General features: G+C 39.8%; 1 protein-coding gene and 1 long non-coding RNA gene across 2 annotated transcripts; one reads left to right on the top strand and one right to left on the bottom strand.

Annotated features, from left to right (window-relative positions):
- Positions 1-23194: 23194 nt before the first annotated feature.
- Positions 23195-68162, bottom strand: LOC141576062 (uncharacterized). The gene is made up of 3 exons (XR_012504293.1): positions 67447-68162; positions 30986-31035; positions 23195-23486 (listed from the first exon to the last, which is right to left on the bottom strand). It is a non-coding gene; the product is annotated as an uncharacterized LOC141576062 (long non-coding RNA).
- Positions 33018-66150, top strand: LOC141576048 (uncharacterized). The gene is made up of 11 exons (XM_074358371.1): positions 33018-33036; positions 44802-45609; positions 47090-47575; positions 47681-49126; positions 49938-50001; positions 51361-51428; positions 53392-53523; positions 54886-54993; positions 56846-56960; positions 57341-57403; positions 59637-66150. Exons 1-3 carry the CDS (start codon positions 33018-33020, stop codon positions 47157-47159), a joined length of 897 nt encoding a protein of 298 aa, XP_074214472.1. The 3' UTR covers positions 47160-47575; positions 47681-49126; positions 49938-50001; positions 51361-51428; positions 53392-53523; positions 54886-54993; positions 56846-56960; positions 57341-57403; positions 59637-66150.
- Positions 68163-144179: the final 76017 nt, after the last annotated feature.

The raw sequence follows: 144179 nt of genomic DNA, 5'->3' as shown, positions 1-144179 counted from the left end.
AACTCTAGAGTAAACTGCGTGGATTGGAATTCTGGCTCAGGTATGTTCTAGATATAATCAAGTAACTTAAAGCCTTTATGCTTTAGTTTCCTTATCTGTAAAACTAAGGATTAAAATAGTACTTTCCAAATGAGTGATAATGGCAATTGATATTACAATATAGGTAAAATGCTCATTTAAGGCATATTATTTTAATTATTAAATATATTTCCTTATCTTGAATATATGAATATATGTGAAACATAGGATATATATTTGGTCTTTGCTGCCAATTTCTGACACAGAGCTTCTAAGTCTCTTGTAACTTCCTGGATGATGAGAATATCTTTTGTTCTAATGGGTAAATTCTTGGTGGGCTTTTGGATAGCTTCAGCATCAGAGCTGGTCACGAGAAAGAACAAGCCATTATCAGAAGTTTGGAACTTTCAGCCTCATCCCCTGTTCTCCAGGGAGGAGAGATAGGCCAAAATTGAGTTAATAATCAGTCATTTCTACCTGTATCTCAGCGACTCCCTGTGTCTCAGGGCTGACAGCTTTTCCTTTTCTATGTGAAAAGAAGTGTTTCCTATGTTCTGTGCATTCTCTGAAAGGCAGAGAAGGGCTCCTTGTTTCCTTTTTTCTGGACCACTACATATTATCTGCTTCTAAGCAAAGATCACTCATGCTATTTAAACTTGAAAAGATTCAGTGCCACTATCTTTAAGGTGTTAATAAGAAAGAAAAAAAAAAAAGAAAAAAGACAAAGATGGAGAGGACAAAAGAGAAATAAGCAAAGAGAATAAAAGGAAGGAAAGGAAAGGAAGGAAGGAAGAATGATATAGGGAAAATAATAGGCAACAAAAATAACAATTAACATTGTTTTGTTAGCTAAACTATAGAATATAGGATGCAACAGAAACTTCAGAATTCTTTGATATGACCCTTTAACATCAGATGAGAAAACTGAAGAACTGCTGTGCTTGTATCCTTGAGTTCATTCATCAGTGTTTATTTAGTGCTAATAAAAGTCAGGCTTTGGTCTAGATGCTAGAACACAGCAGTAAATAAAAGAAAGTCCCTATTCTGGCGATCTTCTTAGCAGAATTAAAATTCTTGTTCTGATTTCCCAATTCCCAATTACTCTGCCTACCTCATTACAATCATGCCCTAGTGAAAGTGACCTCAATGATGCCATGAGCCTGGTGTGTATTTTTGGAAGAAGTGGCTACATTTAGCATTTTAACATGCTAAGAATCTCTGGTCCTAAAAGTAATTATTTAAAACACCAAATTATTAATTAGAAAATTATTTCCATAACATGTATTCTACTGAATGTGTGCTGGCCTCACTAAAAAAAGAATAAATGACTTGTGGTTGGTAGATAAAAGCAGCAAAGGGATCATTCTTAGAAAGTTACATTATTCTTTGTTTATGTTTCCAGTCTTTTAGTGTGCCACTTATTCTGGCAAACAAACAAGCAGCCCTTAAATACTGTTACAACACAGAAAACTTGCTTAGGAAAAGATAAAGTCTATATTAGAGAGGATTTTAAAATACTTGGAAATATTGCATATGCAAAACAGATAGAGGAGTTGCAGAAAATGCTACATTTTTACTTGTCTTGATTGGCATAGGTAGGGGAATGTAAATTGCTTGGGGTCCATCAAAACATGGCAGGTGACTCAAAGATGCCCCATGTGACATTGTACAAGCTAGACAATTTGTCACTAGAAACCTCTCTTCATTTTTGAGTGTGTCTTTGTTTGGAATCATATTGTTGAATTATCACATTTTATAGTGCATTCAGTATGCATTTATGTAAAAAATAAACATTATTCTGCAAAAAATATTTTCTGAGAAGAGATTAAAAAAGTGTTTAAGAGCTTTGTAGCAGGAAAGCATAAACTGAACGGTCCTATGTCAGGGAGGTCTACAACCTTCTCCTGGTTTTACCTTCTTTTCTTCTTATCAGAGTCTCTGCCTTTTCTTTTCATTTTTTACCCCCATGGGGAAATGTCTGTCTCTTTATCAAGGTCAAATTTAAATGTCAGCACATTGTGAGGCTGGTCTCACCTCCAATTCTGTCTTTCTTTTGTCAATCTCTTCCTTTTCTGCCATTCTGAATCCTTCACATTTACTTCCTTTATAGTAGTTTAGAAAGATCAGTCCTGCAGTGTTGATAGGATTAGAGTAATGAGATGAGGAGGCAGGAACACTAGTTAAGAGTCTGATTGCATGATCCAAGTAAGAATTGATGCTGACCTGATATAAAGTAATGTGGTGGAGATGAACAGAAAACAATAAGACAGGTATTAGGAAATATAAAATAAAAATATGAAATTAAACAAAGTAAAGCACAAAACCAAAAAACAAAATAAAGGCAAAAACAGAAAACCAGATGAACTAAACTAACAAAAAACCCTTGATTCATCAGACTAAAGAAAAACAGTAGGATAATTTGGGTGAATATATAATATATATCTGAATCAGGAAACAGTTTAGGGTGAAAAGGAACACTGTTGATAATTAAATCAAACAAGAAGCTTCTAACTAGAGCAGGCTTGTGAAAACCTGGGCATCTGGTCACCCTGAGGATAATGGCATCATTGCTGAATTATACATTGAAATGTATTTAAATCCTAATCTTAATTAATCACTAATTTTCTTGGAAAATTTTTGAAAATTAGCTAAATGATTTGAGGGTTAGTTTTATCTTGCCAAAATTGGTCTAGATGTACTGAAAATGGTGGGTGAAAAGGACTGAAATCTAAGCATCTAGCTATTTTTCTAAGATTGTATGAAAACAAAGAGGATAAAAACTCTCCTTCCTCTCCCTTCCTTTCCCACCCATCCTCCAACTCCTGAACACAAATAAGCAAACCAGACCTCCTCTGAAGAAGCCAGGTGCTCACCATGATCATATTGTCAACCCATGGGAAGATGTTACTCCTTGCTAACCACACTCTAATCAAATGATTAAGTTCCAAAGCTTCAACACTGTGTTTTTACTGATGCTTTCAAAATGTGTATCTCCAATCTCAATGTCTCCAATGAATGGAAGACAATATATTTTATGGGGTACTCACCTCAAATTTTTGAAAACTAGCATGTATTTTACACTTAAAAGATATCCCAATTCAGATACTAGATTTTCATCAATTACTTGATCTGTATTTGAATTTTATAAAATTTGCAGTTCAGAAAGTACAGTCAAAACCTAAGTTGATCCAAATACAAGGAAAATTTTTCAGTGAGTTGAGTAGCAGCTTTAAATTTAAGTTTAACTTCAGTAGATTAAATAAAATGTAAAATTTGGTCTCTGCTAAGTACCAGAGGCTACCACACAAAACAATGTAGGAAAAACAGGTGTCTCAAAGTTACAGATTCACAAATTGCATGTTTACCCTACCCTCAAATCTGCTTCTCTCCTAGGCTTCCCGACTACAGTACCTGGCACTGTCATTTGCCTGTGGGCTAAGGTCAAAAAACTTGAAGTCAGGCTTAACTCTAGGCTATTTCCACCCCTCATATCCAGTGTCCAGGAAATTGTGATACAAATGTAAAAAAAAAAAAAAAATACTGACCACCATTCACCACCTCTGCTGTTAAAGCTCAAATATTTATTGATTCTTCTTCTTTCACTTTTAGTGCCTATACGCTATTTCCCAGGCTAACTAATACTTTTCATCTGAATGTGCTACTTAGTTGCTCAGAGTTCCTAAAAATATTTTCATTACTCATAAAAAAACATACTGCAATCAAAAGTCTGACATGATCTGGTCATTTCTCGCTCTGTTGACTCATCCGCCATCTGCAGATCATCCAAGGTGTTTTCTTGATTATGCCCTGAACAGAGGAAGCACATTCCACAGTAAGGCTTTACCTTTGCAGACCCCTTTGAAGTTCTTTCTCATCTAGTTACTTGGCTAACTCCCTTATCTTCTCATTGAGGCTCTCCCGTTTTTTTTTTTTATTTTATTTCATTTTTTTAATTGAAGTATAGTCAGTTACAATGTATCAGTTTCTGGTGTACAGCATCATGTCCCAGTCATGCATATATATATACCTATATTCATTTTCATATTCTTTTCCATTAAATATTATTGCAAAATATTGAATATAGTTCCTTGTGCTATATAAAAGAAATCTGTTTTTAATCTATTTTTATATATAATTGTTAACATTTGCAAATCTCAAACTTCCAAATTTATCCCTTCCTAACCCATTTCCCCCAGTAATCATAAGATTGTTTACTATGTCTGAGAATCTGTTTCTATTTTGTAGATGAGTCCATTAGTGCCCTCTTTTTCCTTTTTCTTTTCTTTTTTCTTTTCTTTTTTTTTAGATTCCTCATATGAGTAATATCATATGGTATTTTTCTTTCTCTTTCTGGCTTACTTCACTTAGAATGACAATCTCCAGATCCATCCATGTTGCTGCAAATGGTATTATTTTATTCTTTTTTTTTTTTTAATCACTGAGTAGCATTCAATTGCATAAATATACCACAACTTCTTTATCCAGTCATCTATCAATGGACATTTAGGTTGCTTCCATGTCTTGGCTGTTGTATATATTGCTGCTATGAACATTGGGGTGCATGCATCTATTTCCTTAAATAAAAACTCTCTCACCTTTCACACATTAATTCTATTTTCTCTTAACAAGTTACACTCTAATTTGTTTACAGAACTCTTCTTCCATGGATAACTGTCATAGCATAGTGGTTAGGAGTACAGATTTTTTGGAGCCATATTTTCTGGGTTTCACTTTTTAGTAGTTATGTGACCTTGAGCAATTTTACCTTACCACTCTGTGCTCTGGTTTCCATAACCCTAAAAATGAGGCTAATAATAGTGCCTTGATAGTGATAATGTTACTTTATCTAAGGGGCTTAAAACAGTGCCTGGCACATGGAAAATACCCAATGTTAGATTATATATTTATTTGTTATTATTTATTTCTCACATTAGAGTGAAAGATACATGAGAAGAGGCAATTTGTCAGTTTACTTACACAATCTTCCTAGATCCTAGAAAAAATGCCTGACCTATACATGAATAGAAAGACCAGAGTTAAAAAATATACATACAGATGCAAGAAGATATCAACAAATAATTATAATTAAATAAGATAATGCCCAGAAGAAATATTCAAACAGGGAATTGGGAGAAGAGAGGATTAAAAAGAAAATCTATCTGTACTGTTTTGAATTAAATTAAATTGTTCTTTTAGCTTCATTCTTTTGTTAGCTCATTTCTGCATCCATCCTTCATTTAATATTTTACATAGGTAAGGCTAACTTGCCTTGGCTTATCAACAGGGCAAATCATGTGACATCAAAGATGCTCCATTTGAAAGCATGCCATGTAATGAAATTAAGAGAGGACCATGTCAGTAAATAGGAACCTGGATTCATTTCTTGACTATACCACCACAAGTGATTGATAGTGCTTTGTGTCTCTCATCTTAGTTTTCTTATGAATGGAACTGGATTAAGTAGTTACTATTAACCTTCTAGCTTTCTAATTTGTTGCATTTTTGTGGTATGCTCTGACTTTTTCCTGAATGTTTTCTATCTTTGTCCTCTTTCTGTCCTCAATTGGCACCAGTAGAAGGCATCAAAGGAATTTTAATATCATGGTAAACAAAGCATAATTGCAAAGATAAACATAAGGCACAAAATTATATGCTATACATGTGTACTCACTGATAGTTGAATGTTATGCTATTTGGATTAGCATGGGTAATATTTCTTATCTTGCCCAACCAAATATGGTAATATGAATTGATGTTAATTGATAGGATAAAGCACATGAAAATGAAGCAGTAAAAGTAAGTGAAATAGAGAAAAGAAGGGTACCAGATAAAATTACAAGTGGACAAAATGAGGGCAAGCAGATACTATAGCCATCATAATTTATATATTTCCTATGGCTTCAAATTCTTTCTGGTTTCACAAATTAACCAAAACTGCTTCCTAGTGGAATAAGAGAATGGAGAAAATCAACAAATACGTGTAGTCCTGAATCTGATTTCCAAGTGGGCATCTGATTCAGTAAGGATATGTTGTCTTCAAGTTGCAGAAAATCTGAATAATTTTGGCTTCTACTGTAGGCACTTATATGCTTTCCTTTAATAGAGATTCTAGAAAAAGAGAATCTCACAAAGGGTGCTCCAGTGATGGAATGATGGAATCCTTTTCAAGCATTCTGCTGAATATTCAGGCTATTCCTCCATTCATCAGATGGTGCTGGGTTTCAGTATCACATCCTCAGTTAACAACATCTGAAAGCAGCAAGGAAGGAGTGTGTAGAGGAGATCTTTCTTACTACTCTCCTTTTTCATCAGGAAGAAATAATGTTCCCTGAAACACCAAGTATTTTCTCTTATGTTCTCTTTGAAGACAATCCCTGGCAAACTAAGCCAATTGGGCTGAATATTGGTCATTTCCTGAGTTTAAGGTGTCATCTGAAAACACTGATAACCTTATTAAGTTTATTTGTGGTTTTTAACAGAGAAGTGGGAAGGAAAGACAGGCTGTTGGGATCAAAGTGTGTTTGTGTATTTGTAGTTGTTCTTGCTTTTCACACGTCCTTTAATAGGTAATAGTTCTAAACAAGGTCTATATTATTTTTGGCCTTGTATAGATTGTGCTCCATTTCTTTACCTTTTATTTTAATATAATTTTCCCCTCAGGCTGAATATCCCCACTGCCTTCCCAGGAGCAGGAGGTGAAAAGATGGAGTCCTTCTTTGGAGTTTTGCTGTAGGTTTTTGTATAAGTAAAGCTGATAAACACACATGGGAACATTTCTGGACCTACTATGTGGTGGTGCACTTAATGCTTTTTAGATTTTTAAGTATCATAACTGCTGACTTCCATTGATATTCACAAAATGAAAAATAGAAATAAGTTGTGAACAAATCACTCATAAACTCTTTAGCCACAGTTGAATCAGTCATTTCCTTGTGATGGCATTTTGGGAAAAGAGGGTTACCAATAAAGCAAAGTCCCTACTGGGAGAGTTTCAACCACCAAAACAACAAAACAAGTGTTAGATATGACACTGTCTTCTTAAGAAGGAGCCCTTAACATTGGCCAGTATAAGAATTTTTGTGTTAGTGTGTGAGTGTATGTGTGTCTGCATGTGTGTGTATGGAGTAAATTATTAAATATCAGGGCTGCTGTTAATTCTTAGAATTATTTGTATTATTAGGAATAAAGAAGTATTCCATAAGGGCAAAGCATTTGCCATAATTTTTTGTGTCCTTTATTATAGTATTTTAATAATTTGTCAGAAAACTATATACCTATATATTTTTATTAATTATATAATTTATTGTAACTTCATAAACAGTAACTATATAATTTATTACAACAATATTTATCATAACTTATTAGAACATTTTAAGGTGCTCAAATGTTTTATTATTTTGATATATAACAGAAATATGTGAGAAATTATTTAATATATTAAAAAATCAAATAAGTATAAAAATTAAAATAAATTCTTAAATGCTAAGTAGTACACAAATTTCATGTTGTCATGGTAACCTAAATATCAGCGATCAACTGGAGCATCAGACAGAGTGGCAGACAGCTTTAATGCATTTGTTTTAGAATTTTTGCCTCATGTAGTGATATTTTATGCATTTAACTACAATTTCATTCATGTATTATCATCTAATGAGTAGTATAAATGACTGTCAATGAACCAGATATGTTACTGTAGAAAATATATTTTTAAAAGACATGAAATCAAAGTGAATATTGTACAAGTACCATAAATGCAGACTTCCTTCTCATCACACATTAATTAAAATATTATTATTAAAATTCTCTCAGTACAATGATTTTCAAACAGAATAACATATATTCAGCTCTTAAAATCATCTTTATATGAGTGTCCTGTTTTCCTGTGGAGTTTCAAGTTAAGTGACCATTTCTTCCTCTTTTGCTGTCGTCAATCAGGCGCATATTCAAAACATAGAGCTTACACAGTCATTGTCAAATGAAGGGCCAATCCGAAGGAAAATAAAGAAAAATAATTATCAAGGACATCCTTTGAAAGCAGAATCTAAATAGCCAAAACTAATGCCAAGTAAATGCAAGGGTTTTTTTTTTTTTTCTCTCTCTCATTACTGCTGTGTTTCCTCTGAGAATAAAATTCTTTTTAAAACTGCTATATAATTTTAGTTTTATTGAAAAGTCTCCAGTTGATTCTAAATACATGAGAATTTACATCAACCTATCTGAGACTGGCCTTTGGGGGCAGGAAAATGGATATTTCTGCCTCTTGAGGTCTTCAGGGTTTTTACGAGTGACAAGATGACAAACGCTAATGTCATTGTCCTGGATGAGCATATCAGTGATTTGATATATGACATTCTGTTTTGAACCACTTGTTTGGGATATTGAGATTGATTACTATTGCGTCTATGTGATTGAAATTTTATTAAACTTTATTCTCCACCCCCCATATTCACAATCAAATAACAGGGGAAATATTAAATCCGTGGTTATAGACTATTTCATTATGTTTCATTGATGGATTTCAGACAGACACATAATCCTGATACTTATCACAATTAAGTCTCGATAAATGCTCTATCCTTGGTCACACTTTGGGGAAAAAATATCAAAGTATTGTGAGAGAAGTCCTTAGTGTTTATGAATACTAGCTTTACAATTGGTAGCCTCCACTCCAGTGTTTGTGTTTTAGTGCCAGTCTAGCAGTTGTACATTTTTAAATAATGTCCTAGGATTTAAATTTCCTAATGTCCAAAATTACTAATTTTTTGGCTTCAATCACCAAATATGTACTGATGCATCTCTCATCTTTATTTCCAGATTAAAGAATCTTTGCATTCATCTTAATTTAATGTTGTTAAAATAAATAGCAAGGTGAGTTTTTAGATTTACCAAATTCTCTGTAACTTACAGGTTACTATTTTAGTGGGTCATTTTAGGATAAAGAATAAGAGACTTTGTTCCATTCTAAAGAATGTGTTACTAACCCTTTAAAATAATAGAAAAATTTCAGTCTTTTCTCTTTAGAGCTTGAACTGAATGTAGGCATTAAGAAATAAAGAAATTGTGGTAACAATAGAAGTTACATATAGAAAAGTAAAGAAAATGATCACTTTTAATTCCTAATTTTAATGACTTTGATAATGATAATAACATAAAACTATAGTATAAAAGTCTAGATGTTCTAATAATTTAATGTATTTTATCCTTTAAAGCCTCCCTGATAATTCCATGAGCTAGGTTTCATTATTAATCCAATTTTACAATCAAGAAAACAGATATTAAGAATTTAAGCTACTTGTCCAAGATCACACTACTTATGAATGACAAACTTAGTATTAGAGCCAAAGGAGACCCAGCTTTTTACACTAGGTTGATACTTCTTTCTCATAAATTTCAGACATCTTTGGTGTCCAAACATCACAAATTTCTCCCTGCTTCTTCTTAGTCTATACATTGCTTTTATCCTGCTACCTTTTGAATATATATGAACCAGAGTTTAGTTCTAAGATTTTATATTCTCACCTTGTACCTAGTTAACTTGTTAATGTAACTAGAGTAATTTACTTCACAAGGCAGCAATCTTTTCGAGATTAAGACATTTTTACTCCATATTATTCAGTGGCTGCTGGAGGCATCTTGCCAATGATATCAAATCTTAAATGCGATTGAGCTCTGCAGTCATCACTTAAGGTAATACAGGCAGACTTCCAAGTTTTCATGCTGTTGGGTGTAAGCCTTCTGGGAACCATGAGATATCTCTGCCCTGTTTGCCATCAGGTAGAATCTCATACAAATCAAACCCTTCTTGCATTTCATCCAAGAAAATTTGCAAAGACTTGTATACAAAAATTCTTCCCTTTAATGCATCAAGCTTGCAAATATCTTGTGAACATGTTTGATGGCAAGCTGTTTTCCAAGGCAGGGCAAACTTCTTCCATGAGGAAAATTCATTTTAAAAAAAAAAAAAAAAAAAAGCATAAAGCAATAAAAAAGATCAACTTATATCACCTTTAACAAATGGAACTAGGGGACTTAAAGTTTTTCCTGAATGTTTTTCCTTTGATGAATGTGGTTAAATTGTATGTCACATATCTAAGGACAAAATGATGAGTTTTCATTCTTTGATTTACAAAGGCCTCTCATCTACTTCTGCTCTTCAACACACATGCCACTTTCCCCTTCATAGGACAGTAGGGAAGAGAGTTCTGGATTTAGAAATAAGAGATCATGGAGTAATAGTCCTATTTAAAAAAAAGATCAACAATCGCTTAGGCTCCTACATATGGATATGTGTAATGCAGTCTTTCTTATACGCATAATGTGTTTTAAAAATAAGATACCACGTGCATAGTTCACACATAAAAAAGGAAGTCCTCTATATAAGTTTACAAATATATATAATGGATATTTTGTATGTTTGCTTGTGGGTGTGTGGATGTGAAACTAAGTAAATGTATTCATATACATACATACATATATATATATATATATATATATATATATATATATATACACATATACATATATATATTTATATACACACATAAACATATATATATTCAGTGCTGTTCCAGAAGGTAGATTATTACCTACATTTTTCAGATATACTGGAGGTACAAATACACTAATAAACATTTTTCAAAGACATTAATCCATGCATAAAGTCTCTACCAGTTTAGCTATTTGCTTAGTTTCATCATTTATATTATAGTGGGCCTCATGATGTTAGATATGAATGCAATATGGTCTATTATGTCAGGCCCCAGGTTGTTAAACACTCCCAGTGAGCTGGTAAACTTTTCAGAAAATTGCATTGTCATAATACTTGTCAACCACAAGCAAATATTAAGAACTTACTTCTTCATTGTGCATTGCTAATTGCAGGATAATTAGTTGAAGGGTTCTGTGACTTACAGAAGCAAAGTCCGTGATCTCTCTGGTATCATAGACACAGTTACATAACAGCCTTAGGAAATAGAGATAGGAAATGTTAATTAAAAATGAATATTTGGATAAGTACTAGAACAATATAAAACAGACATCCAGGAAGCTTTTCATATAGAAACACCAGAGAAGAATGCCATAGAGGTTTGAAAGATTTGGAAAAAATTTGTAAAGTGAGCTGGAAATTTGACATATATTTTTAAAGAAGGAAGGGATATTGATTTGGAATTGGATCAAACATCTACCTTCTTTATGTGATTTAAAGGACTTTTCAAACATTTCTTCTTCAATGATTTGATGAACTTAATAACCACAAAACAAGTTTTCAGTAATTCCTGTTAATCCACAGAAGAACTTCATTCTAACTCAACTATCCACATATATATGAGTTTTATGTTGTTATTAGCTTGTACTAGCAACCATCACCCATAGCTGAATAAATAATTGTACAACTATTTTGATGTCACAATTTACAATATTCTCACTCTTACATTTGAACCTCAATATAATGTGAGTTAAGGAGGACATGGTATATATTTTTTCAATTTTGCAGATGAGAAAAATGAGCATGGCATCTTGAATCAGATATACTTGATTTCAAATTCTGGCTTTATAACTTACCATCAATTTGCATTCCCATACATTCTTCAGTATTTTTTAAATAAACTTGTTTTGAACAGTTAAATTAAATAGAGGAGGTAAAGCTGTTAGTACAGTCTAACAGATTAAGAAATGGTAGTTATTTTGTTTTAAATTTAAAGCGAACATTTTCTCACTCTGTCAAGTTGAATGCTAAATCTCAATCGTTGAGGTATTTTAGAATTTTTGTATACTAGACAGTGTATTCATAAATATTCATGCAATTTAACTTTTAAACCCTGAGCTGTATGTTTTGGCACATATTCTATTCCCTATGTAATGACAAAGACATGCCAGTCCCAGTCATTAAATGGAGATAGGTGAGGCAGAAAGGAGAAATGACACTGATAAATAATTCCAGGCCATTTCTGTGAACCACAGATGTTTACATCAAGCTGATTAATATTTTCATAATTCACAATAGATTAATTTATTGTGGGTTGCCACCTCCAGCTCTTTTATAAATCAAATTATTAAAATTGTATTTAATAAATCATTTTCATTTTCTAAAAATATGTAAAAAATTTAGCTGTCATATTAACATATATTGTGAGTCCACAAAGGAAGATTTTTTGAACTCTAACTCCCATAATACAGAAAGAGATTTCATATATTGAAATACAGACAGCCTTTGAAAACATTTGTACGTCATTATTAGATAATAAGTTTAAGGCAGGTGTCATCTTTTCATCTTTATCAATATGATCAAGTTTGTCCAAATATTGGTCAAAAGAAGAATCTGAGTCTATAATCTTATTTCTGTCTCCTGCCCTGACAAAGGTTTAGTTTAGTTTCTTTAGAGACCTCTGTTGGAGGTACATATTTCTTGTTAACAACCTTCTTTCATCTCTCTATATATTTTCTTCTCTCACATTTTATGATTATAGTTTTCATACTATCTTTAAAAATATGAGCAGATTATTCAGAATGATTTTGTAATCAAGTAAGTTAATTATTCATACTTGACCCTAACTAGAAGCAAATCTATAAACTAAAAATGCTATTAAATAATTGATTTCCTGTCTTGTTTTAAGAGACCTGTTCAAACTGTGATTGTTAATTTTTCTGGAAATTTCAATTTAATCTCCTCTAAGATAGTATGCAGTTATTTTACTAGTTTCTTCTCTCCCCATCATAAGTTTTTAAAACAATTTTCTAAATGTATTATTGATGAACTTTACCTACCTATCTATCCATCTATCCCTTCCCTTCCTCAGGATTTAACTCGTTTCTCATTTCCACACTTCTGCTTATCTGTTGTGGACTGAATTGTGTCTTTCTAAAATTCATATGATGTCATATGATGTCCTAACCCCCAATGTGATTGTGGCCATACATCGGACACTTATGAGGTAATTAGTTAAATTAAGTCATTAGGGTAGGACCCTAATCCCACAGGAGATCTGTCTTTATCAAAAGAGGAAAAGATACCGGTTCTCTCTCCATGTACATACAAAAAAGGGGACATATGAAGACACAGAGAGCAGATCATCATCTACAAGGCAGAAAGAGAGGTCTCCCAGAGACCAACCTGTTGGCAACTAGATATCAGACTGCCAGCCTCCAGAATGGTATGGAAATAAGTGTGCCTGTTGTTTAATCCACCCAGTCTGTGGTATCTTGTTATAGCAGCCTGAGCAGTCTAATCCTAAGCAACCAATTTCTACCACCCTTTCAGATTTCTGTGTAAATATCACCTTTTCCAAAGCCCTTTCTATCACATCCATTTTCATCAACACCACATTACTAGACTTGCTGAATTTTTATATGTTCTAGCTAATACTGTTTTGGATTTCTGTCACCTGTGACTGATTTAGAAGCTTCTTCAGTTTAGAGACTGTTTCCCACCAATTAAACATCCTTAAGACCTATCACAGTGAGTGGTGAATGTTAGGCTACAAGAAATATTTGTTGAAGTGCATTTTTGGAGACATATCGTACCTGGAAGGCTACCTATCATAAAGTTGTCAAACAATTGCACATGTTCAATTTAACTTGAACTGAAATTCTAAAGACTTTTTTATGTGATAAAATCATGGGGTTCTTCTCTCCAGTGAAGTAAAATAGCTACCAATGAGAGTATTAATTATATTATGCTATATCAACTCAATATACATTTAAGTGGCCTCTAAAAATAATGATTATGAACTCTGTGTAGCATTGTCGAAATATTATAATAAACTGTATGTGAATTGCATGTAACATAATAGAAACATTATAATAAAATGGAAAAGACAGGAGGTGAAATTGCTCATGAACTATGATTCCAAGTGTTAACAGATTGAAACATGAGAATATTTAGAGAAAAATAGTTATAACATGTTGTCAATATGGATATTTTCTCCATTTTCCAAATTTCTGTGTTGTTTTCTATTTTCACCATTAAAATATTAAATTTACTTAAAAATGCAAGGAAACATGTGAGTAGCATAGATAATACATATTAGAAGAACATGTGTTAAAAAGGTGAAATAGCATGGCAGCTGGACTCGTGGGCATGGGCAAACTGGATGGAGTTAAATCTCATATTTAATGCTTACTAGCTTGATGATCTTGAAGAAGTGATTTGCATGCTCTGAGACTTCATCTCCTTGTCCTTTGAATAAGAAATGATATTAACATAATGCCCACCAAAGAACTAAGACTGCTGGAGTATCAGGAGTGCTCTTAAATGCCAGCTAATAATTTCCAATACAGTGTAAACTCTGTGAGGCTAGGGACCTGTGAATTCACTACTATAGATTAGTGCCTGGCATTTGGTAATTTTATAATACAACTTTACTTATAGATAAATGAATAAAAGGGTGAATGTAATGAAGCTAATAGAGAAGACTTCATAGAAAGTCTAGGAATTTTGAAGAAAAGAAGAGCAGGACTTTATATACATATACGTGCATATCTATCTATAATTTCATTATATGCCTGATGTCTAAGCAGATAACTAAATAAACAAACACTTTCTGCTTCCTGAAGAGAATTAATCCAGTTTTCCTTAAAGTTGTTTCCTGAGTAAGATAGTTTTTTTCATAAACTGCTTTAACCCATAACTTGTGATAATTTACTGTGTCTCTGTTCAGAATGATTTCCTTGTGATAGGTTAACTCAGTTTCTAGTAGAATCAGCCATGGTAAATATGTAAAATAAAATTACTGTAAGAAAGATGAATAACATTGGTAAGATCATTTAATATTTTTGGAAGAGAAAAAAAGCAGAAACTGTCTAAAACTTAGAATGCCCCTAGGAACAAGCTGCATTCCCTGCTTTCAAAATCCTTCTTGCTACTTCTGCTCAGTGATGGCACTGAAATTCACTGATGCCTCTGCACACAGTTTTCTTTTTTCAACCTCAGGTCATATCACATTTACAGTTTACTGTCTTAAAAACACATCTGGAATGCACCCAGTGTATTGATTATCTCTCATATTTAAATTGAAAAATATAATGGACTTGGAAGGGAATAAACCAAGTGGTGGGCAGCTTTCTCTATCACTTTTTCTGTGTGTAGCACAGCAGATATATCTAAACATTTTCAGGATAAAAGGAGATTCGAGTGAGCCACTCAGTGATGTCATAATAAACTTCCTCCCCACTCACACATAGGAGTGTAACACTGACTTACATGTGTTCCAGGAGATAAACCACTCACCCATTCTTTAGGAAATAATTATGAATGGAGTAAGTCAAAGTGTGTCTCCCTGTGCCCTATCCAGCCCTTAATAATATATTCATACATCTATTGATTCAAAAGGTTAGTCATTCAAATATATATACTATGTATTCATCGCACATTTTCTCTATACTAAAGGGCTGTGGAATTTTTGCATTCCAAGAACTTACATTCTAACTGGGAGAGAGACACTGTAAATGAAAAAAATAAGTAAAGTAATTTCAGAATGCAAAAAATAAAAAAGTAAAGAAGAAATAAGGGGGCAGAGGTATAGAGTGAGGATGTTTTCATGGCTATTTTAGAGCTAGTGTTCTGAATGTCTTCTCTTAGGGAGTTACATTTCAAGCTGGGGTGTGACAAATGGACACTCAGCCACAACAGGATATTGGGAGAAGAGAATGTCAAGTTTAATTTCCAAAGAGGATAGTGGCTTGAGGTTTCCAAAGAATTGAAGAAGAAAGGGAAGGAAGGAAGAGGGAGAGAGAGAGAGAAAGAGAGAAAAAGATGAGAAAATGTTAGTGGGATTGAAGAAAACCATGACAAGTTTTATGGGGTGGATGTGAAGGAATAATATGGGTTCAATTTGGCCATGAAAAAGTCTTAGGTATTCTTCTAATTTCAATTGATCTTCAGTGGAGCATTTTCTCTAAGGCAGTGATATTATCTATTAGATAATTTCTTAAAAAAATTACACACACACACACACACACACACACACACACACTACTCCAACATCTTTTGTCTTATGAAAAAGTTGTCTAGACACAGAGATAGGACACCATGTACTGAAAGAAGTCCAAAGGAATCAATGTGAGAACTGAATTGTGAAAGCTTTGAGTTCCAGTCCAGATGAACAAGAGGAAAAAAGCACTTTTTAAGTATTTAAGTATTGGTGAATCAACTTTACACTAACATTTTTTAACCCTTGATTTTGTCAAAAAACATAAATATCAGCAAGATGCAACTGAAATTTTTTGACATCCCTGAAGTTTTAAACAGTCTAGACGTGTTTGCTTAAAGGTTGTGCAAAGGTTGAGAGGTTGACTTCTCAAGTATCTGCATATATTTTATTTACTACAAATATGAAAATTTCTTGTATAACAGAAACAGAATAGAAAGTGGTTCCTCAAAAATATGTTGGTGTATATTTGTAAAATGTCTACCATTTATTGGACTATTACACTGTTCTGCACATATTTTAATTTTTCAAGAATTCAGATTTGAGGAGGAGGGTAGAGTTCAGTGGTAGAGTTCATGCCTAGCATGCACGAGGTCCTACATTCAATCCCGGACCTCCATTATACAAACAAACAAAGAGACCAAATTACCTTGGTCCCCACTCACCTCAAAAAAAGATTGTGTTAAAAAAAATTCAAAATTTACATTGACACTAACAGGGAACTTTTATCATGTTCAATTTCCTGTTGAAGAAAATGAGTTTCAGGGAGGCTTCCCCAGCTCATTTCAGATGGCAAATGTCGGGGTAGGACTAGATCTGAGCTCAGGTCCACCGAATTTTTCTGCTGTCCCACACAGTTTAAACCATGGCTTCTTTCAAAGCATGCTTGAGTATTCAGCAGTAGAATGTGGGTTTCTTTTACTGTGTGGCTTGCTCTGAAAACAGTAAAAGCACATAAAATTATGAAAAAGAGGAACGAAAATATATACATTGCTCTTTTGTAATTTTTAAACTACTCTATATCATTCTTCTCCTCATCCTCTTTTCTATTGTCCTTTCTTACTTAATGGCTTCAAACTTTCTTATGTCCCTTCTTCATGTCCTTTTTGTACTGTGCTTTGTTTCTTTGTGGCATAAGCCTTTATTCTTAGATCTACAGTCTTATAGTACATTTGTGAATATATCTTATCTTTTTAAGAGAAAAATATGTAATATATATATGATCGTAGAATAGCAAACTTTATAGGACTCCTAAATCTATAATTTTATACAAATATTTTTGTCATTTTTAAGCTTATAAGCAAAATCTCCATGTGAATAGTATGTTTGCAAATACACAGACACCAAATATAAAATGATATAATTTGGAATTTTTATATATTAAAAGCTATGGAAATAAGCCAGAAGCAAAGTGCTTATAATTGTTGTCATGGCAGAGAGAAAGTTATGTAATTTACATAGCCTCAGAGCATCTGTTATCTGAATATGAACCAAAAACACTCTTTAAAAGATCCTGGGCACATTAATGGAATCATGATTTCCCCTAAAAGTAAATAAACCTATAGATTAATATTACAGGAAACTGTGTAAGAGGATATAGTAAAATATTTATTCAATGTTATTTAAAAAAGAAATACTACTTCTGTTCTACCACGTGAGGACATCCAAGTATCAAGAATTTGAGTGGAAAGAACAAAGGAAGAAAAAGAAATAAGTAGAAAAAAGGCTTGCAGTCAATTTTCCTAGAAGCAGTACCTTTTTCCTGGGCTTGGCACTTTATAAAATACAATTGTCTATGCCTGCTCTTCAAATAGGATCATTTATAAACATTGTGCAAATCTATATTATAAATTTCATAGCTCCTGCCAAAATTAAGGATATTTTCTTACTTTGAAAAACACCTCATTTAATTGTTTTAACTGCAAAATTAATGAAATTCAGAACAACTAAGAAAAATTACAAAACAAATGACTAACATATTTTATAGCACCTCCTATTCAAGAGATGGAATCTGCATCTCAGTTCTGTGAATCTGGGCTTGTCTATGACTTGCTTTGACCCAGAGAACCTGACAGAAGTAATGGTTATCTTTTTAAGTTGTTAAGTTTCCAGGTGTTTCTTTCATTCAACACAAAATAACTGATACAACACTGACCAACAGGAATTGGACAAAATTATTTCAATGAATTTTCCCTGACAAATTAAATATCAAGTGATATCTAGATATTAAGTTCACTATTCATGCCCCCTGCCAGAATGTGGCTTTCTTCACCTGTCTAGAAATTCTAGAGACCCTGAGCTGCGGTTGCTTCTTTCTTAGAGAGGATGGATGAGAGTGGACTAGCCTGCTTATTGACCTTGTCCTCTGTCAGCCACATCTGAAGGTAGCTGCTCATCTAAAGGTGGGATTCTGCACTGTTCCTATTTATTATTTTCTCCAGAGCAGAAACTGTGGACCTATGGTTACATGTGATCACAGTCCATGGAAGGACACATCACCATGGTCTTTTAAATAGATATAAAATGTCAACAGGCCTGGCTTATTAACACATACAGGTCCTTAATAAAGGCTTAGGTAAAGATTGATCTTTGAGCTTCAAAAAAGAAACAAAGAGCTATTGGAGGTCATCAATGAGAGGATGTGACTTCAGCTGACTCATGAGCTGGACCCACCAATCAGAGCTCCTCAACCCCTCCCCTGCCCTTGCCATGTACCTTCTGACCACCTTTCCCACAGCTGGAGCTGTTTTCAAGGACACAGCCTTGAGAGAGCAATGTATGATGGAGACCATCTGGAAAGTACATGTGACTGAATCCAGTAAAGGCCTCCAAATAAACTTTTAAGATTCTGGTGAGCAGGTTCAGAAGTCTATTTGTCTCACAGCCACCCAAGACAAACCTCATATGTAACTTCCCATGCTTATTAAACCTGCCACATACCAGTCTGGAGTGGTTTGCCTCTTTCTTCAGTCTCTCTTTGCACTCTATGTATGGGGTCCGTTTTTGAACCAACAAGAGCAGCTTCATTTCTCTAATGTGGCTATTGGCAGAAACCATAGATTGAATAAAGCACATCTGGTTACTACCTCCATCTACCTTAGAGGGTGGAGGAAGAGGGTAAAGGATAAAGGGCTCCTGAGTTGAGTCCATGATGTTTGTAGAGAGGAGATTACTCACTGCATGGTAGTGAGTTCTTGAGTGCAGTATCTCAGCTTTACTACTTCAGACAAAGGCAGTGATTTTCGTAGGGAATGGGTGACAGCTGCGGCACTGATTCCACCAGGTTTCCAAGGAAGAGAGGCTGAAGGATTATGCTTTTAAGTGGCTAGGTGGGTTGCTCAGAGTTTTTTATGTATTTATTTATTTTTTTAAGCAGTAGGTCTCCACCTGGAGTAATTCTTCCCTGGGACATTTGGTAAGATCTGGAAAGATTTTTGATTGTCATTCTAGGAGTGCATTGCTATTGCAATCTTGTCTAAGGTGCTGCTAAATGTCATAAAATGTACAAGTCAGCATCCCTCCTCACTCCCCCCCTACCACAGACACACACATAAGCACAATCCTGTCCAAAATGGCAATAATGCCAAAGTCCAGAAACCCTGGGCTGGAGGAGATAGGCCTTCCTTTTCAGATCAGGAGCACGCAGGTAGTTTTTGCTCTCAGTCTTTCAAATTGTGTAATTAAATCCCAATGACACTTCTATAATTGAAACAGAATGGTTGTGCTTAAATTTAAACTACTCTATTATAGCAAAATAATGTTATCCTATTTAAAATTTACAGGGAACAGATTTCAAATGATTTAGGGAAGAATCTGTTATTCAAAGGGAAACAATAGGCCCAGGTCCCCAGTGTGGGATTCCATGAAACAATTTACATAATACATTTACCATTTACTAAATGGTATTATTTATTATTATTATACAATTTTAGTTTTATAAAGAAGCTTTCATGTACCTTGTTATTAACAATAGCCCCAAATCACTGCTTAAAAAACTCACCTGTTACCCAAGTTGTAAATGAATCATTTCCTTGTGATGTCAGGGATCTTGGGGCCCATAAAAGGAATTTTTTTAGTGTCTATCAGAGTACACTACAAAACAGATATCATTAAGCATATGAAAAGCAATATAATGCCCTTATTTTTTGAGAAGACTTAAAAGAAAACACTTATTTAATGAGATCCTCAAACTGAACAGTATACAAAGATATGTGCAGCTTAATTAGGATTAAATTTAAGCCTTTTTTAAGTTGTAATTTAAATTATGCTTTTATGTTAACTTTTTAAAAAATCTATTTACATGTATTTCTGAAATTTATTTGGATGGACATTTAGTTATATCATATTTACTCCTCTCATTCTTTCTAAAATATAATCTATAATAGGTTGAGGGTTGTTTATCATCTGAAAGTTAAAACTCAAACTATAGATGATTTTTAGCTCCTTACGCCGTTCATTATTTCCTCCATTGTGAACTGGCCAAATGCTGTAGTTATTTAGAAGTCTTTTCCATTGTCTCTTGGAGAGAGTGAAAAGAAAAAGAAATGGGATAGGAGAAATTAGCCTAACGCATTTACTTTAAGAAGAAATAAATGTGAAATCTGTTATTGTACAGTTTTGCAGTTGGATAACTATTGTATGAAGTGACAGAAAACCAATTTTTATAGAAGTTTTATACCATTAAATGTATACTTAATTTTTTTGAAATTCTCGTTTTTGCCTTTGTTACTTACAGATCAAAATTTAAAATGAGTGCTTTTTGTTATTTTTTCTTCTCCATGAAAGTCATTTTGATAATTAGTCCGTTTATTACTGTGTTCCTTGATTTTAAGTTATTTCTGCTTCTTCATTATCTTGATTACATTATCTTATACAGTGACCCAAAAAACTGCTGTTAACCCTTTTATTTACTGATTGCACATATCACAGTAAAATGAGCCACATAATGTTTTTGGTTTCCAAGTGCATATAAAATTTATGTTATACTACATTGTAGTCTATTTAGCTTGCAATACTATTATATCTAAAAAAGCAATACACATACCTCAATTAAAAATACTTTAAAAACTGTTAGCCATCATCTGAGCCTTCAGTGAGTCATAATTTTTTTACTTGTGAAGGGTCTTGCCTCGATGCTGACAGATCAGGCTAGCAGTTGCTGAAATTTGAGATGTCTGGCAATTTCTTAAAATAACAATAAATAATAATTGATAGCAAAATATTGATTGATTCCTCTTTCACTTGAACACTTAGAGGCCCTTGTAGGGTTATCAACTCATCTAATTTAAATATTATTGTGTCTCAGGGAATAGTGAGGCCCAAGGAAAGAAAGAGAGATGGGGGAACAGTCAAGTCAATGGAGCAGTCAGAACACACACAGCATCTGTGAATCTGGTTTTCATCTCATGTGAGTGGGGTTCATGGCACTCTGAAACAATTACAATAGTAACATCAAAGATCACAGGTCACCATAACAAATATAATAATAATGAAAAAGTTTGAAATACTGGGAAAATTACCAAAGTGTGACAGAGAGATACAATGTGGAAAAATGGCAGTGATAGACTTGCCAGAGACCAGGTTGCCACAAACTTTCAATTTGTAAAGAAAAAACTCAGTATCTGCAAAGTACAGTTAAGTGAAGCACAATAAAATAAGATATACCTGCATATAGAAGCTGCCAAACAAATTATGCAAATTCATGATTTTTTTTTTCTGAGAAAAAGCATACTCACAAGGTCAGATACACTTTTGTGAGAGGAATGACCCTTTTGAAGTCACTGGCATTGACTGGTTTTTGAAGGATGAACACTATTCACACAGAGTGAGAAGAGAGAGAAAACTCTTCAAATAGAATATTTAAAGTAACATTTTGGGAAGGCAAAATGTACAGGGTATCATTGTGAAACATTGGGTAGATCTACTTTGCTTGAGCAGACAGTTTTACAAGAGAAGAAAATAAACCTGGAAAAATATATAACCATCACAACTAAAATAAGGCAACATAAATAATTAGAGTAATTACATACATTCAATATTTTGAAACAATGCAAGATGATGATAAGTTTAAGTGGCATCATGAGTGAAACATCATAATTAACATGATGTGCACTGAAATTTTCATAAGAGTTTCAGAAAGGGATAGTATTTGAATGGACATAGACACATCCCAGGTTGGTCCAATAGCAGAAGGAACTATTGAGAATTAGATAAGAGATGGGCAAAGCTGTGCCTGCTATTCATTTCTCCCCACAAGCCTTGTGCTGTACCATGATATCCCACTGAATCTGGGCTTTCTGAGGACCCTAGAGCTAAGGTTGCTTCTGATCTCCATGTATTTCCATTCTTTTGAACACAATTTGGCTACTAGTTACATTATGTTTATATAAATGAAGTGTTTTATGTGAGGGTATTAATTAGCTATGTCAGCACTGGACTGCACCCTGCAGGTCTACAAGCCCTGTACTTGCCCAGCTTCAAGACCTGAGAAAGAGCCCAGAGTCAGCAACAGAGATAATCAATAGTTTAATGATTAGGGTGATCTTACACATCTGAAGCAAAGTCCTGGAGCAACATCCTGCCATGTGTGGGAGCTGGAGGGCAGGACATGATGGCAGTCTTTGCTCCTGGTGGGGAAGAAGAGGTTACCAGTCATAGGGGAGTTGATGTCAGGTTGGCTCATTGGTTACGAGGGTAATCAGCACAGGGTCATGCCTCTCACCACCCCTTGGATAAGCATAGTGGTGAGTTCTGATCTAAATCTAGAACAGTCATTAGCTGGGGCCTGGGGTGAATATGAAGGAAGATCAGTCTTATGAGTTGTGTGTAGGTGAAGCAGGCACCAGTCAAGCAGGAGATGTATAGAGAGAAGCCATCTTGAGTTGCCTGACCATACAGCCATCATCAGAGGTACATGTTATTTATTGACTGAAAATAAAGAATCACGGAGTAGTGACATCAGAATTCCCATACTCTCTTAAGGTTATAATTGCTTGTTCTCACTGTATGGGCAGAACCCTTGCCCCCAAGTTTCTGTTGAAACTCAGGTTTCAGGGAAGTGTCTTCCAGAATAATGTTCCTTGTATACAGGAGGTGGAACTGGAAATTAAGAGAATGGTTAGGATATCAGAAAACTAGACAAAATGATGACAAAGGGATGGATATCCATTCAGAGGAGAACATGAGAAAAGAGAGGGGAGAATGGCAATCTGATAGGGGACACTTAAAATAACCAACGTCAGAAAACAACCTTTGGAAGGACATTTTACTTTTCAACAGGAGGAGATCACCAAAAAGGAAATCATAAAGTTGGCTTGGAATGTGTGCCATCATCCTAAATAGTCTTAAGACGTGTGATGTGATATGTCGAGTTCTCTGGTGAGTGGAGTGATTAAGCTGTAATGACAGCTCCACAGGGCACAATGTCAGGAACCAGTCCCATTGCTTCTCTGTTGAAGAGGGCAGTAGGGTGGAGGTGGTCTTCCATTTTCAAGTTCCTTCAATATGCTGGTCCTCAAGCCAGTGCATATGTATCTGGGGCAGCTGAAAAGAAGAAGGATGAAGAAGGGCATTGAAACCCTTTAAAATTGTACTCAAAGAACAAGTGACACTTACTTTTATATGTGACTGACTACAATTTAGTCACTAAATCTAGCTACAAGTCATGCTGGGAAATGTTCCCAGATAAGTACAAGTATCATTTCTACCCAGGAAAGGAGCAGTGGACATTGAATGATAGATAACTGGCAGTCTGGCCCACATCTCCTTTAATAATCAGTGTAAATCCTCTTATAAACCTGTAGTTTTATGACTCTCAACCCTTGTCTCACAGAAAAGAAAAGTGAGTTTCAGAATCAAGAGTAGGCATTTGTGTCCTGCCTTCCTCTGCTCTAACGTCACTTGCTCTCAGTAAGTCAGCTGCTCATTCAGAGGAGAAAATATTTCTCAGATGCCAAAAGCAAAATTGATCTATTGTGAAAGAGTTGAAGTGTGTTCTAAAGAAACTTTAGACACTGCTCAGTCCTCGACACTGAAGGCCTTCAGGATGTTATGTGACTGTTATAATTATTTTTGGTTCCTTTAAGTTTGTGCTTAGAGCATGGGACAGGTAGCTGTATTTCATTTTAAATATATTTGGATGATGCTATTCATTGAGTAAATGTTGGTCGGACTTAATGCATATCAAGATCTGTGTTAGTCCTGATAATTCCTTTAGAAGAGAACAAAATATAGATAAAATTGTGATGTGTTACAGACCCCCAGACACTCATAGTACAATGAGAAGATGACAAGTATTTGAACAACCAGCATAAACAACTTTACCACACATACACATGCCACATATAGAATATGTTATGTTATACATGCTACAACATATATGCTACATATTATATTATACTATAGTGTATTATACTATACACTTTACTGTAGAGGTGAGTAATACATTCTTCCCATTTTCCAGGAGATAAATCCTTAGTAATTTGCATTCAAAGGGAAAGTAGAAGAAGAAATGTTTCCACTTGTTTTGGGAAAGAGACAAGGTTTAAATATACTCAATCAATAGGACAAATGATTTGAGGGTACTTCCTTTTTTAATGTGTTCCTCAATACATGTACTTTCTTGCAGAAGTGTACTTGAGCATTTTGATCACTAACATACACATATCATGAAGATGCTGGGTGAAGATAAGTGTTTCAATAGGAAACTCCATAGCATACTCAACTGGAGAATTCTGCCACTGGCTAGAATGACAGATTCAGTGTAAATGTCTAAGCACAGCACTAAGAAGATTTAAGTTTCCCTTTTGTATGTGAAACACTGAGGTCATGCTTCTTACATGCAGCATGCTTGCGGGGTAATTGGAGTAGGTGATCAGGGCAATCACACTACCTGTGGATGGCTGGAGGGGATGGTGGGCACAGAATGCTCTGGAATATGACACGATAGATTACTACTCCTCTTACAATGTGTACACCCCCCCAAAATAAGCTACTTTTTAGTATTATATATATAATAGTACTATAGATATATATAATATATCTCCTTAGATATTTAGTTTAATTCAATTAAACTTTTGGACAAATTATGCAGTGTTATAGTCTGTCAGAAAAGCTGATGTTACAGGTAAATAGAATACAAATTTAACACATTTTAATTCCCTGTGTAGAAAAAATAGAACACTTTAACATGAGAAAATTCACAATTTCAAAATTTTCATATCAATCTTTAAAGGCCACTATCTGCTTTTAGCTTGGGGAAGCAAACAATGAGGGCTTTTGTGATTGAAACAACGTGGTTTCCCATTTTCTCTATGACATATTGTCATTACTCAAATCTAATTTAATCAATCCATCTTATTAGTGTTTTCTGATATTAAAAAGGATATAAAATTACATTTTATTGAATTATAAATGTGAGTAAAATATCTATTAATATTTCCTGTGGGTTGATGTCCATGCACCAGAATGCAATTGTACTATTTTATTAAATTCAAAAATGTTTCTGTTTTTGCTGCCATTTGGTTTGCACATTCTGTGTCTTGAGTGATGTTCATAAAGTTTTCTTAAGATTTGTTTCTGCCATTGCCACAATACAACACATTTTTATAGTAATACATTCCTTTCATATTTTAAGACAAAAAGATGTAGTATTTTGGAAATATGGTTATGTTTCTAACAATCCTTCCTATGCTCTGGCAATCAGAGGAAGTCAAATTCTGCATTTTCTAAATGTTTATAAAAGCTTTATAGCTACCACAAATAATTTTAATATGAGGGAACATAAGACAGAATAAAATGATGCTGACAATATAAAAAATAGTATACACATATAATATTTTGATAAAAAGTGCATTTAGACAACATAATAATATTTAATTTTCATAACATTCTGGTGCAGGAATGCTATTATCTACAATTGAAGAGAAGTGAGTCTGAGAGGTCAGTAAACATGTTCAAAGTTGCACAGTTTAGATTTCAGATTCAGAACCACACAGTGAATCTTGTGACTCCAAATCTCTTACTCGTTCTGCCAGACCATGTTACTTCCAGAAATAGATCCAGGCAGCCCAGATCTATCTCCACAGTTTACTTTCTCAAAAGAAATTTCAGGTAGGCCAAATTAAATAAAAAATTGAACATCTATTTTTTCTCATATTTAATTCAAGATCAAACTCCCTCTTCTAAATGTGTCTTTATATTTGACCTTCACTTCAAATCCAAGTGCCTTTTTAAATGAGTTTAAATTTATTGTCTCTAGTTTATCTTTTAAACTAAGTAAATAATTTTCAACATCAGCCTCTACTACCAATTGAAACTGGTTAGTAAAAATGACTTTCCTTCTGGTCATATTTTTTAAATTTTGTTTTGATGGGGAGGTATTTATCTATCTATCTATCTATCTATCTATCTATCTATCTATCTATCTATCTATTTATTATTTGTTTGTTTGTTTGTTTATTTAAATGAAGATATTGGGGATTGAACCCAGGATCCTGTGTATACTAAGCATGCACTCTACCATTCTGAGCTAGAATTTTGTTATAGAATGAACTGTGTCTCTGTATAATTTGTATGCTGAAGTCTAAAACTTGGCTGCCTCAGAATGTGACCTTATATGGAATAGAGCTGTTGAAGGTGTGATTAGTGAAGATGAAATCATGGTGGGCTAGTGTGGGTCTGTAACCTAATACGAACGGAGTCCCTGTGAAAAGGGAATACTAGAGCATGGATACACATGGACACAGGGACAATGCCACGTGAAGATGAAGGTAGAGATCAGGGCAATGCTTCTTCACACCAAGGAACGCTAAGGACTGCCAGAAAAGCACCAGAAACTAGGGGAGAAACCCTAGAAGGAATCAGCCCCACTAACACCTAGATCTCAGACTTTTAGCATCCTAATCAATAAATCGCTGCTTAAGCCATCTAGTTTGTGGTATTATACAGGCCTCATCGGTTAATACATAGCCTTTTCTTTTCTTTATCAAATCCAGTACTCTTGTCAGACTCTTTCATCTTTATTATGTCTCTAAAAAATTTGGATTTACCATCCCCTATAATGCCTAAAATGCTGGTCTTCTTAAGGATCGTCCTTTATATACAGTTTTGGAATAATATCAAAATCTGTGGTTTAAACTAGTACTCATTTATATACCAAAATTGCATATGTCTTCTAAAATCAGGCACAGACTACCCAACATATCTAAAACTGAATTCAGTACACTTGGTGCATTTCCCTATCTTCTTATCTCTTCCCCACTCTCTATTGCTGTAAGTCACTCCTTTGACTCAGTTACTCCAGCAAGAGTCTTGAATGAAGGTCAATCTATATTTGCCAACTTCATGTCCTACTTTTAAATAGTACATAAGCCCATCAATTCTATCTCCTTAATAATTCTTGAATAAATCCACCTTTTTATAACCCTTTACATTCTCTCCTGGTCAACTTCAGTACTTTCCTAACTAGCCTTTCTGACTTCTGCCTTAAGTACTTCCCCCAACTCATTGCTGTTCTGTTTAAAGACCCATTCTGTTCTGTAAGATATAATACAGTGTATTGTGACTTTTTAATTTTATTTTTCATTTAACTCAGGAATAATTGACAAATAAATTGAAATTGTGATTCTTTTTTTTTATTTATTTATTTTTTATTTTTACCAGTGTTCAGCACAATTTTTCAGTTATTCATGGACATATACACACTCATTGTCACATTTTTTTCTCTGTGAGTTATCATAACATTTTGTGTATATTTCCCTGTGCTATACAGTGTTGTCTATTCTACAATTTTGAAATCCCAGTCTATCCCTTCCCACCCTCCACCCCCCTGGTAACCACAAGTCTGTATTCTCTGTCTGTGAGTCTATTTCTGTCCTTTACTTACGCTTTGTTTTTGTTTGTTTGTTTGTTTTTGTTTAAAGCATTACTGAAGAGAAAGAAAGAGGCTGGAGGAATAACTCTCCCAGACTTCAGACAATACTATAGAGCTACAGTCATCAAGACAGCATGGTATTGGTACCAAAACAGACATATAGACCAATGGAACAGAATAGAGAGCCCAGAAATGAACCCACAAACTTTTGGTCAACTCATCTTTGACAAAGGAGGCAAGAATATACATTGGAATAAAGACAGTCTCTTCAGCAAATGGTGTTGGGAAAACTGGACAGCAGCATGTAAAACAATGAAGCTAGAATACTCCCTTTACCATATACAAAAATCAACTCAAAATGGATTAAAGACTTAAACATAAGACAAGATACAATAAACCTCCTAGAGGAAAACATAGGCAAAACATTATCTGACATACATTTAAAAAATTTTCTCCTAGAAGAAATAAAAGCAAGAATAAACAAATGGGACCTAATGAAACTTACAAGCTTCTGCACAGCAAAGGAAACCAGAAATAAAACAAGAAGAAAACCTATGGAATGGGAGAAAATTTTTGCAAGTGAAACCGACAAAGGCTTGATCTCCAGGATATATAAGCAGCTCATATGACTCAATAAGAAAAAAATAAACAACCCAATCCAAAAATGGGCAGAATACCTAGACAAGCAATTCTCGAAGGAAGACATACAAATGATCAATATGCACATGAAAAAATGCTCAATATCGGTAATTATCAGAGAAATGCAAATCAAAACTACAATGAGGTATCACCTCACACCAGTCAGAATGGCCATCATTCAGAAATTGTGATTCTTAATACACATTAATGAGAATAACAGTTTTTAGATGCAGTTCATTTATGCAACACATCTTTCTATTTTTAGCATCTAGGTTTCTTTAACCTTAATGCATTTTGATTTCCATTCTTTGTAATGATGAAACATTGCAGATTTAAATAAATTTACATCAGTGTTTTTATTATCTGTTAAGTTTAAAACACCATAAACAAAGCCTCTTTTTTCCCTGTCTACTTCACCTTCAAACCTCCTGCCCCTCCCCAAAAACATGCATACACACACACACACACACACACACACACACACAGAGTCATCACTCTCTCTTTTTTTCTCAATTGTGTCAGCAACATGCCATGGATATAGCAAACATATTTCTTGGTTGGTCTTTTTGTGAGTCTGAATGAGGTTCTTATGCATCTGTAAGTGATTGATTAAAAAGAAATTTTTGATTTCATAGAAAAAGTGGTAAAATGTTTTGGAAAGTCTTTCAAAATAGCATTCCTAAACTTGAAGTGGAATTTTGACATTTTGGCATTTAACATTTTAAGTTTTATCCATTTATTAAGCAATTTAATGTGTTTTTGTCACCTGGCCTTTTCTGTCTTATTCATATATTTCCAGATGGTACAAATTTCTTCCCCAAAGAAAGTTCATAATGGCAAGAATCTTAGTTATATTCTTGATTTTGTGTTCTGTAAGGTTTTATTGAACCATACAATTCTAATAGCATCTTTTTTCTTTTTTGGTGGAAATGGGAGAATAAAAAATCATTTGTATCATTATAAGTCAAATACTACTTTCTTTCAATAATTAAATATTTTAAGTAAACTGACCTATTAACAGTTTAACTTTTTAATTTTTTCTTGTTCATTTCCCACCATGAAAATCCCTAATTTTTAGCACAGTAAGCAAAATTTCCTTGGGTGACTAGATCTTAGAAATTGGAAAATGCATTTGCTCAGGCAATAAGGGCTTTACTATATCAACATATTTCTGCCATGCTTATAAAATCTTTAAGCTGACACCTTTGGGAAGATTTTAATTAATTACAAAATGTCAATTAATTGATGGAGTAAAATGAACAAAGGTAACATGGAACAGATTTAGCAGTATACGAAAGAGTTGGATATCTTCAGTCTATGCTTGATAGAAAGTTCTAATTTCCCTATCTTGAGAACAAAGGACACTGGACTTAGACATCTGTTTCCAATTTTGCTGTTAAGGAGATTTGGGCCCAGGTAGGTCACTTAACTGATGGACATCTCTTTTCTCATAAATGAAAGGACAGGATCAGAGTAGGTAATTTCTAAAATTCTTTCCAGCTCTAATATTTTATTTTTTTTGTCAAAATCTATCAGCCTCAGTGATACATGTTGTCAAAGACTAGAGATATAGAGAATGATGATGATGATAATGATAATTTTGATAATGTCTAATATTATTGAGTGTTATATGCCTGCATTTGATTCCCTAATTGTTCTAATAGGGGAATATTACTGCCTTCCATTTTATTAATGAGAAAATTGAGGAAAAGATAATTTAACTAATATGACCAATATCATAAAGCCCTATGCCAAAGTCAATTATTTCAAATATTAAGCTTTATGGAAAGAATATTATCAGTGTTCATCAGTATCCTTTCTGTGCACCAGCAAGACTACATTATTTATCCACTTGAAGATCATTAAGGTCATGTGATTAGCTTTGTCCAATGGCCATGAGTCAAATTTACATGTATAAATTTTGGCACAAAGCATGGAAAAACCAGCAATGGCTCTGCAGGTGCCTCTTTTTCTGAGACGCCCATCAGGAGGCAGTAAGCTCCATATGATGTTGCTTCAAGATGGTGGTACTTTCCTTGTATTCTGAATCACTGAGTTGCTGGTTGTGGGACAGTTCATCTTGCTTCTTATCTGGATACAGACTTTGCTAGAGTAAATTCTAAATCTTTGTTGTTTAATCCACTGAAATTTGGATTAAATCCACACACACACATATATGAGGACATTTAGCCTATATACAAAATCAGGACATTTTCATCTTCAATGAAAGTTAAGGGCATGAAGCTTTGAAAGTTTTCCATGTTATCAATTATACCAGTATTTCCTGATATAACCAGCCACCTGGTAGTTAGCATTGGCTACCATGAAAACATTCTTAAGCATGAATCATTCTCTCCTGCTAGATTATCTCCTTTTTTCTCACTTCTATCTCTCTTGAAACCTCTTATTCCTTGCTCCCAACTTCTTTTTTCAGTAAATACATACCTTAACAACTCCTCTTTTTTTTTTGGAAATACTCTTTCTTTCAAGATTGAGAAATAGTATGAAATATTTGATTTTCAATACTGACGTTTAATAGCAGTGTGATCTCATCGAAGTTATGTCTCAGTCAGATTCAATCTGAAAATGAAAACAAATATGAGTATTATGTGAAAAGGGGTTAGATATGTGATAGCACTTCCCCAAATTGTGTGTATTGCTGGGGTCATAAATTTCTAAAAGGGAGAATTGGAGGCTCATGGAAAAGACAATAACCAACCCTTTGAAGTAAAGCAGTTTGGGCTGCCCAAGTGGGTCTGCAAAGGAGACCTGGTGCAAAAGATTATGGAACACTGCTGTCTCCACATATCTGTTGGGTCTCAGTAGCTCTTGGTCAGCAAGATTTTCATTTGGGAAGATGATGTGGGTGTGGAGACAAAGACAGCAAGAACTAGCTAGAATCCACATGTATCTCTTTGTTACTCGTACCTCTAAATTAACAGATTTCAGATGAGCTGCTTTATTTTCCCCTTCCAAATTTGTAAAAAGAATTTCTTATTTGGGCCAGTTAACAAACTATCATACAGGATAGGGGATTCTTGTAAACTATTCTAGCTTAGCCAAGATGACAGTATAAAAAAATTGCTGCAAGTCAATTAATTTTCCTGTCCTTTAATTTCTTTATTTCTAAAATGTTTGATTTTGCTTCAGCAACTCAGTGTCATAGTTGTTGGAATCACATGTGAATATACACTGAAAATTACAATAATGATAAAAATTATTGTTGTTTCAAAGTAATTGTGACAACATATTTTAAAATGATTTGCCTAAACACATCAATCTGTGAAAATAAATATTTCATACATTTTAAAAATAGAAGCCTCTTGAAACAGTGTGGGCTTAACTTGTCTTGTGTATATCTGCTTGTTCTATAGTCTATGATTGTAGATTTCAAATTTTTACAGTGCAGTATGCACAATTTACATAAAAAATTCAATAATCATCTGTTAACTAAATCCTTACTTGTGACTTATAAGATAATAAATTAATAATTTAATGTTCATTACACATACTGACAAAGAGGTGGATAGCTTACAAAATCTATTACATGGAATTCTGAAGTTCTTGTACTACCAAGAAAATTATAAATATAGATTTGAATTTTATGTAACTGCTGCTCTGATAAAATTAGTTGGAAGGAAATTCAGTGCTTTGAGTTTTTAATAGTTATGATTTTTAATACTTATTTACTTCAATTTTAGCTAATGAACAGTGGAGACCAACACACATTTAAGCTGGTAATTTCTACTTCTGGCCAGAAACACATAGGAACTGTTTATAAATAAATGCAAATGCCATTAATGTATAGATTTTTAAAGTTCTACTATATTTTTCTTGGAAATGAAGAGAACTTTCAAAATTATCTTTCTTAATCCTATCATTTGATAGATAAAAAAAGAAAATTACCCAGATAAAGTAAGAAAAATTATATAGATCATAAATAAACTTTTTATAAGTTACTGAACTTTTCATGTGCCTGCTTTATTTTATTATTGCTTTTTGTAATACAACTGACTACTTACACCAACCACCAATTGGTATATATGTTACCAATTGTGCACATATTTCTATGATTCAGTCATACAAATGTTGATTATGGTTTGTTCCAAATTCATTTGGATTTGCAAACCTAATCATAACTAAAACAACTGAGGAATTAGAAATTCATTTTAAACAAAAATCAAAGGAGACCTTGCAAGATACTATCCCAATCAAACCTATGGCCCTATTGCAGAAAACAGATTTTAACAAATCTGAGCTAGGCCTTGTTATGTACATGGTATATAGACTGAGGTTCAAACCACAGTGCCTGATGTTGGGAGTATGTGGTCTTATTAAGATAGTGAAAGACATGTAGTCAGTAGTTACAGAGCAGTGCAAGTATTTGACAATGACTGTTTCATAGGAGAGGCAGTGAAGAATTCATTTCTGTGTTTTCATCAGAGACAGAGTTCAAAACAATGACTTTGGTCCTAAACTTAGGAGATTTTATACTACAATAAATAGTAGTAAGGAGGATGTGTGGATACATTGTGTTGTGCAGTGGGGGCACACACACACACATGCCTGTTGTGGGCAAAGGTATGTGTTATTGGCAGGGTTAGCTCATTTAGCCAATACTAAAAACAAGGGGTGGGACATAGATCCCAAGTGACTTTGTGATTTTTACTATTAATAATTCTAAAGAAAAATACTGGCAAAATAAGTAAAAATTACAGAGTTTTTCTAGTTTTTAAATCCAAAATCTGTTTATTTTTTCAAGCTACTGTTATTCTTAGTGAAGGGGAATAACAGTTCCTGCCTTTTACAGTGAAGGAATAAAGAGTATTCATGATGTGACTTTTCATTAAAATATGAAATTTTCCATCCTAAGGTCCTCAAAAATGAGTTATTCTACCCTGATCAAAAATGGTCCTCTGGGCATTGGCTCATATGGGATAATTTAATGGAATTTCACATTCTGTAATTGAGACTATATGTTCATCTAATGATGCCAAGCATATTTTAAAAACCCCTCAATGCTGAAGTTTCAGTCTCCTGCCATGATTGTTCATACCTCTCAGTTGATTAGTAATTCTAAATGACAATGCAAATCAAAGTGAATTTTCATATTGTGTTTACACCATTAGTGAAAATCTAATTAAATATCTAATAATTAATGCAACTCCTTCCAGGAGAGTTAATACATTAGAGAATGTCAATGGGGAATATCCAGTGGGAATATTACCTTCATTGTTGTGTTTCATATTGTGAATTGAGTGAATTATAGTGTATATTATATTTTATATGCATATTTTTTAAAAACTGTGTGGGCAAGACAATCCAGTTCTTGGTACAGTAATGTAACTTTCTTTTAGTTGGACATTATTATATTGATGTCTTACACCAGGTCACCCAGTCAGCTTAGCTAGTAAACATTTAGAGAGTGCCTAATACGTGACCAGCACTGTGTTAAATGTTAGTGATATAGAAAGTGTTAATATAGAGACCTTTTTCTCAAAAGGATCTTTTCTTAAATTACTAACCATTATAATTAACTTAAGCTTCTAATTTTCAGTGGGGAACTTTTGAGTGGAATTCAGAGAAGGTTATGGTGTGTATTAGAATATCCTTTGGCATTCTATTTCCACATGAGGAGTATTTATCTTCTCCTACTTTTGGGCTTGAACTTGTAACTTGCTTTGGCCCGTAGGCTATCAGCAGATATGATGTGATGCAAGCCAAGGCTTGAAATGTGCTTATGCACTGGGCTTTCTGTCTTGTACTCTACCTCTACCATGAGGACATGCTGAGTAGACTGATTGGCCTCAAACAATTCAAAGGCACTTAAGATTAGACCTGAACTGAACCCATGTCCTGGAACTAAACCTAAGTGAGGGCATCAGAGTTCTCAGCAGAGCTGGCCCAGTGGGTCAGCAGTTTGAGGTAGAACCCCAGATGAACAATTAGTCAGTGCATAAGAATACTTAGCTTTATAAGCCTCTAAGCTTTGGGATGTTTTGTTGCAGACCCATAGCTGACAGACACAAATGAATCTGTGGTTTATAGTGATTGCAATAACAGATCTGTTTTTCTTTTTAGATCTTGTATTTAAAAATATTTACAAGAGTATAAATATGTGTTCTCTGTTTTAAGGAAACAGAGGCTTCATCATTATTTAACTATAATTTAAGAACCAAGCAACAAAGGCAGAAACAGTGAAAACATCAATGGTATAAATGTAATAATATGAATGATTCTATTCTGCCAAATGTATCCATGACAATTTCTTAAGTGATCATCAAAGTATAGGCAAATTATTCTCCTCGGAAGGCCCTGTAAGCTCCCTGTGTAAACATGGAAGACAGTGATGGAGTTGCTTCTTGATTTAAAAAAAAAGTTGTGTCAGCGTTTTTAGGTAATTTTTTAGAGTTGTGTTTGTGTTTCATCTGAGTTGTCTCAAAAAATGACAAATAGGCAACATAAATATAAAAATTCAAGGACACTAAGAGAAAGAAATATGTGCTAGACTTAAAGCCATTAATATGCAATTGTTAACTCCTTAAAATAAAGCACACTCTTATTTTATATTATACACCTCTAGTCCTTAGAGCTATGTCTTTCATGATGTTGGTATATCATGTATGAGCAATAAATAGTATTATGTGACTCAAACAATGATCACACATAAATATATTACTAATGAAAAGTTAAATGTTTAGGGACCTTTGTATTGTTAGTCCTTGTATAAGTTACTAAATTTACTAAAACAACCTTTTCATGTACATATGTACATTAATAATAGAAAGTCATCTGGCATAAATTAACTGTATTTTCAGTGATTATAGTCACACCTCAAATCTCTGGAAGCAGTTATTTGGTACACTTTGACATGGACCTTTTAAAAACTAGATTAAATTATTAGTAACTGTAAAATCTCTGACAAGAAAATGCTTCTTCTAGCACATTATATATAAATATAAAATTGAAAGAAGGACGTACCCTCCTGTGAGAAAAGCAAATGTAAATATCCAGTTGTGTGGATTAGGTGAAGCAAGGCCCTAGCGTTCACTCTACATACTTTTATAGTGGGTGTTTTTTCACCGTGACTCTTTCACCTCAGGTTGACTAAATGTGACTTGTTCACAACTCAAAATTTAAATAGTTTGAGCTCATGTACGCCTTATGAAAAAAGCGAGATTCAGCATTGCATATTTAACTCTTAAAGTGTAAACTGTCTCATATTTACTATCACACAAAATAACAGAACAAAAATAGGTAAATACAGTAGAAAAATATAAATCTGTAGGCAAAATTGACCTGTAAAAATAAATGGGATTATTCCAACAATGCAAATTAGTTTGCCTGTATACAATAAATTAATGTAGTATGGCACATTAATAGATTACAAAACTACAAGGGGAAAAGCAATTGATCATTTCAGAAGATGCAGAGAAAATACGTGATTAAAGTCCAATACTGGTCCTAATAAAAAGCTCTTAGAAAACAAGAAATGAAAGAACTTCTTTATTCTGACAAAGAATACCTGAAAAAAAAAAAAAACAAAGTAAACTATTGTGATGAATACAAAAAAGGTAAAAACATTAACTTCAAAATTAGAAACAAGTTAACAATAACCTCTATGACCTCTTCCATTCATCATTGTAAGGGAGGTACTTAAGACCTTAGTAAGAAACAGAATCAAGTGTATTATTTACTAGAATCTGAATGAAGTAATCTAAACTGTTTATGTTAAAAAAACCAAAAAGATAGGTATAAAAAGAGTAGTTTTCAGAGACTTAGTATCAGGTGTATTTCTATGCCTAGAAACAAAATGTTAGAAATGCAATAAACAGATACAATTTTAACCACAGAAAAATATGAAGAAAAGAAATTCACCAAATAAAAGTCTTGCATGCCATCCAAAAAAAAAATATGACTGTGTGGAAATGCATTAAAGATACAAAAGTAACTGGATAAATATAGCTTCTTCATGAATATGGAAAGCCAATATCTTAACCATATAAAATCTTACCAAAGTGATTCAGATTTAATCTCTATGATTAAATTCTGGCAGAGGTTTGAATGGTACTCAACAAACTTACTCTAAAATTTATATGGAAAAAGACACAGCCAATAATAGTCAAGTTATTCTTGAAGAAAATTAGGTGAGTGTAAATTCCAGCCATAAATATTAGCCAGTAACACTTAGCAGAAAAGATAGAAAAACACACAAATGTGAAACTTTAAGTTTAAGCTTTAAACTTTAATTACAAGAGATGTGGTGTTGGGGCAAGGAATAGCGACTTTATTTGGAAAGCTGGCAGACCGAGAGGATGGCTGACTAATGTCTTGGAGAACCATCCAGATCCAGTCACAATACAGGCTTCTTTTATACAAAACAAAAACAAAAACAAAAAACAAACAACAAAAACAAGGGAGGGTGTATGGTTGGTTGTTGCAAACTTCTTGCTGTAGAAATTCTTTGTTCTTACAGCTGTCCATGTGGGTCAGTTCATGGTGTCCCTGTAAACCTCCAACAAACAAGTGTTATTCTCTATTCTGCAGCTTCTTATCTTTATGTGAGTGCAGAGCTAGCAAGACTAAGCCTAGGAAACAGGGCACAGTGGTCAAAACTAAAGGAACAGATCTAATATAGAGTCAGATTTGTTCTCCTCTATTACATTAACTTCAGAAAATTATAATATCCTTATAAATTAAAGGTGTACACACACGAACTCCAGCAATTTTTTTCCTAAGTTACCTTCAACCTTCTGCATGTGTTCTGTGTTCACCAAGATAAATATACAAGTATGTTCATAACATCATTGCTTATAGTAATCAAACATTGTAAATAACTCAAATATCCACTTTTTGGAAAATGGATTAATGGAGTAATTTCTAAGTTGCATTCTAAAAATTTCAGTTTTATAAAAACTAATAATTCTAAATATAAAAATTGTAGTAAAGTGAATGTTTTGGGGGAAATTGAACAAAAATATAACATTTAATAAATATAAATGGCAACTTAAACTAAATGATATCATTTTATTGATATATATGTGTGTTCAAGAAATTATAAAGAAAAGCAGGAGAATGCATTTTAAAATCTCAGGATACCTCCATAGTGAAGAAAGAGAGGTAAATAGGATAAAAATAAAAAAACATTAGGGGCTTTAATAATAAAGTACATGCTTTAGTTAATTTCAAAAAGAAGGTTCATAAATTTCAGTTAGCCAGACAATTATCCACTTTTGTTGTTTAAATTTTATCTTACTTATGTTTGTGAAAATTGTACAACTTTAGCCTTATGAAATTTGTGGACACTTCCTTTCTGACTTACTACATAGTTACTTTTTGTCATTTTTATATGTACCTTTAAAAATATATATTCTGTGAGGTGTACAAATTGTTAGACAAAAGTTGGAAACTCTATAAGAAAATCCTCTCTATACTTTTTTTGTCTAATTAATCTAGAAAGTTTCAAGGGATTTGTTTGTTTTTATTACTGTAAATCCTCTCACTTTAATTTTGAGTTTCTCAATATCCCGACATTCTTTTTTATCAGTCTACCCTATATCTACATATATGAGAGGACCAAGACCCTGATGCCACAATCATTCTTCCCAGAGGAAGCCCATGTCCTGGGATCTATAGGACCCAGCAGCATATATAAATATATATTTATCTACACTGGCACATTATAATCACTCATAATTACCTTTGGACTCACTTTTGGTGTTGAATACTCTATATGCCTGGACAAGTGTACAATGGTATTTATCCATTATTACAGTACCACACACAATTGTTTCACTGCCCTAAAAATCCTCTGTGCTTTACCTAATCAATCTTCCCTTTCTCATAACACTTAGCAATTTTTCATCTTTTTATTATCTCCATAGTATTGTTTTTTCCAGAATATCATGAGGTTGGAACCATATAATACATAGCCTTTGTAGATTGGCTTCTTTCACTTATCATTATACATTTAAGGATCTATATTATCTTTCTATGGCTTAATAGCTCATTTCTTTTCAGCACTGAATAATAATCCATTGTCTGATTGTACTATGGTTTATCCATTCTCCTACTGAAGGATATTTTTGTTGCTTCCATGTTTTCATAATTACAAACAAACCTGATGTAAATATCCTTGTGTAGGTTTTCATGTGGATATAGTTTTCAGCTCCTTTATGTAAACTGCAAAGAGTTGACTTGAAGGATTTTATGGTAAGAGCACATTTAGTTTTGTAAGAAACTGCCAAACTATCTTCCAAACTGTTTTAATCATTTTGTATTTCCATCAGCAATAAATAAGAGTTCCTGTTGCTCTACATCTTGGCAGGATGTTTGGTGTTGTCAGTGTTCTAGATTTGGTTAGTCTAATAGGTATGTAGTAGTAACTTCTCGTTTTAATTTGTAGTTTCCTAATGACATATAATGCTGAACATATTTTCATATGTTTGCTTGCTATCTGTTATCTTCTTTGTTGAGGTGTCTGCTCAGGTAAATTGCTCATTTTTTAAATCAGGTTGTTTAATGTTCTATTGTTGAGCTTTTTAGAATTCTTTGTATATTTTGGCTAATAGTCTTTTATCAGATATATTTTTTGCAAATACATCCTCCCAATCTGTGGCATGTCTTATCATCCTTTTGACAATGTCTTTTGCAAAGAAAACAAATTGTGATTTTTTTAAAAGTTCAGCTTTGAAATTATTCCTTTCGTTGATCATGCCTTTGGTGCTTTATCAAAAAGAAAAGTGAACAAAGTCAAAATATGGACTAGATAATCCTTTAAATAACAGAACCAAATTTCCAAAGATGGAGCAAAATACCATAATGTACCTATAATATAAAAACCAGTTAAAATGACTAGTTTCTTGATATAAAGTAGAAAATACATAAAAATATATAATTAGAAAAAATTTAACTACAGAATAATAACTATCAGGAAAAAACAACAAACAGGTTGTTTTTTATATAATATTGGCAAAACTGGATTAAAGAAGACAGCTTCTTGAAATTTATGTTTTGTAGAAAAGTCATCCTGAATTTTATATTCTAGAAATAGCCAAAATATTATACAAGTATGAAATAAATGAAGTTATCTTCAGTGATATAAAGAATGAGGGGTTTAATGCCTGAAAAACACATCTGAAGGAAAAACAAAAGAAAGTCACACAAAAAAATGAAAATAAATGAACAAAGTTTTATGTGGAAAACAAAATAGATAGTCATAAATAAATTAGTCAATAATACATATGGATAAGCCTAAATTGAGTCAATTTTCCTATTAAAAGACATTAAAATGCATAGATTCTCAGATATTTGGGGGGAATCTCTATGATATTTGCAAGAGGAACACTTAAACATGCTACAAAAATTATTGAAAATAAAATATGGAAAAAGAAACACCAGAAAGAAATACCTATTACTATAAAAAGTAGTTATATCAGTTTTAGATTTAAGCAACATAAAAGAGCAAGGGTAAATATATTGGAAATGTCATGTTTTATTTCTCAGTTTGGGTGGTAGAGTAATGGATATATATTTTATAATCATAACCTGTATGTATCAAATGTTTCATAATTTAGAAATGCAAATAAAAAAATATAATCAAATCTTACTGTAATGTAACAAATAATTAAACATTTTTTTGCATGTAATTCCTGGGTATTAGTTATGTGTGTGTATGTTATATATATGAATGTTTTTGTCCTAGAATCAAATTATGCACACAATTTTGCTCTATGAACATTAGACATTCTATATTGAGAATCCCTTATGGTTTTAAAAGACTTTAAATATAATTAATAACAAAGTAAATTTTTATTTGTGAAAACCATAAGAAATATAATTACTCAGCTTTACTGATGCTGTTACATTGTTTTTAATGCTTCACACTGGCATTTTTCTATTAAAATAACCATTCTAATATCACTTTATTTATGCATTTGGAACGACTTTAACTTTGTAATTAAATTCTCAAAAATCTTTAGTGAATAATATAGGTTATGAAATTTAGAGACAGAAAAAATATTACTCACAAGCCCATAATTAACTAAATTTAATCTTTGATATAGAGACTTCCAGAACGGAATCATTAAAAATATACTCAATATTGTAATCATAAATTTTGCACAGAAATTTTAAAATGTTTTACATATCCAAGAAATCATTAACTCTGTTTTCCTTTTCTTCTTTTTCCCCACTACTTATACCTGATATGGATCAGTCTTGAAGGGATCATCAAGAGGACATGACTGCTGGAATGTGTTTCACTTGCCTTCTCTGAAGAAGCCCCACCAAGTACTCAGCCTTGTGACAGTAATGTGCTTGTTGCCAAGACTACCTGGACAGTATTTTAAGGCTTCTATATAAACTTTTAAGATTCTGGTGGGGTTGCGAGGAGACTCTTGTGGCTGCTCAAGACAAGTCTCATAAGTAAGTTATCTTGCTGATAAGACCTGCCACCCACTAAACTGCAGTGCTCTGCTTCTTCCTATGGTCTCTCCTTCCCCTCCGTGTTGGACCAGTTCGTGGATCATCAAGCAGACTGGGCTGAAGTACATCCTCCAGCAATTCTCTCTGTGAAGATGTCTGGGTGTAAATTTTTTGGCATCCTTTTTATTTCTAGAAGTATATTTGGTTATCACTCTCACAACTGCTAATTTGTCCAGATGCATAGTTTTAAGCTTAGAGTGACTTATCTTCCATTCATCATGATGAAAATGTCTCTCCTTACACAGATTCATTATCACGGTGGCCCAGTTTTTTTTTTTTTTTATTTCAATTCGAAATTATATAGGCAGAGGTATCTTTTCATCAATTGTGACATCAATGTTTTGAACAATTTTAATATACATGCTGTTTACTGAAATAAAATTGTATAACGTAAGAGTTGTGGGTTAAGTTTTATTTGGGGCTAAATGAGGACTATAATCTAGGAGACAGCACCTCAGGTGGCTCTGAGGAACTTTTCTGAAGAGGCGGGGGAAAATCAGTATTATATATGTAATTTTAGTGAAGGGGAGTATGTGCAGTCAAACACACATTGAGTTCTTTTGCCAGTTATGAGGAGCAGACATCACTGTTAATGAATTTAGTGCTCTTCTAGATATAAGGAGATGCAAGAATTGGGGCTCATAAAATTTTCTCCTGAAAACATCTATCTGAATCTCTATTTTGTCAGTTTTCCCACAGCACAAAGTGCCCCATTCCTAATCTCCACCGTGAACTTTCAGGGAGTGTTGGAGGTCAGCGGCTACAGTGGCTTGTGATTGGTTACAGTACCAAGCAGAGGTAGATGGCAAATGGTATAAATGATTATTCTCCTTAACATTTTTATTTGAATTATTTTTGATTACTTTTTTCTCCATTATAATTTTATATTTTACTTGAAAATATAAAGACTTATGATTGATAAAAATTCACTGTTAAATCTTTTATTTGTAAATATTAGAAAAGAAAGTTATTTTTGCTATCTCAACTTTTTTATACATTTTCTTTTAATTGTATCTGTGTTATTAACCATATAATAATCAATAATGCAAATTGATATAAAGTAACATGCATTTACAAAATCAAACAAGTTAGACTGAAATATCATTTTAAGAATTATTTTTATTTATTGGCATTTATTTTGAAATATTTTCAAAATAGACATGATCCTCACTTTGTCTACCTGTAGATTCAATACCCTTTAACATAGCATTTATATAATCTTGTCTTACTTCTTACATTTTAAAAAATGTATCCTTTTCTTAGTACTTACTATTTTTTTTTAGGATAAATATATAGTTACCATTCCTTCTGATTCTTTGAATGTCTTAGTATTACTTTGGCTTAACTACAAACATAACAACCTTAGTGGTAACACAATTATAGAATTATAATATTTTCCTCAAAGCTTTATAGCTATTTCCATAATATATTGTGGCTAGTCAGTCTTTAATAGAAGAAGACAAGGCTATTCTTTGTTTTCTCTAGAGAAGTAATTTTGTTTATATTTTTTTCTGGTCCACTTTTAAATTTAACATTTTGAAATAGATATAGATAAATATCTATTTTGCATTATAATTAAGCTTTAAACATGGTATATTCTTTTACTTATGTTGATATGCCTATTTCCCTGCCCTGGGAACAGATCTGGGTATCCAACAGTTTGGCACATTTTCTTGGTTGTTCTCTGCTAAGAGTCAGGTCATACCCATACTTTAGCAACTGCACTGGATGACTGAATTTCTAATGTTATTTCCTTCTTTTGAGCTGCAGTTTCATTAAATTTATGTATTATTTATTGTAGAAGCAAATAAAAGCTTATATTTATAGGTAAATGGCATAAGTTTTAGTGGAATGTGGAGGTCACAATACACATGTTTAGTTGATATAGATATTTACTCTAAATAATGATGAAATTTTTTGATGTTAAGTTGCCTTCCTGCTTTCCTTCCCTCTTCTTTTCTTTCTTTTTGATTGGTATTTTTTGCTCTAAAGTTTATTTTTTTGGCAAAATCTTATTTGAATTGACACAGAGATGAAGGATACACACACACACATAAATGTCTATATAAACTCTACTAAATAAATAATCATAAAATCCCTGTTTCTCAAATCAATTCAAAATATTTTAAGAATGCTGCTTTCCTTGAATTAAACTTAATTCTTCTCCTCACTTATTTATTAAGCAGCATTCCTTTGTCATGCAGTGACTATAGCCTTGTTCTTCCTGTAAGTAATTGTGTTTTATAAATTTGTAAGCAACCAGAGTGATTTCAGAATTTGTTAAAGATTTACAAAAAATTGACATGATCTTAACCACATGCTGCTATTGCCAATATGCCCTTTAGAGTGATGTTTTTACTAAAAGCAATGTCTGACTCCTTCACATTCCTACAATAATGGCCTTATTATTATACTACAAAAGATGACACCTTCAAACAAAAAATGTCTAACTCTATAACAATATTCCATGAATTCACTTATTACACAATATTAACAAACTGCTTAAAGAATGAATCAAAACCATATAAGATATTATTTCTCATGTATTGGAAAAAAATTATACGATGAAGTAAATTAAATCTAGTAGTGTGAAAACATTCTAAGCCTTTCTAATGATAAAAACTTTAAACATAAAATATTCTACTTCAAAAATGCTTTCAGAGATGTTATAAATGGTGAGAGGATGTATATATCATATATAGTTTTCTGTTTATGAATTTGATTATATTATAGCAATGGAACAGTGTAATATTAAATTTTAAAAAATGCATATCAATTGAAGATATAAATTAACCTCAAATTTGGGTTATAAATAATTTTATATTTAGCTTTCAGTTTTCTTTATGTGTTTTTATACAATTTCAGGAAAATAATTATCATATATAAATGTACACATCTGAGTCTTTATCTAATATGTCTCAATCTCAAGAGTTCTAAAACCCCTCGATTTCCTTCTTTCCTTCCTTCCTCTTTCCTTCTTTCCTTTCTTCTTTTCTCCCTTCTTTCCTATTCCTTTATTGGTAATTTGGGGTATAAAAGTTAATTGTTGGCAATATTTTATCAGAACTTTTAATGTGAATGAAGGATGAGAGATATATACATATATACACACACACATATAGTGATGATCCAACTTGGAATAAATATTCCCATATTTCTATGAAAAATTATGAATGCATTTAACTATAGTATGTTATTCCTTAACATTTTTCATAATATACAGTATATGTACTTACAACTTTATACTGTGAACTTAATTGTTTAATATCTACCTTCATGCATGGAAGAGTTTTTGTTATTATAACGTATACTTTAATAATGTGATAAAGGAGAATGACATGGTGTTAAGAAATTATGTTAATGTAATGGGCTTTATGAATTCACAAATTAGCTGAGCACTGAGAGTGATTGGAATTAGGCAAATCTCTTGAGGGGAGTAGGGCATTGATGTGTAAAAGATTATTTCTGAGAGTGAGAATAGCATGTGTATGGCCCTGTAGCCTGAGGGAACATAGTAAGTACGAGGATTGTAAGAAGTATATCTATGGTAATGATCATGAAGGTGAACAAGGAGTGATTTGAGGCAACTAACAAGGGTAAGGCCAAATATATAACAGTCAGCATATTACAGCAGGCTGTCCGGCGAGCCGGCCCTCCGCCCGCGCCGCGGGGTGGGCTAGCGCCCCGAGGGGGTCTCGGGCTCCCAGCCCACTGCCCCGCCTCCCCGCCACCCGCTAGGCGTCGTCCGGGGACGCCCCTCGCCGAGAGAGACCCTCAATCACAAGTCACCCCGCCCTCCCCACCCTCCTCGCCGTACCACGCAACCCCGACCCCGAACCGCCCTTCCGATCTCCCTGCAGTACCCCTCGCCCCTCGCCGGGAAGAAGTGACTCCCAGCAGCCGTGGCGGCTCTTTGGGCCCAAGGGGCGGGCGCGGCAGCCATTGGCGGAGGCCGCTGCCTCCGGCTGTCAATCCCGCGGCCAGGCCCCGCCCCACCGGCGGAGCGTGGCAGGACGCAGGGCCGCGGGGGCTGTCGGGACGGCTCCAAGATGGCCGCGCGCTTGGGGTCCGCACCTGCTGGCGGCCTCGAGCCCCGTTAACTGCCACCGCTGCTGACCGGAGCCGCCAGTCGGCCTGGCGACTCCGTGGGCTGTCCCCGCGGGGCGGGAGGCCGCCATGGCGACCCTGGAAAAGCTGGCGAAGGCCTTCGAGTCCCTCAAGTCCTTCCAGCGGCCGCCGCCTCAGCCACCTCAGCCGGCACCGCAGCCGCCGCCGCCTCACCCGGTACCGCCGCCGCCTCAGCCCCGTCAGCCAGCACCGCAGCCGCCGTCGCCTCAGCCGGCACCGCCGCCGCCGCCGCTTCAGCCCCCTCAGCCGGTACCGCCGCCGCCTCAGCCCCCTCAGCCGGCACCGCAGCCGCCGCCGCTTCAGCCCCCTCAGCCGGTACCGCAGCCGCCGCCGCCTCACCCGGTGCCGCCGCCGCTTCAGCCCCCTCAGCCAGCACCGCAGCCGCCGCCGCCGCCGTCGCCTCAGCCCCCTCAGCCGGCACCGCAGCCGCCGCCGCTTCAGCCCCCTCAGCCGGCACCGCCGCCGCCGCCTCAGCCGGCACCGCAGCCTCAACCGCCACCGCCGCCCGTCCACCGTGGGTCAGGAGCCGCTGCACAGACGGTGAGTCCCTGCGGGTCCCTCCCCAGCCCTGCGCGGGTCTCCGTCCCTCCCTCGGCCTCCCCCGAAGGCCCCGAGGCGGTCCGGGCCCCAGGCCTCTGCTTTCCCGGCTGCGAAACTCGGGAAGGGACGGGGCTGTGTTGTGATCCGAGGCCGCGCGTCCCGTTCGGCTTCCTCTGGGCCACTCCCCACCCCTCTCCTTCTCCGGGCCAGGTGTAACATTTTGTCTTCCCTTTTCAACTGAGGGTTTAAAACAGTGTTTCAGATAACTGTCAAAACGCTATGCATGCAAAACCCTAGGTTGACTTAAGGGAAGGAGTAGGAGAGAAGAGGGGAAGGAGCGAAGTTCACTGGTCACTTCTGTGGGGGTGGGTTAGATGGTCACAGTGGTGAACGCTTAACTGCTACATGGCCCCGTGCGCTTACCAGCATAGTCGTTACTGTTACTAACCCCGGACAGCACTGGTGTTAAGGAGGCATGACCACGGAACAGGTGCTCATTGAGCTTAATTTTACACAAACTAAGATTTCCACAGAATCAAGACAGGCAGTAAACGCCAGCTGCAGAGGACAGCTTGTGCAGGGTTGGGAAACAGCATGGCATGATCAGAACTTTAGTTTGACTGGCTTGAAATGTACAGGGAAAGGGAAACTTCACACTGATGAATCAGAGAGGAGATAGCTGTTTTTATTAAACTAAAATGGTTAAATGAGCCTTGTTGGTTAATGATTTGCCTTAGCAATGTGAATTTGGATTCTGCAAGTATTTTATAAGTTCTGTAAGAAGCTTGTTTTAAAATTTCAAAACTCTTAAGATATTAGAAGTTCAGTTTTATTTTATAAGAATTTTTTAAAAAGTGCTTATTTAACTCAATTAGAACTGAGTTCCTTTAACATAGACTTTATTATCTCATGTATTAATACCCTCTAGAGGTACACAGTGAAAAATGTGATTTATAAACAGACACATACAGACACAAGGAAAACAGAGTATGTAGCTTCAGTAACAGTTTAAGAGAAAAGTCAGAAACAGAAATTTTCCCTGGTCAAAATATCAAAAAAAGCACCTGGGGCTTATATCCTTTAATTGATTTGAGCTCTAAATGGACGAATACACAATTTTTTTTTTTAAATTGCTAAGAACAAGATTCTTTTTCACGTTGAATAATGATTTTGAAGTTTAAATAAATACCAACAATAGAGCTATGAGGGAGGAAAAATATAAAATACTGATTTTTTTTTTTAATCTCACCGTAAGGTGCATTCTTAAATACATAGGAGAGAACTGTCATGATTTGCGCAACTCGCTTGCAAATAGTTCAACAGTATTAACAATGATTGAATTTAGATGGTGGGCAAATGGGAATTTATCATCCTATTAAACAGTTTTCTGTACTTCTGAGACTTAGAATAAAACATTGGAAGGAACCTGTTAGACATAATGCTCTTTGTGAAGTAATTTGTTCCCTTTGTGAAATTCTAGGAAGGTTAAAATGCATGTTCATAACATCAAGAAAATCACAAGCATTTACGATGTAATCAGAACTACCTGAGGATCTGTGAAACTTGGTGAGTTGGTGGATTTTTTAAAATGTCTTAAAACATTTTGTTTTTACAAAGATTACAGGAGTAAGAGAAGATAAATTTTAATCAACTCTTAATATTTTTTTCCTGGTTGATGTGATATAATTAAATGTGGGGAAAAAAGGTAAATTCTAAAAGGAGACACTACCTTGATGGTTTTCTATGGAGGAAACTCAAGCAGGAGGAAGTTTAATTTAAAAACATAAATTACTGCTCTTTATAATACATTCTAAGTTGTCATTCTTTTGAATGCCTTCCTTTCCAAACAGGTGTGTTATTCTGGGAGATCATCAGGACTTCTGGGTATTTGGAGGTACTGACCTAACCAGTGGAACTGCTGATTTATAAGAAGTTGTCCAGAATTTTGGAAAACTGATTAGTAGAGGTAAATAATGTTTCCTTGGCAAGTGATGACAGAAAGTGACTTGAGTGAATTTTCCTTTGTTTTTAGGCAGATGTACCTAACCATGTATGTTAACAATGATTACAGGCTGGAGACCGAGAAGAACTACCATTTTTGCCAGCTGGGATGCAGAAAAATTTGGACTTCTGGGTTCCACAAATGGGCTGAGGTAACTAAGACAGAAAACGTATCTTCTTGGTCAACATGTATCTCAGGGTAATCACAGATGTGTTCCATTACCTGATATTGTTTTAATTTGGATAAATACTCAAGAAAATTTAAGAAATAGAGTTTGCTTTTGCTTTTACATCAGTTTGGTAAAACAGAACAACCTCTTAATTACTAAGTACAAACCAAGTTTTTCATTATTTTTAAAATATTTTAGTTTCTATTTGTATTTGTTTTGTGATAAGTAAGTAAAATCTGTAAGCTCAGAAAATAGTCAAACCTAGGAAGCTGCTTCTGACAAGTGAATTAGCTTATTGAAAATCTGATATAGATCCTTGGCATTAATTTTCAAGTTTTTACAGTTTCCTTGGATTTCTTCTATCTAGGAAAACAACATGCTCTTTTAAGATGACTATACTCTGATTATAGTCTCTCCTTTATGGATTCCGTACTAAATTGTAACCATAGGTATATTTTACCATTTACAAAAGTGCCTGATTGGGAAGTATAATACAATGATTTTGTAAATTGAATTACTCTAAAATTTCAAGGATTTATTTTTAATTCAATTATGATTAATTTTCATTTGTCACTGGCTCTTAATGCTTTATTTTAAAGTGTCTTTCATAGGCCCCCTTCTTTCGTCTTCTTCCCTTAGGCTCTCTGTCTAGTAACTCTAAGTTCTTACATGTTCATGGTAGGCTTGTGTGTTTTTTTTAAAGGCAGGTGCACCAAAAAGCACTTTCCTGTGACTATCCTGTTTTGTTCATCATTTATGAGTCCAAATTTTATAGAATTGATTTGAAGAATGTCATATCTTTCTTATCATTGTGTCTGGTTTTTAAAATGCTTTCCTTCTGACTCATTTCTGCATACTTTAAAATAATAATATGAATCAAATAAGTATGGGAATAAAATCACAGTTACTTGTATCACATTTGATTCCATGTATATTGCAAAGTCTTATTATTATGTTGGTGTTATGAACATGCATTTCATAATACACTTATTTACATGAATCAGATCTTATTCATTAAGGTCATTTACTTTTAGAAATATGTAATTTCTTGTGAATACATGTATATAGAAATACATGTGTCTTTCTATAATTTAAGCAGCTTAGAATACAGATAAAATAAATCCAAGATACAAGATAATATGCCTTACATTAATTTAAATTCATGTGAGTTAAAAGACAATTTGAATATTGTTTCCCATTTTCTACTAGCTTCTTGATCATATTCAGCAGCACATTTACCTTTACATATATTTAAGGAATCTTTTTTATTTCTACTGTAGCTCTGTCATAATGGAAACTCTGCAGCAGAATCAGCTGTCATCTATCCCGTGTGGCCAAGTGCAGAGGTGAGAATTCTCATTTGTGGGATGACCACTCACAGCTTTAAATGTTTTTACTGTAACTGCTCTTATAAGGTAGCAAGCTAGAGAGAGAGAGAGAGAGAGAAACAGAGAGAAGAAAAGAGTTCTCTCTGCATATTCCCATGTGTGTGATGGCATTAGTCTTCTTCTGCTGTATTTTTCTAGAATGTGTGTGCGTGTGTGCATGTATGTGTGAGAGAGAAATGTCTTGTCTTTGTCCTAATAGCCACTCTTCTCTCCCTCTAGTTTTTTCTCTATCCTCCCCTCCTTTCTTTTTCTTTTTCATCAATATCTTCTCTTTCAAAAAATTCTTGATAAATCAAATTTCCAAGTTCCTCACTTTTAATATGGTAAAGTTACTTGGATCCCCAACGTCAAGGGATCTCATACTTTAATGTCTGTAAGGATTGCCAGGGACACCTTTTAAAAGTACAGATTTCCAGGCCTTACTTTGAGCAGTTCTCTTCCAGTAGATCCAGGGTGAGGCTGAGCATCTCCGAGCCTTCCCCCTTCATATTATGGTGCAGGGGATCAGGGGCAGTTTTCCTCTGGGTCTCCGTGCTGTTGCTATGAAAAGTGGCTACAGCATCACTAATATTTTTCTTTCTTGTTTTAATTGCATTAATATTATCAAGCAGTTAATAGCATTTTCTTAAAATTATGGTCAAAGGCATAGGCGTTTGATTTATAATGGTATCTGCAAACCACTCTTTTACTGAATTAATTTGTTTGTTTTGCTTGTATTTCCACAATTGTAAATGCTGTGAGTTAAGTGACTGCTTTGCTTCAACTACAGGAGAATGTGAAAACACTCCAGGAGAGAGAGGTTGCATATATCAATGCAGACTCATACACAGAAGGTAAATTTTATTTCAGATTGTCATTAAATAGTATACCAGTATTTAAGTCTATCAACTCCAACTCATAAACTAGGATTATCCTCTTTCTGTGAGATGCCTCAATAATACCTCCATTTCTCCATTTTACCAGAGAGAACATTATTATGATTCAAATGAATCAATATGATTCATAACTAAGCTATTGATCCTAATTTCTTTAGAATATTTACCATTTGCCTATCTTGGATTACTACTTAAAACTTTAGTACTTTTGACATTCTTCCTGTGGAGCTATTTTTAAAAGTTGGGGTAAAATATTTCATACAGAAATAGTTCCTGTATGTATTGGACCAACTCTGAAATAAGCACCCACTACAGACTTCCTTTTGACCCTGACATGTGGCATGTGCATCTGTAGGCTTTCATCATATTATGGTTATTTCTAGGTAAGTGTCACAGGACACATGTTAGTTACTGACATGCTCTAGTCTAAAGTCTTGATATTGAATTGAATGAATGAATAAAAACATGAACATTATGGCCTTACCACTTCCTTTGCCAAAGACCCTTAGGTACTGCTGCCGTAATGAGCAATGGCCCTTACTGTTACTGCAGGAGCTGCGGCCTTAGCAGCAGAGTCTGCCTCTGCAGTCTCCTATCCCGAGTGTGTGCTGCAGCCTCTCTGGCTCCTGAAGAGTTATTTCCACCTTGTGTTTTAGTTTTAGCCAGACTGTTTGTCTGTCTGTCTATTTATCTACCTACCTATCTATCTATTCTAAAATCTTATTTATTTGTTTTTACTGAAGTACATTTGATTTATAATATTAGTTTCAGGTGTACAGCAAAGTTACACAGTTATATACATATACATATACATATACATATACATATACATATACATATACATATACATTTTTAGATTCTTTTCCATTATAGGTTATAATAAGATGCTGAATATAATTCCCTGTGCTATACAGTAGGTCCTTGTTGTTTATCTGTTTCATATATAATAGTGTATATCTGTTAATCCTGAACTCCTAACATCTCTCTTCCCTTCCCCCTTTCTCCTTGGGTAACCATAGTTTCTTTTCTATGTCGTGAATCTATTTCTGCTTTGTAAATAAGTTCATTTGTATCATTTTTTTGTTTGTTTACATTCCACATATAAGTGATATAATTTGATATTTGCCTTTCTCTGTCTGACATACTTCACTGAATATGATAATCTGTAGGGTCCACCCTATTTTTAATTCTCCAGGAATGATGCCTTCAATTTGAAATCTGTTATATCTTGTTTATAATTAGAAAATAAAGTTAGAATTAAATACAGGTTTGAAGTCCATTTGGAGGTATTAAAATACTCTCTTATTTATCTTGCAGGCAATTATACCCTCAGAATTGACTGTACACCTCTTCTTTTCCAGTTGGTATATAAACTGACAAAAGAGGTATGTAAATAGATCTGTCATAATGTTTTCTGATGAGTAGATAAGTCAATAACTTTTGTTTTCTAAATTACTAATATTTAAACTGGTGACAGACATAGCTGATTTGTATAAATAACAAATCAGAACGAGCTTTAATACACTTCTTATGTGACATAACTATGAGAACAGTAGTGCTAGTCTCTGTTCTAATAATAGTTCCTAATAATTGTATACATTTGTTAAAATGTGCAGGGTCTGTTGTTTCATGGGGCAGAGTCTCTTTGATGTAACAGAAAGAATACTGAGCTGGGATGGGGAAGCCTTGGCTGTGAAGATTGCCTTGGCTATTCATTCATTCATTCATTCAGCAAGATTTTACTGTGTGGTTACTATGTATCAGGTCCTATGAAATGAATTCTAGCAGCAACAGTGATAAAAGGACAAAGTTACTGAATCCAAATACTTTGTAATCTAGAGAGGCCACAGACCTGTAAATGAGGACTCATACTTCACTTGAATATTGGATACTATATACAGTGGAGGACAGTTGCGGAAGAGAGAAGCTAAGACCCTGGGGTAGCTGGTGAGGTTGGAAAGCATTAGAAGGTGTTCACAGAAGGATTAGTGGTTAGGCTGTAAAATGGAAGGATGTGAAAGTGGGGAGAAGGTTTCTCCTCAGAGGACACAAGACCTAATAAAGACATGGATGTGTGAAAGAACATTTCCTGACCTCTGGGTAATGCAATATAACCTAAATGTAAGGTGTTGGTGAAAAAGCTGGTAAGAAACGGGGCCTGACACATAGGCCTAAATGTTCATAAATCTGGTGATGGAGAAATTAAAGAATCTTTAACAAGTTTGTACATTATCATTTTTATTCATTAGAAAAATTACTCTGTATCAGTGCAGTGAATAGGTTAAGCTGTAGTAAGTCTAAAAGCAAAATGGAAATAATTCCACATACTTATTTAGCGCACAGGAATTTATAAATACTAGTTATTGATGTAAAAAGTACTCTGAAAATGCTAATGCACTCTAAATCTCTAAAAATTATGTGATCTACTCATTGAGAATATGTGTGCTTCATTTAAATAACCCCCCATTATAGAATTTAACTGTAGAAATGTTTCTTTCAAGTAGGTATCACTTAGATGACAGTGGGAAGTAGATGTCACATCTCTGTGGTCCTGTTTCCCAATCGCCCTTCATCTTGCCCTGTCCTTTTCACTGTTAGTGTCTTTAACATCTCATCCTCCCAAGTGAGCATCCTCCCATGCCCATCACAACTCCCACCATACTGGGAAGCTTAGATCCTTGATCCTTTTATTGAAATGTCCCATAAAAACATCTTATCTAAAAGCACGCTGTAAAGACAGCCCTTGTTGGGGAATCCTTCTCAGGAGATACACTTACACTCTGTCCTACAGAGGAGGCTCCTGCCTTTATAGGAGGGGTAGTAAGAATTTTAGGACCAAGAAGGAGAAGCTTAGGTCTATCCCCTTTGTACATTTATTTAATAAGTATTAAATGTGTAAGTGGTTACCATAATGACAGGATAAATCAAACAGAGATTCTGCTATTAGTGTGTTACCTGTGTAGCCAGGAGAGACTATGATCAAGAATTTTCAAATCCAAGATAGAGATTAAAATCACCAAAGTGAATACAGATAAAAGTGTGGGAAGCAAAAAACAAATATCTTAGTTTATTATTTTACATGTTGGAATTAAACAGCCTGCTTAATGGGAAATTGCAAATTTTTTTCCAATTTTAAAGCCTCTTTTATGTTAATTTGAATTTAATTTGCATGCCACTTGTATTAGATACAATATATTTGTCTTTCAGAGTTTTTGTTTTAGGTAGTTTTTTAACAGTTTAACTGGGAAATTAAAATGTATCTTTAGAAGTTACATTATCAGGATGAACTAATTAATTGTCCAGAAGAGAAGAGTGAGATTTTATAATCTTTTTTGATTTGATTGTCAGTGGAGGAATCAGACATCATTCATCTGGAGAAATGCTGTTGGTTGCTGAGGGCTCAATCCCGAACTGGATGATTTGATTTAGAGACATTTGGCCCATTGGCTTCACCACCAATTCATCCATCTCTGAGTGAAGGTGGGAATCCTTCTATTTTCTACAAATGTTCTTTGGTAAACACGTGAGCCTTGTTCCACCTTTGGAGCCTTGTGTAAGTCGGTTTACCTTTCTGCACCTGAATATTCTCATATATAAAATCAGTTTGACCAAGACAATCATTATGAAACTGTGCTCCAGTGCGGTGCCTCAGCATCTGGTGCAAGGTCAGGGTGGTGGACACTGAATAGGCAAAGCTCTAGCTTCCACACGTGACCTCACCTCTTCCTCAGCTGAGTAGTGTCTATTGTATTTCTTTTATATAGAAGAAGGTTCCACTGCTGTATCCTTCCCCCACCCTTAAAAAATTAAGAAACCACTGGACTAGACCATCTCTAAGGTCCCCACTTAGCTCTAAACTTTTCACTACTATATATATATATAGTATATATATATATTAAATGAGGTTTACAAGGAGTAGTTGTGGCTGATAATCACAAAAACTGTATTTGAAATCTGAAAGCTTGGGTTCTGCTTCTGATTCAGACCTTTTTAAAAAAATTTCTTACTTTTAGCAAGTCATTTAACTACTTCTTAGCTTCAATTTTCTGCTCTTTGAGGGCACAGAATTAGATTCTTGAAATAGACAGTCTGTATTCTTCAGGTTTCTAGTGTGTTTTAGAAATATTTGTTAGGGGAGCTAGAACAGACAGGGCTTCCACTTCAGCAGTGCAGTTATGTTTTTACCTTTTTAGAATTAGAGATTGAGAAATCATTTCATTTGAAAACAAAATGATTCCATTTATTTTTTATGAAAAGTTTAAAAACCACAAGATTAGATTATAAATTGCCCTTTATTTCTGAAATTTAATATATTTATTTATACAGATTAAGTGGTACAATGAAGACTGCAGTACAGAATTTCTTTCTCTTATAATATAGTGTGTTAGTTTTCTTTGCTTCATGAAGGAGTTGTATGAAGCTTGTTAATAACAACACAGTATATCTTTGATAGAGTTCAACTTTTCTTCTTCTTTTTTCCTTTTTCTTCTTAGTCTTTCCAAATTAGGATAATTGTGGTCTCTGACTTTTTTCCAGTTAAATTTTTAAAATATATTTTTATTTTTTACATTCTACAATCACTTTTGACTTTTGGAATTAATATAAGATAGAGACAGGTAGGCAGACAAAACCAAACACTAAATGATAGTATTTTCTTCTAGGAAGTTAAGTTTTGGTTATAATTATTCCAGGGGGAAAAAAAAAACTTCCTAAGACAGTGGAAACTACTGATAACTTTTAAAAACTAAGTCAGTTTATGCGAGTCATGCCTCCTTTCATAAGCATGTCATTATTAACAGGAAGTTTGTTGGCTGTGATTTATTCTGTGTTCCTATTTTACAGGTTTATTTAATGCTTTTGGTGAAAATCATGACAGCCACATAGATTTTAAGGAGATATCCTGTGGGTTATCAGCTTGTTGCAGAGGACCTCTGGCTGAAAGACAGAAATGTAAGTGTGTTAAACATCACAAAATTTGGAAGCTATACAGAGAAAAAAATTAGCATCCATTCATGTAAAAAATCATCTGATTAAGGCTTGAATTTTCATCCCTTTGGCAAATAGCAATCTCTTGCTGAGGTTTTACTGAGGTCAGTGTAAAGGTTCAATCATCTATTCTTTTTTACTGTGGAGTAATTTAAGATCTTTGTTATTAATAATGGTTGATTTTCCAGATGAATGTACAATTCATGATAAATGAACTACATCATTCATGATGTGTTTGAAAATGTTAAGCATATAGAAAATATTTTCTGGTAGTCTATATAGAAAATTTGTCTTGCTTAACTTGAATTCCAACTTATTTTCTAGCACTGTGTATATTGATATTAGCAAAATTAAATTTATGATAAAACAATTTTATTAAATACTAAATTTATCTTTTAAACCTAGCTAAAATATTATAGCGTAATTTATAAGCGTATTACATTAATAAATCTTAACCATATTTGGTTAGGAAAATGCAGCAGTTTACATTTAATTGGAACCTAATTCTTATATATTCACTAGGGTCATTATCTCTGCATATTTCTAAAATACAGCTTCACAAATACTGCGTATTTTGGGTATGATACTTATTAGTTCAATATTCTTTAGTAATGTTGTACTGTGATGTAGTCAGTTAATTTAATAGCATAATTAATACATAATTATTACACACACGGGTGTGTGAAGTAGATAATTATTTAATCTTAAAAATTTAGATTTCTTTTATCTTCCCTGATAGTATACCATTACTCTAACCTGGCTTTGTGATAGATTATTTGTTCACATTAAAGTTCTGGTATTAAAGAGGCTGAAGTCTTTGTTTCTCAATTGAGGTTAATTATTGTCTTAAATTTTTTTTTAATTTATTTTTTGCCAGTGGACTAGTGGAAGTTAACTAACTAGACTAACGAGCAATTTTGCTGATATTGATGTTAATTAGCAAAGTGCTGATATTTCGGATTTTTAGCTTGTTGTATATAAACTTCATTGAAGATTTGAGATTGTTCTTAGGCAAAAATATTGGGTGCACATTAATTACACTGGAGAGGCAAAATCTTTATATAGTCATCTCTCATTATCTGCTGAGGATTGGTTCTGAGACCCCCTCAGATACCAAATCCATGGATGCTCAAGTCCTTATGTAAAATGGCATAGTATTTGCATATAACCTATGCACATCCTCCTGTATACTTTCAATCATCTCTAGGTTACTTGTAATACCTAATACAATGTAATTATTTGTAAATACAATGTAAATGATATGTAAATAGTTGTCAGTGAATAGCAAATTCAAGTTTTGCTTTTGATAACTTTCTGGGAAAATTTATATATATATAATTTTTGATCTATTGTTTATACCTGTGAATGCAGAACCAATGGATACAGGGGGCTGACTGTATCAGCTTTTGATTCTTAATGTAGATGGAATATTTTCAACATTGTAAGAATCAACTCTGAAGTGATCAGTTTTAAATATTAGAAATTAAAAGCTTGAATTACCTTCTCAAAATCTGTGAGATATTGGTTAGTAACTTGGCCCTTCTTTTTCAGTTTGCAAGAAATTTAACTTTAGATTTAGGTGAAGGATAGAGTTCTCTAAGCTGGCTAATGATATAAGGAGAGAGACTTGTGAAGTGTACAGGAATTCCTACAAGTTCAAAGGACTTTAATGACACAATCTCCTCCAAATAAGAACTTAATCCAGAATGTAATTGTTTGAGGAACTAAGTAATTTTACTAGGGCAGCTTGTAATAAAATGTATTATATTTCAGAATATGAAAGTAATTTCCCTCCATAAGAGTTTCTTTTCTTTAGTTTGCTTCAAGGTATTTGATGTTGACGGTGATGGAGTTCTCTCTAGGGTTGAACTGAGAGACACGTGGTTGCACATTTAGAGGTCTGGAAGGACAACTGCACTGATGATACCCTGGTAAAGTCTGATTGTATACATCTTCTTGAATGTAAACTTCCAACAGGAACATAGAGTGAAGAATTTTTTAAAACAGGTTGAGAAAAAGATTTCTTACTACTTCTAGGTTCTATATTATGCTACTCAAAATATTCATAGCCAAAGATGCAAAATTGGTAAGAGAATTTGCCTTAGAAAATTTAATAAGCTGAATGTATTATATTAAAAAAATGAAACCACTGGAAAATTGTCATAAATTTTTAAGGCAAACAAGCAATCTATTTCTGTAATTAAAAAAAGAAAAAAAAAGTTGACTGAAAATACTTTATACTTCAGCTACTGGCTAATAAAAATGATACCTTCTCTATCCTAACTACTGATTTGGGTTTCTGGTTTTAAAGGAATTACATGTGGATGTATCCAACATTGTAGAAGACACATAGAATGCACATGGCACCACAAAGGTGAGTCTAGCAGAGACTAATTTATTCTTTTCTAAAAATACATTATATTCTGAATTGGTATACATACCTTACGTATACATACTTGAATCTCTTCTACATCATCCCTGCTAAATGCTTATTTCGACCTGTGGTTACAATACCTCCAAGTTGTCCCTAAGGAAAGCCCATTCCACCTTTAAACAACTCCATTAAGTGTTATTTACATAAAAACATTATATTTTAAAAGCTAGGCATTTTATAAAAATTAAGTAGAGACAGCCCTTGACATCTGTAGTTTATAATCTTTACTTCTCCCATTTTAATACATTATGGTAAGACAAAACTTATATTGAGCAAAAGAAGCCACAGAATAAAAGAACACATTGTACAATTCAATTTATATGAAGTTCTAGAACAGAGACAACTCATGTTAATAATTGTTACAATAGTGATTTTGGAGATGGGTCATTTAACTGGGAAGGACCATAGGATATCTGGGATGATGGAAATTATTTTTTATCTCAATCTGGGTGGTGTATGTAGTTTTAAAATTTTTTTTTTCAATAATATTGGTGAGGGTCTGTTCTAAGTTTTTTAATAGCAGCCAGAATAAGTGTATAATAGCAGAAACAAGCATGTACTTTACAAAGAATAAAGCCTTGAATTTTTTTTAGTTTCACAACATTTATTAAAGATATTATAATAGGTTTGCCTTAATGTCTATGTATCCCTGTGAAACTGAAGATAATCCATATATGTGAGACACATATGAGTTAATTTGACCCTTTCTATTCAAATGTTGACATGTACCAAGTAGCAGATGGTAGGATGTAGACCATAGTGATCTTATACAGGCTTAGAAACATAAGTAACTTTTTTTTTCAATCACAAATCCAGAAGAAATCATCATAGTCTTATTAACTGACACTCAACAGAAATAAATAATAGAAATGAATTTTTCAGGGCTTGATCTTTGTTTGGCAACTCAGATAACCGTCTTCATTTACTTTTCTGCCCAAAACTAAGGTAGCCATTTCTATTTGGTATATATGAAAACAGAAACATAGGAAAGTTTCTGTTAGGAAATACCTTATGTAGAGATACAATTTCCATTGCCTTTTTTCTGGGTGTTTGATAAGTATGGAGGATATCATCGCTGTCTATTTTTATGTAAGACCCTGTTTCTTCTTATGGCTGTACTTTTGAACATTAAAAAAAAAGATCATTTAGCTGCTCCATCTCCGTGTAACCATAATAAGGAAATGGTAAAAATTTAGAATAGAATTTGGACCTTTCAACCAAACCTATTACCCATATTCACTGGTGACTAGACTGTGACAATATTACCCATTATTTTGTACCATTACATTGGTATTAATATACTTTTATGGAAGTTGCATCATGAAAGCCAATAATTACCATCATAGTGCTTTAAAATCTTTTCTTATAATACATGGTATTATATATTGAATGAATACATGAATATCATTAATAATAAATATTAAATATCATTAAATAATAAATCACTAGATAATAAAAATATAATTAAGTAATAAAAGCTAAGAACATTATTATTCATCTAGGATTGTTAAGGTGATTGTTCAAAACATGAAGTAAGAAGCATTTGGTTATATTTTTGCCTGCCAAGAAATATTGTCTACTGTATATAAATGTAATTTTTGGTACACTTTGACACCAAAAAAAAAAAAAAATACTGCTTTATTCAACTTGTGAAAGTAATGTTAAATTTTATTTTGAGGAAATGTTAATATAGATACTCATTTATTATATATATTTAGTTTTTTTAAATCTCTTAAGAAGTCTAGTAATATTGCCAGATGTTTTAAAGAAGATCTTAGAAAATTGTTAGGGTCAAAGGGCATAATCCAGAGAGTTTGGAAAGATGCTTTCAAAGTTAGTAAATAGTCCTTTTTCTCTAACCAGAACCTTTTGTGGGTTCTGTTAGTAAACTTCACCTTGAACCAGAAGATACTGTGAGTTATTTCCCAGGTCTTACTGGAGGAAGAAGATTTTTGGTGATAAATTGCCCACGTTGTGACTGACTACTTCAGAGTTTGGTTACTTTTGAACTTATTCTTGCTGGCCTACTTTCAGATGAACACATAGTATCTACGTTAAATCATTAGTTTTCTTTCAGACAAATGACCATTGCAAGTTTAATAAAACAGATTTTATTCAAATAATATAAGAAAATGAAGATTTAAGATATTCTTAAATATTGTTTCTCTTTCAGAATGGCCATCTTAACTCTAGAGGAATATCATATCTGGAGTGTGAAAAATGTTCTTGCCAATGAGTTTTTGAATCTACTTTTCCAGGTATGTTTAAGGTAAATGACAGAGACCGAGGGCAGTGGTACCAGTAGTTCTACATCTTTTCCATTATGTAGTAGTTAGACAACTAGACTACAAAACCATATATTGTCAAAAGAACTGCATTAACCTGTACACCACCTGCAGATGGTAAGTTAGAGCGTGCATGCTTCTCAGAGTCACAATGTGCATGATAGGAAAGTAGAGTATAGCTGATAATGTTTATCTTAATAACTCATGATAGAGCAGATTGTAGACACATAGAAAAGAATTTAAAATGTAAAAGCCATTATAATTTGCTATTTTTCTTTACTTTTTTTTTTTTTTTTTTAAAGACCCTTCCTAACAAGTAAGGCAGTGTGGACAGAGACAAAGATCATAAGTTGGCAGCTGTAAATTTTTCACAAAGTATACAATCTTTCCAGTTAGGAGGTTATTTTAGATGCAAATCTGTTTCTTAATTTTCTTTTATTCTTTCTTTCTTTCTTTTTTTTTTCTTTTTTTAAATTTAATTCTTTAGAAGGTCCAAAAAAGATTGAAGGAGAAAGGAGGAAAAAAGCTGTCAAGGGTGAACATGAAATCATAAAACTTGCCAGATTTTAACTATTTTCCAGTTAAAGTCGTTCTCTTTGCTCCAATTTAAAGAAACAACTTATAGTTTCCCATTTTTCATAGTTCTTCATAAATATATGTTGATTTAATAGTATTTTACAGGGTGTGAGTAGGGACAGACTGGAAGTTCAAGATTTGTAAATACTGACAGGTATATATAGAATAGATAAACAAGTTTATACTGTATAGCACAGGGAAATATATTCAAAATTTTGTAGTAGCTCATGGGGAAAAAATATGAAAACAAATATACGTATATTCATAAAGTACTGAAAAATTGTGCTGTACACCAGAAATTGACACAACATTGTAAACGGACTATAACTCAGTAAAAAAATAAAAACAAGATAAAACTGTTAGAACACTATAAAAAAAGTAGTATTTTAGATTTTTCTTATTTTATTCTCCTTTTCTTATAAAAGCACCCCTATGAAGATCAATAAGGCTTGATATCTTTATATCTATCATGATCCTCCATTGTAAATACAGAGTAACCTGCCTGTGACACAGCTATGTTAGAATAAATGAAAATTGAACTCTTCCTGACAGCTAATAATTAATGTATATTTAAAGCGTATGAAATCTGATAAGTCTATGATACCCATTTAAATCAATCAGTTGCTCCACTGTCAGTTATCAGCCAGGATCTAAGTTGATGTCTTTATAAAATATAAATACATACAAAAATAATATAAACCTACTATAAACAGAAATGACTTGCTTAGTAATATGAAAATTGAGCAGCTATTTTTATCTCATTTAAAATGATGTCCTCAATTACTTTAAGTTATCATTAATTATATAAACATTTTGACCACTTAAGTTTGTGTCTGAGTCACCTTGCAGCTCTTACATAGCAAAGCATTTTGAACTTTTATATTGCCTTTCCTATTTTCTCATGTTTATCAGGGACTTGCATAGGCACTATTTTTTCTAGGACTCTATAAACAGATGTATGCCTGAGATTTTCTTTTGTGTCTGTGTTTCTAGCATTATATTACTGACAGATTTTTTTGTTGGTTATCAATCTAATTTTTTTTCTTGGTATATATAGTCCTTTCAGCCCTTTCAAATATATATATATGTAGTCAGTTTACAATGTGTCAATTTCTGGTGTACAGCACAATGCTTCAGTCATACATGAACATACATATATTAATTTTCATACTTTTTCACCATAAGTTACTACTAAACAGTATTGGATATAGTTCCCTGTGCTATACAGTATGAACTTGTTTATAAATTGGGAGTTTGAGATTTGCAGGTACTAAATATTAACATTACATTTTATGATGCTTACTTTATCCCATATTCAGACATGCTTTTAAAACTTAATTTTCACTTAATATATAAGTAATCAGACTTACTCTAAATTGTTTTATTTTCTGTCTGTTTCTAAAATAGAATTAGCTAGTAAATTCAGTGATAAAAGCTTGAATTATACCTTTATTTTATTTGCCAAGATCCCACTCCTGGCTGACCATTTTGGGTATTTAAGTATAAAGTAAGTAAATGTCAGTAGAATTAGGAAACCATTCCTGTGGTAATATTATTTTCAGTCCTTTCAAATAAACTCAGTGCCCAATATTTTGCAGAGGAAGCATTCTAAACATGATCAGGATCTTCTATCTTGTACGTTTGTCAGAAAGCGTCAAATGTTAAACAGTTTGATAAACAGAATAGTGCACCACACTGACCCCTACCTATATCCATGCTCTAATCCTGAAATCTGTGAATATGTTATTTTACATGGCAAAGGGGATTTTGCAGATGTATCAGGTTAAGGACTCTGAGACAGGGAGATTAGCCTGGATTATCTACATGGGCCTAGTCTAACAACAGGAGTCCTTAAAAATTGAAAATCTTTCCCAGCTGTGGTCAGAAAGATAAGACTTTGGAAGAAGGATTAGAAAGCTGTAAAGCTGTTAGCTTTGAAGATAGATGAAGGGCCATGGGTAAAGAAATGTGGGTGAACTCTAGAAGCTGGAAAAGACAAGGAAATATATTCTTCCTTTGACCTACAGGGCATACAGCCCTGCTGACATCTTGATTTTTAGCCAAATGATACCTGTTCCTGACTTGACCTACAGAACCATAAAATAATAAGTTTGTGTTGCTTTAAGCTGCAAATTTTGTGATAATTTGTTACAGCAGTGATAAAAATAAATATAGGGGAGGTAATCCAAATTTATGGATTGGAGGGCTCAGCATTTTAAAGATGTCAGTTCCCCTTCAACTGATTCAAAGATTTATATGTGCACATCAAAATCCCCAACAGTTAATTGTTGTTACTGTTTTTTTGTAGAACTTGACAAGCTGTTTCTAAATACATAGAGAAGCGTGAAGGGCCAACAATAGCCAAGATGATATTAACAATGTTAAAGGACTTATAAAACAATATTAAGTCTATGTGATAACTACCTAAAGTTAGACATATAGACCAATGGAACAGCATTGAATTAAACCCTGTACCATACATGAACAGTAACTTTAGATAGATTATAAATCTAATATATTTGAAACATAAAGCAAAGCATCTGGGGGAGGGTAAAGCTCAGGTGGAATGTGTGCTTAGCATGCATAAGGTCTTGGGTTCAACTCCCAGTACCTCCATTAAAATAAATAACCTAATCCCCCACCAAAATAAAGCATCTAGAAAATAGTGTAGGAGATATTTTAATGACTTTGAAGTGGCAAAGAGTTCTTAAATCAGACAAAGCATGAAACATAAAAGAAGAGTTTTAAGTTGGACTTCAGTAAAATTAAGAATTATTTTTATCGAGATACCATTAAGAAAGTGAAAAGCTAAGCCACACGGTGGGAAAATATATTTGCTATACCTATGTCCAACAAAAGACTTGTATCTAGGGCATATAAAGAACAAAAACCAGTGGAGAAAAAGGCAGAACCTCAATATTAAAATATGCAAAATAATTGAACAGGTGCTTCACACACACACAAAAAAATCCACATAAGCTATGAAAAGGGGCTGACCTCTTTAGTAATAATGGAAATACGTACTAAAACCACACTTGGAACACCATTAGACATCCACTAGAATAGTTAGTTGTTAAGTGATATGAAGCATTGGTGAGGGCAACAAGCAATGGGGACTCTTACACATGGCCAGTGGGAATATAAATTCTTACAAATACTTTGGAAATAGGCTTTTTGAATGAAAGTTATATATGTGTGTGTGTGTGTGTGTATATATGTACACACACACACACCCTATTACCAAGGGTAACCCATGTGTGTACCCTTCAGAAACTTCTACATCTGAGCACCAAAGGACATCCAGAATATTCTCATAATCACTATTTGTTATACCCCCAAATAGAAAATGACCCAAACACTTGTCAACAATAAATACATAACCATAAGTGGTGGCACATGCATACAAGTTGTATACTTTAAAGCAATAAAAAATATACTAGTTTACAGAAAACACTAGTGGATGAATCTTACATAATGTTGAGTGGAAAGTACGGGACCAAAAATTTCAAAAGCAAAAAAACCAATCCATGGTGGCTGAATTTAGGATGGTGAATCCATCAAAGGGGTGCCGTAGTAACTGGGAAGAAACCCAAAGTGGAACAGCAATGTCCTGTTTCTTGACTGGATGAAGGTTACATAGATGTGTTTACTTTGTGAAAAATCACTGAGCTGTATACTTAAGATGTGTTCACATTTAAGCATGTATATTATATTTGCATTTTTTAAAAAAAAGTTTGCTTGCAAAAAAAGATATCCAAAGCCCAAGTATTTATCAGTAGGAGAATGGATAAAACAAATGATAGTATATTCAAACAATGGAATACTACTCAACAATAAAAAAGAATCAACTACTGATACAAGGATGAACCTCAAAAGCCTAATTTATACATTTCATTGTCAGGTAAATTTTAACTCAGAAGGTAAACAAAACTGTAAACAGGCATGTGCCCTGGCGGGAGGGGTGCTGTAGCCTTTGTCTCCTCAGACCTGTGCCATTACTGGCACATCTCGCAAGAAGAGAGGCAGGGCTCAGCCACAGCTACCATCTCCTCCTGTGCATAGTGCCTGGGCAGGGGCGGGGCTGAGGCCTGAATCTGCACGTGGGGGCTCCACAACCTCCTAGGCAGGACTGAGACTTGTTTATAGCCCGAGGCAGATAGGATCTTTCTACCCTGACACCTCAGAGAACTTGTGCTGCCAAGAGAAACAAGGAGCTAAGATTTGGCACAGAGCATAGGTGGGGCTGTTCCGCAGTCTTCCCCGAGCCCACCTACAGACTGCCTACCCGAGGCAGAGCAGGCAGCTGCACAGAGCAGCAGAGTGACCAGCACGAGGAGAGGGCAGGTGGGCAGCCACCCACCTTCCTGGCAGGAACACAACACCTGACCACGGTGCTGGGACTGGGTGTGATCTGCCCAGCTGCCTCCCCCTGATCACAGCATCTGACTGTGGCATCAGGAGGGGGAGTGACCTGCCCGCCCACCGGGTAAGAGCTCAGCTCCTGACCTAGTGTTAGGAGGGGACACAATCTGCTAGCCAACAGCCACTGAGAGCAGCACAGATGAGGGCGCCAACAGAAGGCCTATGAAACAGCAAGCTGAGTTCGCGAAGCAGGGTGAAGATACAAAGACCTGTCGATCAAATCATTAAGGGCACACCATGTCCAGGTTAAGTAGGTAACTGATACTCCTTAAGCCACGGTGCCAGAGAGATATGAGCAATGTGAAGAAGCAGAGAAACCACTCCCAATTAAAAGATCAAGAGAAATCCCCTGAAAGCATGATCAAGGAAAAAGACATTGATGGCCTACTAGATCAAGGTTTCAAAAAAAGAGTGATCAAAGTACTGAAGGAACTAAAAAAAATAGTGTTTAGGGATATAAAATATGTCAAAAATGAAATAGAAACTATAGAGAAGAACCAAGTAGAATTAGTAAACTCATTGTCTGAGATGAGAGCTGACCTAAAGGCTGTGCAAAGCAGACTAGAAAATACAGAAGAACAAGTATGTGATCTAGAAGACAGGACAACAGGAAGCACCCAATCAGAATAGCTGAGAGAAAAACAAATAAAAAACAATGAAAACAATATATGGGACCTATGGGGTAATATAAAGTGTGCTAATCTATGCATAATAGGAGTTCCAGAAGGGGAAAAAGAACAAAAGGGATTGAAAAGGTATGGGAAGGACTCATGACTGAAAACTTCCCAAACCTAAAGAAGGAATCATATCCAAGCACAGGGGGCTCAGAGGGTCCCAAACAGGAAGAACGCAAACATACCCACACCAAGGCATATCCTAATCAAGATAGCCAGAGTCAAGGATAAAGAAATGATCCTAAAGGAAGCAAGAGAAAAACAGAGTGAGTTACAAGGGAACCCCCATAAGGTTTTCAGCTGATTTCTCTACACTGTTTACAACAGCTAAGACATGGAAACAGCCTAAAATGTCCATCAACAGATGACTGGATAAAGATGTGGGATATTTATATGATGGGATACTATTCAGCCACAAAAACTGACAACATAACGCCATTTGCAGAGACATGGATGCTCCTGGAGAATGTTATTCTAGGTGGAGCAGAACAGAAAGAGAAAGAGGAATACCATATGAGATCACTCATGTGTGGAATCTTAAATATATGCAAGATCTTGTGGTAACTCACAGCAAAAAAAAAAAGTGACAATGAATATATGTACGTTCATGTATAACTGAAAAATTGTGCTCTACACTGGAATTTGTCATAACATTGTAAAATGACTATTACTCAATAAAAAATGTTTAAAAATAAGTAAAATAAAATATAACCTTTAAAATACTGTATAATGAGAGGTGTGATGTTCTAGTATCTGTTCTAAGAAGTATGTTCTTAGACACACATAAGAATAGCCAATGGTCAGAAAGATCACATGTTACCAGCTACCACCCCATGCAAATTAATGGCATTTAGTAGATATTCATATATGTGTGTACATATATAAAATGTGTATTAGTATATATGTAAATCAAATAAAATAATTATATTATAATCTAATGTAAAATCATATCAGCAAAAGCACTGTGCTGACATAAGTATCTTGGTGTAAATAGATTACAATTTTTTATTGAGTTGTCATAATGGGAATATTGTGAACCAAGTGGAAGTTGTAAAAAAAAGTCATCAAAAAAAAAAAAAAATCCTGACTACATGAAAAGATGCACAGTTACTATAAGGCCTCTCCCCTTATTTACTGTCAGTGTGAGAAAGTCTCTTGGAATAAGTTAGGAGAATTAAAAACTCTTAACAAGACACAAGAATGCACTCTCTGTTAAAGAAAATAAACCAAAAGAAAAAACAAATGAATGGACAATTAAGATCCTACAGATAAAAATACCAATTTTTATGGGAAATCGCCTTAATATAAAAAAGGAGATTATATTCTAATTTCACTTTTTGAATAAAGATATACAAAATTTAGCTGAATACTTTCGTATTTTGCACTTATGAAGAAAAAATGTATTTGCAATGAAAAAGCAGCCATTATCCTGCCTTTTGAGTATTCTAAAGTTTTAGGTTTGAATATATTTCATCTTAAATGGTCTTAAGCACTATGCACTGGTTGGTGTTTTAAAAATACCAGTGTGTGTGGAACTTCTAAAAGTGATTCAAAAAATTTATATTTTTGTAATAATTTAGTAATGGCCCGGATATTATTTTTAACAAGACTACTCACCATGGAATGCTGCAAGATTTTTTCGATGAGTTTATATTCACACATGTTGAAGATTGTCACTATATTATGAGAAAATGTCAACCATGGCAGTATTTTGACTTGAAAACGAGATAAGCTGAGAAGCATATTTTAAGTATAAAATAAATGATTGCATGCCTTTAAAGACAAGAAAGTAAAAGCATGATAAACTCTGACTTTGACACACTTAAAATATAAAAATTAACATAATGTGATTTACACACTTCTCTTTAACTCTTTCAGTACTTTCTCAGCCCCTTTCCCATTACACCTGCGTCCCCGCTCCTGACCCGCGGTGTACACACCCCTGATCACACGGGGGAGGGGGACCCGGGCGGTGAGGACCAGGGGCACGGACACTCGAGCGGCCCGGATGGACGCGGACACTCACCCGCTCCCTGCGGGCAAGGAGAATAGTCGAAGCGGGCCCGCCAGCGCACCCGTCCCCTCCTGCCCAGCCGGCCGGGGCCCCAGCTCGGTCAGGTCCACACACACCCCGGCAGGAAGCGGGCGCAGGCAGTGGGAAACGGGCGTAACTTCAGACAGCGGGCGGGGAGCGTCCTCCTCCCGCGGACACGCAGGCAGCGCTGTCCTGGAGCCTCCATGGCGCCGCCCGCTCAGTCCTGAGGAAAACAAGCTCCGCCCCCAGGGAAGATGCTGGCTGCTGACGCGGACTGCGCATGCGCACCGCCACCTAAGACACGCTGGCTTCGCGCGCCCCCTGCAGGTCCTCGAGGGCGGTGCAGGATACTCAGAACTCACTGTAGAACACATGACCCCTCCCAGCCAGGATGCTAAATCACTGGAAATCTCAGTGCCCTGGCCTCTTTGTTGATGGCACTGGCGATGCGCTCATCCTGCCATGCCTGCTCTCTTGCCTGGCACATGCCTCAGTCTTTGGAATCCCGCCTGAATCAGATTCTGTTCTGGAGGAAGGACAGGTGCAGAAGAATCTCAAAATTCCAGACTTAGAAGATGATCAGGAACCCAAACTCAACTCTGTCAACTCCCTGGGGTCCCCTGAGGAGTGTGGTTTTCTCAGAACCATCTGCCCTGTGTCAGGAGCAGACCAAGCCTCAGGTAGCTTAGAGAGGCTATCATGCAGCACATGCTTTGGACGGTTCTCAGTTCTGACCTGCATGATCTTGAGACCCTTTTGTAACTCCTAACACTGTTTTCTCATACCTATAGTGATGGTTATTGACGACTGAGTTAATCCTCTTACAATGCTGAGGTGCTATTGTTCCTTGGAAAACAGAATATTTTGAAGGGATCAACTGTTTATCACTTCCCCCTAATTATGTTTTTAAAATTAGACATGTTTCAGGGAGCACTCAGGTCCTCCTCTTGCACCAGTTCCTGGTGTTGGCAGTTTCTGCTCTGAGCTCCAGATCCTGATCCTGCCGGTGGTCTATGGTGATGCCAGTGTGTGCATGCTCTTCCTTGTGCACCGGTGTGGAAAGGAGACAGCCCTTCCCCTACATGAGGCTGCAACATTCTGACACTCAAAGCAGGCACAATGAAGAATCAGCTAGAGCCCCCGGTACCAGCTGTCCCAGGTAGAAACATCACCTTCACCACAGTGTTCCTGTGCTCCTATCAGGCCTTCACTACTCCCAGCAGGCCATGCATGAGCAGTGTGACAGGTGACTGCCTGTCCCAGCACAGCATGGTGGTGATGATCCCACCTTATCTGTTTGTCTTTGGAGTGTCCCCACGCCTCTCTGAGCTTCACTTTGCTCTTCTCACAGGCAGGGTTGTACAGGCATGAACCTCACAGTGTTATGATAGGTAGTCATGGTAGCTGCTCACCCAGTGGCAGGCTCTGCCGAGAAGGCTGCTGGGAGTGCTGTGTGTCTTCACACTTGTCCTTCACTCTCCCCAATGAAAACACTCTTGGCCTTATCCTTCCCTGGCCTGTGGCCTTTCTGTGTTTGCAAAAGAACATGGAAACAATCTGTTTGCAAAGAAGTTTTGAGGTTCTGTCCATCTGGTCCAGGAAATGCTGACTCTGCTAGATGTGCTGTTGGGTGGGCTCTCATGGGAGAGGCTTGGGCAGGACTTCCCTTGGCAATAAGCTGCCCCACCCAGGCCTTTCCATGATCCAGACTCCTGGGACCAGGGTGCAAATCCCCAGCTCCCCACTTGTCAACAATGTGACCTGGGCAACTTTCTCAAACCCAAGCTTTGTCCACCCAAGGTCATCAGAGATGGGGGATAACAGGATGTCCTGCACAGAGTGTGCAGATTAAGTGAGGTAGAACAGACAGAACAGTGGTGGGGCCTGGCCCATTGGTTGGCAGAAGGGATCTCACCATGTGCAGCAATTTCCACGGGTCACCCAGCAATCTGCCCAGAGGCTTAGCCACTCCATCACTATCATGTGTCTGAAGTCCACTTAACCACATGGGAGAGAAACAAACACATATTCTGAGTGTAGCTGCCACAGGGAAAAGTGTATCTGAGCGGGGAGTAATACCAGAGGGTGATCAGGATGGTGGAAGATGCCCCCTGAGGTTGAGCAGACTGGAGCTGCCCTCCACAGCCTGGGGTTAGTGAGGATGGGCTTGTAGAAATGCCTCTCTCCTTTACCCATCAGTGCTAGGTCCTGCGGGTACTGAGTCCCACAATCGGTGTGCTGCTAGTGCCCTCAGCACAGAGAAAAACCCAGGGGTTCCCACAAGGCTTCGGCCACGTCCTCTGCTTCCTGAACTCCCATTCTGGTGACCCCACCTGGGATGCAGAGATGAGGTGAGGCAGGGGCTTGTGCTGTCAACACCACTGCTCTACCCTGGGAATCTGACACACAGTAGGTGCTCGGTAAGTCATTGTTGAATGAACAGCAATACTGGGCCAAGTTTCTGTGGGTGTCTGTGCCCCCAGATCAGGGACCCCTCAGGGCCCACCTCACAAGTGACATGAAAATAATAATGCCACCAGGAGCAATAACAGTTCCTCAGAATAAGTGGGCTTTTCCAAGCACTCTCCACCTGTTGCAAAGGCCTCCCAGCAGGGAAGTGGGCTGTCAGGGGCAACACTGCACTCTCCACTGTAACAAGGAGAAAGCCAAGGGCCACAGAGAGGAGTGCCTTTCCAGTGTCACTGCTCACTTTCCCACCTTTTGGGAGACTGGGAGGCTTTTCTACTACATTCTGGCTCTGAAGCCCCAATACTGTTTGGACATGCGTCCCTCCCTGGAGCAGGGAACCACTAAGTGACCTGTCACTTGTCACCAAGCAGTCAGGCTCATTTCAGCTCATTGTGCCACCTGCAGGTTGTACTAGTAGCAGGATCCTCTGGGAGACATCACACTCTCCCAACCTGAAAACAGGTGAACAGCTCACAGGTTTCCTGGAGAGGATGGTCACATGGCCTTGATCTGGCCAATCAGCATTTTCCATCCTCCCTGGCCACTGTGATTGGCTCAGGGCTGGGCACCAGCCCAATCAGGCTCCACGGAGGTCAGGCCTAGTTACTGGAATCCTGGGAGCAGAGAAGTTCTATTTCAGTTGGGAGTTGAGGGGTGATGATGTCAGCCTGTGGCAGTTGGTGACTATCTTGCTCTCATAAAGGCAGAGCCATGTGAAGATGACACCAGTGGCAGAGCCCAGAGGTGGGGAAGGATGACTTCTGCCGATGTCACTGAGCACCAGATACAGCCCTGCCTGAAGCTATCTCCCTGTGGATGTCTCAGTTAGGTAAGTCATTCTCTCCTGCCCTGTTTGCTTCTTTAAGCCACTTTGGTTTTCTGTCACTGGTTTTAAGAAAAAGTTTGACTATTCCTTCAAGCTGGCTAAATGGAGACCCTGGAACTGCAACAGTGTGGTGACAGGCAACAATGTGGCTAATAGACTCCAGAGGCCTCTGTTCAAACAGGGGATTGTAAATGACAAGGGAGAGTACACATGGCCTCAGTGAACAGATTTGCTAGTGGTAGCTCGCAGTTCCTGGATATTAGAGTGCATGCACTCAGCCAAGTCTCAGCTCTGCTCTCACACCTGCTAACCCATACATCTCCTCTCCCACCTGCCTGGCCTAGGGGCCTGGACACCCCCAGGCACCTGAAACAGCCCAGGGCTTTGTGTTGTAATTTACACAGGCTGCCCCCACTTCTGAGGGTGAGGGTGACGGTGACTGGGTTCCAGTTTACAGAGAAAACAGACTAGACGGTCTCACTGGTGAGCTGTGGGGGTGGGACCCCAATCTACCATCTGACCTATGACTTCAGAGTGGACAGCCTCCCCACCCTCAGCCAGGATGCTTGCTAAGCCTAGGGGCTCAGGAGTCCTGCTCCCTCCAGCACCCCTCCTGGAGGTGAGAGTGGGGGGTGGCTCTTCCCTATACAACATTCACCCCTGCAGAGGCACACGTGTGACCTCACAGTCTGTCATCCCTTCCTTATGACCTGGACCTCCTTGGCAGGGCATGAGAGGTGCCTTGATGTGTGAGAACTGCAGTTCATGGGTGCATACGTGGGCAGGTGCACCATGACTGAGAGGACAGCACCCCAATTTAAGCCCCCTCCATGCTCAGATGATTACATCCTGGAATTGAGGGGTTCCCAGGGGTCAGGTGGCCAATTCTGGCCTTAGGGGCAAATTCTTATCACCCAGGGGGCTAATTTTTAAATTAAATTACACATTTACAATTCAATAGTCAAGCCCCTTTCTCAGCAGCCTTGTAGCCTCTCAGCTTTTACCCCTCACTGTGACCATGTTCTTAGCTTCAAATTGAGTGCCATTATGGACATGAACTTGTCCCTGTCATGTGTCACCTTCAGAGTAAGGGGCCACCCAAAACTCCCCTCCCTTCCCCTTGTCGATACCTCCACACAGGGAGTAGGGCCCTTTCGATGCAGTTGTGCAAATGTGTGAGCTAAGGGTTTAGAATGACCAGGCTAGGAGGGGTCTGCCCCACATGGCAGGGCAGGTGGGCTGGCAGGGGGTGATGGTTCACTTGTAAAACTCAGCTGGTGTCAGGCAGCGACAACAGACTGGCAGCCAAGGGCTCAGCTGGTGCAGAGTAAGCGGATTAAATGTGTTCACCCAGACGCCTCGGGGATGGCAGCCCTGGAGTAAGACTACAAGTGAGGAAGGTGGAGGGTCCCCAGTGCCTGGACCTCCACCTTCTAAAAATCAGGACTGAGATGTGGCTTTGAAATCAGAACACTGGGGTTCAAAGCTTCCCCCACCACTTGGTCAATAATTCAAAGCAAATGAGCCTCAGTTTTCTCATGTGTAAAATCGGAACATTGAAGCCTCTCCCTCTGAGGGTGTGGAGGGAAGTAAATGCGGTGACAGCAGAGCACAGGAGATGTCTGGGCTGAGCCTGAACACAGGCAGGCCGTTGTTGCTGCCATGACCACCGTCTTCCAGGGCAGGGTCTGCACACTCTCCCTGTGAAGGTCCAGACGGTAAACATTCTAGGCTTTGAGGGACCTACAGTCCCTGTCACAACTACCACCCTCTGCTGTTGGAGGACAAAGGCAGCTCCTGCAGTAGGTAATCCAGGCTCGCACCCCCGCTTCCTGGGATAAGTATTCCTGAGATACAATTGTCACATAACTTTGTTGGCTTTAGGTGTGCAGCATAATGACTTGTTACATGTGCATATTGTGAAATGATCACTGCATTAAGTTTACTTGACGTCTGTCTTCACCCATAGTCACACACTATTTTCCTTGTGATCAGAAATTTTAAGAGGTACTCTCTTAACAACTATCAAATGCACAGCGCAGTGTTGTTAACTACAGTCACCTTGCAGTACATTATGTCCCCAGGACTTGTTTATCTTCTAACTGGAAGTTTGTACATTTTGATTATCTTCCCGAATTTCAATCACCCCCTGACTCACCTCTGGCAACCACCAACCTGATCTCTGTTTCTATGGGTTTCGGTTTATTTTGTAGATTCAACATATAAATGAGATCATAGGTATTTGTCTTTCTCTGTCTTATTTATTTCACTTAGCATAATACCCTGAAGGTCCTTCCAAGTTGTCACAAATGGCAGGATTTCACTTTTTTAATGTCTGAATAAGATTCCATTATATATACATATATATGCGTCACGTTTTCTGTATCCATTCATCTGTTGATGGACACTTAGGTTGTTTACATATCTTGGTTATTGTAAATAATGATACAGTGAACGTGAGGGTGCAGTTGTCTCATTGACATAGTGATTTCATTTCCTTTGGATATATTCCCAGCAGTGGACTTGCTGGATCATACGGAAGTTCTAATTTTAAATTTTGGGGGAGTCTTCTTACTCTTTTCCAGAGTGATGGCACCAATTTACATTCCCACCAACATTGCAGAAGTTTCCCTTTTCTTCACACCACCACCATCACTTGTTATCTCTTGTATTTTGATGACACCCACCCTGACAGGTGGGAGGGGATATCTCATTGTGGTTTTGATTTGCATTTCCCTGATGGTGAGTGATGTTGAGCACCTTTTCATGTACCTGTTAGACATCTGTGTGTCTTCTTTGGAAAAATGTCTATTCAGTTCCTCTGCCCACTTTTTAAATCAGATTGCTTGTTTTTTTGCTGTTGAATTGTAAGAGTTTGGCTCAGTTCAGACTTCTGGGATGCAGAGACCTGCTCTGAGCCACTGTCACTGAGGAGGGAAGGGCCTCAGGCAGGAGGGAGGGGTTGCTGGATTTCACTTGCCCTGTTTGTCAAGTATCAGCTCTGGTGATGTGTGGCACATGGGCTTAGCTTTGGGCATGTAAGAGGAGAGGTTCCTGGGGAAGGGCTGGCATTTTCCTCTGATTGAGGTCCTACTGTGTGCCAAGCACAGCAGTCCTCTGAGTCAGAGCTGGAAAGCCAGGCACAGAGAGGTCAGGGAGTTTCCAGGTCACACAACATTAGGAGCATCATTAGGGTCTGATGCAGACCTGACGCCCAGCCTACATTCTCTCTCCTTTCCCAGGACCATCATGATCCCACATGTCAGCATCACCCAGAGAGGCCCAGGTATGGGCACTGGGACCTTTCCTGCCTAACATGCCAGGAGCCTTAAGAGGGAGGACAAGACACTTCCTGAGTCCATGATGCCCAGAGGCTGCTCTCAGCGAGAGGCCCAGCACACACTCTTGGATGAGTTCGAGCTCTGTCCTGAGTCACTCTGTCCTCCCTGCCTCAGTTCTTCTGCCCACATGGGGCTGGAAACAGCAGCCACTTCACAAAGGTCTAAGGAACCTCCAGGATCCTGGAAGCAGCGCCCTCACACAGGGAGCACGGTGGGGTCAGCCTCCATTGTCTCCTTAACTTTTCCTCACCTCTTTGCTGGATGAGGAGTCCTAGCAGGGCCCTGGCTTGTCCCAATTCTCACCCCAGATCAGGGTCCAGCAGGGGGTGGTGTCCAGGCTGGACTCTGTCCTCTGCCCCTTCTGGGCACCCTCATTCCCTACACCTTGGCTGCCTGGACACTGTCTTCCAGGGGCCACTCTGTGCCTCCCACACCTACCTAGCATCCACCCACCCTGGGTTACTCCATCGCCCTCTGGCCCTTGAACACACACCTACTCCGTGTTGAGTGGAAATGAGGTGACGGACATGCTGGGCCTCCTGGACAGTCTGGGGGAGCCCGATATCCCCATCCTGCCCACCGCCCCAAGAGCCCAAGTTGGGGAGAGGGTGTGCCTCCATTCATACTCTGATTTGCTCAGATTCTCAGCACCTACTTTGCTGGTGGATATGGGGGCAGAGGGATGATGTAAAAGCAGGAGACCTGGACAGCAGAGCATGAGAAGGGGGCTAGCCCAGGCTGGTCTCATAACCCCCTTAGCCTTGGTTTTCTCATCTTTAAAGTGGGACAGACTATTGTGAGGTGAGCAGGATCCTGACCCATAGCCAGGCACTGTCCTACACGCATAAGAGAAGATCACTGACTCCTCATGAAAATCTGTGGGGCAGGGACAGGCGTTATCAACCATTTCTGCAGAAGAAGTAAGTGAGGCACAGAGAGAACAGGGGAGGTGACCACCCCAGATTACAGAGCCCAGGCCATCTGGTTCCAGTGTCCAGGCTCATGGTCAGTGCCCACTCTGGGTTTCCTTCCTCCCTTCACCCTCCACTGGGACCCATGGCTGCAGCCTCATCTCAGTGTGATTGTTTATGGGGAGCAGGATGGGGGCACTGAGGGCCCGTTTCTCTGAGCACTGCTTTCCCAGAAGGCTCAAGGGGTTGACTGTATTCACTACTGGACACCCAGGCCTGGGCCCAGGCCAGCCACACTGCAAGGCCTGAATCAATGATTGTTGAGTGAATACCTGGACCTCTGCATGTACCTGCATGTTGCTCCCATTTCCTCATCTCCACAGCTGGCTACCCGGCCAACACCTTATGTCATCAGGCCTCTGCCAGGGACAGTCAAGGGGACCAGAGCTGCTCATCTGGGGACAGGGAGCCTCAGGGGCCCTGTGTCTGTCCCAAGCATCTCCTGGGCCAATTCACAGGGAAGCCCAGCCAGCTTCCAGGAACAGCAATCAGGTCCCAATCCCAGGGGTGTAGAGTAGGTCTTGAGGGGTGTTTCCTGAGACTGACTTTGTGTATGAAGGGGTCCTGGGGGTCAGGCTGCTTTCAACCTCCATTCCAGGCCCACACCCCTGCTGGCAGCATGGAGCTAGTCATAAAGGACACAGGCTGTGGGGCCAAGGCTATAGCAGGGCTCTGCTCCCTCTCTGTGGCTCAGTGTCCTCATTTGTAACAGAGAACTAGTAACAGGGCAATGGGAGGGCTCACTGAGACCCTCCTCTGTGGCTTTGGTTGGACACTGCCCTCTCTCTGCTCAGTGCCCTTCTCTGTAATAGAGGACTAGTAACATTTTTCTTAGCCCCTTATGGCCCCATTTTTATGAGTCTCTTTCCACATTGAGCCCAGGGCTTTCACAGAGATCACAGACTTGGGAGGTAATCAGAGTGTGGTCTCAGCCCTAGTGGTCCCAACTGAGGCCAGAGGAACTTCAGGAGGGGTGGGAATCCAGAAGTGCTTCATGGAGGAGGTGAGATCTGAGCTGTGTCCCCAAGGATGAGCTGTCATCCAGCTGAGGCCTGGCACTGAGCAGGACCCATGTACATGGTGAATGAGGGTGTGAATGAATGAATGGGCACCCCTCTAACAGAGAGTGAGGGGGGAAGTCCCCCAGGCCAAAGCAGGAAACACAGGGCACCCTGGGGGAACAGTGGGCGGGGCTGCAGTGTGATGCCTGCCTCACCCTTTGTGGGTGTCTTGCCCCCACTTTAGCCTGTGTTCTGATGGATTGGGAGCCCTTGCCTCTCCTCTGCTCCAGGATCCTGCTCTTCATTCCCAGCAACACCCACCTGTGTCACCTCAGTGTCCCCAAGTGGACCTGGACCTGTCTTGTGGGAGATTGTGAAGAGGGATTTGGTGTGCAGCCCAAGACTGAAGTGGGAGGGAGAGGATAATAGGGACCTCCAGAGGGAGTCATGGGCTGGGGGAAATCGGAGGGGTGGGGAAGGCAGAGACTCAGGGCTGAAGGATCCTGCTAGTGGTGGCTCCTTCACAAGGGGCTTCACAGGGAGGAAGCATTCATGGGGTAAAGGCAGAGCTCAGTTTGGGGCTCGCTGACATGGAACAGCTCATCACAGAGACGTCCAGAGGAGCTGGATATAGGGAACAAAGGTGCCACTGATGTCAGGGTCAGAGCCTGAGACCCAGATGAGGTGGGGCGGTGGTGCAGGGTAAGGGGCTTGAGGATGTCAAGATGTTCATTCATTGGGGTCCTCAGGGTGGGGACCTTCATGTTCATTTCACATGGTGCCTGACAGAGCTAGACTTAGGGAGCTCACTGAGTAGACACGTGCTGACAACCTAGAGTCTCCTGTTTCCACATAAAGTCCCTGGTGTGAAGCCAGCTGGCACTCTTTAGAGTCATACACCCTCACCCCTGGGCTCTCTGTGTGCCTAGAGCCCAGTGGCACCTTACCTCCCACTCCCCACTGCAGGACCCTTTGCACACCTGCATTTCCACAAGCTATAAAACATCTTCTCTTGCTGTGTGTTTACCCTATGAAAACTCATTGCCCTAGGAAGAGAGGCCTCATATCCTGCCCTTATTAAAGTGGTAAAGCCTGTTGTTCAGAGAAGCCCCTGTCAGATCTCACAACCAACCAGGTACCTGTGCAAGAATTGATCATGCAGCCCCCTCCTCCTTGTGTGCACAGCACCCCCCCAATAACAGACCCCACAAACTCAACCTTGGCCCTCGTGTAGACACCTCTTGCCTGTGTGGCCTGATGTTGCCTATAGCAGTGTCCCTATTAAACTTTCCTAAACCCTTCTCAGACGCTGGTAATTCTTTACCAACCCAAGTAACTAGCCCGCCATTGTGCCCACAATACCTGAAACAGAATTGGTTAAATTATGCAGATTGATGATGCAGGTTAATTTGCTATAAAGGTGAAATGAAGGTTTACAAATAAAAGCAACATACATACTCACGGCAGGACTAAGAACTCACACGGATAACTAAGACCCTCCACGCGCATCCCACTGTGGCCTCAGGGCCTTTGTGCTGGCTGCTCTTTCAGCCAGGATCTCTCTCTGCCTGCTTCTTAAACACCTCCAGGAATCTGCTCAAATGTCCTCCCTGACCTTATTTTTCTCCATGGAACATATCACCTCCGGACACTGTGCATATTTTACTTAATTTTCTCTGTGTCCCCCACCAGGCTGTCTGCTGCATGAGAATGGAGACCTGCCTGCTTCACTACCTGCTATGCCCGGTATCTGGAGCCCGCCCAACACACAGTAGGACGTCAGCGAATGTGTGACGGGTGTGTGATCACTGTAGGCCACAGACAAAAGTCTTCCCAGCAGTGATGGTAAGAGTCATTCATTCTCTACTTACTGAGCCCTACTGTGCACTGAATACTGACCTGGGTGGGAGGCATGCAGTGGATGAGACACAGTGAGCACACACAGCATGTTAGGAGGGACACGTGCTCTGGAGAGCACACAGGGCTGGGGGAAGTCAGGAGTGCAGGAGTGGAGGAGAAGAGGGCCAGGTGGAGACAGTGGTGGCAGAAGAGACAGAGAGGTGGGGCCCAGGTCTTGCAGGGCTTGATGGCTCCTGTGAGGGCTTTTCCTCAGGGCAGCGGAACCATGGCTGGGCGTGGAGCAGGGGCCCGGGTCCTGAATGCTATGCAGGAAATGGAGAAGGTGTCTGCTGGGGAGATGTGCGTGGAGAAGGCTGTCCCTGTAGACTGTGCAGGCAGGGAAGGCTCCTCTAAGGGGGTGACATCTGAGCTGAGCCCTTGTATGGACCGTGTTTCCACCTTCTGTAGACTGGATGCTTTCGTCTGCCCTGCAGGCCTATGCAGGACACACCCTGTTCTCAGTCACCTGGACTTGGCCTCCTGCCTCCCTTGTGGGCCCTCTCACCCCAGAAGGAGTCCTTCTAGATCTAACGCACTACCTCCTCCACTGGACTTGGACTCACACTGAGCCACTGTCCACCTGCCCAACTCACCCAGAGTCAAGTCCAGACACTTGGGGGAGCCCCTCCACCCCAGAGCCCATGAACTTACTCAAATGGCCAGTCCTCAGCCTGCTCACATGCCACACCCTCCCCTCCTGCAGAAACCCTGTGACAGATCCTGTCCACAGCACCCTGCTCCTCCAATCCTGACCCCAGGCTTTCCCATGGTGTGTGACCCCGCATGGGGTGCAGTCCCCTCCTCCAGTCTGGTGAGTAGAAACTACCTTTTCTTTTTTCTTTTGTTAATATATTTAATTTTTAATTTTTATTTTATTGAGTTATAGTCAGTTTGCATTGTTGTGTCAATTTCCAGCATAGAGCATAATTTTGTCAATTGTGTTTACTCTTTCAAGAAACCATCTCTTGGCTTGATTTTTTCAAATGTTTCTAATATCTCTATTTTATTTATTTCCTCCCTGATCTTTATTATTTCCTTCCTTCTGCTTACTTTTGTTATTTTTTGCTCTTCTTTTTCTAATTCTTTTAGGTGGTAAGTTTGATTGTTTATTGCAGTTTTTCCTCTTTTTTGAGGTAGACCTGATTCTCTCGCTATAAACTTCCCTCTAAGCACTGCCTTTTCTGGATCCCATAGGTTCTGTGTGGTTGTGTTTTCATCATCATTTGTCTCACTGTGTTTTTTTTATTTCTTCTTTGATTTCATCATCCACCCATTTTTTTTTAAAGTAGTATGTTGTTTAATCTCCATGCTGTCATTTATTTCTCCTTTATTTTTCTGTAGTTAATTTCTAGTTTTATGGTATTGTGTTCAGAAAAAGTTGCTTCAAATATTTTCTATCTTCTTCAAATTGTTAATGCTTCTTTTGTGCCAAAGTATATGATCTATCCTAGAAAATGTGGTACGTGCGCTTGGGAAGAATGTATATTCTATTTTAGGGAAATATAATGTTCTGAAAATATTAACCAAGACAAATTGTTCTATTTTATCATTTAATTTCTATGTTGTCTTATTAATTTTATGTATGGAAGATCTGTCCAGTGATGTTAATGGATAGTTAAAGTCTTCTACCATGACTGTATTCCGATCAAATTTTCCCTTTTTATCTGTTATGTATTTAGGTGCTCCTATGTTGGGTTCATATATGTTAATGAGTGTAATATCTTCATCTATGACTCCTTTAATCATTATAAAATGTCCTTCTTAATCTTTCTTTATAATCTTTGTTTTAAAGTCTATTTTATTTGAAATCACTGTTGATATTCCTGCTTTCTTGTCATTTCCATTTTTGTGGAATATCTTTTTCAATCCTCTCACTTTCAATCTATGTGTGTCCTTCTCCCTAACGTGGGTCTCTTGTATACAGTGTATTGTAGATACTTGCTTTATTATCCACTCTGCACTCTATATCCTTTGATTAAAGCATTTAGTCCATTGACATTTATAATAATTATTGATAGATATGTGTTTATTATATTTTGAACTTTGTTTTGCAGTTGATTTTGTATTTCCTCTTTGTTCCTTTCATTTTCTTTTTGTGGTTTGATAATTTTCCTTTTTATTATCTTGGTGTCTTCTTAGTTTTGTGACTCTATTGTAACTTTTTGGCTTGTGGTTACCCTACTTTGTACATATATTAACCCATTACTATATCTGTTTGTTTTAAACAGATAGTAATATAAGCTCAAACTCATCCTACCAAGAACAAAAGAGAGAGAGAGAGAGAGAGAGAGAAACCTGTACATTTTCTTGTTCGCCTCCCCCACCCTTAATGATTTAGATGTCCTCTTTTATGATTTCAATTTTATTCTGTTGTAATTCATTGTAGCAATCACCTTTCCAATCATGGTTTTCTCCTTTTTGTAGCATCCTGCTTCTTTTCTGTTTAGAGTAGGTCTTTCAATATTTCCTTTAGCATAGGTTTAGTGTTGCCAAATTCTTTTAGTTTTTGCTTGTCTGTGAAGTTCTTTATCTCTCCTTCTATTCTAAAGGATAGCCTTGCTGGATAAAGTATCGTAGGCTGCATCATTTTTTCATTCAGGACTTTGAATATTCCTTGCCCCTCCCTTCTGGCCTGTACTGTTTGTGTAGAGAAATCAGCTGAAAATCTTATGGGGGTTCCCTTGTATCTCATTCTTTGTTTTTCTCTTGCTGCCTTTAGAATCATTTCCTATTCTCAACCCTGGTCATCCTAATTGTAATATGTCTTGGTGTGGGTCTGTTTGGGACCTCCTTGTTTGGGACGCTCTGTGCTTCCTGTACTTGGATATCTGATTCCTTCTTTAGGTTTGGGAAGTTTTCAGTCATGATTTCTTCAAATACCTTTTCAATCCCCTTTGTTCTTTCTTCTCCTTCTGGGACCCCCATTATGAGTAGGTTGGCATGCTTTATGTTATTCCATATGTCCCTTATATTGCTTTCATTGGTTTTTATTTGTTTTCTCTCAGCTGTTATGTTGTCCTGTCTTCTAAGTCACATATTCATTCCTCTCAATTATCTAGCCTACATTTTACAGCCTTTAGCTCAACTCTCATCTCAGCAAATGAGTTTTCCAATTTTCACTGGCTCCTCTTTAGAGTTTCAATTTCGTTTTTTGACATATTCTCTGTCTCTATAGACAATCTCTTTTAGTTTCTTCAGTACTTTGATCACTCCTTTCTTGAAATCATCTAGTAGACTATCAATGTCTATTTCATTGATTGTTCTTTCAGGGGATTTATCTTGTTCTTTTAATTGAGAGAGGTGGCTCTGCTTCTTCATCTTGCTTATATCTCTCTGGCACTATGGCTTATGGAGTATCAGTTATCTACTGTCGTCCTTTAGGAGTTTATTTATTTATATAAAGTGGATGCAGAAATAAAACTAAGCACAAAGAAATTAGTTTTAAAAGCAGTATAATCAATAACAGAAGAACATATTGAAACAAGATAACAATTGAGTTGGGATGAATTTTTAAAACATTAAAGGAAGAAAAATATTTGAGAACAGAGTATAATCATAACAGAAGAACAAAACAAAGATAAAAATGAAATTGGACAAATTGAAAGATAATATTAGTATTTTAAAAGAAAATTTTAAAAGGGATTAAAAATAGAAATATAAAGATTATTTAAGAAGTAACATTTAAAAAGTAAAAGAAAATGGAACAGAAAAAGAAGAGAGGATGTTCCCGTGGAGATTGTGTGCCCTTAATAATTTTATCAAGAGGTCTTTCTTAAATAAGTGTGGTTGCCAAGTCTTATTTCTGTGCCTTTTGTCTGTTATCCCTTTGGTTATGGATGTGGCCGTTAACCTGTTAACCAGAGCCTACCCTGGCTATTGAATGGGGACTCCTATTTGTTTTGTGGTTGTCACAGCTCCTGCCCCTGCCTTGTTTCATGAACTCAGCTCATTGGTTCCAGAGACCCTCTGGTCACACCCTTGGTCTGTGCTACTCCCAGTGCCTGTAGGTAGACATGTCACATCTCCTCCCAATGCTGCATCTTGGTGCCGCTCTCCTACATGGTAGGTGGGCAGGGTGTGCCCCTTCCCAATGCCGTGTCCAGGTGCAGCAGTCCTGCACAGTAGTTGGGTTGGTTGCTCCCATGTTCAGTGCTACTCTCCACTCCACATCTGTTCCACACTCTGTAGGTGGGCTTGAGGCAAATGGCCACACCAGCCCTAGTCCCTGCTCTTTGCCAGAACCCTGCTCCTTGTTCATTTGTCTTAGAGGTGCGAGTTCATAGACGCACCAGGACAGAACCTTCCTATATGTCTGGGGATGTAAACAAGTCTCAGTCCCACCTATGAGGCTGCAGAACTGCCAGGTACATATTCAGGTTTCAACCCTGCCTCTGCCTGGGTGGGTATGATGGCTGTGGCTGAGCCTCATCTCTCTTCTTCTGAGAAATCACCAGTTATGTTGCTGTGGGTCAGCAGAGACAAAGGACAAAACTCCCCTTCCCTCAGGCAAGCCAGCAATGTTGCTTTGCTTTATTTTTTTTTCTTATTTTATGGGGGGCCCAGGCTGTTCTGATCTGTATACAATCCAAGCAGTTGTCTACAGCACACTGTAGTCCCCCAGGGTTACCTCTGTACAGTCAATGAGAGTCTGCCTGGATCCAGCAGCCTGTCCCTTCCCATCCCTGATTCACTTCTAGGTTTGGGGGTTGTTGACACACTTTGTGCCCATATAACTTAATTCTGTCAGTCAAGGGCGGTTCTGTACACATCTGAGCCTCAGAGGTTCCCTGTCCATCCTGCTGACCTCTCCGTTGGAAAGGGGGACACCCAGTCAACCAGCACTATCCCTCCTTTGCTGCTCCCTCTTCAAAGGACCAACCCCAAGCCATTTTGCATTTTCTTCCTTCTTTTTTCCGTTTCTCCTACCAGATTGGTGGCACATTTTGTCTTTTGAAGATGGCAATGTTTTATCAAAGTTCAGCAGATGTTCTGAGTGGATGGGTGTGTCTGTGAATGTCAGTCTTGGTGTATTTATTGGAGGGGATAAGATACAAGTATCCTTCTACTCCACTATCTTGGCCTTTCTCCAAGAATATGCACTCTTAATAATTTTGTCATAAGGTTGTTTTTAATTATGGGTGGTTGCCAAGTCTTCCTTCCATGCCTTTTGCCTGTTATCCCCTTTGTTGGTGGTGTGGCTGGTGTTCTGGTGGCCTGAGTCTGCCCTGGCTATTGAGCAGGAGCTCCTTTTTTTCCTGTGGTTGTCACACTCCTGCCCATATCCTGCTGTGAAAACTCCACTTGCTGGTTCCAGAGGCCCTGCAGTCGTGCTCCTGGTCTGTGTCCCAGCATCAGTTTGTGGGTGGTCTGCACCCCCACCAGATGCCTGGTCCCAGCACCACACTTGTGCAAGGTAGTTGGCAGGTAGCTCCGCTGCCACATTATGTCCATGCTTCATAGGTGGACTCAGAGAAAACAGCTGCACTAGCCGTCACCCCTGCTCTGTTCCAGAACACTGCTTCTTGTCCATTTGTCTTAGAAAAGCCAATTCAGAGAGGCATCGGTGTGTGATGGTCCCCTCTGCTTGGGACTGTAAACAAATCTCAGTCCCACCTATGAGGTTGTGGAGCCCCTAGGTAGGGATTCGGCTTTTGACCCCTCCTTCACCTGGGAACCATGAACCAGAAAATATGGTGGCTATGGCTGAGCCTTGACTCTCTTCTCCCAAGAAGTCTCCAATAATGGCACTGTGGGTCTGTGGACACAAAGGCTACGGATCCCCTTCCCCCCAGGGCACACCAGCAGTGTTGCTTTGCCTTTTTTTTTTTTTTTTTTGGATTTTATGGGGGACCCAGGCTGTTCTAATCTGTATACTCTCCCAGCCATGGCACACAGAACATTGCAGTCCCCCAAGGTTTCCTCTGTACAGTCAGCCCGAATCCTCTGCTCGACTCAGACAGCCTGTCCCATCCCACCTCTGCTGGTTCACGTCTAGGGCTGGGGATCATTGGGACTCTTTGTGCCCAATTAACTTAGTTCTGTCAGTCAAAGGCTATTCTGTACAGATCCGAGCCGCAGATGTTCCCTCTCCATCTTGCTGAACTCGCCATTGGAGTTGGGTAGACCCAGTGTATTAATGCTATTACTCCTTTGCAGCTCCCTCCTCATTGGAATGGTCCTGAACTATTTTCCTTTTTCTTCTTTTCTCCTACCAGATTTGTGGAAAATTTTATCTTTTGAAGAAGGCAATATTCTGTCAAAGTTCAGCAGGTGTTCTGGGTGGTGGGTGTGTCTGTGGATGTCACTCTTGGTGAATTTGTGGGAGAGGGTGAGCTCTGAGCATCTTTTTTACTCCACCATCTTTCCTCCTCCTTCATTTATTCTTTTGATTGGAACACTTAGTCCATTGACATTTATAGTAGTTATTTTATAGATGTGGTTTTATTGCCATTTTGAAATTTGTTTTCCAGTTGATTTGGTATTTCTTATTTGTTTCTTTCTTTTAATTTTTTTTTCATTTTTGTCATATGATAAATTTCTTTTCTATAAGCTTGGTTTCTTTTTGGGTTTTATGACTCTTTATATACTTCTGATTTGTGGTTATCTTGTCTTTCAAGTATGGTAACCCCTTACTTCATCTGTTTGGTTTTAGTTGATAGTCATGTAGGCTCAAGTGCATCCTAAAAAGAAAGAAGACAAAAAGAAACAAGAAAAAAAAAAAGGGAACAAAATCTATATTCTCTTTCTCTCCTCTTTTACCTTTTATGATTTTGCTATTCTCTCTTTCTTTCTTGCTTTCTTTATTGACTTACTGGCTTATTTATATCTTCATGTTTTCCCTTGCATTCACTGTATTTATTGCATTTCCAATTATGGTTTCCTAATTTCTATAGCTTCCTGTTTATGTTTTATTTAGATTAGAACTTTCAATTTTTTTTTTAGCATAGATTTAGTACTGCTGAATTCTTTTAGTTTTGCTTGTCTGTGAAATTCTTTCTCTCTCTTTCTGTTCTAAAGGAGAGTCTTTCTAGATAGAATATCCCAGGTTGCAGCCTTTTCTCATTCAGGACTTTGAATATATCTTGCCACTCCCTTCTGGCCAGAAGTTTTTATGTAGAGAAATCTGCTGAATGCTTATGGGGCTCCCTTGTAACTAACATTTTGTTTTTCTCTCACTGCCTTTAGAATATTTTCTTTATCTTTAACTTTAACCATTTCAATTATAATATATCTTGGTGTAGGTCTGTTTGGTTTCTTCTTGTTTGGGACCCTCTGTGCCTCCTGTACTTGGATAATTCTTTCCTTCTTAAGGTTTGGAAAGTTTTCAGTCATGATTTCTTTAAGTATATTTTCAATCCCCTTTTCTCTTTCTTCTCCTTCTGGGACCCACTATTATGCATAGGCTGGCGCACTTTATATTATCTTGCTTTAATTGGTTTTTATTGGCTTTTATGTCTGCTGTATTGGGTTATTTCTTTTATCTTGTCTCCTAAGTCATTTATTCATTCCTCTGCATTATCTAGTCTGTTTTTGATTGCCTGTAGTTGAATTTTCTATTTTTAACTAGCTCTTCTTTATAGTTTAAATTTTCTTTTCAAAGTTTTCTGTCTCTATTGATAGTCTCTTTTAGTTCTTTCAGTGTGTTGATCATTCCCTTTTTGAAGTCTAGTAGACTATCAGTTTATTTTACTGTTTGTTCTTTCAGGGGATTTCTCTTGTTCTTTTAATTGAAAGTGGTTCCTCGGCTTCTTTATTTACTTATATTTCCCTGGCTCTATGTATTTCTTCTAGACCCGTTTCTGAGCTGTGGTGTGTAGTAGGCAGGGTGGGAGCACTTCAGTTGTGAAGAAAAATAGGCAGGAGATTTCCACTGGGGAGTTCCCTCTGTGGTGTTGTCTGTCACTTGTTATGCAGACTTACAAAGTACTATTTGTTGATGTTGGCTTTATCCCTGCTTTAGCTATGGGAATGTCAGCCACCTACTCTGGTGCCCCTCAGGTTCTGAGCCCCAGGAAACATCAATGCAGATCCAGCAGTGTCAGTCCCTTGGACCTGCCTTAGCAAGTGTGTAGTCACACACATGAATTTGTGGTCCACTACAGGTTCAGCTCAAACCCCAATCCCGCATCCACATATGGAACCATACACCACCCTCTTGTAAATACCCTCACTGGCCACCCTTCTTGAGTCAGAACTCCACTCACTGCCTGTAAGTCCCAGAGGTGTGGATCCACAAAGTGACCAGAGAGAGCAAATCCACCCTCTCTGCCTGGGGCTGTAAACAAATCTCAGTCCCGCCTGTGAAGTTGCAATGGCACAGGATATGGATTCAACATTCAGCTCTGCCTTTGTGCAGCAGTGTTGGCTATGACCAAGCCCCATTTCTCTTCTCATGAGAACACACCAACAATGAAGCCAAGTGGAGAAAGTGACTTTGGCACAGCCATGCATCATTCCTCCCCCATTATACCAACATTGATGCTTTTTTATGAGAGTTTCAGTCTGTTCTGTTCCACACACACACACACACACACACACACACACAGCCAGAGCTCACACTGCCCTCTAGTTTCCTGATGCTGCCTCTCTGCAGTGTGACCCAGCCCTCTGCCTGGGCTCTTCACTGAATCCAGTAGCCAGTCCTGGCTCATCCCTGCTAGTTCATGTCTAGGGCTGGTCATCACAGGGACCCTCTGTGTCAGTATTCCCCAGTTCTGCCTGCCATGCAGTTGCCACTGTGTCCTCCAAACCTTGGAAGCTCTGCTTCTTTCCTAGCTGATCTCCCAGCTAGAGAGGTTGTGTCCCAGTGTGAGGGTGCCTTTCTTCCTATGCTACTTTTTCCCTGCAGGATCAGTCCTGCACTGAATTTGTCTTTTTTCTTTTTATTCCTTACCATATTTTGTGAGAATCTTCCTGTATTTCAAAATGAGAGACACTGTGCCAGAGTTCAGGAGGTTTCTGTGCAATTCAATGTTTTTGTAGATGTAATTCTTTGTGTATTTGTGGGAGAGGTCAAGCTGTGAGTCTGTCTACTCTGTCACTTTGGCTCCTTCAAATTTTAAAATAGGGCTAGGTCTTTCTTAATTACTCTCAACAAGCTGTTGTAGTTTCCAGCGTACATGTCTTGTAATTTTTCCTTGCCTCTATTGGATGCTGATTCAGAACATACACAACCTTCTAGAGAAACCTGTCCCACCCTGCCATTTGCTGCCAACTAGCTGGCCTGTGTCTGAGTCACCAAAAGGTTTTGTTCTTTATCTGATTCTTAATTCTTTAGAATTTATCATTTTACTCTCATAAATGCTGATTGTACTTGTAACAAATACTTTAAAATAAAAATAATGAACTTTATGCTGTGGATTCAATATGAATGAATCTCAAGTAACATATGCTTTAAATACCTTAGAATTAGTAAAGCAATATAGATACATTATGAACACTTGAAATGTTGCCTAAAGGAAAAGTGCAGAGATTTGCAAATCCCACCCCCAGAAGTGACCGTCATGAATGGCTTGGTGAACATCTCTCAGTCTCTATCTCTCTTATTCTCTCTGCCTCTGTCTCTCACACACCACAAGATTCATTTACGTCTATGATGATTTGACACATATGTGGTCATAGATGGCATCTGGGATATAGATGATGGATTAACAAGCATCCAAACTGAGGGCTTCCTTGACATCAGGTAAAGACCTAGCAGTCATTTTTCCAGCTGCACAACAATCATTCCTCCATGTGAACCAGAACTGATGAATCCCACCCCCTCTCCATGAACATTAGTGTTGCTTCCAATCTCCTACTAGTTAAACCAGAACTGTGATGAACATCCTTGAAAAGACATCTTTGAAAAATTGTGCAAGAATTTTAGTATGATCAACACTAAGCATCAGCACTACTCGGAAAGGGGTGAACTTGTGGAACTGTAATTCATCCTGCATACTGTTCTCCCAGAGAGGAGTGTCTGCTCACTCTTCCCTCCAGGGGATCTACTGTGGCCTCTGCCTCCTCATGTTGTCACTAGAGCTGGTTGTCACCAGGCTAAAGTCCTGCCAGTGTGATGGTGACCAATGCTGTCTCCAAAGTGTGTACATCTGTGTGCATCCTCACTCGAGAGGTCAAGCACCTCTAATATACACTGGCCACCTGCATTTCCTCTTGTTGGAATTGCATGTGTTTGTTCTGTTTCTGTTTAGAACACAGAAAGTTTTTGGACCACAGGGATGTGAAACCTTTCTCTGACTTTAGGTTATGAAAAATGATTTTTCCAGGTTGTGGTTTGACTTTCATGGCTTTTGAATATTATTATTTTTTATTTTGTAGGTTATGTTTTGCCACAGGAAGAGCTAAGCATCTCCCTTCTGGCTCTGGTATCACACATAGAATAGCAGTGCCTATCTCGAGATTATGCACATAGTTACTAAAAATTTTCATTTTGTACATCTCATGTTTAATCCACCTGGGTTTCCCTTTCAAATAACCAAAATGCTACTTCAAGTAAAAAAAAAAAAACACCAGTCCCTTGTTAAAATATGAGAGCAGACACAAACAGCCACCTTTTGTATGATTTCATTGATAGGGAACATCCAGGGTAGGGAAAGACACACAGAGAGAAAGAGGATTAGGGCTTGTCAGGGGCTAGGGGAGGGAGAAAAGAGAATGTGTGCTTTGGATACAGGGTTTTATTATGAGGAAAGAAACAGTCTGAAACTAGACAGTGATGATGGTTACACAGCATTGTGAATGCACTTAATACTCCTGAATTGCACAATTTAAAATGGAAAAACATCTAAATTTTATTATTGTAAACTTAAAACGTAAAAATAGATGATACTCTAAATGACATGAAAGAAAACAAGGAAATTACAGAAAAAAACAAAAATGATTCCAGGAGAAGGGAAGTAAAGTTCGGGTCTGGGAGTGTGTTGATTCTGAGAATTAGATGACAGTGTTGGTGTTTGCAGAGGCATCTCAGCCTGTAGGGGTGGTGATGCCTGAATTGGCTCTGGGTCTCATAGAAGTGTGTGTGTAGGTGCAGGAGGAGCTACAAGATCAGGCTCAGGGTCTCCCTGCAGGACTGGTAATGTAACCTGGCTCTAGGTCTCCTGTAGGGCTAGTCTTACAGTCTCCCTGCAGAGCTGGTGGGATGTGACACGGTTCTGTGTTTTTTGCAGGTGCAGGTTCGGGTTCCCCTGCAGGGTTGGTAGAATGGGACCCAGTCCTGTGTCTCCTGCAGGATCCAGCTCAGGATCTCATGCAAGACCAGGCTCAGGGTCTCCTTGTAAGGCTTGTGGAATGAGACCCCATCCTTTTTCTCCTGCAGCAGCAGATTCATGGTGTACCTGCAAGGTTTTGCAATTTCACCCTACTCTGTATCACCTGCAGGAGCAGGCTCAGACTGTCCCTGCTGGGTTGTTGGAATATGACCCATCTCTGATTCTCTTGCAGAAGCAGGCTCAGGGTCCCTCTACAGGGCTAGTCAATTTTGTTCCAGTCCTAGGTCCCTTGCAGGTGCAGGATTGGGGTCTTCTTTCAGGGCTGGTGAAATGTGACTCAGCTGTTGGTCTCCTGCAGACACATGCAGAGTTTCTCCCTGCAAGCCTTGTGGAATGAGACCCAGTGCTGGGTCTCCTACAGGAGCATGCTCGGGGTCTCTAGGCAGGGCTAGTGGAATTGGACCTGGCTAATGGTCTCCCTGCAGTGCTGTTGGAATTGGTCCAATTCTTGGGTGTCTTGAAGGTGCAGGCTCTAAGTCTCCCTGCATTGCTGGTGAAATGTGACCCAGTTGTGGTTCTCCTGAAGGAACAGTCTCAGGGTTTCCCTGCAGGGCTGGTGGATGGGACATAGTCCTGGGTCTCCTGGAGGAGCAGCCTCTGGGTCATTCTAGAGCTGTTGCAATATGACCAATATCAGGTTCTCCTGTAGGAGTAGGCTTGGGGCCTTCTTGCAGGGCTAGTGGAATTGGACACGGCTCATGGTCTCCGTGCAGTGCCATTGGAATTGGTCCAAATCTTGGATCTTTTGAAGGTGTAGGTTCTAAATTTCCCTGCATTGCTCATGGAATGTGACCTGGCTCTGGTTCTTCTGCAGGAGCAGGCTGATAAATTACCTGTAGGGCTGGTGGAATGTGACATGGCTCTTAGTCTCCTGCCAGAGCTGATTCAGGGTCTTTCCACAGGGCTGGTAGAATTGGTCCCAGGCCTGGGTCTCCTGCATGTGAAGGCTCAGGTATCCCTGCAGGGCTTGTGGAATGTGACTGGGTTTCTGTTTCCTGCAGGGGCAGGTTCAGAGTCTCCTTGCAGTGTTGCTGGAATGGCACATGGCTCTGAGTTTCCTGTAACAGCAGTCTTATGTTCTTCCTACAGGGCTAGTGGAATATGACTCAGACCTTGGTCACTTGCAGGAGCAGGCTAGTTTTCTCCCTGCTGGGATGGTGGAATCAGACCCTGTCCTGGGTCTTCTGCAGAAGCAGGCTCCAGGTCTTCCTGCAGGGCTGTTGGAACATGACCCCATCACTGGTTCTGCTTCAGGAGTAGGCACAGGGTCTCCTTGCAAGGATATTGTAATTGGACCCAGCTCAGGGGTCACTACAGGGCTGATGGAATGTGACCTGGCTCTGTGGTTCCTGCAAGTGTAGGTTCTGTGTCTCCCTTCAGGGTTGGTTTAATGGGACCCATTCCTGGGTCTCCTGTAGAAGTAGGCTCAGAGTCTCCCTGCAGGGCTGGTGGAATGGGACCCATCTCTGGGTCACCTGCCAGAACAGATTTGGACACTACCTTCAGGCTGGAGGAATTGGGCCTGTTCTGGAATTTCCTGCAGGAACAGGCCTTGGGTCTTCCTGGAAGAATACTGTAATATGACCCATCTCTGGTTCTCTTGCAGGAGAGGCTCATGGTCTCCCTAGAAGGTTAGCAGAATTTGTCCCATTACTTGGTCCAAGGCTCAGGGTATCCCTGCAAGGTTGGTGGAATGGGACCTGGTCCTGTGTCTCCTGCAGCAGCAGGTTCTGTTCTCTTTGCAGGGCTGGTGGAATGTGACTCCACTCTGTAGTATTTTTTGCAGATGCAGGCTTAGGGACCCCACCAGAACTGATGGCTCTTAGTCTCCTATGGGAGCAGGTGAGGGATTTCCTGCAGAGCTGGTGGAATTCGTCCCAGTCCTCGGTCTCTTGCAATTGCAGGCTCAGTGTCTCCCTGCAGGGTTTGTGGAATATGACTTGGCTATGGGTATCCTGCAGGAGCAAGCTCAGTGTTTCCGTGCAGGGTTGGTGGAATGAGATCTAGTTCTGGCTCTCCTACAGGAGGAAGCTGGGGTTCTCCCTGGAAAGGCTGATGGAATTGGACGGGGATGTCTGTCTCCTGCAGGAGCAAGCCTAGGGATTACCTGCAGAGCTGGTAGAATGTCACACAACTCTTGTTCTTCTGCAGGAGCTGGCTCATGTTCTCTGTGAAGGGCTTGGTCTCCCCCAGGAGCAGGTTTGTAGTCTCACTACAGGGCTGGTGTTATGTGACCCACTCTGTTTTCTGCAGATGCAGTCTCAGTGTTTGACTGCAGGTTTGGTGGAATGGGACGAAGTCCTGGGTTTCCTGGAGTAGCAGGCTTACAGTCTCCCTTCTGGGATATTGGAATGTGACCCAGTCATGTGTTTCCTGCTGAAGTGGCCTCAGGATATCCCTGCAGGGCTGTTTGAATTATACCTCGCTCTGTATCACCTGCAGGATCAGGTTTGTGCTCTCCCAGCAAGGCTGGTGGATTTGGACCTATTCCTGGGTCTCCTGCTGGAGCAGGTTTTCAGTCTTCCTGCAGGGCTTCTGGAATATGACATATCTCTAATTTTCCTGCAGGATCAGGCTTGTGGGTCACCCAGCAAGGCTAGTGGAATTGGACACACTTCAAGGTCTTAGTGCAGGGTTGATGGAATGGGACCCAGTCCTGGGTCTCCTGCAGGAGGAGGCCCTGCATCTTCCTGGAGGGATGGTGGAATATGACAGAGATCTGGTTCTCATGCAGGAATAGGCTCAAGGTCTCCCTACAAGGCTAGGGAATTGGACACATTCCTGGATCCATTGCAAGTGAAGGCTTGGGGTTTTTTCTACACAGATGGTGGAATGTGATTTGGCTATGAGTCTCCTGCAGTAGTAGGCTCAGGGCCTCCTTGAAAGATTGGTGAAATGGGACACAGTGCCTAAATATATACATTTAGGCTTGATTCAAAAAGCACCTAGCGGTATTTAACTATGAGAAACCTGCTGCAGCTATGCTAGGCTATTGAGAACCAGGTGCTCTTCTATCAGTGCTGAGAAGGCTTAATCATCCAATCATGTTGGGTAAAGCAATTTAACACAACCAAGTCTGCACCTCCAAGATATAGTGCACCCGGGGCTTGACGGAAGTGAATGAGTGTCCACATAACCTGTGTCTTTAATGTGTTTGGTGACTTTTACTGTTCAGTTCACTATCTGACTTCTAATATTTTCCTGTACTGTCTTGAAAAACTGAGGCCTAATACATATTCAAGTTCATTCAAAGATTCCCCTCACTTCCCACACTCCTTTCAGCCCAAAGAATACATAACCCCAGCATTTCCTGAATCTAGGGGAAGGTCATCATTTCTTTGTGTGAGCTAAGTATTCAATTCCTATCTATTTTAGTCGAGAGTATTTGACCTTTAAGGAGTTCACTGTTGTTCACCGAGTGTGAAGGAGGAGGAACTCTGATTCTAGTAGGGGCTTGCTCTCCTCCTACTGGATTCATTGCAGCTCAGGTTCTGATCCTTTGAAATGGATGCCTGAGTGGAGTGGAGGGAAGAGCATGTGATTGATAGCTAGGCACAAACGTGGGAATAGGCTTACCTGGGCTTGGTGCATTTCGATAGGAATGATTCGTAAAAGCCCGTTGGGATGTGTGGATTCTCACGACGTCTTCCAAGAACATGAGCGCTTTTATCATCTCTGCCATCTCTTCTCTTTTAGACGTCAGGAATCTTGGACCCGTTCTTGGAGCAGGGAATCGAGTAACTTTCTCAAGGGCACGTTGACTCTCCGTATGACTCTTTCTGCCAGTATCAGCGAGGTTCAGTAGGTCTCATGAATGTCTTTCGAGCCTGGTATGCTCTAGAGATGTCTCCATGCCGATATTCTCCACTGTAGCAGAACAACTTTCATCAATGTGTTCGCACATCTCCTCAATCCATGCAGCCAGTTTTTCTGCCAGCTTCTCTTCGTGTCTCCCATGAAGTCGACGTCAACAGGACTGGGCAAGTCTGAAAATACCTCGGAGCCTCACCAGTAAGCTGATGACAGGCAGATCTTCCACTGTCTGCCCTTTCAGATTCTGGAAACTGCCCCGTGAACTCAGGTCTCTGGGCAGCAGCAGTATCTCGAACTTACTCAGCTTCCCGAACAAAAGACCTAAGCCAATCTCCACATAGGGCAGCAGACCCACCATCAAACTGATCCACCCACAGAATTCTGCCCAGTTACCTTGGATCCACCAGCCGCAACAAGCCTCGTGGTACACACCAACATTCCACCTGGAATCCAACCGGTAACTGCCATCCCCAGTGGCTGATGCATCAAGTGCGTGTTGGGGGTGATGCTGCATTAGACGAGAGTTTCCTAAGGGAAATGTGATTCTATCCACAAGGGTCCCATGGTCCTTTTCTCTTCCCTCTTTCCTTTTGTTCAGATCTGTATACACAGTACAAACGGAGGGAAGAGTGTCCATGTTCAGTTTATGGATTCACACCTATTTAAACTTTCTAAGAGTTCACAGTACACAGAGACCCACTCAAGGAAACTCATGTTTGTGTAATATCCATTCACCCAGATTACATATCCGTCTGTTGCTTTCTGCTGAAACACCCACACTCTCAGAACATGGATCCATTGGTTTCATGGGGGCTGAAATTCCTAGAAATGAAACCAATCCCAACGTGCACTTTCCTGTCTGTCTCTTTTGCTCTTAGTAGAGTTTTGCAGAGCTACTTGTCTTTGTTATAGGCTTATGCCATTTCTTCTCTACGTAGGGTAGAATAAGGCATTCGTTCATCCTGTTGGAAGACTTGTAAGTCTATGTCCCGTTCTATGTCCCACTCTTATTCAAAACCGTCATTTGGGTTGGCTCACGATATGCACTTCTGGATCAGTATCTATGAATAGTCATGCTCGCGTCTGTTTTTGGAATACAAGTGTGTTGAGTACATGCTAACAGCGATAATAGGTCGATGCGTGCTGAAGGAACCTTGACATCACTTTGAGTATTTTGTCTTGAATAATCATGGTTGTTTGGTATATGTCAGCCAACTGTAACCTTTTGGTGCTTGTTTGTCTGATTGTTTTGCAAACACATTAGGCCATGCATCTATCCTTTTGCTTCAGACAGACAGTCACGTAAGCTGATTCACTTAAGATACTGCTTAAAATCAACTATGATTTCCTGCTACTCTCTCCCATCTTTAGGATTTTGATGTCCTCCTTGCCTTCTTCTTCTTACTTCTTTGCAACTCAGGCTCTTCTTGCATTTGCAATAATGGTTTTGTTATTTCCATTTCATCTTGCTACTTTTCTACTCAGGGTAGGATTCTCAATTTTTGTTTTAGGATCAGTCTCAAACTGCTGAATTCTTTTAAGGTTTGCCTGTCAGTGAAATTCCCTAGCTCTGCCGTTGTTATAAACGGCGGTCATTTGGCATAGGCTACCCTAGATTGCAGCTTTTTCTCATTCAGGATGCGGTCTATGTCCTGGCACTCCTCCCCGTGCTGCAAAATTTCTGCCGAGATATCAGCTGAAACCCCTCTGGAGGTTCTGTTGTGACTAAGTTGCTTTCCTCGAGGTGCATTTTACATCACTGGGATGATCATGAAATTTGTTTATTTGAATTCTACAGCTGCTTGTTGGTCTATTGGTATTCCGCCTCTTTTGGATGCTGTGTACTTCCAGAATTCGTATAGATGATACTTTCTTGGCTTTCAGCAAGTTTCATTCTGATTTTTCTACAAATTCCTTTTCAGAATTTATTATTTTATCTCTTGCTTTTCCATTTGGGAATCCTATGAGTCCTATTCTTACGTGCTTTGTCTTAACCCAGGATTCAGCAGTGATGTTAGCGTTGGTTTGCACTTGCTTATCTGTGTCTTCTTCTGATCGAGGGATTTCTGTTCCCCTGTCCTCACAGTCATTCAAGAGTCCCTCTGCATTATGTAGTCTGCTTAGGATTGACTTTAGCCCAGTTTTTATCTCATCCATTGAGTTTTCTGATACTATTGGGTTCTTCTTTAGAGCTTCTCTTCCCCTTTTCTGGTATTCTGCCTTTTGTGATTCTGAGGCACTGTGGTTCATCAGTGTTTTCCTCACCTCCATTTTCAGAGCTTGCTCTGGTATCATTTTGCCGTCTAGTTGTTTGAAAGCTTATTTTTTGGGCCTTCAATCTCTTTGGAACTGAAAATGGTACTTCCTGTTTCTTTTACTATACTTCTTTTACACTACAGGTCAGGTACTATCATGTATCTAATTTAGACTTTTAGGGCTTGGTTAAGTGCAAACTTTAGACTCTTTGGTGTACGCAATTCCATGGTATTTCTGTGAGGACAATTTTCCCTAGACCTTGATGCCATGCCCTTTTCCTGTGTGTGTTGTCTGGTATATCTGTAAATCCTGGTGTTGCCTTGGTTGTGATGAACACACCATACTGTTTCAGTTAGTAGAACCTCATTTTTATTACACTAATCTCACAATTCTGAAAGGGCACAGGGCACTTCCTCTAGTGGGAATGAAGCTTCTATAGGTTTTCAGCTCTGCATTCTTCTGTATGTCATTTTGAAGTGTCTCCAAAACAGCCAACATAGAGTGCGCTTGTACTTTCTACTGCCATGGGAATGTCCCAATTTACCAGTTCTTCCCAGAGCTTCTCTGTCTACAGAAACACCAGTGGAAGCATATGTATGGATGTCATACTTCAGGGCCTGCTGGGATGATCCCGCAGACTGACCAATGTGTCCTCGGTGCAGTACCCTGTCAGTGCCGTCCAAAATGTAGCATCTGCATTTGGGTGATAATGCTGTAAGAAATGCTTCATCTTCTCATGCTGTGGACTTGGACCACTCTTCCTAGTCCTCTCATTCTTGAGTAATGGGTTCACGAAAGCAACCGCAGAGCTGTTCCGCATCCTCTGCCTCAAACCAGACTGTAATCCCAATCCAGGTTATGAATGTAGCAGATCCTAAATCTTTTAATACTGATTTCAAACCCAACGCCCCCTGGAACCCTCAGTCCAGATGCATGATACCTCTGATTGAGCCCCACACGTGCTCTATTGGCAAAATGTCAAATTGGACCCTGGTCCTGCAGATGCAGTGGATGTGGCCATAGGACATATCGATAAACTCAACCTCACGCGCCAGTGCGGTTGCTGTCTCACTGAGGTCACAGTTCTCTTTGCTCTCTTGAAAGTACCCACCAAAACACACAACGCACTCTAGATCCCTGAGTTGTGCGAGAGCCATCATCCGTAGCCCCACCCCTCTTTTTCCGCTGCCTCTGCTAGCTCAGATTTGGCAGCTCGGAACGTGGTCTCAGATTCAATTGTGGGGATATCTTGAGCTGATTTCTTTGAGTTCTGTCAGCCAAGCATCTGCTGTGCACTCTGCTAACACTCAGCACATCACCTTCAATCCCATGCCTGCTGCCTGCTTGAGAGTGTGCTTCCAAGGAAAACAGAGTTTCACCTTTGATGCTCCATTACCAGAGGTCAGATCCTGCACTGGTTTCCATTCTCTACTTTGCCTTTTCCTGCTTCCAGGTTTTCTGAGGCCTCATCCTGTCTTTGGAAGTAACAGACCACTCTTAGGAAAGTGTCCTTGCCAAGGGCTGGGTGAGTGGGTGTTTACAATATTTTGTGTATGGTAGCTAGTGAGAGCAGTTTGCACTGGTTCTCTTCCTACTGGGCATCGACAAATCAACACTTTTCACAAATAATTCACAGAAATTGGATATTTGTTTCGCTCCGTTTTCTTTACAGCCATCGTCGGAGTGTTTTTCTGAAGACCCCAGCTTTGACCTTATGTTGATAAGGCAGTTGCAGTCTTTAAGAAAGTTAACAGTATCGAATTACATGTTTTGGGATTTATATGAAAGTGAAGTTAGATTTTGAAAATTACCAAACCAACCTAGAAGCCAGACTTGACAATTTCTGTAAGATTTTGTCAGCTCTAAGGAATAAACAGACAGCCTCAATGAAAAATAGCAGTCCAAAAGTTTGAAGGGGACATGCCAACTGTTTTCTCTTGAAGCCTCCAACAACAAAAGGAACAATGAAATACCTATTGGAACCATGAAATAACCCCATCCTGGGTATCCCTTGTGCACCTGGTGCCCTTTACTTCCAATGACACATACTAGGCTATGTTGGCATTTGAAGGGGTAACATTACTCTCTAGGTATATACAAGAAAATCTAAACAGAATATACACATTTAGGCTTGATTCCAAAAGCACCTAGAGGCATTTAACTATGAGAAACCTGCTGCAGCTATGCTAGGCTATTGCGAACCAGGTGCTCTTCTATCAGTGCTGAGAAGGCTTAATCATCCGATCATGTTGGGTAAAGCAATTTAACACATCCAAGTCTGCACCTCCAAGATATAGTGCACCCGGGGCTTGACGGAAGTGAATGAGTGTCCACATAACCTGTGTCTTTAATGTGTTTGGTGACTTTTACTGTTCAGTTCACTATCTGACTTCTAATATTTTCCTGTACTGTCTTGAAAAACTGAGGCCTAATACATATTCAAGTTCATTCAAAGATTCCCCTCACTTCCCACACTCCTTTCAGCCCAAAGAATACATAACCCCAGCATTTCCTGAATCTAGGGGAAGGTCATCATTTCTTTGTGTGAGCTAAGTATTCAATTCCTATCTATTTTAGTCGAGAGTATTTGACCTTTAAGGAGTTCACTGTTGTTCACCGAGTGTGAAGGAGGAGGAACTCTGATTCTAGTAGGGGCTTGCTCTCCTCCTACTGGATTCATTGCAGCTCAGGTTCTGATCCTTTGAAATGGATGCCTGAGTGGAGTGGAGGGAAGAGCATGTGATTGATAGCTAGGCACAAACGTGGGAATAGGCTTACCTGGGCTTGGTGCATTTCGATAGGAATGATTCTTAAATGCCCCTTGGGATGTGTGGAATCTCACGACGTCTTCCATGAACACGAGCGCTTTTATCATCTCTGCCATCTCTTCTCTTTTAGACGTCAGGAATCTTGGACCCGTTCTTGGAGCAGGGAATCGAGTAACTTTCTCAAGGGCACGTTGACTCTCCGTATGACTCTTTCTGCCAGTATCAGCGAGGTTCAGTAGGTCTCATGAATGTCTTTCGAGCCTGGTATGCTCTAGAGATGTCTCCATGCCGATATTCTCCACTGTAGCAGAACAACTTTCATCAATGTGTTCGCACATCTCCTCAATCCATGCAGCCAGTTTTTCTGCCAGCTTCTCTTCGTGTCTCCCATGAAGTCGACGTCAACAGGACTGGGCAAGTCTGAAAATACCTCGGAGCCTCACCAGTAAGCTGATGACAGGCAGATCTTCCACTGTCTGCCCTTTCAGATTCTGGAAACTGCCCCGTGAACTCAGGTCTCTGGGCAGCAGCAGTATCTCGAACTTACTCAGCTTCCCGAACAAAAGACCTAAGCCAATCTCCACATAGGGCAGCAGACCCACCATCAAACTGATCCACCCACAGAATTCTGCCCAGTTACCTTGGATCCACCAGCCGCAACAAGCCTCGTGGTACACACCAACATTCCACCTGGAATCCAACCGGTAACTGCCATCCCCAGTGGTTGATGCATCAAGTGCGTGTTGGGGGTGATGCTGCATTAGACGAGAGTTTCCTAAGGGAAATGTGATTCTATCCACAAGGGTCCCATGGTCCTTTTCTCTTCCCTCTTTCCTTTTGTTCAGATCTGTATACACAGTACAAAGGGAGGGAAGAGTGTCCATGTTCAGTTTATGGATTCACACCTATTTAAACTTTCTAAGAGTTCACAGTACACAGAGACCCACTCAAGGAAACTCATGTTTGTGTAATATCCATTCACCCAGATTACATATCCGTCTGTTGCTTTCTGCTGAAACACCCACACTCTCAGAACATGGATCCATTGGTTTCATGGGGGCTGAAATTCCTAGAAATGAAACCAATCCCAACGTGCATTTTCCTGTCTGTCTCTTTTGCTCTTAGTAGAGTTTTGCAGAGCTACTTGTCTTTGTTATAGGCTTATGCCATTTCTTCTCTACGTAGGGTAGAATAAGGCATTCGTTCATCCTGTTGGAAGACTTGTAAGTCTATGTCCCGTTCTATGTCCCACTCTTATTCAAAACCGTCATTTGGGTTGGCTCACGATATGCACTTCTGGATCAGTATCTATGAATAGTAATGCTCGCGTCTGTTTTTGGAATACAAGTGTGTTGAGTACATGCTAACAGCGATAATAGGTCGATGCGTGCTGAAGGAACCTTGACATCACTTTGAGTATTTTGTCTTGAATAATCATGGTTGTTTGGTATATGTCAGCCAACTGTAACCTTTTGGTGCTTGTTTGTCTGATTGTTTTGCAAACACATTAGGCCATGCATCTATCCTTTTGCTTCAGACAGACAGTCACGTAAGCTGATTCACTTAAGATACTGCTTAAAATCAACTATGATTTCCTGCTACTCTCTCCCATCTTTAGGATTTTGATGTCCTCCTTGCCTTCTTCTTCTTACTTCTTTGCAACTCAGGCTCTTCTTGCATTTGCAATAATGGTTTTGTTATTTCCATTTCATCTTGCTACTTTTCTACTCAGGGTAGGATTCTCAATTTTTGTTTTAGGATCAGTCTCAAACTGCTGAATTCTTTTAAGGTTTGCCTGTCAGTGAAATTCCCTAGCTCTGCCGTTGTTATAAACGGCGGTCATTTGGCATAGGCTACCCTAGATTGCAGCTTTTTCTCATTCAGGATGCGGTCTATGTCCTGGCACTCCTCCCCGTGCTGCAAAATTTCTGCCGAGATATCAGCTGAAACCCCTCTGGAGGTTCTGTTGTGACTAAGTTGCTTTCCTCGAGGTGCATTTTACATCACTGGGATGATCATGAAATTTGTTTATTTGAATTCTACAGCTGCTTGTTGGTCTATTGGTATTCCGCCTCTTTTGGATGCTGTGTACTTCCAGAATTCGTATAGATGATACTTTCTTGGCTTTCAGCAAGTTTCATTCTGATTTTTCTACAAATTCCTTTTCAGAATTTATTATTTTATCTCTTGCTTTTCCATTTGGGAATCCTATGAGTCCTATTCTTACCTGCTTTGTCTTAACCCAGGATTCAGCAGTGATGTTAGCGTTGGTTTGCACTTGCTTATCTGTGTCTTCTTCTGATCGAGGGATTTCTGTTCCCCTGTCCTCACAGTCATTCAAGAGTCCCTCTGCATTATGTAGTCTGCTTAGGATTGACTTTAGCCCAGTTTTTATCTCATCCATTGAGTTTTCTGATACTATTGGGTTCTTCTTTAGAGCTTCTCTTCCCCTTTTCTGGTATTCTGCCTTTTGTGATTCTGAGGCACTGTGGTTCATCAGTGTTTTCCTCACCTCCATTTTCAGAGCTTGCTCTGGTATCATTTTGCCGTCTAGTTGTTTGAAAGCTTATTTTTTGGGCCTTCAATCTCTTTGGAACTGAAAATGGTACTTCCTGTTTCTTTTACTATACTTCTTTTACACTACAGGTCAGGTACTATCATGTATCTAATTTAGACTTTTAGGGCTTGGTTAAGTGCAAACTTTAGACTCTTTGGTGTACGCAATTCCATGGTATTTCTGTGAGGACAATTTTCCCTAGACCTTGATGCCATGCCCTTTTCCTGTGTGTGTTGTCTGGTATATCTGTAAATCCTGGTGTTGCCTTGGTTGTGATGAACACACCATACTGTTTCAGTTAGTAGAACCTCATTTTTATTACACTAATCTCACAATTCTGAAAGGGCACAGGGCACTTCCTCTAGTGGGAATGAAGCTTCTATAGGTTTTCAGCTCTGCATTCTTCTGTATGTCATTTTGAAGTGTCTCCAAAACAGCCAACATAGAGTGCGCTTGTACTTTCTACTGCCATGGGAATGTCCCAATTTACCAGTTCTTCCCAGAGCTTCTCTGTCTACAGAAACACCAGTGGAAGCATATGTATGGATGTCATACTTCAGGGCCTGCTGGGATGATCCCGCAGACTGACCAATGTGTCCTCGGTGCAGTACCCTGTCAGTGCCGTCCAAAATGTAGCATCTGCATTTGGGTGATAATGCTGTAAGAAATGCTTCATCTTCTCATGCTGTGGACTTGGACCACTCTTCCTAGTCCTCTCATTCTTGAGTAATGGGTTCACGAAAGCAACCGCAGAGCTGTTCCGCATCCTCTGCCTCAAACCAGACTGTAATCCCAGTCCAGGTTATGAATGTAGCAGATCCTAAATCTTTTAATACTGATTTCAAACCCAACGCCCCCTGGAACCCTCAGTCCAGATGCATGATACCTCTGATTGAGCCCCACACGTGCTCTATTGGCAAAATGTCAAATTGGACCCTGGTCCTGCAGATGCAGTGGATGTGGCCATAGGACATATCGATAAACTCAACCTCACGCGCCAGTGCGGTTGCTGTCTCACTGAGGTCACAGTTCTCTTTGCTCTCTTGAAAGTACCCACCAAAACACACAACGCACTCTAGATCCCTGAGTTGTGCGAGAGCCATCATCCGTAGCCCCACCCCTCTTATTCCGCTGCCTCTGCTAGCTCAGATTTGGCAGCTCGGAACGTGGTCTCAGATTCAATTGTGGGGATATCTTGAGCTGATTTCTTTGAGTTCTGTCAGCCAAGCATCTGCTGTGCACTCTGCTAACACTCAGCACATCACCTTCAATCCCATGCCTGCTGCCTGCTTGAGAGTGTGCTTCCAAGGAAAACAGAGTTTCACCTTTGATGCTCCATTACCAGAGGTCAGATCCTGCACTGGTTTCCATTCTCTACTTTGCCTTTTCCTGCTTCCAGGTTTTCTGAGGCCTCATCCTGTCTTTGGAAGTAACAGACCACTCTTAGGAAAGTGTCCTTGCCAAGGGCTGGGTGAGTGGGTGTTTACAATATTTTGTGTATGGTAGCTAGTGAGAGCAGTTTGCACTGGTTCTCTTCCTACTGGGCATCGACAAATCAACACATTTCACAAATAATTCACAGAAATTGGATATTTGTTTCGCTCCGTTTTCTTTACAGCCATCGTCGGAGTGTTTTTCTGAAGACCCCAGCTTTGACCTTATGTTGATAAGGCAGTTGCAGTCTTTAAGAAAGTTAACAGTATCGAATTACATGTTTTGGGATTTATATGAAAGTGAAGTTAGATTTTGAAAATTACCAAACCAACCTAGAAGCCAGACTTGACAATTTCTGTAAGATTTTGTCAGCTCTAAGGAATAAACAGACAGCCTCAATGAAAAATAGCAGTCCAAAAGTTTGAAGGGGACATGCCAACTCTTTTCTCTTGAAGCCTCCAACAACAAAAGGAACAAAGAAATACCTATTGGAACCATGAAATAACCCCATCCTGGGTATCCCTTGTGCACCTGGTGCCCTTTACTTCCAATGACACATACTAGGCTATGTTCGCATTTGAAGGGGTAACATTACTCTCTAGGTATATACAAGAAAATCTAAACAGAATATACACATTTAGGCTTGATTCCAAAAGCACCTAGAGGCATTTAACTATGAGAAACCTGCTGCAGCTATGCTAGGCTATTGCGAACCAGGTGCTCTTCTATCAGTGCTGAGAAGGCTTAATCATCCGATCATGTTGGGTAAAGCAATTTAACACAACCAAGTCTGCACCTCCAAGATATAGTGCACCCGGGGCTTGACGGAAGTGAATGAGTGTCCACATAACCTGTGTCTTTAATGTGTTTGGTGACTTTTACTGTTCAGTTCACTATCTGACTTCTAATATTTTCCTGTACTGTCTTGAAAAACTGAGGCCTAATACATATTCAAGTTCATTCAAAGATTCCCCTCACTTCCCACACTCCTTTCAGCCCAAAGAATACATAACCCCAGCATTTCCTGAATCTAGGGGAAGGTCATCATTTCTTTGTGTGAGCTAAGTATTCAATTCCTATCTATTTTAGTCGAGAGTATTTGACCTTTAAGGAGTTCACTGTTGTTCACCGAGTGTGAAGGAGGAGGAACTCTGATTCTAGTAGGGGCTTGCTCTCCTCCTACTGGATTCATTGCAGCTCAGGTTCTGATCCTTTGAAATGGATGCCTGAGTGGAGTGGAGGGAAGAGCATGTGATTGATAGCTAGGCACAAACGTGGGAATAGGCTTACCTGGGCTTGGTGCATTTCGATAGGAATGATTCTTAAATGCCCCTTGGGATGTGTGGAATCTCACGACGTCTTCCATGAACACGAGCGCTTTTATCATCTCAGCCATCTCTTCTCTTTTAGACGTCAGGAATCTTGGACCCGTTCTTGGAGCAGGGAATCGAGTAACTTTCTCAAGGGCACGTTGACTCTCCGTATGACTCTTTCTGCCAGTATCAGCGAGGTTCAGTAGGTCTCATGAATGTCTTTCGAGCCTGGTATGCTCTAGAGATGTCTCCATGCCAATATTCTCCACTGTAGCAGAACAACTTTCATCAATGTGTTCGCACATCTCCTCAATCCATGCAGCCAGTTTTTCTGCCAGCTTCTCTTCGTGTCTCCCATGAAGTCGACGTCAACAGGACTGGGCAAGTCTGAAAATACCTCGGAGCCTCACCAGTAAGCTGATGACAGGCAGATCTTCCACTGTCTGCCCTTTCAGATTCTGGAAACTGCCCCGTGAACTCAGGTCTCTGGGCAGCAGCAGTATCTCGAACTTACTCAGCTTCCCGAACAAAAGACCTAAGCCAATCTCCACATAGGGCAGCAGACCCACCATCAAACTGATCCACCCACAGAATTCTGCCCAGTTACCTTGGATCCACCAGCCGCAACAAGCCTCGTGGTACACACCAACATTCCACCTGGAATCCAACCGGTAACTGCCATCCCCAGTGGTTGATGCATCAAGTGCGTGTTGGGGGTGATGCTGTATTAGATGAGAGTTTCCTAAGGGAAATGTGATTCTATCCACAAGGGTCCCATGGTCCTTTTCTCTTCCCTCTTTCCTTTTGTTCAGATCTGTATACACAGTACAAACGGAGGGAAGAGTGTCCATGTTCAGTTTATGGATTCACACCTATTTAAACTTTCTAACAGTTCACAGTACACAGAGACCCACTCAAGGAAACTCATGTTTGTGTAATATCCGTTCACCCAGATTACATATCCGTCTGTTGCTTTCTGCTGAAACACCCACACTCTCAGAACATGGATCCATTTGTTTCATGGGGGCTGAAATTCCTAGAAATGAAACCAATCCCAACGTGCACTTTCCTGTCTGTCTCTTTTGCTCTTAGTAGAGTTTTGCAGAGCTACTTGTCTTTGTTATAGGCTTATGCCATTTCTTCTCTACGTAGGGTAGAATAAGGCATTCGTTCATCCTGTTGGAAGACTTGTAAGTCTATGTCCCGTTCTATGTCCCACTCTTATTCAAAACCGTCATTTGGGTTGGCTCACGATATGCACTTCTGGATCAGTATCTATGAATAGTAATGCTCGCGTCTGTTTTTGGAATACAAGTGTGTTGAGTACATGCTAACAGCGATAATAGGTCGATGCGTGCTGAAGGAACCTTGACATCACTTTGAGTATTTTGTCTTGAATAATCATGGTTGTTTGGTATATGTCAGCCAACTGTAACCTTTTGGTGCTTGTTTGTTTGTCTGATTGTTTTGCAAACACATTAGGCCATGCATCTATCCTTTTGCTTCAGACAGACAGTCACGTAAGCTGATTCACTTAAGATACTGCTTAAAATCAACTATGATTTCCTGCTACTCTCTCCCATCTTTAGGATTTTGATGTCCTCCTTGCCTTCTTCTTCTTACTTCTTTGCAACTCAGGCTCTTCTTGCATTTGCAATAATGGTTTTGTTATTTCCATTTCATCTTGCTACTTTTCTACTCAGGGTAGGATTCTCAATTTTTGTTTTAGGATCAGTCTCAAACTGCTGAATTCTTTTAAGGTTTGCCTGTCAGTGAAATTCCCTAGCTCTGCCGTTGTTATAAATGGCGGTCATTTGGCATAGGCTACCCTAGATTGCAGCTTTTTCTCATTCAGGATATGGTCTATGTCCTGGCACTCCTCCCCGTGCTGCAAAATTTCTGCCGAGATATCAGCTGAAACCCCTCTGGAGGTTCTGTTGTGACTAAGTTGCTTTCCTCGAGGTGCATTTTACATCACTGGGATGATCATGAATTTTGTTTATTTGAATTCTACAGCTGCTTGTTGGTCTATTGGTATTCCGCCTCTTTTGGATGCTGTGTACTTCCAGAATTCGTATAGATGATACTTTCTTGGCTTTCAGCAAGTTTCATTCTGATTTTTCTACAAATTCCTTTTCAGAATTTATTATTTTATCTCTTGCTTTTCCATTTGGGAATCCTATGAGTCCTATTCTTACCTGCTTTGTCTTAACCCAGGATTCAGCAGTGATGTTAGCGTTGGTTTGCACTTGCTTATCTGTGTCTTCTTCTGATCGAGGGATTTCTGTTCCCCTGTCCTCACAGTCATTCAAGAGTCCCTCTGCATTATGTAGTCTGCTTAGGATTGACTTTAGCCCAGTTTTTATCTCATCCATTGAGTTTTCTGATACTATTGGGTTCTTCTTTAGAGCTTCTCTTCCCCTTTTCTGGTATTCTGCCTTTTGTGATTCTGAGGCACTGTGGTTCATCAGTGTTTTCCTCACCTCCATTTTCAGAGCTTGCTCTGGTATCATTTTGCCGTCTAGTTGTTTGAAAGCTTATTTTTTGGGCCTTCAATCTCTTTGGAACTGAAAATGGTACTTCCTGTTTCTTTTACTATACTTCTTTTACACTACAGGTCAGGTACTATCATGTATCTAATTTAGACTTTTAGGGCTTGGTTAAGTGCAAACTTTAGACTCTTTGGTGTACGCAATTCCATGGTATTTCTGTGAGGACAATTTTCCCTAGACCTTGATGCCATGCCCTTTTCCTGTGTGTGTTGTCTGGTATATCTGTAAATCCTGGTGTTGCCTTGGTTGTGATGAACACACCATACTGTTTCAGTTAGTAGAACCTCATTTTTATTACACTAATCTCACAATTCTGAAAGGGCACAGGGCACTTCCTCTAGTGGGAATGAAGCTTCTATAGGTTTTCAGCTCTGCATTCTTCTGTATGTCATTTTGAAGTGTCTCCAAAACAGCCAACATAGAGTGCGCTTGTACTTTCTACTGCCATGGGAATGTCCCAATTTACCAGTTCTTCCCAGAGCTTCTCTGTCTACAGAAACACCAGTGGAAGCATATGTATGGATGTCATAATTCAGGGCCTGCTGGGATGATCCCGCAGACTGACCTATGTGTCATTCGTGCAGTACCCTGTCAGTGCCGTCCAAAATGTATCATCTGCATTTGGGTGATAATGCTGTAAGAAATGCTTCATCTTCTCATGCTGTGGACTTGGACCACTCTTCCTAGTTCTCTCATTCTTGAGTTATGGATTCACGAAAGCAACCACAGAGCTGTTCCACATCCTCTGCCTCAAACCAGACTGTAATCCCAATCCAGGTTATGAATGTAGCAGATCCTAAATCTTTTAATACTGATTTCAAACCCAACGCCCCCTGGAACCCTCAGTCCAGATGCATGATACCTCTGATTGAGCCCCACACGTGCTCTATTGGCAAAATGTCAAATTGGACCCTGGTCCTGCAGATGCAGTGGATGTGGCCATAGGACATATCGATAAACTCAACCTCACGCGCCAGTGCGGTTGCTGTCTCACTGAGGTCACAGTTCTCTTTGCTCTCTTGAAAGTACCCACCAAAACACACAACGCACTCTAGATACCTGAGTTCTGCGAGAGCCATCATCCGTAGTCCTATCCCTCTTTTTCCGCTGCCTCTGCTAGCTCAGATTTGGCAGCTAGGATCTTGGTCTCTGATTTAATTGTGGGGATATTTTGAGCTGATTTCTTTGATTTCCGTCAGCCAAGCTTCTGCTGTGCACTCTGCTAACACTCAGCACATCACCTTCAATCCCATGCCTGCTGCCTGCTTGAGAGTGTGCTTCCAAGGAAAACAGAGTTTCACCTTTGATGCTCCATTACCAGAGGTCAGATCCTGCACTGGTTTCCATTCTCTACTTTGCCTTTTCCTGCTTCCAGGTTTTCTGAGGCCTCATCCTGTCTTTGGAAGTAACAGACCACTCTTAGGAAAGTGTCCTTGCCAAGGGCTGGGTGAGTGGGTGTTTACAATATTTTGTGTATGGTAGCTAGTGAGAGCAGTTTGCACTGGTTCTCTTCCTACTGGGCAACGACAAATCAACACTTTTCACAAATAATTCACAGAAATTGGATATTTGTTTCGCTCCGTTTTCTTTACAGCCATCGTCGGAGTGTTTTTCTGAAGACCCCAGCTTTGACCTTATGTTGATAAGGCAGTTGCAGTCTTTAAGAAAGTTAACAGTATCGAATTACATGTTTTGGGATTTATATGAAAGTGAAGTTAGATTTTGAAAATTACCAAACCAACCTAGAAGCCAGACTTGACAATTTCTGTAAGATTTTGTCAGCTCTAAGGAATAAACAGACATCCTCAATGAAAAATAGCAGTCCAAAAGTTTGAAGGGGACATGCCAACTGTTTTCTCTTGAAGACTCCAACAACAAAAGGAACAATGAAATACCTATTGAAACCATGAAATAACCCCCATCCTGGGTATCCCTTGTGCACCTGGTGCCCTTTACTCCCAATGACACATACTAGGCTATGTTGGCATTTGAAGGGGTAACATTACTCTCTAGGTATATACAAGAAAATCTAAACAGAATATACAGATTTAGGCTTGATTCCAAAAGCACCTAGAGACATTTAACTATGAGAAACCTGCTGCAGCTATGCTAGGCTATTGCGAACCAGGTGCTCTTCTATCAGTGCTGAGAAGGCTTAATCATCCGATCATGTTGGGTAAAGCAATTTAACACATCCAAGTCTGCACCTCCAAGATATAGTGCACCCGGGGCTTGACGGAAGTGAATGAGTGTCCACATAACCTGTGTCTTTAATGTGTTTGGTGACTTTTACAGTTCAGTTCACTATCTGACTTCTAATATTTTCCTGTACTGTCTTGAAAAACTGAGGCCTAATACATATTCAAGTTCATTCAAAGATTCCCCTCACTTCCCACACTCCTTTCAGCCCAAAGAATACATAACCCCAGCATTTCCTGAATCTAGGGGAAGGTCATCATTTCTTTGTGTGAGCTAAGTATTCAATTCCTATCTATTTTAGTCGAGAGTATTTGACCTTTAAGGAGTTCACTGTTGTTCACCGAGTGTGAAGGAGGAGGAACTCTGATTCTAGTAGGGGCTTGCTCTCCTCCTACTGGATTCATTGCAGCTCAGGTTCTGATCCTTTGAAATGGATGCCTGAGTGGAGTGGAGGGAAGAGCATGTGATTGATAGCTAGGCACAAACGTGGGAATAGGCTTACCTGGGCTTGGTGCATTTCGATAGGAATGATTCTTAAATGCCCCTTGGGATGTGTGGAATCTCACGACGTCTTCCATGAACACGAGCGCTTTTATCATCTCTGCCATCTCTTCTCTTTTAGACGTCAGGAATCTTGGACCCATTCTTGGAGCAGGGAATCGAGTAACTTTCTCAAGGGCACGTTGACTCTCCGTATGACTCTTTCTGCCAGTATCAGCGAGGTTCAGTAGGTCTCATGAATGTCTTTCGAGCCTGGTATGCTCTAGAGATGTCTCCATGCCGATATTCTCCACTGTAGCAGAACAACTTTCATCAATGTGTTCGCACATCTCCTCAATCCATGCAGCCAGTTTTTCTGCCAGCTTCTCTTCGTGTCTCCCATGAAGTCGACGTCAACAGGACTGGGCAAGTCTGAAAATACCTCGGAGCCTCACCAGTAAGCTGATGACAGGCAGATCTTCCACTGTCTGCCCTTTCAGATTCTGGAAACTGCCCCGTGAACTCAGGTCTCTGGGCAGCAGCAGTATCTCGAACTTACTCAGCTTCCCGAACAAAAGACCTAAGCCAATCTCCACATAGGGCAGCAGACCCACCATCAAACTGATCCACTCACAGAATTCTGCCCAGTTACCTTGGATCCACCAGCCGCAACAAGCCTCGTGGTACACACCAACATTCCACCTGGAATCCAACCGGTAACTGCCATCCCCAGTGGTTGATGCATCAAGTGCGTGTTGGGGGTGATGCTGCATTAGACGAGAGTTTCCTAAGGGAAATGTGATTCTATCCACAAGGGTCCCATGGTCCTTTTCTCTTCCCTCTTTCCTTTTGTTCAGATCTGTATACACAGTACAAAAGGAGGGAAGAGTGTCCATGTTCAGTGTATGGATTCACACCTATTTAAACTTTCTAACAGTTCACAGTACACAGAGACCCACTCAAGGAAACTCATGTTTGTGTAATATCCATTCACCCAGATTACATATCCGTCTGTTGCTTTCTGCTGAAACACCCACACTCTCAGAACATGGATCCATTTGTTTCATGGGGGCTGAAATTCCTAGAAATGAAACCAATCCCAACGTGCACTTTCCTGTCTGTCTCTTTTGCTCTTAGTAGAGTTTTGCAGAGCTACTTGTCTTTGTTATAGGCTTATGCCATTTCTTCTCTACGTAGGGTAGAATAAGGCATTCGTTCATCCTGTTGGAAGACTTGTAAGTCTATGTCCCGTTCTATGTCCCACTCTTATTCAAAACCGTCATTTGGGTTGGCTCACGATATGCACTTCTGGATCAGTATCTATGAATAGTAATGCTCGCGTCTGTTTTTGGAATACAAGTGTGTTGAGTACATGCTAACAGCGATAATAGGTCGATGCGTGCTGAAGGAACCTTGACATCACTTTGAGTATTTTGTCTTGAATAATCATGGTTGTTTGGTATATGTCAGCCAACTGTAACCTTTTGGTGCTTGTTTGTTTGTCTGATTGTTTTGCAAACACATTAGGCCATGCATCTATCCTTTTGCTTCAGACAGACAGTCACGTAAGCTGATTCACTTAAGATACTGCTTAAAATCAACTATGATTTCCTGCTACTCTCTCCCATCTTTAGGATTTTGATGTCCTCCTTGCCTTCTTCTTCTTACTTCTTTGCAACTCAGGCTCTTCTTGCATTTGCAATAATGGTTTTGTTATTTCCATTTCATCTTGCTACTTTTCTACTCAGGGTAGGATTCTCAATTTTTGTTTTAGGATCAGTCTCAAACTGCTGAATTCTTTTAAGGTTTGCCTGTCAGTGAAATTCCCTAGCTCTGCCGTTGTTATAAATGGCGGTCATTTGGCATAGGCTACCCTAGATTGCAGCTTTTTCTCATTCAGGATATGGTCTATGTCCTGGCACTCCTCCCCGTGCTGCAAAATTTCTGCCGAGATATCAGCTGAAACCCCTCTGGAGGTTCTGTTGTGACTAAGTTGCTTTCCTCGAGGTGCATTTTACATCACTGGGATGATCATGAATTTTGTTTATTTGAATTCTACAGCTGCTTGTTGGTCTATTGGTATTCCGCCTCTTTTGGATGCTGTGTACTTCCAGAATTCGTATAGATGATACTTTCTTGGCTTTCAGCAAGTTTCATTCTGATTTTTCTACAAATTCCTTTTCAGAATTTATTATTTTATCTCTTGCTTTTCCATTTGGGAATCCTATGAGTCCTATTCTTACCTGCTTTGTCTTAACCCAGGATTCAGCAGTGATGTTAGCGTTGGTTTGCACTTGCTTATCTGTGTCTTCTTCTGATCGAGGGATTTCTGTTCCCCTGTCCTCACAGTCATTCAAGAGTCCCTCTGCATTATGTAGTCTGCTTAGGATTGACTTTAGCCCAGTTTTTATCTCATCCATTGAGTTTTCTGATACTATTGGGTTCTTCTTTAGAGTTTCTCTTCCCCTTTTCTGGTATTCTGCCTTTTGTGATTCTGAGGCACTGTGGTTCATCAGTGTTTTCCTCACCTCCATTTTCAGAGCTTGCTCTGGTATCATTTTGCCGTCTAGTTGTTTGAAAGCTTATTTTTTGGGCCTTCAATCTCTTTGGAACTGAAAATGGTACTTCCTGTTTCTTTTACTATACTTCTTTTACACTACAGGTCAGGTACTATCATGTATCTAATTTAGACTTTTAGGGCTTGGTTAAGTGCAAACTTTAGACTCTTTGGTGTACGCAATTCCATGGTATTTCTGTGAGGACAATTTTCCCTAGACCTTGATGCCATGCCCTTTTCCTGTGTGTGTTGTCTGGTATATCTGTAAATCCTGGTGTTGCCTTGGTTGTGATGAACACACCATACTGTTTCAGTTAGTAGAACCTCATTTTTATTACACTAATCTCACAATTCTGAAAGGGCACAGGGCACTTCCTCTAGTGGGAATGAAGCTTCTATAGGTTTTCAGCTCTGCATTCTTCTGTATGTCATTTTGAAGTGTCTCCAAAACAGCCAACATAGAGTGCGCTTGTACTTTCTACTGCCATGGGAATGTCCCAATTTACCAGTTCTTCCCAGAGCTTCTCTGTCTACAGAAACACCAGTGGAAGCATATGTATGGATGTCATAATTCAGGGCCTGCTGGGATGATCCCGCAGACTGACCTATGTGTCCTTCGTGCAGTACCCTGTCAGTGCCGTCCAAAATGTATCATCTGCATTTGGGTGATAATGCTGTAAGAAATGCTTCATCTTCTCATGCTGTGGACTTGGACCACTCTTCCTAGTTCTCTCATTCTTGAGTTATGGATTCACGAAAGCAACCACAGAGCTGTTCCACATCCTCTGCCTCAAACCAGACTGTAATCCCAATCCAGGTTATGAATGTAGCAGATCCTAAATCTTTTAATACTGATTTCAAACCCAACGCCCCCTGGAACCCTCAGTCCAGATGCATGATACCTCTGATTGAGCCCCACACGTGCTCTATTGGCAAAATGTCAAATTGGACCCTGGTCCTGCAGATGCAGTGGATGTGGCCATAGGACATATCGATAAACTCAACCTCACGCGCCAGTGCGGTTGCTGTCTCACTGAGGTCACAGTTCTCTTTGCTCTCTTGAAAGTACCCACCAAAACACACAATGCACTCTAGATACCTGAGTTCTGCGAGAGCCATCATCCGTAGTCCTATCCCTCTTTTTCCGCTGCCTCTGCTAGCTCAGATTTGGCAGCTAGGATCTTGGTCTCTGATTTAATTGTGGGGATATTTTGAGCTGATTTCTTTGATTTCCGTCAGCCAAGCTTCTGCTGTGCACTCTGCTAACACTCAGCACATCACCTTCAATCCCATGCCTGCTGCCTGCTTGAGAGTGTGCTTCCAAGGAAAACAGAGTTTCACCTTTGATGCTCCATTACCAGAGGTCAGATCCTGCACTGGTTTCCATTCTCTACTTTGCCTTTTCCTGCTTCCAGGTTTTCTGAGGCCTCATCCTGTCTTTGGAAGTAACAGACCACTCTTAGGAAAGTGTCCTTGCCAAGGGCTGGGTGAGTGGGTGTTTACAATATTTTGTGTATGGTAGCTAGTGAGAGCAGTTTGCACTGGTTCTCTTCCTACTGGGCATCGACAAATCAACACTTTTCACAAATAATTCACAGAAATTGGATATTTGTTTCGCTCCGTTTTCTTTACAGCCATCGTCGGAGTGTTTTTCTGAAGACCCCAGCTTTGACCTTATGTTGATAAGGCAGTTGCAGTCTTTAAGAAAGTTAACAGTATCGAATTACATGTTTTGGGATTTATATGAAAGTGAAGTTAGATTTTGAAAATTACCAAACCAACCTAGAAGCCAGACTTGACAATTTCTGTAAGATTTTGTCAGCTCTAAGGAATAAACAGACATCCTCAATGAAAAATAGCAGTCCAAAAGTTTGAAGGGGACATGCCAACTGTTTTCTCTTGAAGACTCCAACAACAAAAGGAACAATGAAATACCTATTGAAACCATGAAATAACCCCCATCCTGGGTATCCCTTGTGCACCTGGTGCCCTTTACTCCCAATGACACATACTAGGCTATGTTGGCATTTGAAGGGGTAACATTACTCTCTAGGTATATACAAGAAAATCTAAACAGAATATACACATTTAGGCTTGACTCCAAAAGCACCTAGAGACATTTAACTATGAGAAACCTGCTGCAGCTATGCTAGGCTATTGAGAACCAGGTGCTCTTCTATCAGTGCTGAGAAGGCTTAATCATCCGATCATGTTGGGTAAAGCAATTTAACACATCCAAGTCTGCACCTCCAAGATATAGTGCACCCGGGGCTTGACGGAAGTGAATGAGTGTCCACATAACCTGTGTCTTTAATGTGTTTGGTGACTTTTACAGTTCAGTTCACTATCTGACTTCTAATATTTTCCTGTACTGTCTTGAAAAACTGAGGCCTAATACATATTCAAGTTCATTCAAAGATTCCCCTCACTTCCCACACTCCTTTCAGCCCAAAGAATACATAACCCCAGCATTTCCTGAATCTAGGGGAAGGTCATCATTTCTTTGTGTGAGCTAAGTATTCAATTCCTATCTATTTTAGTCGAGAGTATTTGACCTTTAAGGAGTTCACTGTTGTTCACCGAGTGTGAAGGAGGAGGAACTCTGATTCTAGTAGGGGCTTGCTCTCCTCCTACTGGATTCATTGCAGCTCAGGTTCTGATCCTTTGAAATGGATGCCTGAGTGGAGTGGAGGGAAGAGCATGTGATTGATAGCTAGGCACAAACGTGGGAATAGGCTTACCTGGGCTTGGTGCATTTCGATAGGAATGATTCTTAAATGCCCCTTGGGATGTGTGGAATATCACGACGTCTTCCATGAACACGAGCGCTTTTATCATCTCTGCCATCTCTTCTCTTTTAGACGTCAGGAATCTTGGACCCGTTCTTGGAGCAGGGAATCGAGTAACTTTCTCAAGGGCACGTTGACTCTCCGTATGACTCTTTCTGCCAGTATCAGCGAGGTTCAGTAGGTCTCATGAATGTCTTTCGAGCCTGGTATGCTCTAGAGATGTCTCCATGCCGATATTCTCCACTGTAGCAGAACAACTTTCATCAATGTGTTCGCACATCTCCTCAATCCATGCAGCCAGTTTTTCTGCCAGCTTCTCTTCGTGTCTCCCATGAAGTCGACGTCAACAGGACTGGGCAAGTCTGAAAATACCTCGGAGCCTCACCAGTAAGCTGATGACAGGCAGATCTTCCACTGTCTGCCCTTTCAGATTCTGGAAACTGCCCCGTGAACTCAGGTCTCTGGGCAGCAGCAGTATCTCGAACTTACTCAGCTTCCTGAACAAAAGACCTAAGCCAATCTCCACATAGGGCAGCAGACCCACCATCAAACTGATCCACCCACAGAATTCTGCCCAGTTACCTTGGATCCACCAGCCGCAACAAGCCTCGTGGTACACACCAACATTCCACCTGGAATCCAACCGGTAACTGCCATCCCCAGTGGTTGATGCATCAAGTGCGTGTTGGGGGTGATGCTGCATTAGACGAGAGTTTCCTAAGGGAAATGTGATTCTATCCACAAGGGTCCCATGGTCCTTTTCTCTTCCCTCTTTCCTTTTGTTCAGATCTGTATACACAGTACAAAAGGAGGGAAGAGTGTCCATGTTCAGTGTATGGATTCACACCTATTTAAACTTTCTAACAGTTCACAGTACACAGAGACCCACTCAAGGAAACTCATGTTTGTGTAATATCCATTCACCCAGATTACATATCCGTCTGTTGCTTTCTGCTGAAACACCCACACTCTCAGAACATGGATCCATTTGTTTCATGGGGGCTGAAATTCCTAGAAATGAAACCAATCCCAACGTGCACTTTCCTGTCTGTCTCTTTTGCTCTTAGTAGAGTTTTGCAGAGCTACTTGTCTTTGTTATAGGCTTATGCCATTTCTTCTCTACGTAGGGTAGAATAAGGCATTCGTTCATCCTGTTGGAAGACTTGTAAGTCTATGTCCCGTTCTATGTCCCACTCTTATTCAAAACCGTCATTTGGGTTGGCTCACGATATGCACTTCTGGATCAGTATCTATGAATAGTCATGCTCGCGTCTGTTTTTGGAATACAAGTGTGTTGAGTACATGCTAACAGCGATAATAGGTCGATGCGTGCTGAAGGAACCTTGACATCACTTTGAGTATTTTGTCTTGAATAATCATGGTTGTTTGGTATATGTCAGCCAACTGTAACCTTTTGGTGCTTGTTTGTTTGTCTGATTGTTTTGCAAACACATTAGGCCATGCATCTATCCTTTTGCTTCAGACAGACAGTCACGTAAGCTGATTCACTTAAGATACTGCTTAAAATCAACTATGATTTCCTGCTACTCTCTCCCATCTTTAGGATTTTGATGTCCTCCTTGCCTTCTTCTTCTTACTTCTTTGCAACTCAGGCTCTTCTTGCATTTGCAATAATGGTTTTGTTATTTCCATTTCATCTTGCTACTTTTCTACTCAGGGTAGGATTCTCAATTTTTGTTTTAGGATCAGTCTCAAACTGCTGAATTCTTTTAAGGTTTGCCTGTCAGTGAAATTCCCTAGCTCTGCCGTTGTTATAAACGGCGGTCATTTGGCATAGGCTACCCTAGATTGCAGCTTTTTCTCATTCAGGATGCGGTCTATGTCCTGGCACTCCTCCCCGTGCTGCAAAATTTCTGCCGAGATATCAGCTGAAACCCCTCTGGAGGTTCTGTTGTGACTAAGTTGCTTTCCTCGAGGTGCATTTTACATCACTGGGATGATCATGAAATTTGTTTATTTGAATTCTACAGCTGCTTGTTGGTCTATTGGTATTCCGCCTCTTTTGGATGCTGTGTACTTCCAGAATTCGTATAGATGATACTTTCTTGGCTTTCAGCAAGTTTCATTCTGATTTTTCTACAAATTCCTTTTCAGAATTTATTATTTTATCTCTTGCTTTTCCATTTGGGAATCCTATGAGTCCTATTCTTACCTGCTTTGTCTTAACCCAGGATTCAGCAGTGATGTTAGCGTTGGTTTGCACTTGCTTATCTGTGTCTTCTTCTGATCGAGGGATTTCTGTTCCCCTGTCCTCACAGTCATTCAAGAGTCCCTCTGCATTATGTAGTCTGCTTAGGATTGACTTTAGCCCAGTTTTTATCTCATCCATTGAGTTTTCTGATACTATTGTGTTCTTCTTTAGAGCTTCTCTTCCCCTTTTCTGGTATTCTGCCTTTTGTGATTCTGAGGCACTGTGGTTCATCAGTGTTTTCCTCACCTCCATTTTCAGAGCTTGCTCTGGTATCATTTTGCCGTCTAGTTGTTTGAAAGCTTATTTTTTGGGCCTTCAATCTCTTTGGAACTGAAAATGGTACTTCCTGTTTCTTTTACTATACTTCTTTTACACTACAGGTCAGGTACTATCATGTATCTAATTTAGACTTTTAGGGCTTGGTTAAGTGCAAACTTTAGACTCTTTGGTGTACGCAATTCCATGGTATTTCTGTGAGGACAATTTTCCCTAGACCTTGATGCCATGCCCTTTTCCTGTGTGTGTTGTCTGGTATATCTGTAAATCCTGGTGTTGCCTTGGTTGTGATGAACACACCATACTGTTTCAGTTAGTAGAACCTCATTTTTATTACACTAATCTCACAATTCTGAAAGGGCACAGGGCACTTCCTCTAGTGGGAATGAAGCTTCTATAGGTTTTCAGCTCTGCATTCTTCTGTATGTCATTTTGAAGTGTCTCCAAAACAGCCAACATAGAGTGCGCTTGTACTTTCTACTGCCATGGGAATGTCCCAATTTACCAGTTCTTCCCAGAGCTTCTCTGTCTACAGAAACACCAGTGGAAGCATATGTATGGATGTCATACTTCAGGGCCTGCTGTGATGATCCCGCAGACTGACCAATGTGTCCTCGGTGCAGTACCCTGTCAGTGCCGTCCAAAATGTAGCATCTGCATTTGGGTGATAATGCTGTAAGAAATGCTTCATCTTCTCATGCTGTGGACTTGGACCACTCTTCCTAGTCCTCTCATTCTTGAGTAATGGGTTCACGAAAGCAACCGCAGAGCTGTTCCGCATCCTCTGCCTCAAACCAGACTGTAATCCCAATCCAGGTTATGAATGTAGCAGATCCTAAATCTTTTAATACTGATTTCAAACCCAACGCCCCCTGGAACCCTCAGTCCAGATGCATGATACCTCTGATTGAGCCCCACACGTGCTCTATTGGCAAAATGTCAAATTGGACCCTGGTCCTGCAGATGCAGTGGATGTGGCCATAGGACATATCGATAAACTCAACCTCACGCGCCAGTGCGGTTGCTGTCTCACTGAGGTCACAGTTCTCTTTGCTCTCTTGAAAGTACCCACCAAAACACACAACGCACTCTAGATCCCTGAGTTGTGCGAGAGCCATCATCCGTAGCCCCACCCCTCTTTTTCCGCTGCCTCTGCTAGCTCAGATTTGGCAGCTCGGAACGTGGTCTCAGATTCAATTGTGGGGATATCTTGAGCTGATTTCTTTGAGTTCTGTCAGCCAAGCATCTGCTGTGCACTCTGCTAACACTCAGCACATCACCTTCAATCCCATGCCTGCTGCCTGCTTGAGAGTGTGCTTCCAAGGAAAACAGAGTTTCACCTTTGATGCTCCATTACCAGAGGTCAGATCCTGCACTGGTTTCCATTCTCTACTTTGCCTTTTCCTGCTTCCAGGGTTTCTGAGGCCTCATCCTGTCTTTGGAAGTAACAGACCACTCTTAGGAAAGTGTCCTTGCCAAGGGCTGGGTGAGTGGGTGTTTACAATATTTTGTGTATGGTAGCTAGTGAGAGCAGTTTGCACTGGTTCTCTTCCTACTGGGCATCGACAAATCAACACATTTCACAAATAATTCACAGAAATTGGATATTTGTTTCGCTCCGTTTTCTTTACAGCCATCGTCGGAGTGTTTTTCTGAAGACCCCAGCTTTGACCTTATGTTGATAAGGCAGTTGCAGTCTTTAAGAAAGTTAACAGTATCGAATTACATGTTTTGGGATTTATATGAAAGTGAAGTTAGATTTTGAAAATTACCAAACCAACCTAGAAGCCAGACTTGACAATTTCTGTAAGATTTTGTCAGCTCTAAGGAATAAACAGACAGCCTCAATGAAAAATAGCAGTCCAAAAGTTTGAAGGGGACATGCCAACTCTTTTCTCTTGAAGCCTCCAACAACAAAAGGAACAATGAAATACCTATTGGAACCATGAAATAACCCCATCCTGGGTATCCCTTGTGCACCTGGTGCCCTTTACTTCCAATGACACATACTAGGCTATGTTGGCATTTGAAGGGGTAACATTACTCCCTAGGTATATACAAGAAAATCTAAACAGAATATACATATTTAGGCTTGATTCCAAAAGCACCTAGAGGCATTTAACTATGAGAAACCTGCTGCAGCTATGCTAGGCTATTGCGAACCAGGTGCTCTTCTATCAGTGCTGAGAAGGCTTAATCATCCGATCATGTTGGGTAAAGCAATTTAACACAACCAAGTCTGCACCTCCAAGATATAGTGCACCCGGGGCTTGACGGAAGTGAATGAGTGTCCACATAACCTGTGTCTTTAATGTGTTTGGTGACTTTTACTGTTCAGTTCACTATCTGACTTCTAATATTTTCCTGTACTGTCTTGAAAAACTGAGGCCTAATACATATTCAAGTTCATTCAAAGATTCCCCTCACTTCCCACACTCCTTTCAGCCCAAAGAATACATAACCCCAGCATTTCCTGAATCTAGGGGAAGGTCATCATTTCTTTGTGTGAGCTAAGTATTCAATTCCTATCTATTTTAGTCGAGAGTATTTGACCTTTAAGGAGTTCACTGTTGTTCACCGAGTGTGAAGGAGGAGGAACTCTGATTCTAGTAGGGGCTTGCTCTCCTCCTACTGGATTCATTGCAGCTCAGGTTCTGATCCTTTGAAATGGATGCCTGAGTGGAGTGGAGGGAAGAGCATGTGATTGATAGCTAGGCACAAACGTGGGAATAGGCTTACCTGGGCTTGGTGCATTTCGATAGGAATGATTCTTAAATGCCCCTTGGGATGTGTGGAATCTCACGACGTCTTCCATGAACACGAGCGCTTTTATCATCTCAGCCATCTCTTCTCTTTTAGACGTCAGGAATCTTGGACCCGTTCTTGGAGCAGGGAATCGAGTAACTTTCTCAAGGGCACGTTGACTCTCCGTATGACTCTTTCTGCCAGTATCAGCGAGGTTCAGTAGGTCTCATGAATGTCTTTCGAGCCTGGTATGCTCTAGAGATGTCTCCATGCCAATATTCTCCACTGTAGCAGAACAACTTTCATCAATGTGTTCGCACATCTCCTCAATCCATGCAGCCAGTTTTTCTGCCAGCTTCTCTTCGTGTCTCCCATGAAGTCGACGTCAACAGGACTGGGCAAGTCTGAAAATACCTCGGAGCCTCACCAGTAAGCTGATGACAGGCAGATCTTCCACTGTCTGCCCTTTCAGATTCTGGAAACTGCCCCGTGAACTCAGGTCTCTGGGCAGCAGCAGTATCTCGAACTTACTCAGCTTCCCGAACAAAAGACCTAAGCCAATCTCCACATAGGGCAGCAGACACACCATAAAACTGATCCACCCACAGAATTCTGCCCAGTTACCTTGGATCCACCAGCCGCAACAAGCCTCGTGGTACACACCAACATTCCACCTGGAATCCAACCGGTAACTGCCATCCCCAGTGGTTGATGCATCAAGTGCGTGTTGGGGGTGATGCTGCATTAGATGAGTGTTTCCTAAGGGAAATGTGATTCTATCCACAAGGGTCCCATGGTCCTTTTCTCTTCCCTCTTTCCTTTTGTTCAGATCTGTATACACAGTACAAACGGAGGGAAGAGTGTCCATGTTCAGTGTATGGATTCACACCTATTTAAACTTTCTAACAGTTCACAGTACACAGAGACCCACTCAAGGAAACTCATGTTTGTGTAATATCCGTTCACCCAGATTACATATCCGTCTGTTGCTTTCTGCTGAAACACCCACACTCTCAGAACATGGATCCATTTGTTTCATGGGGGCTGAAATTCCTAGAAATGAAACCAATCCCAACGTGCACTTTCCTGTCTGTCTCTTTTGCTCTTAGTAGAGTTTTGCAGAGCTACTTGTCTTTGTTATAGGCTTATGCCATTTCTTCTCTACGTAGGGTAGAATAAGGCATTCGTTCATCCTGTTGGAAGACTTGTAAGTCTATGTCCCGTTCTATGTCCCACTCTTATTCAAAACCGTCATTTGGGTTGGCTCACGATATGCACTTCTGGATCAGTATCTATGAATAGTAATGCTCGCGTCTGTTTTTGGAATACAAGTGTGTTGAGTACATGCTAACAGCGATAATAGGTCGATGCGTGCTGAAGGAACCTTGACATCACTTTGAGTATTTTGTCTTGAATAATCATGGTTGTTTGGTATATGTCAGCCAACTGTAACCTTTTGGTGCTTGTTTGTTTGTCTGATTGTTTTGCAAACACATTAGGCCATGCATCTATCCTTTTGCTTCAGACAGACAGTCACGTAAGCTGATTCCCTTAAGATACTGCTTAAAATCAACTATGATTTCCTGCTACTCTCTCCCATCTTTAGGATTTTGATGTCCTCCTTGCCTTCTTCTTCTTACTTCTTTGCAACTCAGGCTCTTCTTGCATTTGCAATAATGGTTTTGTTATTTCCATTTCATCTTGCTACTTTTCTACTCAGGGTAGGATTCTCAATTTTTGTTTTAGGATCAGTCTCAAACTGCTGAATTCTTTTAAGGTTTGCCTGTCAGTGAAATTCCCTAGCTCTGCCGTTGTTATAAACGGCGGTCATTTGGCATAGGCTACCCTAGATTGCAGCTTTTTCTCATTCAGGATATGGTCTATGTCCTGGCACTCCTCCCCGTGCTGCAAAATTTCTGCCGAGATATCAGCTGAAACCCCTCTGGAGGTTCTGTTGTGACTAAGTTGCTTTCCTCGAGGTGCATTTTACATCACTGGGATGATCATGAAATTTGTGTATTTGAATTCTACAGCTGCTTGTTGGTCTATTGGTATTCCGCCTCTTTTGGATGCTGTGTACTTCCAGAATTCGTATAGATGATACTTTCTTGGCTTTCAGCAAGTTTCATTCTGATTTTTCTACAAATTCCTTTTCAGAATTTATTATTTTATCTCTTGCTTTTCCATTTGGGAATCCTATGAGTCCTATTCTTACCTGCTTTGTCTTAACCCAGGATTCAGCAGTGATGTTAGCGTTGGTTTGCACTTGCTTATCTGTGTCTTCTTCTGATCGAGGGATTTCTGTTCCCCTGTCCTCACAGTCATTCAAGAGTCCCTCTGCATTATGTAGTCTGCTTAGGATTGACTTTAGCCCAGTTTTTATCTCATCCATTGAGTTTTCTGATACTATTGGGTTCTTCTTTAGAGCTTCTCTTCCCCTTTTCTGGTATTCTGCCTTTTGTGATTCTGAGGCACTGTGGTTCATCAGTGTTTTCCTCACCTCCATTTTCAGAGCTTGCTCTGGTATCATTTTGCCGTCTAGTTGTTTGAAAGCTTATTTTTTGGGCCTTCAATCTCTTTGGAACTGAAAATGGTACTTCCTGTTTCTTTTACTATACTTCTTTTACACTACAGGTCAGGTACTATCATGTATCTAATTTAGACTTTTAGGGCTTGGTTAAGTGCAAACTTTAGACTCTTTGGTGTACGCAATTCCATGGTATTTCTGTGAGGACAATTTTCCCTAGACCTTGATGCCATGCCCTTTTCCTGTGTGTGTTGTCTGGTATATCTGTAAATCCTGGTGTTGCCTTGGTTGTGATGAACACACCATACTGTTTCAGTTAGTAGAACCTCATTTTTATTACACTAATCTCACAATTCTGAAAGGGCACAGGGCACTTCCTCTAGTGGGAATGAAGCTTCTATAGGTTTTCAGCTCTGCATTCTTCTGTATGTCATTTTGAAGTGTCTCCAAAACAGCCAACATAGAGTGCGCTTGTACTTTCTACTGCCATGGGAATGTCCCAATTTACCAGTTCTTCCCAGAGCTTCTCTGTCTACAGAAACACCAGTGGAAGCATATGTATGGATGTCATACTTCAGGGCCTGCTGGGATGATCCCGCAGACTGACCAATGTGTCCTCGGTGCAGTACCCTGTCAGTGCCGTCCAAAATGTAGCATCTGCATTTGGGTGATAATGCTGTAAGAAATGCTTCATCTTCTCATGCTGTGGACTTGGACCACTCTTCCTAGTCCTCTCATTCTTGAGTAATGGGTTCACGAAAGCAACCGCAGAGCTGTTCCGCATCCTCTGCCTCAAACCAGACTGTAATCCCAATCCAGGTTATGAATGTAGCAGATCCTAAATCTTTTAATACTGATTTCAAACCCAACGCCCCCTGGAACCCTCAGTCCAGATGCATGATACCTCTGATTGAGCCCCACACGTGCTCTATTGGCAAAATGTCAAATTGGACCCTGGTCCTGCAGATGCAGTGGATGTGGCCATAGGACATATCGATAAACTCAACCTCACGCGCCAGTGCGGTTGCTGTCTCACTGAGGTCACAGTTCTCTTTGCTCTCTTGAAAGTACCCACCAAAACACACAACGCACTCTAGATCCCTGAGTTGTGCGAGAGCCATCATCCGTAGCCCCACCCCTCTTTTTCCGCTGCCTCTGCTAGCTCAGATTTGGCAGCTCGGAACGTGGTCTCAGATTCAATTGTGGGGATATCTTGAGCTGATTTCTTTGAGTTCTGTCAGCCAAGCATCTGCTGTGCACTCTGCTAACACTCAGCACATCACCTTCAATCCCATGCCTGCTGCCTGCTTGAGAGTGTGCTTCCAAGGAAAACAGAGTTTCACCTTTGATGCTCCATTACCAGAGGTCAGATCCTGCACTGGTTTCCATTCTCTACTTTGCCTTTTCCTGCTTCCAGGGTTTCTGAGGCCTCATCCTGTCTTTGGAAGTAACAGACCACTCTTAGGAAAGTGTCCTTGCCAAGGGCTGGGTGAGTGGGTGTTTACAATATTTTGTGTATGGTAGCTAGTGAGAGCAGTTTGCACTGGTTCTCTTCCTACTGGGCATCGACAAATCAACACTTTTCACAAATAATTCACAGAAATTGGATATTTGTTTCGCTCCGTTTTCTTTACAGCCATCGTCGGAGTGTTTTTCTGAAGACCCCAGCTTTGACCTTATGTTGATAAGGCAGTTGCAGTCTTTAAGAAAGTTAACAGTATCGAATTACATGTTTTGGGATTTATATGAAAGTGAAGTTAGATTTTGAAAATTACCAAACCAACCTAGAAGCCAGACTTGACAATTTCTGTAAGATTTTGTCAGCTCTAAGGAATAAACAGACAGCCTCAATGAAAAATAGCAGTCCAAAAGTTTGAAGGGGACATGCCAACTGTTTTCTCTTGAAGACTCCAACAACAAAAGGAACAATGAAATACCTATTGAAACCATGAAATAACCCCCATCCTGGGTATCCCTTGTGCACCTGGTGCCCTTTACTCCCAATGACACATACTAGGCTATGTTGGCATTTGAAGGGGTAACATTACTCTCTAGGTATATACAAGAAAATCTAAACAGAATATACAGATTTAGGCTTGATTCCAAAAGCACCTAGAGACATTTAACTATGAGAAACCTGCTGCAGCTATGCTAGGCTATTGAGAACCAGGTGCTCTTCTATCAGTGCTGAGAAGGCTTAATCATCCGATCATGTTGGGTAAAGCAATTTAACACATCCAAGTCTGCACCTCCAAGATATAGTGCACCCGGGGCTTGACGGAAGTGAATGAGTGTCCACATAACCTGTGTCTTTAATGTGTTTGGTGACTTTTACAGTTCAGTTCACTATCTGACTTCCAATATTTTCCTGTACTGTCTTGAAAAACTGAGGCCTAATACATATTCAAGTTCATTCAAAGATTCCCCTCACTTCCCACACTCCTTTCAGCCCAAAGAATACATAACCCCAGCATTTCCTGAATCTAGGGGAAGGTCATCATTTCTTTGTGTGAGCTAAGTATTCAATTCCTATCTATTTTAGTCGAGAGTATTTGACCTTTAAGGAGTTCACTGTTGTTCACCGAGTGTGAAGGAGGAGGAACTCTGATTCTAGTAGGGGCTTGCTCTCCTCCTACTGGATTCATTGCAGCTCAGGTTCTGATCCTTTGAAATGGATGCCTGAGTGGAGTGGAGGGAAGAGCATGTGATTGATAGCTAGGCACAAACGTGGGAATAGGCTTACCTGGGCTTGGTGCATTTCGATAGGAATGATTCTTAAATGCCCCTTGGGATGTGTGGAATCTCACGACGTCTTCCATGAACACGAGCGCTTTTATCATCTCTGCCATCTCTTCTCTTTTAGACGTCAGGAATCTTGGACCCGTTCTTGGAGCAGGGAATCGAGTAACTTTCTCAAGGGCACGTTGACTCTCCGTATGACTCTTTCTGCCAGTATCAGCGAGGTTCAGTAGGTCTCATGAATGTCTTTCGAGCCTGGTATGCTCTAGAGATGTCTCCATGCCGATATTCTCCACTGTAGCAGAACAACTTTCATCAATGTGTTCGCACATCTCCTCAATCCATGCAGCCAGTTTTTCTGCCAGCTTCTCTTCGTGTCTCCCATGAAGTCGACGTCAACAGGACTGGGCAAGTCTGAAAATACCTCGGAGCCTCACCAGTAAGCTGATGACAGGCAGATCTTCCACTGTCTGCCCTTTCAGATTCTGGAAACTGCCCCGTGAACTCAGGTCTCTGGGCAGCAGCAGTATCTCGAACTTACTCAGCTTCCTGAACAAAAGACCTAAGCCAATCTCCACATAGGGCAGCAGACCCACCATCAAACTGATCCACCCACAGAATTCTGCCCAGTTACCTTGGATCCACCAGCCGCAACAAGCCTCGTGGTACACACCAACATTCCACCTGGAATCCAACCGGTAACTGACATCCCCAGTGGTTGATGCATCAAGTGCGTGTTGGGGGTGATGCTGCATTAGACGAGAGTTTCCTAAGGGAAATGTGATTCTATCCACAAGGGTCCCATGGTCCTTTTCTCTTCCCTCTTTCCTTTTGTTCAGATCTGTATACACAGTACAAAAGGAGGGAAGAGTGTCCATGTTCAGTGTATGGATTCACACCTATTTAAACTTTCTAACAGTTCACAGTACACAGAGACCCACTCAAGGAAACTCATGTTTGTGTAATATCCATTCACCCAGATTACATATCCGTCTGTTGCTTTCTGCTGAAACACCCACACTCTCAGAACATGGATCCATTTGTTTCATGGGGGCTGAAATTCCTAGAAATGAAACCAATCCCAACGTGCACTTTCCTGTCTGTCTCTTTTGCTCTTAGTAGAGTTTTGCAGAGCTACTTGTCTTTGTTATAGGCTTATGCCATTTCTTCTCTACGTAGGGTAGAATAAGGCATTCGTTCATCCTGTTGGAAGACTTGTAAGTCTATGTCCCGTTCTATGTCCCACTCTTATTCAAAACCGTCATTTGGGTTGGCTCACGATATGCACTTCTGGATCAGTATCTGTGAATAGTAATGCTCGCGTCTGTTTTTGGAATACAAGTGTGTTGAGTACATGCTAACAGCGATAATAGGTCGATGCGTGCTGAAGGAACCTTGACATCACTTTGAGTATTTTGTCTTGAATAATCATGGTTGTTTGGTATATGTCAGCCAACTGTAACCTTTTGGTGCTTGTTTGTCTGATTGTTTTGCAAACACATTAGGCCATGCATCTATACTTTTGCTTCAGACAGACAGTCACGTAAGCTGATTCACTTAAGATACTGCTTAAAATCAACTATGATTTCCTGCTACTCTCTCCCATCTTTAGGATTTTGATGTCCTCCTTGCCTTCTTCTTCTTACTTCTTTGCAACTCAGGCTCTTCTTGCATTTGCAATAATGGTTTTGTTATTTCCATTTCATCTTGCTACTTTTCTACTCAGGGTAGGATTCTCAATTTTTGTTTTAGGATCAGTCTCAAACTGCTGAATTCTTTTAAGGTTTGCCTGTCAGTGAAATTCCCTAGCTCTGCCGTTGTTATAAACGGCGGTCATTTGGCATAGGCTACCCTAGATTGCAGCTTTTTCTCATTCAGGATGCGGTCTATGTCCTGGCACTCCTCCCCGTGCTGCAAAATTTCTGCCGAGATATCAGCTGAAACCCCTCTGGAGGTTCTGTTGTGACTAAGTTGCTTTCCTCGAGGTGCATTTTACATCACTGGGATGATCATGAAATTTGTTTATTTGAATTCTACAGCTGCTTGTTGGTCTATTGGTATTCCGCCTCTTTTGGATGCTGTGTACTTCCAGAATTCGTATAGATGATACTTTCTTGGCTTTCAGCAAGTTTCATTCTGATTTTTCTACAAATTCCTTTTCAGAATTTATTATTTTATCTCTTGCTTTTCCATTTGGGAATCCTATGAGTCCTATTCTTACCTGCTTTGTCTTAACCCAGGATTCAGCAGTGATGTTAGCGTTGGTTTGCACTTGCTTATCTGTGTCTTCTTCTGATCGAGGGATTTCTGTTCCCCTGTCCTCACAGTCATTCAAGAGTCCCTCTGCATTATGTAGTCTGCTTAGGATTGACTTTAGCCCAGTTTTTATCTCATCCATTGAGTTTTCTGATACTATTGGGTTCTTCTTTAGAGCTTCTCTTCCCCTTTTCTGGTATTCTGCCTTTTGTGATTCTGAGGCACTGTGGTTCATCAGTGTTTTCCTCACCTCCATTTTCAGAGCTTGCTCTGGTATCATTTTGCCGTCTAGTTGTTTGAAAGCTTATTTTTTGGGCCTTCAATCTCTTTGGAACTGAAAATGGTACTTCCTGTTTCTTTTACTATACTTCTTTTACACTACAGGTCAGGTACTATCATGTATCTAATTTAGACTTTTAGGGCTTGGTTAAGTGCAAACTTTAGACTCTTTGGTGTACGCAATTCCATGGTATTTCTGTGAGGACAATTTTCCCTAGACCTTGATGCCATGCCCTTTTCCTGTGTGTGTTGTCTGGTATATCTGTAAATCCTGGTGTTGCCTTGGTTGTGATGAACACACCATACTGTTTCAGTTAGTAGAACCTCATTTTTATTACACTAATCTCACAATTCTGAAAGGGCACAGGGCACTTCCTCTAGTGGGAATGAAGCTTCTATAGGTTTTCAGCTCTGCATTCTTCTGTATGTCATTTTGAAGTGTCTCCAAAACAGCCAACATAGAGTGCGCTTGTACTTTCTACTGCCATGGGAATGTCCCAATTTACCAGTTCTTCCCAGAGCTTCTCTGTCTACAGAAACACCAGTGGAAGCATATGTATGGATGTCATACTTCAGGGCCTGCTGTGATGATCCCGCAGACTGACCAATGTGTCCTCGGTGCAGTACCCTGTCAGTGCCGTCCAAAATGTAGCATCTGCATTTGGGTGATAATGCTGTAAGAAATGCTTCATCTTCTCATGCTGTGGACTTGGACCACTCTTCCTAGTCCTCACATTCTTGAGTAATGGGTTCACGAAAGCAACCGCAGAGCTGTTCCGCATCCTCTGCCTCAAACCAGACTGTAATCCCAATCCAGGTTATGAATGTAGCAGATCCTAAATCTTTTAATACTGATTTCAAACCCAACGCCCCCTGGAACCCTCAGTCCAGATGCATGATACCTCTGATTGAGCCCCACACGTGCTCTATTGGCAAAATGTCAAATTGGACCCTGGTCCTGCAGATGCAGTGGATGTGGCCATAGGACATATCGATAAACTCAACCTCACGCGCCAGTGCGGTTGCTGTCTCACTGAGGTCACAGTTCTCTTTGCTCTCTTGAAAGTACCCACCAAAACACACAACGCACTCTAGATCCCTGAGTTGTGCGAGAGCCATCATCCGTAGCCCCACCCCTCTTTTTCCGCTGCCTCTGCTAGCTCAGATTTGGCAGCTCGGAACGTGGTCTCAGATTCAATTGTGGGGATATCTTGAGCTGATTTCTTTGAGTTCTGTCAGCCAAGCATCTGCTGTGCACTCTGCTAACACTCAGCACATCACCTTCAATCCCATGCCTGCTGCCTGCTTGAGAGTGTGCTTCCAAGGAAAACAGAGTTTCACCTTTGATGCTCCATTACCAGAGGTCAGATCCTGCACTGGTTTCCATTCTCTACTTTGCCTTTTCCTGCTTCCAGGGTTTCTGAGGCCTCATCCTGTCTTTGGAAGTAACAGACCACTCTTAGGAAAGTGTCCTTGCCAAGGGCTGGGTGAGTGGGTGTTTACAATATTTTGTGTATGGTAGCTAGTGAGAGCAGTTTGCACTGGTTCTCTTCCTACTGGGCATCGACAAATCAACACTTTTCACAAATAATTCACAGAAATTGGATATTTGTTTCGCTCCGTTTTCTTTACAGCCATCGTCGGAGTGTTTTTCTGAAGACCCCAGCTTTGACCTTATGTTGATAAGGCAGTTGCAGTCTTTAAGAAAGTTAACAGTATCGAATTACATGTTTTGGGATTTATATGAAAGTGAAGTTAGATTTTGAAAATTACCAAACCAACCTAGAAGCCAGACTTGACAATTTCTGTAAGATTTTGTCAGCTCTAAGGAATAAACAGACAGCCTCAATGAAAAATAGCAGTCCAAAAGTTTGAAGGGGACATGCCAACTCTTTTCTCTTGAAGCCTCCAACAACAAAAGGAACAATGAAATACCTATTGGAACCATGAAATAACCCCATCCTGGGTATCCCTTGTGCACCTGGTGCCCTTTACTTCCAATGACACATACTAGGCTATGTTGGCATTTGAAGGGGTAACATTACTCCCTAGGTATATACAAGAAAATCTAAACAGAATATACATATTTAGGCTTGATTCCAAAAGCACCTAGAGGCATTTAACTATGAGAAACCTGCTGCAGCTATGCTAGGCTATTGCGAACCAGGTGCTCTTCTATCAGTGCTGAGAAGGCTTAATCATCCGATCATGTTGGGTAAAGCAATTTAACACAACCAAGTCTGCACCTCCAAGATATAGTGCACCCGGGGCTTGACGGAAGTGAATGAGTGTCCACATAACCTGTGTCTTTAATGTGTTTGGTGACTTTTACTGTTCAGTTCACTATCTGACTTCTAATATTTTCCTGTACTGTCTTGAAAAACTGAGGCCTAATACATATTCAAGTTCATTCAAAGATTCCCCTCACTTCCCACACTCCTTTCAGCCCAAAGAATACATAACCCCAGCATTTCCTGAATCTAGGGGAAGGTCATCATTTCTTTGTGTGAGCTAAGTATTCAATTCCTATCTATTTTAGTCGAGAGTATTTGACCTTTAAGGAGTTCACTGTTGTTCACCGAGTGTGAAGGAGGAGGAACTCTGATTCTAGTAGGGGCTTGCTCTCCTCCTACTGGATTCATTGCAGCTCAGGTTCTGATCCTTTGAAATGGATGCCTGAGTGGAGTGGAGGGAAGAGCATGTGATTGATAGCTAGGCACAAACGTGGGAATAGGCTTACCTGGGCTTGGTGCATTTCGATAGGAATGATTCTTAAATGCCCCTTGGGATGTGTGGAATCTCACGACGTCTTCCATGAACACGAGCGCTTTTATCATCTCAGCCATCTCTTCTCTTTTAGACGTCAGGAATCTTGGACCCGTTCTTGGAGCAGGGAATCGAGTAACTTTCTCAAGGGCACGTTGACTCTCCGTATGACTCTTTCTGCCAGTATCAGCGAGGTTCAGTAGGTCTCATGAATGTCTTTCGAGCCTGGTATGCTCTAGAGATGTCTCCATGCCAATATTCTCCACTGTAGCAGAACAACTTTCATCAATGTGTTCGCACATCTCCTCAATCCATGCAGCCAGTTTTTCTGCCAGCTTCTCTTCGTGTCTCCCATGAAGTCGACGTCAACAGGACTGGGCAAGTCTGAAAATACCTCGGAGCCTCACCAGTAAGCTGATGACAGGCAGATCTTCCACTGTCTGCCCTTTCAGATTCTGGAAACTGCCCCGTGAACTCAGGTCTCTGGGCAGCAGCAGTATCTCGAACTTACTCAGCTTCCCGAACAAAAGACCTAAGCCAATCTCCACATAGGGCAGCAGACACACCATCAAACTGATCCACCCACAGAATTCTGCCCAGTTACCTTGGATCCACCAGCCGCAACAAGCCTCGTGGTACACACCAACATTCCACCTGGAATCCAACCGGTAACTGCCATCCCCAGTGGTTGATGCATCAAGTGCGTGTTGGGGGTGATGCTGCATTAGATGAGAGTTTCCTAAGGGAAATGTGATTCTATCCACAAGGGTCCCATGGTCCTTTTCTCTTTCCTCTTTCCTTTTGTTCAGATCTGTATACACAGTACAAACGGAGGGAAGAGTGTCCATGTTCAGTTTATGGATTCACACCTATTTAAACTGTCTAACAGTTCACAGTACACAGAGACCCACTCAAGGAAACTCATGTTTGTGTAATATCCATTCACCCAGATTACATATCCGTCTGTTGCTTTCTGCTGAAACACCCACACTCTCAGAACATGGATCCATTTGTTTCATGGGGGCTGAAATTCCTAGAAATGAAACCAATCCCAACGTGCACTTTCCTGTCTGTCTCTTTTGCTCTTAGTAGAGTTTTGCAGAGCTACTTGTCTTTGTTATAGGCTTATGCCATTTCTTCTCTACGTAGGGTAGAATAAGGCATTCGTTCATCCTGTTGGAAGACTTGTAAGTCTATGTCCCGTTCTATGTCCCACTCTTATTCAAAACCGTCATTTGGGTTGGCTCACGATATGCACTTCTGGATCAGTATCTATGAATAGTCATGCTCGCGTCTGTTTTTGGAATACAAGTGTGTTGAGTACATGCTAACAGCGATAATAGGTCGATGCGTGCTGAAGGAACCTTGACATCACTTTGAGTATTTTGTCTTGAATAATCATGGTTGTTTGGTATATGTCAGCCAACTGTAACCTTTTGGTGCTTGTTTGTTTGTCTGATTGTTTTGCAAACACATTAGGCCATGCATCTATCCTTTTGCTTCAGACAGACAGTCACGTAAGCTGATTCACTTAAGATACTGCTTAAAATCAACTATGATTTCCTGCTACTCTCTCCCATCTTTAGGATTTTGATGTCCTCCTTGCCTTCTTCTTCTTACTTCTTTGCAACTCAGGCTCTTCTTGCATTTGCAATAATGGTTTTGTTATTTCCATTTCATCTTGCTACTTTTCTACTCAGGGTAGGATTCTCAATTTTTGTTTTAGGATCAGTCTCAAACTGCTGAATTCTTTTAAGGTTTGCCTGTCAGTGAAATTCCCTAGCTCTGCCGTTGTTATAAACGGCGGTCATTTGGCATAGGCTACCCTAGATTGCAGCTTTTTCTCATTCAGGATGCGGTCTATGTCCTGGCACTCCTCCCCGTGCTGCAAAATTTCTGCCGAGATATCAGCTGAAACCCCTCTGGAGGTTCTGTTGTGACTAAGTTGCTTTCCTCGAGGTGCATTTTACATCACTGGGATGATCATGAAATTTGTTTATTTGAATTCTACAGCTGCTTGTTGGTCTATTGGTATTCCGCCTCTTTTGGATGCTGTGTACTTCCAGAATTCGTATAGATGATACTTTCTTGGCTTTCAGCAAGTTTCATTCTGATTTTTCTACAAATTCCTTTTCAGAATTTATTATTTTATCTCTTGCTTTTCCATTTGGGAATCCTATGAGTCCTATTCTTACCTGCTTTGTCTTAACCCAGGATTCAGCAGTGATGTTAGCGTTGGTTTGCACTTGCTTATCTGTGTCTTCTTCTGATCGAGGGATTTCTGTTCCCCTGTCCTCACAGTCATTCAAGAGTCCCTCTGCATTATGTAGTCTGCTTAGGATTGACTTTAGCCCAGTTTTTATCTCATCCATTGAGTTTTCTGATACTATTGTGTTCTTCTTTAGAGCTTCTCTTCCCCTTTTCTGGTATTCTGCCTTTTGTGATTCTGAGGCACTGTGGTTCATCAGTGTTTTCCTCACCTCCATTTTCAGAGCTTGCTCTGGTATCATTTTGCCGTCTAGTTGTTTGAAAGCTTATTTTTTGGGCCTTCAATCTCTTTGGAACTGAAAATGGTACTTCCTGTTTCTTTTACTATACTTCTTTTACACTACAGGTCAGGTACTATCATGTATCTAATTTAGACTTTTAGGGCTTGGTTAATTGCAAACTTTAGACTCTTTGGTGTACGCAATTCCATGGTATTTCTGTGAGGACAATTTTCCCTAGACCTTGATGCCATGCCCTTTTCCTGTGTGTGTTGTCTGGTATATCTGTAAATCCTGGTGTTGCCTTGGTTGTGATGAACACACCATACTGTTTCAGTTAGTAGAACCTCATTTTTATTACACTAATCTCACAATTCTGAAAGGGCACAGGGCACTTCCTCTAGTGGGAATGAAGCTTCTATAGGTTTTCAGCTCTGCATTCTTCTGTATGTCATTTTGAAGTGTCTCCAAAACAGCCAACATAGAGTGCGCTTGTACTTTCTACTGCCATGGGAATGTCCCAATTTACCAGTTCTTCCCAGAGCTTCTCTGTCTACAGAAACACCAGTGGAAGCATATGTATGGATGTCATACTTCAGGGCCTGCTGTGATGATCCCGCAGACTGACCAATGTGTCCTCGGTGCAGTACCCTGTCAGTGCCGTCCAAAATGTAGCATCTGCATTTGGGTGATAATGCTGTAAGAAATGCTTCATCTTCTCATGCTGTGGACTTGGACCACTCTTCCTAGTCCTCTCATTCTTGAGTAATGGGTTCACGAAAGCAACCGCAGAGCTGTTCCGCATCCTCTGCCTCAAACCAGACTGTAATCCCAATCCAGGTTATGAATGTAGCAGATCCTAAATCTTTTAATACTGATTTCAAACCCAACGCCCCCTGGAACCCTCAGTCCAGATGCATGATACCTCTGATTGAGCCCCACACGTGCTCTATTGGCAAAATGTCAAATTGGACCCTGGTCCTGCAGATGCAGTGGATGTGGCCATAGGACATATCGATAAACTCAACCTCACGCGCCAGTGCGGTTGCTGTCTCACTGAGGTCACAGTTCTCTTTGCTCTCTTGAAAGTACCCACCAAAACACACAACGCACTCTAGATCCCTGAGTTGTGCGAGAGCCATCATCCGTAGCCCCACCCCTCTTTTTCCGCTGCCTCTGCTAGCTCAGATTTGGCAGCTCGGAACGTGGTCTCAGATTCAATTGTGGGGATATCTTGAGCTGATTTCTTTGAGTTCTGTCAGCCAAGCATCTGCTGTGCACTCTGCTAACACTCAGCACATCACCTTCAATCCCATGCCTGCTGCCTGCTTGAGAGTGTGCTTCCAAGGAAAACAGAGTTTCACCTTTGATGCTCCATTACCAGAGGTCAGATCCTGCACTGGTTTCCATTCTCTACTTTGCCTTTTCCTGCTTCCAGGGTTTCTGAGGACTCATCCTGTCTTTGGAAGTAACAGACCACTCTTAGGAAAGTGTCCTTGCCAAGGGCTGGGTGAGTGGGTGTTTACAATATTTTGTGTATGGTAGCTAGTGAGAGCAGTTTGCACTGGTTCTCTTCCTACTGGGCATCGACAAATCAACACATTTCACAAATAATTCACAGAAATTGGATATTTGTTTCGCTCCGTTTTCTTTACAGCCATCGTCGGGGTGTTTTTCTGAAGACCCCAGCTTTGACCTTATGTTGATAAGGCAGTTGCAGTCTTTAAGAAAGTTAACAGTATCGAATTACATGTTTTGGGATTTATATGAAAGTGAAGTTAGATTTTGAAAATTACCAAACCAACCTAGAAGCCAGACTTGACAATTTCTGTAAGATTTTGTCAGCTCTAAGGAATAAACAGACATCCTCAATGAAAAATAGCAGTCCAAAAGTTTGAAGGGGACATGCCAACTCTTTTCTCTTGAAGCCTCCAACAACAAAAGGAACAATGAAATACCTATTGGAACCATGAAATAACCCCATCCTGGGTATCCCTTGTGCACCTGGTGCCCTTTACTTCCAATGACACATACTAGGCTATGTTGGCATTTGAAGGGGTAACATTACTCCCTAGGTATATACAAGAAAATCTAAACAGAATATACATATTTAGGCTTGATTCCAAAAGCACCTAGAGGCATTTAACTATGAGAAACCTGCTGCAGCTATGCTAGGCTATTGCGAACCAGGTGCTCTTCTATCAGTGCTGAGAAGGCTTAATCATCCGATCATGTTGGGTAAAGCAATTTAACACAACCAAGTCTGCACCTCCAAGATATAGTGCACCCGGGGCTTGACGGAAGTGAATGAGTGTCCACATAACCTGTGTCTTTAATGTGTTTGGTGACTTTTACTGTTCAGTTCACTATCTGACTTCTAATATTTTCCTGTACTGTCTTGAAAAACTGAGGCCTAATACATATTCAAGTTCATTCAAAGATTCCCCTCACTTCCCACACTCCTTTCAGCCCAAAGAATACATAACCCCAGCATTTCCTGAATCTAGGGGAAGGTCATCATTTCTTTGTGTGAGCTAAGTATTCAATTCCTATCTATTTTAGTCGAGAGTATTTGACCTTTAAGGAGTTCACTGTTGTTCACCGAGTGTGAAGGAGGAGGAACTCTGATTCTAGTAGGGGCTTGCTCTCCTCCTACTGGATTCATTGCAGCTCAGGTTCTGATCCTTTGAAATGGATGCCTGAGTGGAGTGGAGGGAAGAGCATGTGATTGATAGCTAGGCACAAACGTGGGAATAGGCTTACCTGGGCTTGGTGCATTTCGATAGGAATGATTCTTAAATGCCCCTTGGGATGTGTGGAATCTCACGACGTCTTCCATGAACACGAGCGCTTTTATCATCTCAGCCATCTCTTCTCTTTTAGACGTCAGGAATCTTGGACCCGTTCTTGGAGCAGGGAATCGAGTAACTTTCTCAAGGGCACGTTGACTCTCCGTATGACTCTTTCTGCCAGTATCAGCGAGGTTCAGTAGGTCTCATGAATGTCTTTCGAGCCTGGTATGCTCTAGAGATGTCTCCATGCCAATATTCTCCACTGTAGCAGAACAACTTTCATCAATGTGTTCGCACATCTCCTCAATCCATGCAGCCAGTTTTTCTGCCAGCTTCTCTTCGTGTCTCCCATGAAGTCGACGTCAACAGGACTGGGCAAGTCTGAAAATACCTCAGAGCCTCACCAGTAAGCTGATGACAGGCAGATCTTCCACTGTCTGCCCTTTCAGATTCTGGAAACTGCCCCGTGAACTCAGGTCTCTGGGCAGCAGCAGTATCTCGAACTTACTCAGCTTCCCGAACAAAAGACCTAAGCCAATCTCCACATAGGGCAGCAGACACACCATCAAACTGATCCACCCACAGAATTCTGCCCAGTTACCTTGGATCCACCAGCCGCAACAAGCCTCGTGGTACACACCAACATTCCACCTGGAATCCAACCGGTAACTGCCATCCCCAGTGGTTGATGCATCAAGTGCGTGTTGGGGGTGATGCTGCATTAGATGAGAGTTTCCTAAGGGAAATGTGATTCTATCCACAAGGGTCCCATGGTCCTTTTCTCTTCCCTCTTTCCTTTTGTTCAGATCTGTATACACAGTACAAACGGAGGGAAGAGTGTCCATGTTCAGTGTATGGATTCACACCTATTTAAACTTTCTAACAGTTCACAGTACACAGAGACCCACTCAAGGAAACTCATGTTTGTGTAATATCCGTTCACCCAGATTACATATCCGTCTGTTGCTTTCTGCTGAAACACCCACACTCTCAGAACATGGATCCATTTGTTTCATGGGGGCTGAAATTCCTAGAAATGAAACCAATCCCAACGTGCACTTTCCTGTCTGTCTCTTTTGCTCTTAGTAGAGTTTTGCAGAGCTACTTGTCTTTGTTATAGGCTTATGCCATTTCTTCTCTACGTAGGGTAGAATAAGGCATTCGTTCATCCTGTTGGAAGACTTGTAAGTCTATGTCCCGTTCTATGTCCCACTCTTATTCAAAACCGTCATTTGGGTTGGCTCACGATATGCACTTCTGGATCAGTATCTATGAATAGTAATGCTCGCGTCTGTTTTTGGAATACAAGTGTGTTGAGTACATGCTAACAGCGATAATAGGTCGATGCGTGCTGAAGGAACCTTGACATCACTTTGAGTATTTTGTCTTGAATAATCATGGTTGTTTGGTATATGTCAGCCAACTGTAACCTTTTGGTGCTTGTTTGTTTGTCTGATTGTTTTGCAAACACATTAGGCCATGCATCTATCCTTTTGCTTCAGACAGACAGTCACGTAAGCTGATTCACTTAAGATACTGCTTAAAATCAACTATGATTTCCTGCTACTCTCTCCCATCTTTAGGATTTTGATGTCCTCCTTGCCTTCTTCTTCTTACTTCTTTGCAACTCAGGCTCTTCTTGCATTTGCAATAATGGTTTTGTTATTTCCATTTCATCTTGCTACTTTTCTACTCAGGGTAGGATTCTCAATTTTTGTTTTAGGATCAGTCTCAAACTGCTGAATTCTTTTAAGGTTTGCCTGTCAGTGAAATTCCCTAGCTCTGCCGTTGTTATAAATGGCGGTCATTTGGCATAGGCTACCCTAGATTGCAGCTTTTTCTCATTCAGGATATGGTCTATGTCCTGGCACTCCTCCCCGTGCTGCAAAATTTCTGCCGAGATATCAGCTGAAACCCCTCTGGAGGTTCTGTTGTGACTAAGTTGCTTTCCTCGAGGTGCATTTTACATCACTGGGATGATCATGAATTTTGTTTATTTGAATTCTACAGCTGCTTGTTGGTCTATTGGTATTCCGCCTCTTTTGGATGCTGTGTACTTCCAGAATTCGTATAGATGATACTTTCTTGGCTTTCAGCAAGTTTCATTCTGATTTTTCTACAAATTCCTTTTCAGAATTTATTATTTTATCTCTTGCTTTTCCATTTGGGAATCCTATGAGTCCTATTCTTACGTGCTTTGTCTTAACCCAGGATTCAGCAGTGATGTTAGCGTTGGTTTGCACTTGCTTATCTGTGTCTTCTTCTGATCGAGGGATTTCTGTTCCCCTGTCCTCACAGTCATTCAAGAGTCCCTCTGCATTATGTAGTCTGCTTAGGATTGACTTTAGCCCAGTTTTTATCTCATCCATTGAGTTTTCTGATACTATTGGGTTCTTCTTTAGAGCTTCTCTTCCCCTTTTCTGGTATTCTGCCTTTTGTGATTCTGAGGCACTGTGGTTCATCAGTGTTTTCCTCACCTCCATTTTCAGAGCTTGCTCTGGTATCATTTTGCCGTCTAGTTGTTTGAAAGCTTATTTTTTGGGCCTTCAATCTCTTTGGAACTGAAAATGGTACTTCCTGTTTCTTTTACTCTACTTCTTTTACACTACAGGTCAGGTACTATCATGTATCTAATTTAGACTTTTAGGGCTTGGTTAAGTGCAAACTTTAGACTCTTTGGTGTACGCAATTCCATGGTATTTCTGTGAGGACAATTTTCCCTAGACTTTGATGCCATGCCCTTTTCCTGTGTGTGTTGTCTGGTATAACTGTAAATCCTGGTGTTGCCTTGGTTGTGATGAACACACCATACTGTTTCAGTTAGTAGAACCTCATTTTTATTACACTAATCTCACAATTCTGAAAGGGCACAGGGCACTTCCTCTAGTGGGAATGAAGCTTCTATAGGTTTTCAGCTCTGCATTCTTCTGTATGTCATTTTGAAGTGTCTCCAAAACAGCCAACATAGAGTGCGCTTGTACTTTCTACTGCCATGGGAATGTCCCAATTTACCAGTTCTTCCCAGAGCTTCTCTGTCTACAGAAACACCAGTGGAAGCATATGTATGGATGTCATAATTCAGGGCCTGCTGGGATGATCCCGCAGACCGACCTATGTGTCCTTCGTGCAGTACCCTGTCAGTGCCGTCCAAAATGTAGCATCTGCATTTGGGTGATAATGCTGTAAGAAATGCTTCATCTTCTCATGCTGTGGACTTGGACCACTCTTCCTAGTTCTCTCATTCTTGAGTTATGGATTCACGAAAGCAACCACAGAGCTGTTCCGCATCCTCTGCCTCAAACCAGACTGTAATCCCAATCCAGGTTATGAATGTAGCAGATCCTAAATCTTTTAATACTGATTTCAAACCCAACGCCCCCTGGAACCCTCAGTCCAGATGCATGATACCTCTGATTGAGCCCCACACGTGCTCTATTGGCAAAATGTCAAATTGGACCCTGGTCCTGCAGATGCAGTGGATGTGGCCATAGGACATATCGATAAACTCAACCTCACGCGCCAGTGCGGTTGCTGTCTCACTGAGGTCACAGTTCTCTTTGCTCTCTTGAAAGTACCCACCAAAACACACAATGCACTCTAGATACCTGAGTTCTGCGAGAGCCATCATCCGTAGTCCTATCCCTCTTTTTCCGCTGCCTCTGCTAGCTCAGATTTGGCAGCTAGGATCTTGGTCTCTGATTTAATTGTGGGGATATTTTGAGCTGATTTCTTTGATTTCCGTCAGCCAAGCTTCTGCTGTGCACTCTGCTAACACTCAGCACATCACCTTCAATCCCATGCCTGCTGCCTGCTTGAGAGTGTGCTTCCAAGGAAAACAGAGATTCACCTTTGGTGCTCCATTACCAGAGGTCAGATCCTGCACTGGTTTCCATTCTCTACTTTGCCTTTTCCTGCTTCCAGGTTTTCTGAGGCCTCATCCTGTCTTTGGAAGTAACAGACCACTCTTAGGAAAGTGTCCTTGCCAAGGGCTGGGTGAGTGGGTGTTTACAATATTTTGTGTATGGTAGCTAGTGAGAGCAGTTTGCACTGGTTCTCTTCCTACTGGGCATCGACAAATCAACACTTTTCACAAATAATTCACAGAAATTGGATATTTGTTTCGCTCCGTTTTCTTTACAGCCATCGTCGGAGTGTTTTTCTGAAGACCCCAGCTTTGACCTTATGTTGATAAGGCAGTTGCAGTCTTTAAGAAAGTTAACAGTATCGAATTACATGTTTTGGGATTTATATGAAAGTGAAGTTAGATTTTGAAAATTACCAAACCAACCTAGAAGCCAGACTTGACAATTTCTGTAAGATTTTGTCAGCTCTAAGGAATAAACAGACATCCTCAATGAAAAATAGCAGTCCAAAAGTTTGAAGGGGACATGCAAACTGTTTTCTCTTGAAGACTCCAACAACAAAAGGAACAATGAAATACCTATTGAAACCATGAAATAACCCCCATCCTGGGTATCCTTTGTGCACCTGGTGCCCTTTACTCCCAATGACACATACTAGGCTATGTTGGCATTTGAAGGGGTAACATTACTCTCTAGGTATATACAAGAAAATCTAAACAGAATATACAGATTTAGGCTTGATTCCAAAAGCACCTAGAGACATTTAACTATGAGAAACCTGCTGCAGCTATGCTAGGCTATTGAGAACCAGGTGCTCTTCTATCAGTGCTGAGAAGGCTTAATCATCCGATCATGTTGGGTAAAGCAATTTAACACAACCAAGTCTGCACCTCCAAGATATAGTGCACCCGGGGCTTGACGGAAGTGAATGAGTGTCCACATAACCTGTGTCTTTAATGTGTTTGTTGACTTTTACTGTTCAGTTCACTATCTGACTTCTAATATTTTCCTGTACTGTCTTGAAAAACTGAGGCCTAATACATATTCAAGTTCATTCAAAGATTCCCCTCACTTCCCACACTCCTTTCAGCCCAAAGAATACATAACCCCAGCATTTCCTGAATCTAGGGGAAGGTCATCATTTCTTTGTGTGAGCTAAGTATTCAATTCCTATCTATTTTAGTCGAGAGTATTTGACCTTTAAGGAGTTCACTGTTGTTCACCGAGTGTGAAGGAGGAGGAACTCTGATTCTAGTAGGGGCTTGCTCTCCTCCTACTGGATTCATTGCAGCTCAGGTTCTGATCCTTTGAAATGGATGCCTGAGTGGAGTGGAGGGAAGAGCATGTGATTGATAGCTAGGCACAAACGTGGGAATAGGCTTACCTGGGCTTGGTGCATTTCGATAGGAATGATTCTTAAATGCCCCTTGGGATGTGTGGAATCTCACGACGTCTTCCATGAACACGAGCGCTTTTATCATCTCTGCCAGCTCTTCTCTTTTAGACGTCAGGAATCTTGGACCCGTTCTTGGAGCAGGGAATCGAGTAACTTTCTCAAGGGCACGTTGACTCTCCGTATGACTCTTTCTGCCAGTATCAGCGAGGTTCAGTAGGTCTCATGAATGTCTTTCGAGCCTGGTATGCTCTAGAGATGTCTCCATGCCAATATTCTCCACTGTAGCAGAACAACTTTCATCAATGTGTTCGCACATCTCCTCAATCCATGCAGCCAGTTTTTCTGCCAGCTTCTCTTCGTGTCTCCCATGAAGTCGACGTCAACAGGACTGGGCAAGTCTGAAAATACCTCAGAGCCTCACCAGTAAGCTGATGACAGGCAGATCTTCCACTGTCTGCCCTTTCAGATTCTGGAAACTGCCCCGTGAACTCAGGTCTCTGGGCAGCAGCAGTATCTCGAACTTACTCAGCTTCCCGAACAAAAGACCTAAGCCAATCTCCACATAGGGCAGCAGACACACCATCAAACTGATCCACCCACAGAATTCTGCCCAGTTACCTTGGATCCACCAGCCGCAACAAGCCTCGTGGTACACACCAACATTCCACCTGGAATCCAACCGGTAACTGCCATCCCCAGTGGTTGATGCATCAAGTGCGTGTTGGGGGTGATGCTGCATTAGACGAGAGTTTCCTAAGGGAAATGTGATTCTATCCACAAGGGTCCCATGGTCCTTTTCTCTTTCCTCTTTCCTTTTGTTCAGATCTGTATACACAGTACAAACGGAGGGAAGAGTGTCCATGTTCAGTTTATGGATTCACACCTATTTAAACTTTCTAACAGTTCACAGTACACAGAGACCCACTCAAGGAAACTCATGTTTGTGTAATATCCGTTCACCCAGATTACATATCCGTCTGTTGCTTTCTGCTGAAACACCCACACTCTCAGAACATGGATCCATTTGTTTCATGGGGGCTGAAATTCCTAGAAATGAAACCAATCCCAACGTGCACTTTCCTGTCTGTCTCTTTTGCTCTTAGTAGAGTTTTGCAGAGCTACTTGTGTTTGTTATAGGCTTATGCCATTTCTTCTCTACGTAGGGTAGAATAAGGCATTCGTTCATCCTGTTGGAAGACTTGTAAGTCTATGTCCCGTTCTATGTCCCACTCTTATTCAAAACCGTCATTTGGGTTGGCTCACGATATGCACTTCTGGATCAGTATCTATGAATAGTCATGCTCGCGTCTGTTTTTGGAATACAAGTGTGTTGAGTACATGCTAACAGCGATAATAGGTCGATGCGTGCTGAAGGAACCTTGACATCACTTTGAGTATTTTGTCTTGAATAATCATGGTTGTTTGGTATATGTCAGCCAACTGTAACCTTTTGGTGCTTGTTTGTTTGTCTGATTGTTTTGCAAACACATTAGGCCATGCATCTATCCTTTTGCTTCAGACAGACAGTCACGTAAGCTGATTCCCTTAAGATACTGCTTAAAATCAACTATGATTTCCTGCTACTCTCTCCCATCTTTAGGATTTTGATGTCCTCCTTGCCTTCTTCTTCTTACTTCTTTGCAACTCAGGCTCTTCTTGCATTTGCAATAATGGTTTTGTTATTTCCATTTCATCTTGCTACTTTTCTACTCAGGGTAGGATTCTCAATTTTTGTTTTAGGATCAGTCTCAAACTGCTGAATTCTTTTAAGGTTTGCCTGTCAGTGAAATTCCCTAGCTCTGCCGTTGTTATAAACGGCGGTCATTTGGCATAGGCTACCCTAGATTGCAGCTTTTTCTCATTCAGGATGCGGTCTATGTCCTGGCACTCCTCCCCGTGCTGCAAAATTTCTGCCGAGATATCAGCTGAAACCCCTCTGGAGGTTCTGTTGTGACTAAGTTGCTTTCCTCGAGGTGCATTTTACATCACTGGGATGATCATGAAATTTGTTTATTTGAATTCTACAGCTGCTTGTTGGTCTATTGGTATTCCGCCTCTTTTGGATGCTGTGTACTTCCAGAATTCGTATAGATGATACTTTCTTGGCTTTCAGCAAGTTTCATTCTGATTTTTCTACAAATTCCTTTTCAGAATTTATTATTTTATCTCTTGCTTTTCCATTTGGGAATCCTATGAGTCCTATTCTTACGTGCTTTGTCTTAACCCAGGATTCAGCAGTGATGTTAGCGTTGGTTTGCACTTGCTTATCTGTGTCTTCTTCTGATCGAGGGATTTCTGTTCCCCTGTCCTCACAGTCATTCAAGAGTCCCTCTGCATTATGTAGTCTGCTTAGGATTGACTTTAGCCCAGTTTTTATCTCATCCATTGAGTTTTCTGATACTATTGGGTTCTTCTTTAGAGCTTCTCTTCCCCTTTTCTGGTATTCTGCCTTTTGTGATTCTGAGGCACTGTGGTTCATCAGTGTTTTCCTCACCTCCATTTTCAGAGCTTGCTCTGGTATCATTTTGCCGTCTAGTTGTTTGAAAGCTTATTTTTTGGGCCTTCAATCTCTTTGGAACTGAAAATGGTACTTCCTGTTTCTTTTACTATACTTCTTTTACACTACAGGTCAGGTACTATCATGTATCTAATTTAGACTTTTAGGGCTTGGTTAAGTGCAAACTTTAGACTCTTTGGTGTACGCAATTCCATGGTATTTCTGTGAGGACAATTTTCCCTAGACCTTGATGCCATGCCCTTTTCCTGTGTGTGTTGTCTGGTATATCTGTAAATCCTGGTGTTGCCTTGGTTGTGATGAACACACCATACTGATTCAGTTAGTAGAACCTCATTTTTATTACACTAATCTCACAATTCTGAAAGGGCACAGGGCACTTCCTCTAGTGGGAATGAAGCTTCTATAGGTTTTCAGCTCTGCATTCTTCTGTATGTCATTTTGAAGTGTCTCCAAAACAGCCAACATAGAGTGCGCTTGTACTTTCTACTGCCATGGGAATGTCCCAATTTACCAGTTCTTCCCAGAGCTTCTCTGTCTACAGAAACACCAGTGGAAGCATATGTATGGATGTCATACTTCAGGGCCTGCTGGGATGATCCCGCAGACTGACCAATGTGTCCTCGGTGCAGTACCCTGTCAGTGCCGTCCAAAATGTAGCATCTGCATTTGGGTGATAATGCTGTAAGAAATGCTTCATCTTCTCATGCTGTGGACTTGGACCACTCTTCCTAGTCCTCTCATTCTTGAGTAATGGGTTCACGAAAGCAACCGCAGAGCTGTTCCGCATCCTCTGCCTCAAACCAGACTGTAATCCCAATCCAGGTTATGAATGTAGCAGATCCTAAATCTTTTAATACTGATTTCAAACCCAACGCCCCCTGGAACCCTCAGTCCAGATGCATGATACCTCTGATTGAGCCCCACACGTGCTCTATTGGCAAAATGTCAAATTGGACCCTGGTCCTGCAGATGCAGTGGATGTGGCCATAGGACATATCGATAAACTCAACCTCACGCGCCAGTGCGGTTGCTGTCTCACTGAGGTCACAGTTCTCTTTGCTCTCTTGAAAGTACCCACCAAAACACACAACGCACTCTAGATCCCTGAGTTGTGCGAGAGCCATCATCCGTAGCCCCACCCCTCTTTTTCCGCTGCCTCTGCTAGCTCAGATTTGGCAGCTCGGAACGTGGTCTCAGATTCAATTGTGGGGATATCTTGAGCTGATTTCTTTGAGTTCTGTCAGCCAAGCATCTGCTGTGCACTCTGCTAACACTCAGCACATCACCTTCAATCCCATGCCTGCTGCCTGCTTGAGAGTGTGCTTCCAAGGAAAACAGAGTTTCACCTTTGATGCTCCATTACCAGAGGTC

This window comes from Camelus bactrianus, chromosome 35 (assembly GCF_048773025.1).
Source record: "Camelus bactrianus isolate YW-2024 breed Bactrian camel chromosome 35, ASM4877302v1, whole genome shotgun sequence".
In the NCBI taxonomy this organism is placed as follows: domain Eukaryota; kingdom Metazoa; phylum Chordata; class Mammalia; order Artiodactyla; family Camelidae; genus Camelus; species Camelus bactrianus.
This window is presented reverse-complemented; position numbering and strand designations above follow the sequence as displayed.

What these genes read in the sequence shown, in the direction of transcription:
- LOC141576048 (XM_074358371.1), top strand. An exon ending in CAGGAGCCGCTGCACAGACG is followed by an intron (nt 45,610 to 47,089) that starts GTGAGTCCCTGC and finishes GTGAAATTCTAG; the next exon opens with GAAGGTTAAAATGCATGTTC.